Source organism: Ipomoea nil, unplaced genomic scaffold (genome assembly GCF_001879475.1).
Source record: "Ipomoea nil cultivar Tokyo-kokei standard unplaced genomic scaffold, Asagao_1.1 scaffold0302, whole genome shotgun sequence".
NCBI classification, from domain to species: domain Eukaryota; kingdom Viridiplantae; phylum Streptophyta; class Magnoliopsida; order Solanales; family Convolvulaceae; genus Ipomoea; species Ipomoea nil.
Window position 1 is genome coordinate 1,986,722 of NW_017616730.1, and position 125,779 is coordinate 2,112,500.

The window sequence follows — 125,779 nt, forward strand, 5'->3', positions numbered from 1 at the left end:
CAAATACAGAACAACGATACTGTAAATTAAACAGTGAGTAATAATTATAATATAAGATAACATAATTAAATGGAAAAGATACTAAACAAACACACCATACCCAACGTTATTAACTAGGAAACAACGTAACGTACGTAATTAACTACGTAAAACTAACTCACACTCTCTCACAAACCACGCCCACCTTGCTCCACGTACGTAGTAAAACTAAACTTGCTCAGGGAAGCGGAAGGTTACCGGCACCGCCGGCGCCGGCGCCACCTCCACCTCCACCAGCGCCGCCACCGATACCTGGCATGTTATTTCCGCCACCGAAACCCGGCATGTTATTTCCGCCACCGAAAGCCGGCAAGTTATTTCCTCCGGCGCCCATGTTACCAATCCCCATGCCGCCGCCGACACCTCCGTTGAAAGGAAGGGCGCCGATATTACCGCCGGTTCCCATACCACCCATGACTCCGCCGAAGGGGAGGCCGCCGTTGCCCATCCCACTCGTGCCGCCCAGCCCGCCGTACGAGTAGTAATTCTTCTGGTCTTTCAGCCCTTTATCGTTGCCGCCGGCGCCGGGAACTTCTCTGGCGGCCCACGTCGCCTGAACTGCAACTGCGAGAAGGAAGAAAGTGACGCATAGCTTCGCCATTTTTCTTTCTCTTTTCACTGCCGATATTCCTTTCTTTACAAGTTTGATGGCTGAAAGAGTTTTGGAGGGGTTGCATTTATAGAGGCAAAAAAAGGGTTACAGTGGATAGGTAGAAACATTGAATGGAGTTAAACAAAAAGCTTTTACTAAGAGCTTAGGTTGCTGGATGGACATCCAGCTGCCAGCTTAGCTTTGTTTGTATGTTGGGTTACATTGTGGACATCTGGCAATAGCTAGTGTGTACTGGGTAGTTTAGAATTTGTATTTCTTCTCCTAAATGGTTGAATCTTATTCCCCAATTTCAAGGGCCCACATCCCGACAAGATAAAACATTTAAATAGAAAGGCTAAATGTCAATGCGTACAAGAGATCTGTTCAATTTGAGAATAATCCCCACATTACAAGGTTCGAACTCTTGTATTTCTTCCAATTATTATCTATGAATCAATGAGCTAAACTCGTGCTAGCAGTATTTATGTTTCACAACTACTGAATCACCATAAATTATCCTTTTACGAGTCTAAATGTGAACTTTGTTTGAGGCTAACAAATGTTCAACTTTTATAATAAGCTACTATTTTTGAGAACCGCATGTAACCACCATGACAATAACACTATGATAGCATGCATATATCTAGATCACATACTCTGATCTACAAGTGTAAATAAATAACATTTTATAATTAACCATAGAGGCTAATAGTAAAATTACGAATTTCGAGGCCATAAGTGCCATGCGCAGGAATTCAAACTTAGCATTAAGGAATATTGCCTGTATCACCTAACTATGACATTGGGCATTGAATGGGGGTTGAAAGAAGAGAGATGCATGCAACTATGCAAGCTACATGTTGTGACTGGTGTATATATATGGGAAAAGTAAAACATCAAACAGTCAAACTGAGGTTGAATGTAATATATATATATATATATATATATATATATATATATATATATATATATATATATGGTTGAGTTCACATAGGACAGTGATAATATAGAGGACTGTGCGGACAAATAATGGACACACGAAAAATTAGTATCGTGCACAGATTTTAATACTGACACAGTAGCATACATGTAAACATCAGGTTTCGAACACAAACTCTATTAATTAATGAACCTATGCACACGACATACAAACTATGGCACACGACTACATTAGGCCATGCACACAACATACAGACTAATGGCACATGACTACACCTATCAACCCTATGCACACGACTACATTTGACCATGCATACAACATACAGACTAATGGCACACGACTACACCTGTCTGCATAGTCTTCTATAATATATTTGTCCTCATTTCAATACATGTATATATATTGGTGTGTGTGTATGTATGTATATATTGGTTTTGAATTTGAAGAGTGGTAGTGATTTGGACAGAACAATGCATATGTTTTTACAACATTGCATGACCTACTTCTGTGAGGGAAGTAAATGCAATGGCAGGTTGGTAGTTTTCTGATGGTAAATTCAATTCTCCTTTAAAGGGTCATCTATTACGACTGGTATACATCACTTATGACAAATTCAAACCTTAGCTTCAACCACAACCCAATTTCTTGCCCACAAATTAAAGATGATCTGAAATCCCTCGCACCAAAAGCCCCCACATACACACCGACTTGACAAGATGGTGGAGGGGTAACTTCTGCACTGCTATTATTGTGATATTTCGATAATACTTTTCTGTATACAATTTACAATCTGAGTACCAACTAAACTGTCCGTGAGAGTCACAATTCAATTTCTATATATACATGTATGTGTGTGTGCCTGTGAAATTCAAACCATCATCCACAACCCAACTATATACCATATATAACACTGCATGTGTATGGTTGTGTTGTGTATGTGTGGTATGTGTATATATTAGGGGACACTCAAGTGAGATCGTTCAGCATTCAAGAAAGAAATGAGAACAATATATATATCCATCTATTTGGGAATATCAAGGGAAGCAAGTAAAAAATGTGCAATAGTATTTTAATAATTATCTCAAACTTTAAGTGCACTCCACAACACTATCACGTGTATTGCTTGTCATTTACAAGTGCAACATCTTCAGTGCACTTTACCTATAATTTTTTGAAATACATTTTACTTGTAATTATTATTGTATAATTATACAATAATAATTAGAGTATAACTTTCATTCACACTTATTAATTTTTATATTTATATTTAGATCGGATATAAATATATTATACTCTACATAAAAATAAAATTTTGTGCAAATTAAAGCAGGTAATTGGCAAGCGCCATGGAACCACGGTCAAGAAAGGAGCTGACGTGGCGAAACAAGGCGGTGAAGCGGCCATGCCAATTGGATATCAAACATCAGGCTTCCTCCGCTACGGATGATGTACGTATAGCTAGCTAGATAGTACACTTACTAATTCTATATTCCCCGCATATATAGGTAGCATATAGTACTGCGAAAACCAGCAAAGTTGGTCATATGGTTAATTTTGGTAATGAACTGATCAATTATGAGTAAACCACTTTGCTGATTAGGGTTACAATACTAACTTCTCTCAAGTGCACTTTTGGTAGCGGTTGAGAATTACAGGCTAAACCAAAGATAGCAATGTTTAGTATAAGTCAACCTGGTTTACCTCCCATTGTATGTTATACCGTAGACAATGGTCCATCTTACATTGGGGACTTTAGTGAAAAAATTGTATACGCAGTTAAAATATTATATATTGCACTAGGACACATACTATGTTAAGTACATGCACATAATATGTAAATGACATGTACGTATAATGTGAATGTCATTTCGTTTAATGATTCATGGTATAATTTGTTGTTTACCTCATTGGTCTTTTAGAGCCACAAAAAAATGAACGACTTACCTAAAGCGTACATTCGAGTAGCGATTGCCAAACCAATCAAACAAAAAATAACATATATATTATATATATTAAAGCGGAAGAAATGATTCAATTGTGCACAGATACTACAATGTAATAGAGTCAGTAGCATTCAAAAAAAAAAAAAATCAAATCCACTAATCTAATCAACTAACAACCAAACACCCCATAAATCAATTATTCGAAATATTAAAAGCATCATTTTCTTTATTTACTTTTTGATCTTACATTAAACTGTAGTAACAATCATAATGTATGAAAGGACCATTTTTGGCAGACCAAAACATGAATTTACATTAGTCTCGTCAGGTGTCTGAATGAGATTAATTGGTGGATTTGGGCCAGGCCAATAGGCCCATTAAAAACAAACTCAATCTATTCAAGCCTACTAACTCCGACCAAGAAGCCCAAGCCCATAAGCTCTCCTAAGGATTATAGTGAAGACTTTAAAGAGTGGTCCGTAAGAGAGAAGCTCTCTGTTTTGACTATACTGTAACGTTGTCGTCACGATGAACTGTTACAGTTGCATGTCATCTTTGGCTGCATGGCTGCCGCGTGGCACGATGACAGCTGGAAAAACGGATTTAAATTTCTATCCGGGACCCCGGCATCAACCCAATGAATTTAACCCTTTATAATTATACGTTTTTTTTTTTTTTTTTTTTTTTTTTTTGGTCGTCGTCATCAACTACGCCAAATTCTAACTTCTTGAATTCAACGCCGCACGTACCGTTTCTCGTGTGTTCACACTAAGAGCAATATTGTGTAGAAAAATATAATGCGCATATAAATTTTAGAGTTAATCAAATCCCTCAATTTCTTTTAAACTGTTAATATAGTTACTAGAGTAATTTTTAATTTCAATTAATTTAATTCTCGAATTGTTTAAAATTTTATTAATTAAATTATTTTCAAAACCAAAATAAGATAATTTACTAAAGGAAAGCAAGTGCTAAATGGTAAGTGCAATCCTCAATTTTCTCCCAGGATCGTGGTGTTCCCCTTTGTATGTGCATATGTTTGGCTGCCTATGCTGACCGATTGAACTGATGTCATCACCCAGTTGGGTACATTTTTACGCCCATCAATAATATTATTGTGTCTCATATATTATTAAGAGATGATAGGTGTTGGAGTTTAATAGAGCAGAGACGAGCGAAGCAAAACTAAGTGAAAACATCTGTCGATCTTCATGTTTGAACCTGAACTGGATTCACTGAATGGGGGTGTAGGGGTAGTGCCTGATGATATAGTACTGATGTAATTTTGTAAATTATCGTAAAGTTATCTATAAATATGATGTTTGTAATTATGAATTTTTAGTATTATCATCAAAATCAATAAAAGATATTCTTCTCTCGTAAGGGACGTAAGCAATAGTCAAACTGCTAAATCTTTTTCTTATTTTTATGTATGTGTTAATGCTTTCTTGCTCTTGTTTTTATCAACAAATATTTTATGGGTGTTAAATAATATGTAGCCTCGCTCATATGATTAACAATATTATTAGCTTCTTTTTTTTTTTTTTTTGAAGTAATTACAAAATCAATAATCCTTAATCTAAAGAAGTTAAAAATACAAGGAGGTCGGGAAGATACTCACGAACCTAGAACATACGAGGAACCAGTCGATTTCAGGTGATGATATTGAAGAGGAGGAGGACTACACTTGGATCTGGCAAATTAAATCAACTTCATAGAGAAGGTCAAGATTTTCATTTAATTTGGCTTGTGATCAAGGGGAAGATTCCAAGTACATGAACGACTTGATTCGCTGGTGACTTCTTGATATGGTGAACAAAAACGTTCCTGATATCCCTAGCAACCATATAACATTGCGTATTAACAACCAAACTGATATAGGAAAGATCTAAAGAAAGTGAGTTAAAAACAATACTCAAATTTAAACAATCCGACTCTACTATATTATTAGCTTAAGTGTTAAGTAATCAAAGTACAAGAGTTTGTAGCTGAAATGACAAAGTAACATCACAATACAAACGTCTAAGCTTTATTTGTCAGAGCTTATAACTTATCAGCTACTTTTTCACCTAGGTTTGCCAAACATAGCATAAAACCGAATATGATAGCATCAATGTAAACTGTAAAGGGACTATCATTTATACTAGTGTTAAGTACAACACATAGAAAAACATTATTAAACATAATCAAAAGATCAGTGACTCTAATGTAACGCACTAACACTGTCTCATCTCATTGCTCGCATAACAACAAAATTCCCGTGTGAATGCAATAACTAATGTTCACATTCGTCAGAAGGCACACATGTACTGATTTAATTAGTTCTTGAGGGTTCGCCCATATCGTAACGCACTAATACTGTCTCATCTCATCGCTCACATAACAACAAAATAATTCCCGTGTGAATGCAATAACTAATGTTCACATTAGTTAGAAGACACACATGTACTGATTTAATTAGTTCTCGTGGATTCGTCCATATTGTTAAGTTGGAGCGGTGGACCGACTCGATTAAGCCAATTGTCAATATTCCATCATCATATACGTACCAATACTCTAAATTTCGAAGCCATCCATATGCATCCATCCACTTTTAATTTAATTATTATACTTTATGTTATTTTTGGTTTCACGTGATAATTAAATTAAATAGTATAATATAGTAGAGTACACTACATTGTAACGTTCATGATTGAGCTATAGACGGGCATAGAATTGGCTAATTGGCGTTGAGCTAGAATGAGTTCATGCATGATAGATGCAATATATACACTCCAATACGCCCAACGGAACGTAACGGCGACGACGACGCACGCACGAGCTAAAAAGGGCATAGCGGTGGAAAGGAAAGGAAACGGAGAGACGTATAAAACTCCGTTGAATAAACTTTAACTCCGTCTTGGTATCCGCCGCTTGGCGATTGAGCGCGGAGTTAATGGCGGACGTAGCCATTGGGCGAGAAAAAGCGGGCCAGACAGGCTTTGGAGCTCTCTTTGCTAAACGGGTAACGTACGTCAGAGGCGAAACGACACGTAGAGAGAGGAACCGATCCTCGCCGCTTCGCCCACGAATGGCGACAAGCCCTCTGAACTAAGCAATTCAACGCCACCCTGTTTTTACTCCATTTTACCATTTCCACATGGACTTTTTTTTTAAAAAAAATAATTCCCGTCACTATTTAAGGATATGTACTGAATAAATTCTATGTTGTGAATTGTGATCATAGTTAATAAAAAATTATAACGAAATAAACTAGTTTTTAACATTTAAGGATTATCACTATGTCAAAAATCATAAACTCACAAAATGCACATACAATTTTATTTCCTATATACTACCACATTTTAGAGATGTTGTACTTGACCCTACATCTGCCTCCGCCCAACAGTCCTCCTAGCCATTAGCCAAGCCACCAAAAATTATTGAATTTGACCATTTACCGGTCTAGAACAATTCTCCTTCACATCACATACCCGTGACCTAGTTCTAATACCACTTGTTAAAGCGTATACAATTAGGCCTATAACTATAGCCCACAGAGAATGAGCAATTTTATTTTCTTATATACCACGTTACCACATTTTCAAAATGCAAGGTACTAGACGAGGTCCTTTAATTCGTCAACTTTTGCTCAACAATCCCCTAATCACCCATTGTTAAATATATTTAACCTTTTACTTTGCCCAACATCAATTTAAGTTATTCACTGATCAACTCAAATCAAGAAAGTTAATATACAATTTTCATAAGAAATTTAACTTATGACTTTGTGTTTAGGAAGCTAACTTAGTTGCGCCATTTTCACATGGATTATTGGACAGATAATGGAGCTACCAGCTTGCAATCTGGTTTTCAAACTTTGTTGGGAATAAAAGAATTGATTAAGGTGGTGAGTTCATTGATCGCCTGCGGCACCGCTGGGATCACCAGTGGGGTGAGAACGTATGGACTGTGGCGTAGAACCCGGGAATAAGTATCCCAAACCAGCGGCACCAGCTTTTGCTCTTCCGCCTGGTTTCCCTATTTCCATATATTATCCACTTTCAATTCTTTTATTTACACTTTATAAATTATCATTTTCTATCTCCTTAGCTTGCATGTAAAACTTATTGCTTATCATGCCAGTCAATAATGTACGTAATACATTACCATATCCGTATATCCAAACCCAAATTTTCCGTATACATTATTACGCCGACAACTAATTAACAACCATCATATCAATACTTTTTTTTTTTTTAACCATATATGGTAAGAATTCAATATACTATATACATACACATTTAAGTTTTTTCTAGTACTACTAGTTCTGATACAATATAACAATTGTTTAAGTATAATTTTTTAACTTATTGAAATATAAAGAGTCAACCGCTCTAATTGAGGTTTGAACCCATGAGCTCTCATTTAAAAAAGTTACTTCAGAACACTCGACGTTAGTTTGATAATTACAAAATTACAAATTTAACCTCTGAATAATCTATTAACTTTGTTTATTTAAGTCAATTAGCTTTGAACAATTTAAGGGTGTGTTTGGTTGGTTGGTTGGTTTTGTCCATAGCAATGGATATGAAAGTGAATGTTGTTGTTTGGTTGATAGGTTTTTAATTAGAACACTACTATGAGTTTTGAATACCCCATCAATCGAAAAACACATACCCAAATAAAATAAGGGTTTCATTCCCTTATTCATTCTCAAGCACTACTATTAGTAACCATTCTCATTCCATTGTACTACCAAACATGTTAAATACTTTCACCAAAACTCATTACCGTTACCAAGTATTTGATACCCATTTCGATTCCGATTCTTATGTGCAAACCAAACACGCCCTAAGTTGATTTATGCCTGAGTTCAATTAGCAATTGATAACTAGACTAATTTATTTTTTTGTAAAAGCAAAAATTTACAATGTGTATATCTTTAAATAGTAGTTATAAATTATATAAGTACCTCGTATTTCGAGAATAAAGATATCAGTAAAAATCAAATATATAATCTTTATATAAACTAATCTTTCTAAATAAAATTGTGGATTACTATACATACCAATTTAGTTTGCTGGTTTAGTAGATAATATTTGAGGAAGAGAAAAAAAAATTGTGGATTAGTCCGTATTCATTAGTAAAGGGTATGGGGAGATGGGGTTTTCTTCCTTTTGGATTAGAGTTACCCAGATGCTTTATGTGGCAAATCCCACTAGATAGATATAGTATTATAGTGGGAATATATAGAGAGAGAAAGTCTGCCCCTTTGAAGTTAACCTGCTTCCTTAATCTCTGATCAGAACAAACCCCATCTGATCTCCTTATCCGTACGTACGCAGCTGTTTGGTATACTGTTTCCTTTTTCTCTCTCTATCTCTATCTATCTATCTATCTATCTATCTATCTATATGTGTTATTCTTTATAGAAAATAAAATTTCTTCTTCTTAGTAAACATCGAAAATTAAACCTGCGATTCTGCGAATTGAAGGGGAAATTTATGAGTTTTTTGATAGTTTAATTTTTGGTGTTGTACTTAGAATACTGTATTATTGGCTGGAAGAGTCAAGAAAATGAAGAGGGAATATGATAAGGATGGTGACATTCAAGATCTGCATGCAACGGGCGGCGGCGGCGGCGGAGAGGTGGAGGCGGTGACGACGGAGGAAATTTACGGCGGCGAAGGTGGCGATTTTGATCCCATGGAGATCTGGCTCGAGAGCGTAGATGAAGAACAGCATCTTGATGTAAATGACTTCCCTCCTCTCCCGGATTTCCCATGCATGTCGTCATCTTCCTCCACATCCTCCGTCCCCGCCGGCGTAGTAAAGCCGTCGTCTTCTTCCTCGGCGTCGTCTTCCTCCTCCTCCGCCGCCTCATGGGCAGTGATAAAATCCGACGGGGAAGAAGACCCCGCCGCCAAAAAATTCCACCTTCAAACAGGCTGTGCAGCAGCCATGACGCCGAGCGCCTCCATGGACCCCTCCGGCGGCATTCCGCCGCCGCCTGAAGACAGCTTCACCGACGACGATTGCATCAATGTCATGGAGAATTTGGGGTACATGGACTTCATAAACGGGGACGATATTTGGGACCCCATATCCATTTTTCAGACAGAGAATTTTCAAGAGGATCAGCCGCCGCCGCCGCCGCAGGCGGCGGCGGCGAGATCTCAGTTCGAAGAACTGCAACAAAACCAAGAAGACGACGATTCAAAGGCGGCGGAAACGGCGGACCTGTCTTTTCTCCAGGGGAACGGCGAGCTGGCGGCGATATTCTTCGATTGGTTGAAGCAGAATAAAGATTGCATTTCTGCGGAAGATATGAGGAACATTAAACTCAAACGTTCGACGATCGAGAGCGCTTCGAAGCGACTTGGAAGCTCAAAGGAAGGAAAGAAGCAGCTCTTGAAGCTCATACTTGAGTGGGTTCAACAATACCAGCTTCAGAAGAAGAACAGCCGAGAAGAAGCGGCGGCGGCGGCCGCCGCCGCCTCCGATCATCAATCAACCGGCGGGGGCGGTCACTTTCAAGCAGAAACATTTCTCCAACCAACAGACACTGCACCCAGTTGTTTCTTTCCGTCTCCATGGACTCCCCCGCCGCCGCCACCTTACATCCCAGACGCAAATAACGCCGCCATGATGGCGGCAGCGCAGCCGCCGTTTCCCGTTTTCCAGCCGCATGCTATTGGGTACAGTAATATCGGAGATCCTTATAACTGTGGCGGCGGTGCTTCCTTCACTCCTATGCACGTGAACAGTGGCCATTTTTCTCATCCAACAGAATACCATCAGCCCGCCGCCGTGGACACCGCTCAATCTTGGCAGTCGTCTGAATTTATGGCCGCTGCCGCCGCAGCTCCGTCGTTCAATCCGTATCCTGATAACAATAACAATAGAATAGCGGCGGAATCTGGTCATCAACCCCAGGCTTTGTACGGAAGCGAATATCCTTACCAGCTTTACGACGGGAATGGCGAGAGGTTGATGAGATTGGGGTCCTCTGCAACTAAAGAAGCAAGGAAGAAGAGGATGGCGCGGCAGAGAAGACTCTCTAGCCACCATTTCCGCCACCATAACAATAATCACCACCATCACGCCCAGAACTACGACCCTCACCATGCAATGAGAATGGGCGTAGATACAGTACTGCCCCATCAGGTTAGCAATCTAGGGAATTGGGTCTACTGGTCTCCGGCAGCTTCTGAAGCTCCGCCGCCAATGGTGGTTCTTCCACCAGCTGAGGCCGCACCTCAACCACCTCCGGCGCAACAACAGAACCATCAGAAGCAAAGTTCATCGGACCGACGACAGGTGAATACATGTTAGTTTGTCATTAAGTATAGATTGCTAGTTCAACCCTGGTGGGTAGGGGTGTCAGTGCGGGCCGGGCCGGGCCACCCATTAGGTCCGCCCCACCACGGGCTGTGTGAGCGACTTGGTTTGGTTTGAGCCCAGCCCATCAGGTATGGGCAATTTGCCTTGGTTCGAGCCTAACCCGTCAGCTCGACTAGGGTCGTAAAGGGGATTTACCCGGTTCCCAGTCCACACTCTAGTGTAGTGGCTGCCTAAGTTGGTTTATTGATCCTTTGCAGGCTAGCGTCACAATACAGGATGAGCCCTAATGTAGTGGCTAGTGTCACTAAAAAAAAAATGTATAGCTTGCTAGAATGTTTGATGTGATATCAACTGAACACTATATGTATCTTCATTAGGGTTCTAAACCAGAGAAGAATTTGAAATTTTTGTTGCAAAAAGTGTTGAAGCAGAGCGATGTTGGCAGTCTTGGAAGAATTGTGCTGCCAAAGGTATAATATGAATTTCCATCAATTGTGTTTTTTATATATGCAGTCATATTAGCATATATTAATGATGATGAAACATAATCCTATTCCAATACTATGTTTTCATTGCTTTAGAATCACTTCAATTAAATGTAACATCCAATTTATAGTTCTTTTACAATATGATGAATTTTATTTGCCCGAATGCCACCTAAGTTGCTGATTGTATTGGCTATGCAGAAAGAGGCAGAAACTCAACTTCCCGAACTTGATTCGAGAGATGGAATTTCCATTGCCATGGAAGACATTGGCACTTCTCGCGTGTGGAACATGAAGTATAGGTATAAAATTATCATCAAACACTACAAATATACTATACACATATGTTGTGCGTGCAAGCCGAGCTTAATTCAATGTCTTACAAATTGTTCGATTTCTATTTTGATTTCCCCAGGTTTTGGCCAAACAATAAAAGCAGGATGTACCTTCTCGAAAACACAGGTTAACCTTTTGTTACACAGATCAATATATCGTTAATTAATGTTTAAATACGAGCTAGCAATCAGCTTGGTCTGAAGTCTGATTTGGCTTCATCTTTACAGGTGATTTTGTGCGGGCCAATGGACTTCAGGAAGGGGATTTCATTGTGATATATGCTGACATGAAATGTGGAAAATATGTAAGAAAACTTCCATTCCATTCTTCTTTTACACTAGCTTTAGTAGTAATGTGATATAACGTCATATATATATATATATATATATATATATATATATATATATATATATATATATATATATATATATAGGGAAACATATATAGTCCATAGTCCATTCTACTTGTTTTATAAGGTCGTATTAGAAATTAAATTTCACTTTTAACCCCTGAATTATTTGATGTAGTATATTTTCGCCCTCAATTATAAGAACATCCACACATCCTAAACAGAAAATCCCAACTCTTGTAAAAAGGGCCAACCCGTTTCGGGATGAACCTGAGATGGGCCAGCCCATATGGGCCGGGCTAGCCCGTTTTGACAGTTCTACCTATGATTGACGGGGAGATAATATGGTTCAAAATGGTCATTTTCCTCTTTCATGTAAAGAGAAATATTTGAATTAAAAAATGGATAAAATTGCAGTTGATCCGGGGAGTAAAAGTGCGGCAGCATGGAGCAAGATCAGACGGCAAGAAACCGGCAAGGAAGAACCCTCGCACGTTGCCCCCATCGTCACCGGCCACCGCCACCTCTCCGGCCATCTCACTCATCAAACAAACAGTGAACTGAACGGCCGGCCTCCCGGCCACCGGAACTCGAGCGCCGCCGCCTCCTCGATCAGCTCCATGATCATATACTACAGCAAGCAATGCAAGTGGTATAAATAATTTGCTGCAACTTGTAACTTCAAGCGTGCATGCATGCATATATATGTGATCATTTTGTAAACCTACCCGGCCAGTTTTCAAGGTGCAGTATTGTTGTTGTAAGTAGTTTGAAGCTAAGCTAGGCCTGCCTGATAACTAGCATCAAATTCAGCCCCCAAATATATATAGACAATGATCCATCAATTAAGTGTTGGATATATGGGACACTCTACTTCAATTCCGGCTGTTTAATTTGCTCCGCCGCCCGCCACTCCACTCTACTTTTAACTATATATATATATATATATATATATATATATATATATATATATATATATATATATCAAGTGTTGATCTATTATGCAACGTTTACATTTTTGTGTTTTTTGGGTGCATGCTTATTTTATCAAATCATGAAGCGGCTAGCTAAGGTGTCAGCGGTTAAAGAATCTCTTTCTATTTTCCATCAAATGGCATTTTTTATAAATATGAGACATCTAAGTTATACAAGTAAAGAGATCTATTCATTGATAAGAAAAAGAAAAAACGTGAACGGGATTGGATTGATGATAAAATAGAACCTTGGTCACGAACAGTGATTCATGAGGAAGAAAGAAAATTCTTGGTTCAGCTCTCCGTCTTAAGACAGAAAAAAGAATTATGTTGAGTCTAACTCATAGTGATCATTTATCAAATAATGACTCTTGGTTATCTAATGGTTGAACAACCGGGAGCAATTTACTTACGATACTTGGTTAGAACGCGCTGTTCTTGTAGAGTTAAACGCGCTTTCACATCTGAAATGGTCGGGGAGAGGAAAGGTTCCTTTTGTGAGGATACTCACAGGAATCCAGTAGAGACGGGGACCTGTAGTTCAGGGGATTAAAGCATGTGGCTACGAACCATGGTATCGGGGGTTCAAATCCCTCTTAGCCCACAACCGGCCCAAAAGGGAAGTACCTTTCCCCTGGGTAGGAAAATCATGATCGGGATAACGAATCAAAGTATGATTATTAGGTCTAAATGTTACGAACTTGATTTTTGTTAATATCTTCTCTTTGTAAATGACGGCGAGTTTATTAATGTAAGGAGTTTTGGAACGGTAACTAATAATAGTAGCCCGAACCCTACAATAATTAATAATATTATTATGCAATAGATGTACCTAAATATGATTATTCAATCATGTGCCGAGATTGATTGACTCGTATACAATCCTATCTATTTGTTGCATTTAAATTCAAGAACCATACTCGACATTCAACCGTTGTTATACCATGATCACCTTACAAGGTGGATCCTAGTCTTAAATTGTACATTTTTAGTATTGAAATAGTGAATATCTTGAATATAAATTGTATTTCTAAGTTTTAAAATTTTGAGAATATAATACATTATAATCACAAATTGTGAATTTGTAAAAAGTAAATTGTGTATCTTTTGATACGGAATCACAAAGTGGACCTGAATTCACAGATTAATTTGCCAACATTCAAAGTTTCAAACCATAGATTTTGCTACTCACTTTGTAATTTTTGACTTTTTTTTTTTTTTTTCCTTTTTTATGTTTGTGGATAAATCTTACACCCTAAAAGGGATTTGAGTTTGCGTGTGTACGAGAAAACATACAAATACGACTAAGATAACAATGTTGACGCAAACGCCCACTTTTTGATGGAGATAAAGACTGACGATTCTTGCTACCCACCACAATGCTTGCTTTCCGTACTTCATGCTTTCTATTGTTTTTTTTATACTTTTTAAATGGAAGAATAGACGGGTTACCGTACCAATATGCATATAGACTCAGTAGTACTAGAAAAAAAAAAAAAAAAAAAAAAAAAAAAAAAAAAAAAACGTACCAATATGCATCTTTGAATAGTAGACATGAATCTTCTTCATCATTGAGTACTAGACGGGAAGTTATGCCATGGAACTGTGTTCACCATGAATGGTGAACACGGTTCCAACGGTGTTAGTACACCGTTATTTTTTTTTTCTTAATTAATTGCGTGACTTTTCTTCTTTATTTTCACATTTTGCGATTTCATTTTAATTTGAGGTGAACAAAGATTTCGGACATTCATAAATTATGAATTCATGCCTGCATATTCACTTTGGAACCATATCTACACATTCCCGTCCGAAATCACGGACATTCATAAATTATGAATCCATGCCTGCACATTCACTTTGGAACCATGCCTACACATTCACTTTGGAACCATGAGATTATGAATTTTCTGTTATAAGATTATGAATTTTCTGTTATGAGATTATGAACTTTCAGTTATGAGATTATGAATTTTCTGTTATACGATTATGAATTTTCTGTTATGAGATTATGAATTTTCATTACATTCATAATTTCGGACATTCATAAATTATGAATTCATGCCTGCACATTCACTTTGGAACCATGCCTACATATTCCCGTCCGAAATCACGGACATTCATAAATTATGAATCCATGCCTGCACATTCACTTTGGAACCATGCCTACACATTCACTTTGGAACCATGAGATTATGAATTTTCTGTTATAAGATTATGAATTTTCTGTTATGAGATTATGAATTTTCTGTTGTGAGATTATGAATTTTCTGTTATGCGATTATGAATTTTCTGTTATGCGATTATGAATTTTCTGTTATGCGATTATGAATTTTCTGTTATGCGATTATGAATTTTCTGTTATGAGATTATGAAAATTCATAATCTCATAACAGAAAATTCATAATTTGATCAAACGCGCGTCGTTAACTCCACATCCGCGATTTTTTTATTTTTTTATTTTGCCTAAAAACGACGTCGTTTTACCTTGTGTTCACCATTCTCGGTGAACACGATTCCATGGCATAATTTGCGGTACTAGACATGACCCCTTTACCGGTCATGCCTAACAATTGCTCCAATCAATTTTAATTGTTGGCCAAAAGTTATAGTTAGTAGTGAAGAAGTAAATTATTTCTTTACTTTCACCATCACATTGTTCGAGATAAATGTTAAGCCCTAAGAACTTTACCGACCTCTGTCCAATAATCCCCAGTCATCGGGTACTTAGACATGACCTGGCCCTGCCCAATACCTAGATCATCTGTATGGGCCATATAGTATACTAAATTGCTAAGTATACTTAAACTTGAAATTCACACTATGATTCATCTTCTTGAAATGAACTAAAACATTGAACAACCAAGTAATTAAAATGAACAACAACTTCAATATATTCATCTGTTTGATCAGCAATCTCTATAGTCTATTTAAACCCAAGCCTGCTGGTATTAGACGACGAAGAATGCAACAATGAGGATGCAGAAAAGCTCGTATTATTACTCTGCAAGTACAAGCTCTGCATTTTCTCCGACGGCCCTCCGCCGCCGCCGCCGCAGCTCTTATTCTGATCACCTTCCGACGACCCTTTCAGGAGGAGCATGTCCTCAACTTTCAACGCCTCCTCTCTCTCCTGCCTTATTTCTTTGAGCATCGCCGCCACATCCTTCATGGTTGGCCGGTCGTCCGGGGAAGGATTTACACACAGCACCGCCACGCCTAGGGTTTGCATCATTTCCTCAATCTCCGATTCCGGCCTGGCCCTAAGGCTGCCGTCTAGAACCTCCACGCCGCCTCTTTTCTGCCGTACCCAATCCACTATGTGAGCCCCGTCGGGGATCGTCGGATCTATGGGCTGTTTGCCGGTTAACACTTCCAGAACCACCACCCCGTAGCTATAAACGTCGCTTTTCTCTGTGATTTTCATCATGTATCCGTACTCTGCGACTCACAATTGAATTATGTAAGTACAAGCTGTCAAAATGTCTACATTTTGTGTTTAAAATTTTTCAATTAGCATATAAACTCGTTGTGATTAAGCGAGAATGTACATTAGGTAAATCACGATTTTAATTGGTAACTAATCAGAATGATGTAAACAAGCTTAAATGATTCATAGTTAATTAACTTAAACACTAATAGGTCGCTCCTACTGAAAGTCAAACTTAAAATAATTACTATACTAACAATTGCCTAACCAACTTGGCATGACAAAGAAGTAAATCAGTTTAAATTGTCCATGATTAGCTCAAGGCTACTCTTACGAGAGTTTAACTTAAAAGTTGTGATTACTGTTGAGCATATAATCATTAATGTGCAATCCAACTATTAACTTATACTTTTAGTTGAGATCGAACACATGTTTCAATTTGGTATCAGAGTCATGAGTTCCAGTCTAACTATGGTTGTAACTATGGCCCACTCGGAGTCAAACTTGAAACTTGTGGTCGCACTCGAAGTCACTGAGTCAACCACCTAACCAACTTGGTATGGCAAACTAGGTAAACCAACTTATAATGCTCATAATTGACTGATTTAAACTAAGAAGACTAACATAAAACATGTGATTATCAATCCAACCGCTTAAGCAATTTGGTTGGGGTTACCCTTTTGTGTATAAAATTTAGAATTCTAGCTAACCTGGTGCGATGTATCCATAAGATCCGGCTACGGTGCTGGAGGATCTGGCGAAGTCTCCATCACTAACAAGCTTTGCAAGCCCAAAATCCGCAATGTAGGGCTCAAAATCAAGACCAACTAGGATGTTATTGGCCTTGATGTCTCTATGAACAATGGGGGGAGTACAATCATGGTGCAAATAAGCCAGGCCCTGAGCTGAGCCAAGAACAATCTTGTACCTCAACTCCCATTCCAAGCATCCCCCACTCTTCTCATGAAGCACACTCCCCAGGCTCCCATTAGGCATATAATCATACATAAGCAACCTCGTATTCTGGTTCCTGCAGCATCCCAGGAATCTAACAATGTTCTTGTGTCGGATCGAGCCAAGAGTGTTCACCTCGGTTGAAAACGAGTCCCTGATATATGCACTGATACCAAACTGATTGGCGTAGCCACTCGCTAGAGAGCTCGGCCATAGTTTCTTGACTGCGATCACTTCGCCATTGCTGAGTTCTGCCCGGTAAACAACCCCGGAGCAGCCTTTTCCGATGACATTGGATTCAACCAGGCATTTTAGAACATCATCAACTGTGAAATGGAGTTTCTGGAATGGGATAAATTGCCAGGAGCCTGATGAACTCCCTCCTCCCCCCAGCTCAGAATCAGTCCCTTCTTTGCTCATTTTTCTCAGTTTATAAACTGCAATGATTCCAAGAATTGCCAGTGATATAGCTAAAACAGCAAGAAGTGCAATTGCCAGCTTAAGTCTCCAGGATCGAGCCACGATTCTCATTCCTTGAACTCCAGAATTGGTCAAGAAGCACGGTTCTCGTCCCCGAGAACACAGCCCTGGATTGCCAGCAAATTCCCGGGCTGATAACTGCCTAAACAGCTTGCTGTCAGGGAGGTAGCCTGTGAAGTTGTTGAAGGAGACGTTGAGGGAGACGAGGTTTTCGAGCCCGGAAAGTGGGATTAGATCTCCTCCTAGGTTGTTGTGTGATAAATCCAGGACTGAGAGTCTTTTCAGTGCAGAAATCTGGGGTGGGATTGTCCCTGCCAAGGCATTCCAGCTCAAGTTTAAGGCTATATCAAGTGCCTGAATGTCAAACAGTTCTACCGGGATGCTGCCCGAGAGTTCATTGCTGCTTAGATCAAGCAATTCCAGGGTTGAGCAATTGCCAAGCCCCGAAGGGATCGAACCCACGAAAGAATTCCCACCAAGTAACAGTCTGTTAAGGGAAGAAAGAAAGCCATAGCTAGATGGAATCTGGCCTGAAAAATTGTTCACAGAAAAGTCCAAAATCTGAAGCTTTCTTAGAGAAGATAAAGATTCTGGCAGACTGCCAGTGAGGGTATTGTTAGCAAGATTCAACAGTTGTAGTTCTCTGCAATTCCCAATTTCATCAGGAACAGATCCAGTAAGAAGGTTATCAGAGATGTCAAGAAAGCTAAGATTATCAAGAAATCCTATTTCTGCAGGAATCTCTCCACTAATCTTATTACCCACAAGTCTTAACCTTATGAGAGAGCTACAGTTCCCAATCTCAGGTGGAATAGACCCTGAAATGTAATTAGAAATCAACAGAAATTTTGTCAGATTTTTCAACTCAAAAAGGCCTGAAGGCAAGCTACCATTGAGAGAGTTGTGGGACAAGTCCAGAGCTTGAAGGCTTCTGCAACTGGCTAATTCTGGAGGGATGTTTCCTTCTAGCCTGTTTTGCCAGGCAAACAAGACTGTTAGATCTGTTAACAACCCGAGCTCGGGGGGAATCGTTCCAGATATCTGATTAGTATCCACCTGCAACTCCATCAGTTTTGTGGCATTTGAAAGAACAGGTGGGATTGAGCCTGAGAAATTGTTGTTACTGAGCATTAACTCCTGCAGATTTGTAAGGTTCCCAAAGGACCAGGGAATGCTCCCAGTGATGAAATTCAAAGAAAGATCAAGAATGATCAAGTTTTTGCAGTTCCCAATCTTTTCTGGGATACCTCCAACAAGATTGTTCTGCCATAACAGTGCCTTCTCAAGCTTCTGAAGCTTTCCCAGCTCTGCTGGGAGAGAACCTGAGAGATCATTTTCATATAAATACAAGTCTACAAGCTCTGAACAGTTCCCAATCTCTGGTGGGATTTTCCCAGAAATCATTGTTGTGTACACTGACAGAACTTTAAGGTTTGAAAGCTTCCCCAATGTTGCAGGCAGGCTGCCGGAAACTTTGGTGTCAGCTAAGCCCAGAACTGTTAAGCTCCGGCAATCCCCAATCTCATCCGGGATTTTTCCGGTGATCTCTTTGTTCCCTCCGGCTCGAATCACTTCCAATCCAGCAAGCTTCCCCAGCTCAACAGGAATGTTCCCACTAAGCTCATTGTCATATATGTAGAGATTCTGCAGATTTATGCAGTTCCCAAGCTCTGCAGGGATTTCTCCAGTAAGGTAGTTGGAATTCAAGATCAAATTCTGGAGATTTGTGAGTTTTCCAACAGTTCTGGGAATGCTACCCACAAGACTATTTGAGCTGAGATCAATGGTTTTGAGTGAAATGCAGTCCCCAATATCAAGTGGAATAGTCCCAGTCAAATTAACCCCAGAAAGAACGAGTCTTTCTAGGGATTTAAGAGAGGAGAGATTGGCAGGGAAGGGGATAGTAAGCTGAATGGAGTTAACAAAAATGGCAGTAACAAGATTATCAGAAGAACAGAATATGTAAGACCAGTGACAGGGGTTTGGGTCTTTAGGGTTCCAATCTGAGATTGCAGGAGGGGGTGAAGGGCTCTGATGAAGCCATGAAAACAGCACCAGAGCTTCATTGATATCTGCAGAAGCTGCAGAATAAGAAAAAGAAGAAGAAGCACAAGAAAGGAGAAGGGTACTAGTGAGGAAGATGAAGATGGGATTGTGGGTTGAGGGATTCAAGAATTGCCTCATTATCTGCATTGGCATCAAATCCCCAAATTCACTCTTCTTGATATTGCATTGGGGGAATCTCTCTAGTCTCTACCTCTTTGGGGTTTGTTTTTTGGAACTCACTCAATTTGGAGTAGATGAGTAGAATAGATGATACTGCTACGTGCTGTTTTAGCCATCTAGCTTTGCATGGAAGCAAGAGAAAAAGAAACAAGGGTAGTAACCCTAGGCGACTCGTTATTTACCTCGTTCTTGAACAGGATTCTGATCGCTTAGGATTAATCTGACGTAAGCTGAAAACCTAATGTATTTAAAGAGACAATGAGTGAAAATTAGGGATTAATTTGGACTCACGATTTACCTCCTCCAACGACTCTTGAACAGGGTTAATTTGGTGTAAGTTTGAAACCTAATTTATCGGACAAAGAAAAGAAGAAAGAATAGAAAAGAGGCCACAATTATAATAATAGGGTTATTCATGATATCCAAGTGTATACACCACCATCTTCTTCACCTCGGGGTTCTGTGTGTTTGCTCAACTTTCTGGTTTTTGTTTTATTTTAGGGTTTATAGTAGTACTAGTCTATTGTAGATTTGTAGCACACTATTTGATTTTGAAAGATGGTGAGCAGATGACACCATGTGTTGCTGCATTGTTTTCCTCAAAACTTCAATCACTAACATAGGTGGTCTTGTGCTGCCTTGGTACCTGAACCCAACCCCCTCCCCTTACGCTTTAAACTCGAGAGTTTCAACTTCTTGCCCGCACGAGATTAGTTTACTGGTTCAGTAGGCAGTATTTAAGAGAAGAGACCGATGTTTGAATTTTGACAGTCACAGTGAACAGATTTCTTGTGCGCACCGGCATTTAGCCATGTCTGTTGAGCCATTGAGTCACCCGAAGTGTGGGGATTATGCTCAAAATAGACAGATCCCTTGTGCGCATCGACATTTGACCCTGTCTGCTGAGCTATTAAGTCACTATAATTTACATCTTTTTAAATGCTCGGTCGAATCGAGGTGTGAGGGCCTTTGGGGTTGGTGATTCAACCTTTGGGAGAAGAAGATTATGAACCTTGTTCTTGTGAACTATATTTCATTGAAACGAAATTATGTTTTGGGGAATCATTTGTCTTTCTCTCCACTTTTTCAGTTTTTTTTTTTTTTTTTTTTTTTTTTTTTTTTTGCAATTTCCAACAAAACTTGGTTGAAAACAAGGCAACAGCCCTCTTCAGACAGCTAAAACACAGAAAACTTAGCAGTAACAGAAAAGTAGTCAAAGTATGGGGGCATACCCTTAAGTTAAACACAAGAATCATTTTACTAACACAATAATTTGGTAAATGGACTATTAACATTTACTCAGAGTTTAAACTCTTGTACAGGTATAGTTATATGCCCTATTAAAAAGTTATCTGTCAAGTCGAACATGACTCCCTCTCCCTCTGAAATATTTCAAATATTTTTGGAATTATTTAATTTTTTAAATGAGGGAATTAGTTGAGAGTAGCAAAAAAATTGCAAAAAAAAAAAAGAAAGAAAAATAAAGTTGCAGATTTTAAGGGTGAACCATGTGATGCAGGCTTGATTTTCAACCATAATTCTGACGACACCTTTATTTAGTGGGTGAAATGGGACGCATATGTAATATGGAGTAGAATAGTAAGTTGTTTGTGACCATTTCATTTTAGTTAATTAGAGAATTAATTTGATAATTATAAAGTGATTTTAATATTTTTTTTAGAATTATCTATTGATTTTTTTTTCTCTTCAGAAAAAAAAAACTAAAAAAAACTATTGACTTTTTAAATTTGAAGTGATGAGCTATGACAATATGAACGATCTAAATTAATTTATTTTTTTATGATTCTTTATTGATTATGGTCATAAGCGGACTTTCCTGTAAACCAATCAATAACAGGTTGTTAAAAGAGTTAATTTCAACGGAGGTCTCGTATTTGGTGTCAATTTAAATTTTAGTTTTGGACTATAGTATTTTGGACACGTTAGGTCCTTTCAATGACTTTTTATGTGAAACCCTATTTTAGACAATAATATTATCGTTTTTTCAATTTTTTTAATTATTTTTCTAATGAGTTAATTTCAATGGATGTCTAATGACAATTTCAAATTTAGTCCCACATAACCATTTTGCTATTTAACACCTCATACTATAATATTTTAGACACTTTTGGTTCTTCCAATGAAATCATATCTTAGAAAAATGGTATTTTCCAATGACAAAGAAAAAGCTTTTTTTTTTTTTTTTTTTTGAAATAAATGTCAAATAAGTCCATCTACTACTGCGAAATGCTCAATTCCCACCACGAACTAAATTAAGTGTCAAATAGGTCAATCTACCAGCTAAATTTGTTCAATTAGCTTTTTTTTACATGTTACCTATTTATTAATTATTAATAAATAAATAAATAAAATAATTGAAAAAATAAGATAATATCAGCCACCGGCTGCCCATCACAGACAGTCGTGGCTGTCCGGCTATCCTCGCCGGACAGCTGGTGGCTGATATTATCTTCTTTTTTTTTTTAATTATTTTATTATTATTATTATTTTAATAATTAATAAATAGGTAACATGTTGGTAACCTGTAAAAAAAATTAATTGAACAAATTTAGCTGGTAGATGGGCCTATTTGACATTTAATTTAGTTCGTGGTGGGGATTGAGCACTTCGCAGTAGTAGATGGACCTATTTGACACTTGTGCCTTTTTTTTTTTTTTTTTTTTTTTTTTTTTTTTTTTTTTTTTTTTGCTATAGCTATAGTAGCCAAAACAATACAATAGCGTTAGACTTAAGCCGACTAGGTGGCGATATCCTGAGCTCTACAATTGCATTGCAAAATGAACCCCGCACCCGGAGGTTCTCATGTACTCTGTATCGCCAATGACAAATGACGATTTGGGGTCGAGTTGAAAGAGGTGAAGAAGATGGTGCACTCTAAGGCTAAAGGGACGAAGGTCGAAAAAAAAATCAACAATAGAAAATCGAAAACTTTAAAAAAATTGAATAGATGAAAATGACATTGCCTAAAATAAAGTTTCATCGGAAAACAAATTGTTTAAAATATGATCGTATGAGTTGTTAAATGACAATTTTTTCAAAAAAAAAAAGAGTTGTTAAATGACAAAAACGATTATCTTGCACTAAATTTGAAATTGCTACAAAAAACAAGGGATTTGCACGAGAATTAATTAATTGGGAAAATAATAATAATAATAATTATTGAAGAGATAAAAATACATTTGTTTAAAATATGATTTCAAGAGAAAAGTCATCCGAAGAATCATCGAAAATATGATAGTCTAAAATTTTAAATGACAAAAAAGAATCTAGAATTAAATTTGAAATTATCACCAAAGATAAAGAAAGTTGTGTGAAAAATTAATTCGTTGTTAAAATAAATAAATAATTAGTGCATAGAGAGGCTGTAAAATAAACAATATACATATAGTAGCAATGGCAGGGAATGGGAAAGTTAAATATAGCTGTCCATGCCCATAGTTCTAAGAGCTTGCCTTGGGAACATCCATTTTTGGAATCTTTTCCTTTTGTTTTGTCAACAATAATATCACTTTGACACTTTCACCCCTCCCCACCCCCACCCCCACCCCTTCCCCGAGGGCCGAGACCCTAACCCGCCACCTTTTCAAAATGGGAATTAATAATAGCATTTACTTTGTATACTTTACTACATTATTGTACCTTTTTTTTACAAATAAAAAATGTATGAACAATATATTAGAGCAACCTCAACTATTATAAATTTTTGTCAGATTTTTTGACACATAAGAGAGGTGAAAGAGAAAAAAGAAATGAAAAAAAAAAACAAATAAACAAAAAAAAAAATTTTGTCTATTAACGCGTCCAATCTAGGGATGACAATGTGCCCCGTCTCCGTAGGGGATGAGGACGGGGACGGGGAAAAATTTTGAGGATCGGAGACGGGGATGGAAAACTTTTTAAATTCCCCGCGGGGGACGGGGATACCCCTCCCCGCCCCGCCCCGTCCCCGAAAATTAAAAAATATATATATTATATATTATATTTGGAATTAGGAATTAGATTATTAGTTATTTAGTTAATTAGCTTTATTAGATTTTAAAATTAAAATTTAAAACACACTCAATATTATTTAACTATTCAAACACTATGTATATATTTGATGAATTGAAATTTGGAATATATTCAATATTGATTACATTGCATACACTGTGAATATTGAATGTGTATATATTGGATTAATTAGATTATTAAAATATATTGACTATGGATTTCAATTTTTTTGTTTTTTATTTTAAAAAGTTGTATTACTTCCACACATTGACTTTGGGTTGATCGGGATGGGGATTCCCCGTCCTCGCCAAATTTCCCGCGGGGACGGGAGACGGGAAATTTTTTTAATTTCCCGCCGGGGACGGAGATGAGGTCAGGGTCGCAAGGACGGGGATGGGGAGTATACTCCCCGCTCCCGCCCCGCCCCGTTGCCATCCATAGTCCAATCAGCACGTACAATGCACGTGCTCATTGGGCACAATTCATGCACGCAACACACACCAACAAATCATCTTCTTCAATTTTCTCTCTCTTGCGATTTGCACAAAAAATTCATCTTTGCAAAGTCATTCTACTCTCTCTCTCTCTCTCTCTCTCTCTCTCTCTCTCTCTCTCTCTCTCTCAAGTGTGCAAACACCCCCCAACAATTGCTATTGTGGATGCTCTTAAAAAAATGTTTCATTAAGGTGACAATTGATAATGCATAAAGTGGTATATATATAATACAACCACAAGTATGTTTGATTGTCCTAAATAATGTCATCACTAGTGTTACTGTGTTAGAGGTGGCTAAACCCTAAATTGATGACCTATGTGGCCTCGGCTTCGTAAAAACGAGCTTAGGCCTTGTCTTAACAAGGTCAATCTTGATTTTCTTCAAGCTGGTTATAGCCCTCTAATGAGTCAACCCCGAGTTAGCATGAGATGAAAAAATCATATAAAATTTTCAAAATTTTGTAAAATTGAATTAAAAACGTGACCTTATTATAAGTACAATTTTCAAGCATTTTAGAGGACAATCAAGCCTTTCTAGCCCCGAGTCAATTTAGAGTTGATTTAATATTGAATTGTTTCATGGTCACTTTTACTATCAACAATACTTAGTAGTTAGTAGAATTTGACATACATGCGTAGTAGTACTAGTTACAAAAATTTTGTTTATAAAAAAATGTAAGAATATCGGTCAAATAAACTCCTAAAAATATACTCAATGGTGCAATTAGCATCTCAATCTATAAAAAAACTCAAACTGAACCCATCAATTTATCAAATTACTGCAATCCACCCTATTAATATGTATTCCCTGACACCCTGTAAACTTTCAATTAAACATGAAATATCACCACTGTTGTTGCCAATTGCCACCGCCACCGCCACCGTGGACTTCTTATGCGAAAGGTGACAGTTGTCGCCTCCTTTCCGAGTGGAAGGAGGTGGCGGCGTTTTTTCCTCCTTTCATTATGTTAGGAGGCAAGCCGGTGCCTTTTTTCATATTAGAAGGAGGCAAGATTTCACATCCTTTCAATTCAGAAGGAGACTGCATGGGGCATAATTCCGCTCCTTCCATATCGGAAGGATGCTGTGAACGTCACCAATTTTTATTTTTACTTATCATTAATCAAAGTTCAAGTGTACAATTGAACCTTTTAAAGTTAGAGGGCCTAATTATTTTTTTACAAAAATCGAAGGGTATATTTGATCATTTTCTAAACAAATTGTGGTCATATGCAAGAATTAGCCCAGTCGTTATATTATAGACCGCGGTGCATGTGCACCGCGGTAAAAACGGGACCGTTTCTTTAAGTAAAGAAACGGTCCGCCCTTAGAGTTCACGGAGTCCGCTTGTTTGGTGTATTAAACACTAACTGACACTACAGTATATCTAAACCGACACTGCAGTTATATCAAAATGATACTGTAGTTATATTGAAATGAAACTGCAGTGTATATAAATGAAACTGAATAACATTTCACATATTTGAGTGTATATTGTACAATGAAGCTGTAATTATATCAAAATGATCATGTAGTTGTGTTTTAATGAAACTATAGTGTATATAAAATAAAATTAAATAACATTTTCACATATTTGAGTCTATAAATATCGAATGAAACTATAGTTATATCGAAATGAAACTGTAGTTGTGTTGAACTGAAACTGCAGTGTATACAAAATGACACTGAATAACAGAGTTATTTTTTGCAAAAGGGTGCGAAACGGCGAAAACAAACACTGTTTATTTTCATTTAAAAAAAAAGACGCGCGATGCATAATCGATTATGCACCGCGGTGCATAATATAATTTGCCGAATTAGCCCATACCGAGCTGGGCCTCTTCATCATAGGTAAAATTCGTAAGAGTTCATGTGAGGCCCAACATGGCCCACCACTTCAAGCCTGTTAAGTCCAGTAAACAAAATCTAAACATGAAACAGTTGAAATTTTCCATTTCTCATTGCCACAAAAACAAATTCGAGCTCGAGCAATATAATAATGGCTTCCATCGCTATCTTCCATAGAATTCTTTGCAGTACATCGCCTTCATGTTTACACCCAAAAAGTCACCAGAGAAATCGAGCCTTACCATCTCAGTTTCTTTCTTCAAACTCTCTGCTCAAGCTGAAGAAGCAAACCGCCTTCTCAACTGTACGATTCAGGAAGCTTAACAGCCGTAGATTTCAGGCACAACCTTCCTTCATCTACGCTGTCCAGTCCAATTTCCTTAAAGGTATCACCGCCTGCAAACTATTTACTCCGTTTGAATCTGCTTTCGAGAGCTTTTGATTGAAAATTGAATGTCGAGGAGGTAGTTTGCGGTGTTTCTCTTCTTCTTTACTAGGTATTCTGTTCAATTCTGATGCTTAGAAATGGAATTTTCATGGCTCCTGAGAATATTGTGTTTTCCAGTTGAATATGAATACCTGAAAAGTCTGAGTTAGTATATGTGTTCATCAGTTACAGTAGAATCATAAAGAAATTTTTTGTGGTTGCATCGATTGGAAGGAAGGAATGAATGATGTTGACATGGTACTAGTAGGAAGGTAGAATTTTTAAAAATGATGATTTAAAGATTTTTCTATGGATGCTTGGAGAGAATGAAAACATGGCACTAGAAGTAGGAGAGCTAAGCTTGTATAGACATGCTAGAGTGAAGCTTTCTGAGTTGTGACTGATATTGTGTTAAAGAATGGGAAAATGAGATGTATTTCGAATATGAGTGTGTACTAAGAGAGCATTCATCATTGAGTACTACTTTGCCAGGACAATCAATTTTATCGTTTCGCAACAAATTCAGAATTCAGATCCTCGTGGTTTATTCTGGAATTCTAAATTTGCTGCTAAAATACTATTCCGTGTCTAATAGTGCTTCAAACAATGTGGAGGTCGGCAAGGATGGAGTTTAATCTTTTCATAACAAATTCAAATTGTTGCTTATTCTGGAATTCTAATTTGCTGCTAAAATACTCTTCTGTGTCAAATAGTGATTCAAACGGTGTGGAGGGTTGGCAAGGATGGAATTGATGCCGGAACTAACCTGGTGCCTGTAAGTTGGGTTTTGTTGAACCATCAATCTTGTAATTACTCAATATATGTTCCACACTAAGCTGTTTTGTTTATGCATTTATCTTTTTGGTTGCAAGGATTCTATCCCAAGACCATTGGCTAGAATATCTGTCACCGTAGTTGCTGTTACCTTTGCACTCTTTCTGCTCAAATCGTTCCTCTCTACTGCCTTCTTTGCATTGGTATGCTTTCTCCTGCCCTGGTACACTTTCATGTTCTTACTGTGCCAAAAATCCATTTGCTCAACCGTGTTGATATATTGACCTACACCCTTCGTGGATATGATATATTGTACAAGAGTAATCGCCCATTTCTTAATTTTTCAAGTGTGCATCACTTCTTCATATCTGATTGGAGCTTGCTATATTGGATAAATAATTTGTACTCAATTCATGTTGAATAGGCCACAATGGGAGTGATATATTTTGCATTCATAGCCTTAAACAAGGATGAAAGCCCAAGAGTAGATGGCAAAACAACTTCAGTGGATGAGAGTCTAGAAGAGGCAAGAAGAATCATGGATAAGTACAAATAACAAATGCAAGATGGCGGCCATGCAACAGAATCTGTGGTTCTCAGCTCAAAATGTAAAGATTTCTTCGACTCTAGATCATGAAATGATGAGTATATTTCTTTGAATATTTTGGACATGACAACAGTAGAAGTATATTTTATTGAACTTAAAATCTTGAACTTGTACACAGTAGAAATTGTTCCTCTATATACACTTCTACAGAGATTGAAAGGAGAAGTCTTTAGGTGCTGCTATATGTACACAATTCTTTCCTTCCAATCCAAAACTCAACAGAAAACTAGAACCCAGTTCCATGCCAGACATTTCTAAACAAAACCATATTGGGACAACCCCAGCTAAATTTATCAAACTTGGTAACCACAAGGTTACAAGTTCAACTATTAGCAAGAGCGGCCTATTAGCTTTCTTGGTTTTAGCTGGTTGGCTATGGACAATCTAGGCTAATTTACTTGTGGTTACAAGGCAGGCTAATTGACTATGGGCAATCTAAACTGATTTACCTCCTTGGTGGTCACAAAGCGAGGTTTAGCCGATGCCCACCCACTTGGAAGCCTGATTGCGGGTTTCCTCGTCACTAAAAACACAAGAAATGGGCAACAGTAATCAAAATCCCTAAACTCAACCCATTATTTCCCTTGATTGTGAAAATGGGTTGAGTACGATGTTGGCGTTAATTAAAGTGGAATCTTTGAGGCGTGGTGAGTACGATGTTGTCATAATTGGATTCATTGACAGAGAAGGAACACCAAACATGCATATATGCCTACTTATTCATATATAGAATCATAGGCTGGCATGCTAAATGTTGGCAAATATTTCATCATTTCAACGACGCTCCGACCCGTATAAATGCACGCTTATTTAACACTTTCCAGTTTCCTCCCCATGCATATATTAGTGACATTCATGATTCATGTATGTGTCAATGTGTTCTTTGGGTAAACGTATTTTATGATATTAGTTGATAAATAACAATAAGGACATAAATCAATACAATTAACTTACTAATAGTTCATAAGTTCAAATTAAACAACGTCAATAGACAACTCAATAGAAGAATCAAACTTGAAACTCTGTAATTGTCAAACCAGTTGTTTTATTAATTGGGCTGGAGTTGGTATCGAAATTGAATTTTCTAATTAAGAGGACAATTGATAAACTAACTCAAAGTATAAGGATTATACAACAATAAAGAAAATATTATTGGTACTAGAGAACATACACGATATTGGTACTAGAGAATATACATTATCGATCATGGGATAATATCCCAATTTGTAAGAGAAACATGAATCTAGACTAGTCTATTTTTGTCAATTATAATTTTTTTTTTTATCAATCAACTAACATAACATATTATGATTGAATTAGGTTTATCTTTAGTACAACTATGTAAATATATAATTTAGGACACAATATCACTCAAATAAGGACGACACCAATGTTCGATCGGTTTCTCCTCAATGTCTAACTTATGCGAAATAGGATTACCTTACCGCCTCCCGTACATCTTGAGCTAATCTAGATCACTCTTTAAAGACTAAAACCCAATTTCTCTCCTCTAGCTCATAGGGCCAGAAAGAACATATAAGAGCATCTCCAATAGGAGGATTTTGAATGAGTTTTGCAGGTTGAGTTGCTTATGTGAAAGAGAGGATGAGAGGAAAGATAAGATATTGGGTGCTTGCAGGAAAACTTAATTTTTGAAGAAAATGAATCCTACCCAAAAAAGCAATTCAATTCTTGTGTACGTGAAACATACCAAAAGCACCCAATTAGGCATATTTTTTGTGTACGTCAAATTTTTTTTTTTTTTGTTTTTCCTTCCTATCTCATCTTTTTTTTTTTTTTTTTAATTACACTTGTAAAAACTCCTCAAAAATTATGTCTATTGAGAATATTCTAATATTCTAATGGATAGTTATGCCATGAAACCGTGTTCACCATTCATGGTGAACACGGTCCCAACGGTAATAGTGCACCGTTACTTTTTTTTTTTTTTTTTTTTTTTTTTTTTTTTTTAACCGCGCGACTTTTCTTCTTTATTTTCACATTTTGCGGTTTCACTTCCTTTTCACGCAAGCTTCTTCAACATAATCTCATAAAAAAAAAATTCATAATTTCATAACTGCACATTCATAAATCAATGCTTGCACATTCATAATTGCATGGATTTATGAATGTGCAGTTATGAAATTATGAATTTTCTTTTATGAGATTATGAATTTTTCTATTATGAGATTATGAATTTTCTGTGATGAGATTATGAATTTTCTGTTATAAAATTATGAATTTACAGTACATTCATAATCTCATAACAGAAAATTCATAATCTGACCAAACGCGCGCCATTAACACTACATTATCGAATTTTTTTTCCGTAAAAACGACACCATTTGGATGCATAACCCCGTTCATGGTAAACACGTTTCCAAGGGCATAATTTGCCATATTCTCTAATAAGCTTGACTTAAACTCAAGAAAACCTCGCACAATCATCCGACATTCTGTGGGGCCGTTCGCGTCTTACGTTCTATTCTCTCTTTTAATCGATGATGGTAAAGGCTTTAGGTTTTCTCACCCACGACATCATGGGCCCACCTCTGATACCACGAAGCCCAAAAGGTGTGCATAAGTGGCACGTGTGGGGGCCACGTATCTTAGTCCACAGTGAGACTTTCCTTGAAGAACGTAGCGCTGTGGAGACCCAAGAAGCGGTGTCGTTTTGCAGATTAACGTCTCCTTTAATTTCTCAAACAAACCAAATCCTAGGAAAAGTAAAAACATCCTCAATTCCAACGGCGAGCATGCTGAATTATTAATACTATTCATAATCATCCCATCTTCAACGTTTTGACACGGAAATTAAAGTATAAACATATCACCCTAATTTTCTTTTAAAGCTTGAAAGATAACTGAATAGATAAATAACAATTCTCCTATTAAAATATCATAAATTTAATTCTTGTTAATATATTTTTCAAACAAATATCAATTTTGGTCTCACGAGTATTAACAAAATGACTGTTTTAGTTCACATGTTTAATTCTTATCAATTTTTATCCACGATTATTGTTTTAGTATCAATTTTCATCCATAACTATTGTTTTGTGCCAAATTCATCACGCTGACCACCCATTCGTTTAAGACATGCCAAAATATGAAATTATTAAGGGTAATTTTGTGCTTTTCAAATTAGGATCCCTATTTGAGCATGGATAAAAGAATTTAAGCCCTAAAATCTATCCTAATGCGCAGTTTTCTTCCTCAAATTAAGATAGGATAAAAATGAGAATTGTAAATTGAGATCAATCTTAGGGCTTAAATTCATTTATTTATGCTCAAATTGGCCTTAAGTTGAAATGGATGAAAATATCCTTAAAATTTTTAAATTTCAAAATGTCTTAAATAGATGGATGACCGACGTGATGAATATATAAAAATTTTGAAAACAAAATTTGCCTCTCATTTGTAATTTGTGAACTACGTAGTATTATTCAAAGTACATTCTCAAACAATGATGGTAAATTTTTTTCTTCAGCTAATATTTTAAATTAGTTAATATTTAATAGGTTTACAAAATGAAAACATTTTGTGGTATATGTTAAGTAGTTAAGTAGGTGATTTGGCGCATCAAATGTTACCCAAAAGAAAAAAGTTGAAAATAGAAATGGTTTATCGAATCCGAGTGCAGTTATAGTCAACACTCCACTGTTCTGTCAGCTTTCCCAAAAAGAAAAACCACTCAGAGTCTTCAGGGGAGGGAGAGAGAGAGAGAGAAAGAGAACTCATTTCCACTTTCTTTCCCTTTCCAGTTTTGTTTTCCCATTCTGTGATTCTGATTTGCTTCATTCATGGAGCACCCTCTGAAGCTCCTGGCCTTCTGCATTGTCTTCTTCGCGGGTTCAGCCAAAGGGACCATTTCTTTAGCTTCGGATGTGCAGATTCTTCTGCAGAAAATCAAGCCATCGCTGCAGGGGAAAGGGGAGAATTTGCTGCTATCTTCATGGAACGTTTCGGTTCCTCTCTGCCAATGGAGAGGCCTAAAATGGGTGTTCATTAATGGCACTTCTTTGCTTTGCGACGACTTGTCGTCTCCGCAGTGGACGAGTCTCTCTCTGTACAAAGACGCTTCTCTCCACCTCGCCTCTATTCAGCTCCCCTCCGCTAATCTCTCCGGAGCTCTGCCCAGGGAGATTGGAGAGCTCAATGCGCTCCAAAGCCTCTATCTTGGCGTCAACTCGCTCTCGGGAACCATCCCTTTAGAGCTCGGCTACGCTTCTTCTCTCTCGGATATTGAGCTCAGTGGAAATTCTCTCTCTGGGTCTCTCCCGCCCTCCATTTGGAACCTCTGTGAAAACCTTGTTTCTCTCCGGCTCCACGGTAACTCTCTCTCGGGTTCTCTCCCTGACCCTGCATTATTACCTAATGTTTCTTGCAAGAATCTCAAGTTTCTTGATTTGGGTCACAATATGTTGTCTGGGGATTTCCCTGAGTTTATAACTAGGTTTCATGGGCTAAAGGAGCTTGACCTAGGAAACAACAACCTTGTTGGGTCAATTCCTGGGAGTATAACTGGATTGAGCCTGGAAAAATTGAAACTTTCACACAATAATTTCAGTGGGGTTTTGCCACCAGGTTTTGGGGAATCAAAGTTTGGTGGGGAAGTCTTTGAGGGGAATAACCCTGAGCTATGTGGCCCTCCTTTGAGACCCTGTAATGGAAGCTCAGGGATGAGCCCTGGGGCCATTGCTGGCATTGTGATTGGGCTGATGACTGGGGCAGTGGTGTTGGTGTCATTGTTAATTGGGTATTTCCAAGGGAAGAAGAGGAGGAGAAGCTTGGAAGAAGAAGAAGAAGACGACGAATTTGGGGACGAGGAAGATGAGGAGAATGGAGGAGAGGGGAAGCTGATTTTGTTTCAGGGTGGGGAGCATTTGACACTGGAAGATGTTTTGAATGCAACTGGGCAGGTTATGGAGAAGACGAGTTATGGGACTGTGTATAAGGCGAAGCTGGCTGAGGGAGGAACCATTGCATTGAGGCTGTTGAGAGAAGGGAGTTGTAAGGATAGGAGCTCGTCTTTGCCCGTGATTAGGCAGTTGGGAAAAGTTCGACACGAGAATCTGATTCCATTGAGAGCTTTCTATCAGGGGAAGAGAGGGGAGAAGCTCCTCATTTATGACTTCCTTCCTAACAGAACCCTCCATGATATCTTGCACGGTAAATGCTTAATCTTTTAGCCATTTTACTCATGAATTTACATGCAAAAGGGTGGAAAACGACCCTTTAATCTGTCATTTCTATTTGTGTAGAATACTAGAATAGGCATCTGAGAACATAAACCACATTTTCTGCTAGCCAATGTGTCCTTTGGTTATTTTTGATGCAGAATCTTGGGTGGGGAAGCCAGTATTGAATTGGGCAAGGCGGCACAAAATTGCTCTGGGGATAGCGAGAGGGCTTGCACATCTTCACAGTTTGGAGACACCGATTACCCATGGGAATGTAAGGTCGAAAAATGTTCTGGTGGATGACTTTTTCGTGGCGAGGCTCACAGAGTTCGGGCTTGACAAGATAATGATCCCAGCCATAGCCGATGAGATAGTGTCACTTGCAAAAGCTGATGGTTGCAAGGCACCAGAACTTCAAAAAATGAAGAAATGCAACTCAAGAACCGACGTCTATGCTTTTGGGATCCTACTACTCGAGATTTTGTTGGGCAAGAGGCCCGGGAGAACTGGAAGAAACGGGGAGTTTGTTGATCTGCCTTCTTTAGTAAAAGTGGCGGTTTTGGAGGAAACGACAATGGAGGTGTTTGACATGGAGCTCTTGAAGGGAATAAGGAACCCGATGGAGGAGGGGTTGGTGCAGGCGTTGAAGCTCGCAATGGGTTGCTGTGCCCCGGTGGCTACGGTTAGGCCAAGTATGGAAGAAGTTGTCCGGCAATTAGAGGAGAATAGACCACGGAACAGGTCTGCTTTGTACAGCCCTGCTGAGACTAGGAGTGAAAGCGGTACCCCCTACTGACATTATTATCTTTTTCAATTACATTACGAATATCATTACATCTTAATCCCATGTGAACTTGAGCTAATAGGTTATAGTAGCTTTCTTTCGTTTTGTTTTCGTTATATATATATTTATATTTTGCCAAATTAAGTGTCATTTAGTAAATCCATAGCCTATAAGCTTTGAAATGCCTGCCAGCTTCATGATGCATTATCAATTTGCCATTGCATATTTAACATTATCGAGGTTAAAAAAAGGCATAATAGAGTAACCAAAGAGGATAGTGACAATAATGACAGAAAAGGGTAAAATGCTTTAAAAGAAGAAGTGGAGTGCTCGGTTTGTGGGCTCAAAAAGATCTTTTCTGGATTGGTTCATGGAATAACAATCATTACTGCTTTAAAGAAGCAAAGTTGATGCAACTCAACTTTAATCACCGAGGATTTTCTCTTTCGTTCTTGATTTGCAGACTTTGTGAAATTTCTTGTGTCTAAAGTTCACGTAGAGTGTTTAGAAGGATTGTATATAGGATGTGAAGGAAATGGCGATATCTTTTAGGTAAGAAACGAGGTCGAGTGTCAGCCCTTTTGGCTTCAGTTTCATTGCAATCTTAAGTTTTAAGTGTCGAACAGCTAAATTTGTGGAAACAAAAAGAAGGTATAAATTATTAGTATTCATTATATCAATAGTAATACATAATTACATTGAACTTTGACCAAAATGGGGAGAGAGATGTAGAAGATGATAGATCCTGTCCCTAGCAACCAAAAAGCAAAAGGTGAAATGTGTAATTTGTAGGCCTATTTGACACTGGGGAGGGTGAAAAATGATTTCAGCCCGAGTAGAATCATTGATGTAGGGTACAAGACGGGGTAATGAACAACAACACTTGGTACGCCTGTCTTCAAGTATGTCAAATGTTTGTAGTTGAAGCAGGCGAAGGTTGAGTAATGAGTACGTAGACTGGTTGAAAAATGGACAAGGCTACAAGGCAACGAGGGCCTAAGAATAAGGGAATAGGAGGCTAGCTTACAGACAAAGAATTCGAGGTTGGGTTAATTTTGGTCCAAGATTTGATGATGTTTTTTGTGTATTGACAATTAACATTGCCTACCCTTACGGCAGGATAGAGCACCCGCATTAGATGTAAGAATATCTACTAGGGAAGAGGACTTGGCTGCCAAGCTAGACGCCTTTGCATACTTAGCTGAGGCTCCGGCTCCAGATGGAGTAAAATAAGCTCCGTTGAGCATAAGGTCGCCTTCTGATCTCCAATTCCAGTTCTTCCATTCACCGTGAGATGTTTCCACCCTCTTAGTCACCTGCCACACCAATAGACCAAAATTTAATCCAATAATTTCGATTCATACACAAAAAGTGCAGGAATCCTCATGGAAAGAAGGAATATATATATACCTCTTTAGCAAAAGGGTTGGTAGGGGCTAGAAATCTGTTGCCTTGGCTGTTGATTGTGGGAGAAGCACTGCCTCCAATGGCATACATCTCCCAATGGGTGTAGTCATTGTTTACCACATGAAAGTATCCATACCTACACCTGCATAGCAATTAATACTTGCATCTTACTTTCATATAGTAAAACCAAGAAACTAGAGATAGTTCAGACTACAAAAATGGGACCTGTACCTTGGCATTCTCTGAACCAAACCCTCTCCAAAATGGTTGTACGCTACTGTGACCTGCATAACCTTGTCTCTTTCGTAAGCATCACTGTGCCCCAGTAGCATGACCTGCGTAGTAAATATGTTCTATTAGACTATACCTGTCAGGTTTACTATTTATTGGTATCAATACTAAACTTAACATTATGAAAAATTGAACTTCAGTCGAACATTAATCAAATGAGAGACAAAATGAGGGGATGGAGTTAGTGCAATCACCTCATTGTGGTGGGTGAAGTAATTGTTGGAGATGGTGATGGCGGTTGATCCCATGATGGCATCAATGAGGCCATCAGCACAGTTAGACAAAGAGTTGTGATCAACCCAAATATGGCTAGACCCAAAAATAGAAATCCCATCACCATCAGCCATGGTCCTCCAACCATAATGAGTAGTGGAGCTGCGAACCATGGCATTGCCGGTAGGCTTGCAGTCATGAATATGAAGGCCATGGATTATAATATTGGTGACGAACTGAACCGTAATACAAGCTCCATTAGCTATATGAACATTGACCCCGCGGGCGTCAATAGTCTTGAAGCTGTTCATGATCAGCTCCTGTTTGAGCGTGATGACCATGTCTCTTTGGAACACGACCCATAGCGGCTCTTCTTGAATCACGGCGTAACGTAATGTCCCGGGCTTAGGATTTATGACGTCGTCGTCACTGGGGTCGGTGACAACGTAGTACTTGCCGTCTCGGCCGCCAATGGCGTTCCGGCCAAAGCCAATAGCGCAGTCAGCTAGGCGCTTGCGGTTGCGTGCCCAGTTAGTGTCGCAACGCCAGCAGTCATCTATGGGGTTCCCCGTTGCACACGAGAAGTAGCCCAGTTTTCTCCTCTCCGTGGCATTACGAACGCTCCTGTATACAAAATAAATTTACTATTACTTGTGAATCATTGATTTCTTACGAAACTGAAGCATGTGCTCGTTGCTCCATCTCAACTAAAAGCCTAAACTGATAGTTGGATTGCATATGTTTATGTTATATTTATATGCTCATCAACAGAAACTAATTAAAGAAGGTAAAAATGTATGGGTATTAAAAAAGGAAAACCGTACGGTGGTACTATGAGATCATTAGACATATCTTGCTGTACTGAATAAATGCAGATCTAAGAGGTAGCCGACAGAGTGTCGGTTAGGAAGACGAATTAATAAGAGGTTCACGGCCTCGTGTTATCGTGCATATGTCAGCTGGCCAGCCGCGGACATGCCGGAATGAGCCAAAGCTCTAATCTTTTTTACCTAATGCCTCTTGCCAGCCTGGGATCAGTATTCACTACACAAAACGGCGAAATACCTCTGCGGCACTGCCGCCTCAAATTGGATGTTTATAAAAACATCATTTTCTTACAACTATATACAATACATAATTGAGGCATAGGCAGTTCAGTTGGTCACATGAGTGTAGTATTTAATCTGTGTTCAACTGAGACATGAGTGTAATATTTAGAGTGTGTTCAACTGAGACATGAGTGTAGTATTTAGTCTGTTTTCAACTGAGTTGTTATAATTTACATCCCCTATGCTCTATTGGGTGGGCCGTGATGTGGGAACTCTTGAAATTAAGGATTCAACCTTTTAAGAATTATACAATACATAATTTTTTTAATACCACATGGTCACTGTAAAATTAATATGAATTCAACTTAAGTTGCGTAAGTGTTTGACTCATCATTGAACTAATGTATTATACATATATTAAAAGTTATATATAAGCCTATTGAGATTATGAAATGAATGAGATAATAACCTGTCAACCATAGATGCAATTGCCTCTGGATCATCTACCGCATCCTCGTGCTGTGATTCATAACTATTATTCAATCTGAAAAAAAAAAAAAAAAAAAAAAGAAAGAAAGAGATAATTTATCATTTATCAAAGTACAGTATCAAGTAGAGCTGGAATATTTTTGACAAGAAAATTTCACTCGATTTTTTTTTTAAATATAAATATAAATTAATTGGACTAAAACATATTGTGGAAGGAGAAGATAAAGTATATATTTTGGGGGAAATGATATACAGCTAGAGATAAGGAGATATTTTTGGCTTGCAGTTGTAGTGAGGAAGACAATGCCGGCGCAAGACTAAAATTAACACTATCAACTTCGACTATATACCAGTGTCTCTTGCCGGATCTACTAGTATAATTTCGTAAGAAAATTGGAAATTCAAAGCTAATCAAAATGCATGCAAGTAACTAACTAACCTATCCGCCATTGATGATTTTTCCAAGCTCCAAAGCTCTGTCTCTTCAGCTCTGAAAATCTCAACAAAACAGCTATGAGCAAACCGCAAGCATATTATATTAATCAACCAAAAACAGGAACCGAATTGAAGCTCCGTGAAATTAAACGATCTGGACTCCATAAACAACTCATCAGTTTTTACGTCAAATCAAAGTCGAGAATCGAAATCGAAACCAAAATCAAATACCTCTGCTGGCTCATTGCGGAAGCATTGAGAAACAGAAAGGCCAGAGCTGCTAGCAAGGACCAATGAAAGACCAATCGCCAATAACTCGATGATGCCGCCGCCATTGGATACCGAACTCGATTAAACCTGCAGTTTCAAGCTAGGAACAATGAATTGAATTCGGTCTTCCTATATATCACAATATGATCCAATAATAATACGTTGCTGTTTCTGTTGTAGTGCGTATGAATGAATGATGAATGAGATGAAGTGATAAAGTAGAGAAGTGGTACGTACGTTTTTATAGGGCAGAGAGAGAGAGAGAGAGAGAGAGAATTAAGTACATTTCCACGAGCCATGCTTGCTTGCCTAACTTACCATCACTCTCTCATTAAACATACACTTGACACTGGTTAATTCTAACTAAACCGCCATGTGGTTAATATCATCTAATTAGGCAATTACCCTTTTATACTAATTTCACTCAATTCAAACTTTACCGCTCACTAATACCATCATTTAGCCATGGCATACCTACCTGGCAGGTAAACAGGTCATTTTAGACTTAATTGCATAAATTTGTGTAGTTCAGAGGTCTAATAGAATTTTTTTGAGTTCATGATCTAATTGTAGTTTGATGTGCACTTCAGTGACCTATTTGATCCTTATTCCTTTGTTGGTATAATGAAGGATTAAAAGTGAGATAATGAGAGTATATAGTGTTGAGGAAGTGCGGGCATGTGGGATCTGAAGTCCATTGGACATGAATTGACGCCTATACTAGAGGGTAGGCGTGTGGAAATGAGTGCCAGTCAAAGTAATTGAAGGATGGGAGACGTGCAGTGCATGCATATTTGCCGTACTCACCGCCGGTTTTACCTTAACCTCGTCAATCCGATTTCATCTCCGTACGCTAAAATTACAGTACAGTTATAATGAATGCAGCAAGTAGCCAGTGATTTTTTTTTTTTTTTTTTTTTTTTTGAGGAAAGCCAGTGATTCTTTGTAATAGGGAATATAGACATTTAATAATCTTGTATGTAAGTTAATTTTTTTATTAATTTAAAATTTAAAAATTGTAATATTAAACATTCTTTAATGCATGTTGTTTTAATTATATTATATTGTAGTACAATGAGAATGTAAACAAATTAAAGACAAACTCAAAATGTATTCAATAATGTGAACTAGCAGCTTTACTTAACCATACTGTTAGTTGTTGTTAATGCAAGTGGAATAGTTTGGCATGTTAAAGTGCAGCAGGACCAGACAATTGACCAATAATTGAGTGGGTTACGTTACATACAATGCAATGTTTTGCACCAAACTGTTAGTTTACGTACGATGAGTGGATGACTAATTAAGGAGCTGAGGATTTTGATTTGGTTTATGCCCTCGATCTTCTCGTGAAAAACCTAACACATTTTCTAAGTCTACATTCTCGTTGGACAAGTCAAAGTGCAAGTATACCAATAGGAGTCAGTCAGTCATCGAATTGAAGTTGTAGAATTGTCATGTGTTTTGCCGCTAGGTTTCCTTCCATCGAGACGGTTAGGCAATCAACACTTGGTTAAACAAATTAAAGGTGGTGGTAACGGGTAATCTAAGGCTTAATTTATTCCAACAATACTTTTTCTCTCTTTCAAAAGTGAATCTTACTTTCACATCACTGAATTTACAATTTCTTTACTATTTTCCCTACATTTCTGCAATACTCTCTTACTTTTAATAGTGGTCCCACCTTCCCAATCACCTTAAAAATTACTCCGTATTATCTTTTATCAATAAATCTTAATTTATCTTCACAATTATTGTTTTGTATCAATATATAAATTACAATAAAATATTATGTATATAATTATTTTTAATTTAAAACATTATTCGTGTTATGTTATATAATTGAATAGAAACTATATTACATAAAAAAATTGAAATAAAATAATTCGTGTTACGTGATTATTCAAACCGTAAAATTAAAACTTACATATTCAATTCGAAACAATTGAAATCATTAAAATTTAAAAAAAAGTAGAAAATCGAAGACATTAAAATTAAATAAAGTACAAATTCGAATACATTGAAATGACTAAAATTTAAGACACTACAAATTGAAGTGCATAAATATTCAAATACATTTAATCAATTATTTCGAATTAAAACATTCAAAGAATACATTGAATATATTCAAATATTCAAAGAATAAAAACTATTAAAAAAAAAAAGGTACAAAGTAAAGAAACAAAACAAATACTCCGTAAATAAAGAAACAAAACAAAATAAATTGAGAAACAAAACAAAAGAATTAATCAACATTTTGGTCTCTCTATTCTTTTTTTTAATTATCAATGTAGTCTCTAGTTTCTAATATTCACCTCTGTCAATCTGTCATGTTTTTCAAGCTTAAATCATTCGTTTAGTATTCAGTTGAAATTGACCGTCACTTACCTCACGCTTTGAGGTTGAATCCTAAAATGCAATTTTAACTATCAATAACTAACTCGCTCTATTATTCAACGCCAAATCATTTTCAATTAATGTCAGCATCCTCACACTACACTAACTGAATTTTTGTTTTTCAACTATGTATTTGTAACGCCTTCAAATTGACTTGGTTTGTTTATTCACTCAAACCAAACCAAACCAAACCAAACCCAAACACATGCTTAACCAAGTTTAAACTCAAATACTAGTTGAACTTAATTGACCACCACAACTCAAAAATGATTTCTCATTCAATAATTATCAAGAAAAAAAAAGGTCAATACAACGGTGGGGAAAGCCAAGCTATTTATAAACATAGGGAGATGATGGTCTAGAAGCTAATAATTTGGCCCCATAAGTAATTATACTAAAAAGAATTTGATACTTGTAACCAAAAGAAAAAAAAAATGATAATTAACAATAGTAACACAAATATCAACAGACAACTGGATCATAATATTCAAGATCTAGGAGCAACCAAAGCAGCTTCTTATAGAAAAGACATTTGATGGTGGAGGCACCTGGTCAGGTTCAGATTTCTTGGGTGGAAGGTGCTTCAGGAAGGCTTTCACTGCTCCCGTCACACCATCTTCATTCTCCATGGCCTTTGCAAGTTCAACTGCTCTCTCCTTCACCTGTCCATAACCTCACTAGTTTATATCCAACCAAAAATGCTATGCTTTCAATGTAGGTGTTAAACTGTAGTTTCGGGAGAATAAAGCTATTGCCCAATAGGAATGGATTTTTCTCATCTTCAGGAGATAAAATTGAGGAAAAAAGTCTAAAGATTATGCCAAGGGCGGGCAATACTGAATAAGAAAACAGAATACCTTGGGATCTAGCATGAAGTTGATTGCATCAATCAGTTTGGGTAGTGAAAATTCATCGACTGGTATTGGTGGTGGACCTACCCCTCTAGCGTGCACTCTATCCCCCCAAAATGGCTGGTCACCGAAGAAGGGGACAATAGTTGTCGGGCACTGCAGAACCACCATTAAACAAGTATTAAGAAGTACTAGATGAATATTGGAAATAGAACATGAACTCTAAAGAAAGAATACCGCAGCTTTAAGACCAGCAGCCGTTGTTCCAGCACCCCCATGATGCACCTGAAAACAAGGTGAAGCATGTGTAGTGTGTTCAAATTTCTAATTTGACAATTTTGAACCCTTCCAATTAAATACGGAGTATTCAAAAATAGGAAGTAGCCCAGACGCCCTGCACCATGCAGGGTATGTGAAAGTCTCTTCTTAACTGTGCCAGTCAGCCACCTAAGTTCTTTCTTCTGAGTATAATTTTGTCACTAGATCACTCACACAATATCTTGACCATAATATTTAATATTCTAATTTTTCATCTCCTCCACAGTGATGTCATCACTTACTGGAACTTCGTAGGTATTATGGTCTGCATGCTATCAAAGAGACAGATTTAGGACCTCACCTTCAATTTATTTCTATTTCTCGAGCTTCTATTCATCACTTAGGTAAATAAGCTTAAATAGAGAAAAAAAAAAAAAAAAAAGAGAGAGAGAAACAGAAAGGGAAAGAGAGATAGAAAAAACATGCTCTCAAGTTATACTGCAACATTGTTTTTTTTTGTTTGTTTGTTTTTTTTTTTTTTTAAAGTTCTTTTTGAGCCTTATTTCTTACTGTCTTTCCTTATGACCAGAGGGGTTGCAATCTTGAATTCATTCACATTGATATTTAAAGGAATTAAGCTTAAGAATAAAGGCTCACCACAGCAGAACATTGTAGGAAAAGCCAGTCATGAGGAATGTTATCCAGCAGATATATAAAATCCTTTGGTTCTGCCACTGCAAGAAAAACTGCATTGGTGAGAAAAATATCCTCGACCTCACAAGAGATTCATACAAAAGTGAAAAAGGAAACCTTAGAGCATACAATCTAGTAGAGCAAGTCAATCAAGGAAAAAAGAACTCACAGTTTCCAAGGCCACCCCAGCCTTTATTAATGATCCCCCTCTGACCAGTTTTTTGTAATGCATCTACAATTGTTTGAGTCATTTTCGCTGGCTCTTGAACAGGCTGAGATGGAAGAAATAAGTTTATAGAAGTATTACAGTAACATATTTAAAAAAAAAAAAAAAAAAAAAAAAAAAAAAAAGAAGTATTTCTACAATATAAAAACTAGTGAGTTCTTTTCTCAATGCTTCCAGAGAGAAGGGAGAGAGATTTGAAGTGGGATTCAGGAAACTCACAAGACTACCAAATCCAATATAGATTGGCTTTGGGCCCGCATTAAGCCAGCTCACTAGTGATTCTGGAGGTTCATAACTTGATGCAAGATCAAGGAAGCAAAACCCCACCACATCAATCTTAGGTCCCCAATCTGCAATAGTAGTTAAAACAAGATAATTTACATGCAGCTGTGATGGTCACATAATCTTAACAAAATGAGAAAGGGAAAGTGGGGGTACACCATTTCCACATAAACACACACCAAAAAAAAACAAAATGTTTCACCTTTTGGTTTAGGAACAAGGTGAGGACTCCAAATATATCCATGTGGAATATCAGATTCAGAGCCTTGTGAACCACTTAAATATGTGACTGGTCGTAGTTTCAGCTTTTTCTTCCTTAAATCATTTATCATATCCCTTATTCCTAGCCAAATCAAGGAATCAACAATCTGATATGACAGCTGCAAAATACATAAAAGATCAAAATTATATGGTAATTTGATTTGCAGATAATCCATATTTTATTCCAAGAGGAGAACAAAAGATGTTTTCAGCAAGGTTGCAATGTTAATTCATACAAACATGTCTCAAGATGCAGAAGGAAAGACATTCAACTAATCAACTCACTCGATATCCAGAAGGTTGCTTCACACGAGACAAAGGATGAGGAAATTCACTAGTTGGCCTGCCAGAGCACATAAAGATGTGATTAAATTTCTTACAAGGGAAGGAAGCAATCCAATAATCAGGATACTTAGAAAGTTGTACAAGGAAAAGTGAACAACTAAAGATCTTTCTAGGCCTCCATTACCCTAAGAAGACTTACGTCCATGGCATTGTAAAAAATATATGAATTGGAATCTTCAGAGCCTCTGCAACATGTGTATGCCCTGAAATTACCTTCCCATGTTAATAGCTGAGGTTATTGTTTAATAATGCAATATGAGAAATATGCTCATTTGACAATTGACAGACATAGTAGGGCAGGCATGACATTGGGAAACAAGTAAAACTTTTCAAGCCAATAAAGGATAACCCTTCAGATCAAATGTGCCGTATCACTCTGATTCAAAAGGCAAAACATTATATGATCCTTAAGAGCATAAATTTGGATATTCAGGATCAAGGTAAAATGATATTGACAGCAACTAGACCCACTTTTAATTAGTAATCAATGCCAAAATATTAGTGTTACAACAATGCTTTATGTAAGGAAATGTAAATGATGACATTAGTTGGTCTCTTTTTTTTTTTCTTTGGTACATCCAAGGGGGTTTCGGACTGAACCTGTGACCCCATACCTAGAGTCACATGGTAATGCTACAAGACTACAAGGTCTTTGGCACTTTAGTTAGTCTATCCAAATCAAAATATCTCTAACACAACTAGCTAACTACAGCTTATCTTTGCTACAGGATCCCAAAGAAAAATTTTAAATATTAGGATATACTATTGATGCTACTTAAGTTAAAAATTAGTTACTTTCTCAGATTGAAATTTAATGAATCCCATTCCTTTTTCAGCCATTCCAAATAAATGTCCACTGTTATACTTATAATACTTATATCATTCAATATATACTGATCATCCAAACATTCAATCAAGTGAACTATCAATACCAAGTGTCAAAGTTGATATTCTTACTTAATTGTCAAGTCACAGTCAAACACAACATTGAATTTAAAGAATGCAAGTACAAAGATGTGCAAGTTACTAGCCTTACCATACGCAGGGGGGTTAGCAATAATTGCTTCTGCATTGAAAGCGACCCCTGTATCCATATCAGGTTCTTTGCAGGCTGGAAGCAAAGAGTATATGATATCTTTCATTTGATTTCGTTGAGCAGGTATTTCTGAAGGTCCAGAAGGCAAAAATCCTTTGTTTTTAACCATGTCTATTAAAAAAAAAAAAAAAAAAAAAAAAAAAAAAGGAGTACATTACAAAAATAATGTTTGAACACCTTTATACATAATCACAAACTTTTTCCACGTTTCTTTTTTGGGGTGGGGGGTCCGTGGATTTCAATCATGCAGGAAGGTTATTCCTGAGGAAATTGGAAACTTACATCCCGCCAGGACTTTTGGATCACCCCCAAGAGGATAGAATTCCAACCCAGCAGTCAGGACAAATTCTTTGAAATTTGCATGAGTTGCAAGTCTTACACGATGACCGTAATCCTGTATTAATAATTCACTACCAATTACTGAAGTATAATATGCCAAAGAATTAGGTTCTATCACTTAGGTTTATCAGCAAAAGTACAAAACAGAAGAACACACATGCACATTAAAAAATTATACCTGCAAACGTTTGCCAATTGCAACAAAAGGTTGCACATCACCACGTGTTCCAACAATAAGCATTACAATCTGCATTGGTGGAATATACTGAAGTTCCGTTGCACCAAGAGATTCGTCCTCGACATCAGTATTTACATTTTCAGATTCATCTCCAATCACTCTAATATCTCCCGGAATTTCAAATTCTACAGTTCCATCATCTTTGACCGTAGCTATTCTGGTTAATAATTGGAGCTGCAGTGTCTCAAGACTTTAACACAATGGAAACATTTGAAACAATAGTGAACACAACTATTTGTATAGAATCTACTATACACAAAGTTTTAAAAATAATTATGACTTGAACCCAGAACTGAAAGAGTCATTGCTGAGAAGAGACTAGCAGTAAGTCATAAACACCATTGCAAGCAAACAAAAACAGTATTTATCAACTACAGTCTTGACAAATTGGAATTAAGTACAGACTACAGAGTAATATGTAAGCACATCACGGCCATTCAAAGCAACAGATTTGCATCATATAGGCATGTCATTCTCCATAAATTAATATTGAAAAAACCAGCAAAAGGAGAACAGCAGTACAATAACTTCAATAAATGCAAGCCAGACATTTCCAACAATAAATCTAAATTGAAATTCAGAATAGACCATATCCAAATTATACTTCATTGCCTCCAGCAAATTATTAGCTGAGCAATGGTGTGCGCAATTCATTGATGTGATAGTACACAAATGTCCAAATAATATTACAATAATGTTCAGATGGTGATTTGAAAATTTTGGTAATGAAATGTAACTACAAATATGATATGAACATAAAAGTATTATCACTTGAACATCATTTGTATTAAAGTTTGAACAGCATTGATATGGTGCACCATGGTCTTATAACTGTTGGATATTTCCAACAATAAAAATAAAGATAATAGGATTAAACCATTATAAAATTGTACCTTCTTCTGGACAGGAATTTTGTTGTCAAAAATTTTTGCTGCTTCTTCAGCACATATGTTATGCTTCTGCCTCTCAGTTTTTGATCTTCCCAACTTAGGATTACCAGAAGGTGGCTTGGATTTATCGGGACTTGAAATCTCAGAAGGTTTTGTATTTGCTTTTAAAATTTCCGTACCATGAGTCCCTGAGATAGTTGTAGCTATTTTCAGAGAGCACAATTCATAAGTTTCAAAATTGATTCATATTCAGTTGGAAATTGAGCACTCACACTGGAAGTGGTTTCTCTAGGTATGTACTACATTATGAATATTGCTATCTATCAATACTTATTTGATTGAAGCTCTAAAAGTAGACAAAGCCATGCATAATGCAAGTACAAAACAGAATTATCTATTTTACCTAAGTAATGCCACTGTTATTAACCATTCTCCAAAAGAAAGTAATATTAACTCATCAGGGTGCATTACTGAATATAGTGAGGTAAAGATGTTGAATATATACACCAAAACTTTGTCCTTTATGACAATTTTAGACAAACTTTGATGATTTTCTTATACTATGCTGAATAATAGGAAACCTTAGTCCTATACTCCTATTCTACTTAGTTTCCTATTCTTAGTAAAAGTGGGTTTAGCCTAATGTCCCTATAAAAATAGAATCTCTATATAGTTTAATATACATTAATATACAGAAAAACAGAGATACAATCTATTGTAATCTATCATTATTAACATAATAATATTCTCATATATTTTGCTTCTACCTAACTAGCATGTGATGGCACCTTTCAATCCCTCAATTTCAACATACTCAAAATTAATTTCTTATAGCAATATTTGAACCTGAATTTGACCAAAAACAAACATGGTGTGGCATGTCATATGGACTCTCTAGTCATCCTATATGTCACTGTTAATTTCTAAAAATCACACCAAATTAGTCTACATATGTCATTTAGCCCTTACATTTTGCCTTAAAATCAACTGAACTGATAATATTTATTCAGCATCACCAGCTTACTATGTATTAAGGGCTCAAGTAATTCGAGACAAAATGTAGGGGATAAATGAATTACTTAGCCTCTTTTTTTTTTTTTTTGGATTATGATAATTAAGAAGGCATGTAATCACGGTGGGATTCATTTTCTAAGGTTTGGCTTTTCGTCGCCAATTGGCCATATAGATACATGTAAGTGACAAGCTACCAAAGCGCAAATTAGTACCTCCTGATATCATACAAGCCAGAGCAACAGCGACAGCTAATTGTAAGTTATTTTCTTCTATTTCCAGTTCACATAAACTCCAGAAAACAGCAGAATACCGTAGAGAAACAACAAAACTAACCTGAAGAGTCAATGGCCGCACCATTGGAAGTTGCACCACCAACTGATTCTGACCTGACCACTTCTTCATCACCGCCGCCATTACTACGCCCATGTCCACCATTTTCACTGGTACTGCCCTTCTCCAAAGCCACCGAGACTTCAGAGGAACTCGAAGACGAGCTCGGCCGATCAGATTTCGGCGCCGAGTCCGCCATCGCCGGCTCTTCCACCACCTCCAGCGGACGCTGCTCCTCCTCCTCCTGCCCCTGCCTGTGATCCAGATTCGCAGAACTTCCGTCAACTCTCAATTCAGAGGCCAATACATACAAGCACCTGCGTGCTGTATATGTATATATGTAGAGAGAGAGAGAGAGAATCCAGTGAGGCAGCGAAGATCTCTGGAGTGGTGAATTGAGGAGGTTTTAGAGAGAGAGAGAAATAGCGAGAGGCCACGTTCGGAGGCGTGGGCGTCGGGTCTTTTAGCGGGTGCGTGAGGACACACACACCAAGGAACCGAGAAGATGTTCTGACAGCCGGACATTTTCGTAAATGTCCACTGCTATTCACCATGCTAATTCTCGTGTCGCGCACGCTCTCGCTTCCTGCGCGTTTGCAGAGATTGAGCATCTTAGTCCTTTCCCTTCTTTTTTTTATCCTTTTTTTTTTTTGGTTAAAAGCAATTTTTTAATGATCGTTAAGTGTAATAGTGTATACTTTCTATACACGGTAACACGGATGCCAACGAATCAAAAATTGCAACGCTATTATATTATTAATTAATTATTATTAATTAATTAATATATAAAAAGTAATAAAATCAATTACAAGTATTTGAACCTCAAACTCAAATGTTCCTTCACTACTTTGAGCTTGGTGGGTGATAAATTTTTAAATGCCTTTACGCTAGTGTCAACTATGAACCGATTGTTAACAAATTGACCAATTGAGTTGTATCTAAGTTATAAAAGTTTTCAATTTTTATAATTCATGACAGCTTTAAGCCTGCAATTCCCTAATTCACAGCCATCAATAAACAAAAACTGGTGATGTTATGTAGTTTCTATTTCACTATCACAATAGTGTATTAAATGTTTTACTTTTTTGGTAGGTTATTATTTATCTTTTATTAGACTTTGATTCAATGTAATGAATTATTAGTTTAAATGTTTATTATCAGGACAATTACATCTAAGTTTGTCAAGTGGTTAGTTTGGTGATCATAATATTTCAAATTTAATTTATAGTGAGAATAATTTATTGCCCTTTTTTTTTTGAGCCGATCAGTTAGGATGACCTAGGTTGGTTTACCTCATTGTAGTCTTTGAACCGGTTAGCTATTGACAATTTAGACTAGTTTACTTCATTGTGGTCCTTGAGCCGGTTAGCTATTGACTACTTAACCTTGTTTACTTGTGGTATTTGAAGCAGTTAACTATTGACAACATAGACTAATTTACTTCCTTGTGATTCTTTATATATCATATAGGATTGCAATGTAAAGTTTATTCGGTTTATGACCTTTAATACAAAAATCATGTTTCACTCACTTGACAACTAATTTCGGGACTACAATGATTGCTTCTTGAAACATATTACGGAACCAATTTATTCTCAAGAATATTTGTAAAGCATGGTTAAGGTTATTATATAATTAAATATAAGAATGTATATATTTAACTTGCTTTCTTTTAATTGTAAATAAGTTATCTAATTATTGGGATATTAATTTAATGGGCGGAACAGGACAATGTCTAGTTGGGACATGCGTAAAGTGTCCACCTTGTTCGCTGTGTGCGTGCATTGCCAACCATTAGCTTGATCTTCGAATTATACGAGATAATGAGATATATGCGGAGTGAGACTGCCGTCACACCGTTACGTGGCGTGCTAAGAATTATAAGTTTGAAAATTTTAAATTTACTCACAAAAAGTAAAATATCTTCCCTGAACATCTTCAATAAGTATAGTTTTTGAGAAGTTTTTATAAGTGTGACTAGAAAAGAACAAATAGGAAAACAAAAACAAAACAAAATGAAATTTGGAAGAAAAAAAATAGAAGAAGAAAATCGTCATAATTGACGCGCCCGGCTGGGCGCTAGTTTTGCTCCTCAAGTGACAAAAGCTGTGCTATGATGAATCTTGGTGGGTTCTACGCGATAGGCAAAAATCAAGTCATTAATTATGTAATGAAAAATCTCCAAAAAAAAAAAAAAAAAAAAAAAAAAAAAAAACCTCCCCTATTTGTTGAAAAACCATCTTCAAGTTTTTAGGTCAGCAAAATTCACTTAAAATTCACTATTGTTGATGCCCTAAGAGACCTATATCACTATCCAATAGGATCGTGTAATGGTATATCATTGTGAGTTACCCGTGTAAGTAAATTGAATTTCAAACTTAAGAGTCTCTTACATGCTTCTATATACTTAGAAGAGGTAAATTGTGTAAGTCCGATCCAAAAAACGTATACATTAGTGCCAACAACAAAATCAAATTCATGCCTTCATATTTTGGTTGTTGGTAGGATTTAAACGTTACAACATGCGGCTGCTAGTAAAATAAATACAATTCACGATAAAGAAAAAAATGTATAAATATTAGTTATTAAGTGAAGAATCGAACACGTGGAGGTCATGATGAACAATGAATTTGCCTTAAGTGAAAATTATCCGATCAAACGAGGTTTATGATATAGTCCGACAAAATCAGAAAACTGAACATGAATTTTTATGAAAAAATAATATCCGATCAATACAACTACTAATTTCATGAATCACGATGTGCATGCCAGCACACTTGTGAAGTATGTGGTCGTTTTTAACTAACACAATATTTATTTTATAAAATTCAATATATTATCGACTAACATTTAGTTCACACAATTATTTTTACAAAGAATACATTATTCATATGGTTACATATTGTTTTTTTTTTTCCTTTTCTTTTTCTTTTTAGATTGACATTTGACAGTTATGGCAACGGGGGATGGAGCAGATAGTGGTTTTTGCATAGCATCTTCTTGTCATTTCCCATGTTGCTTCTGCTTTATGCTGACCAGTCAATCAAAGGAAAAAGGTAAAGAAAATTAAAGGAAAGTTCAATTCAAAGGGGCACGAAAAGACGACAACGATTGTAAAGTAGCTAGAAAATGAGGTAAACGTGGTTGGTCTATACAATGTTAGTTGTTAGAATCCTTGAAGTTTGTTAATGTGAATGAGTTGGCTTCCTTTTTTTTTTTTTTTTTTTTTTTTTTTTTTTTTTTTTTTTTTTTTTTTTTTTATGGAAAATGTTATGTGTACTCTCAATTTGTACTCCCACACACAAAATCTAGACATTTGTATTGAGATCCACATGGAAAAAATAGTTTATGAGAACCCGCCACACAAGAAGTAAAATTTAGGAAGTAAGATTTGGAAGTACATGTAGTAGAACTCATTTTTTTTAGGGTGAAGTGCCAAATAGCACCCTGAACCAACAACGAAATGTCACCCCACACCCTAATCTTCTATAAGTGATTATTCGATTCACGAACCAAAAAAAATTGTCCGCTTAACCTTTTTAACAGGTAACCTTCAAGTTAAAGGTTATAAGTGGTGATGTGGCAGTGACTTGGCTGCGACGTGTCTTGTTTTGTAGATGTGACATCCACTAAGCTATTTACTGTAATAACAACTTCCAAATCAACCCCAAACGTGCGTATTTCGAATCAAAGTCTGAAGAACCCTAGTTCCCAAATCCCTATCCTATCGCGACTTGAAGAATCAAATTCCCAAATCCCTAATCACCTAGCTTAAGCCCTAAGCCCTAATATGTAATTGCAATTCAAAACCCTTTACCTACTGATTGCCGAGTAGACTGGAAAGCGAGAAGACTGGTAAAATTTCTGTTCATCTTTTCTTGTACTGTGTAGTTAGAGGTTATGAGAGGAAGAGTGTCTAAAAATATGATATCTGTGTTAGTATGCCTTTTAATATTGCACTCTTCCTGGTAAAATTTGCACCTCAATTTGTTATGATAACTGTGCTAGATTGTCTGGATGTAAGTGACACAGATTTTGTGGCTTTGGTTTGTTGCTAGATTGGAAACTAATATTGGGTCGTCGACGGAGGAAACGGAAAACTCAGGCAGGGAGAAGATGATTCGTGATTCGTGATTCGTTTGCGATAGGGAGAAGATGATTCGTGATTTGTTTATAAATAAGCCAAATTCGTAGGAAACCTGTTAATTAAGCCAAATCCTTTCCACGTCAAATTTTAACTTGAGCCATGTCATCTAGGCAACAGGCAAATCGGTTAAAAAGGCTAGGCGTACAATTTTTTTTGGTTCGTGAATCGAATAATCACTTATAGAAGATTAGGGTGCGAGGTGACATTTCGTTGTTGGTTCAGGGTGCTATTTGGCACTTCACCCTTTTTTTTTATTATTGGGTGATGAGGAAAATATTTTTTGTTCCCAAAAGGTTAAATTTCCAATCTCAATGGTCCCTACGCCTCGGTCCGATAGAGCGTTGAGCTGTCCATGCGGACAGTGATGAAGAAACTATAGTCACTATTTGAAGGTGTCACTTAGTAAATTCTACTCATGTGTAATAGTTCATTTATCACACATGAAAAGTAAAATATTAGAAAGACCATGTGTGATGTGCTTGACAGAAATGGTAGGTGTTGAATAATGATCGATCTTGTGACCTTCAGATCTATGGCATACTAGAGTAATAGTATTAGTTTTAATGGTTAATTATCAATTTAACTATATTTTGACAATATTTATGATAATAGTTTTAAATTCAATCATTCGTTATAAAATTTATCTATTTTCTTAAAGTTTTTGAGTTTAAAGACAAATTACTACTGTATATTTCATTAGATTTTATTGTTTATCAATTCCTTATTTGACATTTTGACTTATAAAAAAACACTTTTTTTACACACACTTTAGACAATTCAACGAGAATTTGATTATTGAGTGTATTACATTCAGTTGTCAAAACAAAACTAGTGATGGGAGATAGGAATATGTTAAATTTAATATCAATCCACTATTAATGATATAATTATTTGTCTTTTAGTTGTGATATTTTACAACAACAACAACAAAAAGTGTGAGATAATGGATAATGGATAATGAATGATTAAATTCAAAATTCTTATCAAGTCAATTACAAATAATGACTACATTATTAATTAATATCTAAACTTTTAAATATATATATATATATATATATATATATATATATATATATATATATATATATATATATATGGTCAAGATTTAAATTTATAATTAAATCTTATATAAAATTTTTGAGTAAAATTTGGATTAACCTTACATCAATAAGAATATAAATTTGAGTAAAATTTGAATTAACCTTATAATGAAGATTATAAGAATATCATATGTTGTATTAAAAGAAATAATAATAAAATAAAAGAATTAAGATTAAAATCTTTGTGGGAAAGATAATTTTGCTTCAAAAATAAAAACACGCAATATATATTACATGCATGCATCATGGCGCACTCCACAAGTATACAAGCACTTTAACGCATTTTAATTGGAGCTGGGAAATTGGATGGAATATTCCTAGAAAGTATGCATGATGGGGATATGGGTAGGAATGGCAATGGGACGGGTGGGTGCGGGGATATACCCCCGCCCCTACACCCGCATTTTCAACTCATTCTCCGCACTCGCATCTGCATCTACACCCGCGCGGGTAATGAAATTCCTATTTCATACTCGTCCTCGCGGAGATTTTGCGGGTGTCCTTAATCATTAATATTAGACTTAAATTTAATAAAAAAAATTAGACTACAATTCTAATTATCACATAGATTTTTTTTATAAGTTTGAACAAAACTCTAAAATTTAATAAGTGTCAATGAAGTTAGTCCTTAATTGGAACTAAAATTATGTTGGTAGTATAAATTGTATTAAGTGTTTACTCATTTTGTTATTTGTGTTGTTCCTATTCAAATTTGATAAACAAAAAAGGGTGAAGTGCCAAATAACACCATGAACCAATAGCGAAATGTCATGCCGCATCCTAATCTTACATAAGTGATTATTGGATTCACAAACCAAAAAAATTTGTTCGCATAGCATTTTTTACAGGCAGCCTTCAAGTTAAAGGTAATAACTTGATGATGTGGAGGTGATTTGGCAGAGACTTGTTTTGTTTTGTAGATGTGGCAGCCATTTCAGCAGTTTAATTGACTTTCCAGCCAATAGTCATTCATTCGACGACAGAAGATGAAGGCCGGAAGAGAGGTCCAGCCGCGCCACTGTCCAGTTCCCCTACCGCCGACGCTGGTCAGCCGCCACTACCGGAAGTTGCCAGCTTGCTCTGCTTCAGCTGCTGTCGTCGACGAGGAGAGGAACCATGGAGTCGAGCACCCCGCCACCGCCTCCGATCTCAATCGCAAATAAACAGATAGGGCTCGACCCCATTCCGATTCACATTCCCATGTTTCAACCAAACACCCCCCTAAGTAATCGTTGCAAGAAAGCAGTAGAATTTGGGGGAAGAAAATAGTATAATTTTCCAGTAATCATAGAAATATTAAAGCATAATATCCAAGAAAAATATATGTTTTCGTAGGATAGGGCGAATATGATCGAAGATCAAAGGGTTCTTGGCTGAATTGGCAAAGGAAGGAGATATTGTTGGGAGCTAACCAGTATAAAGAGATGTACAATCGAGAATGAAAGAATGAACTCACCCCGGAGCAATTCCAGAGGCGGTGGCCGGAACTCACCCCCATACCCGCGCGGGTATAGAAATTTCCTGTAGGGGCGGGAATGCGGGGAACACATTAAGTGCGGATAGAATTGACATCCCTAGATATGGGGATGGACTAGGTTTAGTGGGCATGCTATTGGGCTGGATTTAGGCCAAACCAAAGGAGATGGTGCCGAATGGAGAGTTGGTCCAAGCACGGGTGGTGGGGGGTACCGTCCACGGCTGGTGGTCGATCGGAGGGGGCAGCAGGACGAAGTGCGTCTAGCGCCCCCGGGCGCCCCGAGTTTTTGGGTGACGGGGTGGCAACGGCGATATGGCCATGTGGTATCAAGAAGGGGGTTCGTTCCGGTGGTGGCGTGTCCGACGCCTTCGTCGCGTGCCTCGGGGCACCCAGCGTCGTGGCGTTGTCTATGCGCCCCCTCCACTAGCTACCTTCATGGAGGTGGTGTGACATGTTAATGTCGTGCGCGTGGGGTACGCAAGTGGTGGTAGAGAAAGAGTGTCGAGGGCTGTACATGTGGACGGAGCAACTATGGGGTGGTTTGCAATAAATAGGGGTGTCTCGCCTCTCCTTGGACAACACAGTATGAGCACTACGAGCATCTTGGTTTAGTGGTCCCTTGTTTGCATTATCCATCCATTCACCTAGGTTCGACTCCTACTATCTACTATATTATTCCTAATTATTCTTTGGGCTATTGTCTTTGTTATTTGGGCTGCCATTTTAGGCCGGTACCTTGGGTTTTGTACATAAATAGGGTCCCGTGCCCAACCAATAATGGTACTATTTTTTTTTTTAATTTCTGTTCTATATTTTCATACCCGATTTATGATGGACCCGGTCTCAACAAAACCATCTATGCACAAACATTCTATTAATTTTTTAAAGAAAATAAATTTCAGTCACTAATACTTGAAAGTATACATTAACAAAATTATACTTTTTTATGTAGGAAAGATAATCACACTAAAAAGAATATGTACTAAGAACTCAACTAAGAATTTGTTGAGAGGAATTGAATTAATGACATTTTAGAACGTGAATTGTGCTCCATCAACAATTAAGTTATTTGAAGTCATATCTCATGACTTCTTGAGTCTAACTCATTTTGTTAGCCAAAAGATAAAAGTAATCATAGAAATACTTCAATAGCTTATTAACCAACCAAAAATTTGAAGCCCACAAGTAAAACTTTAAACGCAAAGAATGGAGAACGAAGAACTACAAAAATAACTTTGGTTGAGTGAAGAGGACTCATCCATCATTAACCAAAGGTCAAGGGTCGAATCCTTAACTTTGAGTATGGAGCAACTTTAAATTTCCAAGTCAACTGTCCCACCTAAAAAAGATGTCTACAATTCAACGAAGGAGATAATTACTCATTATGTCCGACGGTAAAAATCATGGGTACACAAAAAAAAAAAAAAAAAAAAAAAAACTACAAAAATGAAAAATTAGAGAAATAGTAGTAAAATGTAGTCTTGAAGTTTATCCTCAAGTTTTTGAACATTTTATAATTTTCTAAAATAGTGAGGAGTAAAGTGTCAGTGCAAAAACATAGAGGGGTCGTAGTGAGATTATATGAAGAGTTCTTGTTAAGTGGCTCTTTGACAAAATGACTTCTTTGGTCGTCTCTGGTTCATTCACATTCTAACAAACACTGGCGGAGCCCATTTATAAGGCCATCAGCTTTCGGTAACCATAAAGAAACCACTCAAACCAGAGTGACAAAGAGAGAGAAAGAGAGAGAGAGAGCAATGGAGAAGGCAATTTTTAGACAGAGGATTCTGCTCGAACACCTTCAGCCGACTGATTCCTCTTCTCATGGATCTTCTCTTTCTGTAAGTATGCGTTTCCTATAGATTTGCTAATCATCGGCGTTTTGAGTAGATTTTAGAATTATCGTCGTTTTCTGAATTTGCTAATCCCTGAGAAATGATCCAGTTTAGCTTAGGTTAGGGTTATTGACTTGATTTTGATGATCATTTATTGATTCATAGCTCTGTTTTTTGTGTAGTCTTCGATTTGTATAGCTGGAGATAGTGCTGCTTACCACAGGACGGCTGCTTTTGGAGATGATGTTGTCATTGTGGCGTAAGTTTCTTCGTTATGATTGAGCTTTTGCCAATTTTCTTCCTGAATTCAAACCTAAATGGTTAGCTGTTGTGTATTTCAGTGCGTATCGTACTGCCATATGCAAATCCAAACGTGGCGGCTTCAAGGACACTCTTCCTGATGATTTACTTGCTTCTGTTCTTAAGGTTAGTTGTGTAGCATAGCTACTTCATTTTCGAAAAAAACTAGTCTCGCAGTAGGGGGTTTGAGGCATGAGAGTAGTAGCTGAAGTGAGATTTCTTCCTCTGTGTTCGAATTCAATTTGACTATTGAAGGTTTTGCTGGAGTTGTGATATATGATAATTGATAACTGTCTAATGCAGGCAGTGATTGAAAAAACGAACCTCAACCCGGCTGAAGTGGGGGATATAGTTGTTGGTACCGTCTTGGCCCCGGGCTCTGAAAGAGCAACTGAATGCAGAATGGCTGCATTTTATGCTGGTTTTCCTGGTAATATGATCTCTCCCTTTCTTCATTTGATCTCTTGTAAGCTACATTTTTGTGGCTTTGGTATTGAATGGTTTACGGGTTTGCTTGTCTTGAGCATTTAGGCCAGATTTAAGATAAATGGCTTATTAAATTGAAGTTGTTTGTGTTCTTATGTACCTACAGTTCACTTGTCCAGATTATGTCTTTACAATTAAAATATTATGTACATACGAAACTAGGGGTGTAAATGAGTCGAGCAGCTTGCGAGCCGTTCGGTCAAAGCTCAGCTCGAGCTCGGTCAACTTCAAACTCGAGCCGGCTCATTTCGTAATCAAGCTAAGCTCGAGCTCAAATGTTTTAGGCTCGTGATTTGTCGAGCCGCTTGGTCAACTTTGAGCTCGAGTCGAACTCAAGCCAGCTCGGTTATGAACCGAGCCGAGCTTGAGCCTACCTATCGTTTATCAAGCTGGAGCTCGAGCTCGGCTCGTTTACACCCCTATACGAAACACAGACTAGTATTTTGATATCCAGTATATTACTTGTATATTATAACATTCTTGTCCTCCACCTCTTATGTTAAGTGTTACTTGTTGTACGTTTCAAAGTATCTAAATAAGTGGCCTTTTACCAGAAACTGTTCCAGTAAGAACTGTCAACAGGCAGTGTTCATCTGGTCTTCAAGCTGTTGCTGATGTAGCTGCCTCCATAAAAGCTGGGTTTTATGACATAGGTAGATCTTCTAAAACATACTTTAGGTGTACACGCATTTTCTATATCTGTCTGTAACCGACATTCTCTTCATACAGGCATTGGGGCAGGATTAGAGTGCATGACACTTGACAATATAAGTAGAGTAAAGAATACTAATCCGAGGGTATGCCCAAGATCTTTTATTTGATCTGTCTTGCTTTCTCTCTTCTAAACTTTTGCAGCTAAGAGTATTATTTTGTTACGGATGTATGCTTTCATAGGTACAAAGTTTTGCACAAGCCCGTGATTGTCTTGTCCCAATGGGTATTACTTCCGAAAACGTTGCAGAACGTTATGGAGTGACTAGGCAAGAACAAGACCTTGCTGCTGTAAGTGTTGGCTGTTCTATGTATTTTGCTGTGGAAATGTAAATAACACAATACAAATGAGCTAGCACTGAAGATTGCTTGTCACAGGTTGTATCTCATCAGCGAGCTGCTGCTGCTACTGCAACTGGAAAGTTCAAAGATGAAATTATCCCTGTTTCCACAAAGGTCTGTTATATACTCTAGAAATTGACTTAAGTTAGTTTCTGTGGTTTTCTAATGACGGTTTTATGAATAAAAAAGATTGTAGACCCTAAAACTGGAATCGAGAAGCCTGTAGTCATATCTGTTGACGATGGAATTCGCCCAAATACAAATATAGGGGACCTGGCTAAGCTAAAGCCTGCTTTCAGGAAGGATGGATCCACAACTGCAGGTATTGGCATGTTAACATTTGAGGACATGCAGAACGATTCCACCAATTCATGTTCTTCGTTATATTTGGACTGACCTCGGATATGAATTTTAGGAAACGCTAGCCAGATTAGTGATGGAGCAGGAGCAGTTCTTCTCATGAAGAGAAGCGTTGCTGTTCAGAAGGGATTTCCGATCCTTGGTGTATTCAGGTTCCCCAGTTGTCTTCTGAACTCGACTCACAGTATGTCAAGCTTGCAAAGTTGTCTCTTAATGTTCTATTGTTGTTCATTATCAGGAGTTTTGCTGCTGTCGGGGTGGATCCTGCTGTCATGGGAATTGGCCCGGCGGTTGCAATTCCGGCTGCTGTGAAATCTGCTGGTCTGGATCTTGATGATGTTGATTTGTTTGAGATAAATGAGGTACTGTTTTTGGCAAATCAAAACATTTCATTGTTCAACACTCTATGAATTACATTTTATCGAGCTACTACTTTCATCTATTTGCAGGCATTTGCATCCCAATTTGTATACTGCAGAAAGAAGCTCAATCTTGACCCTGAGAAAGTAAATGTCAATGGAGGAGCAATTGGTCTTGGTCACCCATTGGGTGCAACAGGTAGTCTTATAAACATCGTGTACACAACCAACCTTAAGGTAGATTAGATATAAGATGAAATAATTACAAAAAATAATCATTGTTTACCTCTCAGGTGCACGCTGTGTTGGTACACTACTGCACGAGATGAAGCGCAGGGGTAAAGATTGCCGGTTTGGTGTTGTATCAATGTGCATAGGTACTTGTACACTTTGTGCATACATTTTACCCAACTAAACTAGTAGGCCTTTTGTTGAGCTGTCTTATCATCATTTTGAGTGCAGGTTCAGGAATGGGTGCTGCGGCTGTTTTTGAAAGAGGGGATTGTGTTGATGATCTGTGCAATGCTAGGGCTGTGACCATCACCAACTTTTTGTCCAAGGATGCTATATAATGCTATGAATTTATGTACAATATTTTTGTAATACACTACCCGCTTGAGTATTGTGTCTGAATATTGAAACAAAGGAAAATAAATTTGAATCATGATCAAGAAGAATGCCTCTTGTACTCTTGTTTGAAAGATTTCTAGTATTTGATGTTTCATAATTATGTCATTATATTTCTTATATGGCACTGCCACATAAGAATGAAATGCACATCCATTTCATGGATTCAAACACCCTAACCTACCATCAGATGAATAAGATCCCAACACTGGGCAAAATCATAGATTTACCTTCTACACGTCTTTGTACAACAATTGAAACCTCGGTATTTGCTCTGGAGGAAGAGGACACGTAACAATCAGCTTGCCTTTCATTGCCCCTCTATATATTGCCTACACAGAATATATGTTACTCCATACGACTCAAGACGAGAATAAGCAGGACCTCACAGAGATATCTATAGCAGATTCGCCTACCCCTAGCTAGCAAAACTACACCTACTTTAAAAAGATACGAATAAGTTAAATCTTTGTTTTTCTTAGATGAACACTTTAGGTATGAACAATAAATGAATCTCTAAACTTTTATGGACAATATAAATAGGCCGTGCAAACATATTAAACAAAAACAAAAACTATTATGCTTTGCAACCAAGAACGCACTAAATCTCTACCCTTCTATAATCCTATCAAAAGTAGATAGATCAAACAAGCATTTACTTCTTAGTTCTTAAAGCACGGGAAGTCAATATAAACCAACACAGTTGCATTAAATAATACATAGTATCTTGTAGCCTCCTATCTAAAAGTTTCTTTCGTTGAAAACGATTTTATAGAAATTATTATTTCAGCAGGTGGTGTTTCATTGAGTTCAAAGAAGGGAATTGAAAAAAATTAGTTAGTCCCTAATACAGGGCAATCAAGCAATTGAGAAGTTTTCAAAAAAAAAAAAAAAAAAAGCAATTGAGAAATTATCTTACCTCCACGACATCAATGAAGTCCTGTTTTGTCTGAAATGCTCCAATCCACTTGGTATGATCTGCACTCCTGCATAACGTACACAGTGAATCGTTAGATTCTCAATAGTTTAGATCACAGACATACTTTAAGAGCAAACAGCCAAGATGAAGTGATCTTCCCATACACCTTAGATCACTCAAACTGACAGATTATATCTAGAAGACGAATAATTTTATCATCTTATCAGCTAATCGCAATCATACAAGGATTTCTAGAAGAGCATATCCAAATATAGATTCATCAACATAAGTCATTCAGTAGGCAGTTGCTACCTATCACACATACGAAGTAACAAATTGATTTTCGTTAAATGAGAGTGAATAAAGCTAAAAAGGTTACAATGAAATGAAAAGACGGGAGGCGTACCCAGAATCCATCTTCATATGATGAGCATTGAAGAAGAACACCGTAGAAGGGATCAAAGTAATATCAAAATACTTCACGTAAACTTGTACTTCCTCGGAATCGACGTCGGCTAAAGCCACCGTCGCGAACTTGGCAACCTCCGCCGCGGATTTATAAAGCTGCACTCGAGAATTCATCAATCAGCTATATAACCAACAACCTGGGGAGTTAAATTCTTCGATACAAATTGCTGAATTCGCAATCGGTCTATATTACATTGAATCATCTTAATTCGAAACAACGAAACGCGTAAAAATCGATTATGAAATGGCTCCAAAAAGGGGAAAAGGGCTAGGTTGGAGAGCATACGACGTCGTCGAGCTGGAGACAAACGGCATCTGATGCACGGCCAAAACGGAGGACGAGGACTTTATCAATGGTGTCTCTTATTATGGAGTCTATTTCCTGCTTCGTTCTCAACGTCTTCAGTATGTAATCCATCTTCTCAGCAACTATTTCTCTAAAGAGTGTGCGAGGTAGGGAATTTATAGTGGCCTCTTGTCCTTATAATGGGAAATTCTTATAGACTACATAAATGTCCGACTCCAATGATAAAATCGAACTCAAATACTCAATCGCAAATTATCGTGTGAATCATGGTCCACATATCTGTGTGACGGTTCAAAGGTAAAAAAAAAAAAAAATTTGTGTGCACGTTAGAATAATGAACATTATATAATAAAGATAATGTATTTTATAAGTTAGAATAATGTACTTTAAATGTGTTAGAATACTGAAATTTTAAGATAAAATAATGTATTTTATGAGTTAAAATAATATACTTTATATGCTTTTAGACCGTAATCCACACAACTGTGTAGACCGCAGCCTATGCAATAATGATTAGAACATGTTTTTGGATATTTGATTTATATTTACATCTCCGATTTGATGATTAGAACTCAATGCATTAGGTCGATCAAGGATATAGAGCCAGGGGGCAGGGCCACGGTTCTTTTGCTTCACATGTTAGTTGAGAGATTGATTAAAATTTAAAACCACGAAATTTCTGTATATGTTTTAGGCGTATGCCAAGACAAATGTAAGTAAGAACACTAGCAGAACGAAGACCAGACATAAGGGTGATGGGTAAAATATGAGATCAACAATTAAGCATCCTTAACAACAGCAACAGAAAATAGGTGGCACAACAAACAAAAGAGATTAACATTCAAAATCAACAATGACTGGAGGTAATCAAATCCATGGTCAATGAGAATATATGTACAAATCTTGAAGCTTAGGATGCAACAAGACTGGAGAACATGAAGCATGAGCATCCCAGGCTCTGAAAATGCAAGTCAACAACCTCGATTATTTTGTCTGAATCAAGGCACAACCTCGCCTGTATGAAGACAAGGATATAGAAATGGATCTCCCCTCGCTTAGGCTAGCAGATTTCTGGGAACTTGGGGAAGTGAGTTGCGAGAAGATCTTGGTTAGGATGCTTTCTGCACAGTAGTGGAACAGGGTAAGATTATGAACATTTGGCCAATGGTAACTGAAAGAAGTATCTCATAGGAGATATTAAATCAAGATTCTGGGAGCACTACCAGGGTGACAGGCTAATTTTGATCTACATCTGGCCTGGATCACATCAACCGACGACGCCTCCTTGGATTAGAAGGAACCTCATCGCTAATTATATCCAAGTCTTCATCTTCTTCCTCATCTTCATTGTCATCGTCGTCATCATCATCATCATCATCTTGAAGACCCAAGAGATTCTCACCCCAAAGAAAGCGGCGCCTAGGTAAAGATCCATTTGAGCGTCGGTGCCTGGATAAAGTTCTTGATCTGTCACTTCTTAGCTCAGATATTGTGTCCATAGAACCAATCATCTGAAACAGGAAGAGAGTACTCATCAATCTGCCACTTTCACCTGTGCCCGTGCCCCTTTCACTCGATAGCCTATCTCCATTCTCAATTACATAATCCCCAAATACCATAGCACCTGGCATAGCAGTTCGAATAGCACTGATTATGTCATCATATTCTCTCTGTTCTTCAAGGGATCTCCAAGCCCGCTGCCTCAATGGGTCAACATCAGTAGGGCGAGCTGTGGGGTGAACTCTCCTTGCATGATGGCGCAGCTCCCTATAATTACCTACGAATGAGCATGATTCACGGGAACAATTTCTAGGCTTCGAATTCAGGTACTTCCTAGCTTCTCCAACAACCTTCCATCCCGTTATGTCTCCACGACACATAGGGCATTTCAGGTTCAATTTTGGTTCTGATGGGCAAACCACATCTGTTGCTTCAGGACCCCTTGTCCATACTGGGCTGGCATCCCTAGCTTCTAAAGTTCCTTCACGTCTCTCCATGTAATTATCTGTAAGATTAATTCTATTTGCTTCTGATCCTCCAGCAACTCCACCAGTTACCAAAGCATTACTGACTGATGTATTCACTTCTTCATGAGATTCCGATGAATTACTTAATGTTCTTGAGCCTGAGTTTCTATCAGAAGTACGAAAAGTAAAATTCGGGCTACTAGAAAGCCTGGGTGGAGAGGTAATCCTAGCCGTTGATGTGGGTGGAGAGGGCAAGTACAATTTTTCATCAGTGACTTTCTTGAAACGATCTAGGCAGTTTGAGTGCCTATAGCTTGTGTCGCAAATGTAAGATCTGCATCCTTTATCATGAGAAGTACAAAGTAGAAGAACAGCATTGTGTGGGTGATCCATGCATATAGGGCATGAAGCTTCATCCCATTCCTTATGGAGAGAATGCTTATCTGCCTCATCTGGCATGCTTTGTTTCCTAGTGGCCATCTATGTGCACCGTAATGTGTTTAACTGTTACTAACACTAAAACCATTAATATTACATTATTCTACAATTTGGATAAATTATCAAAATTTAGATGATATATAGAGAAAAAGGACAACAAACTCACGCCTCCCTCATGAACACAAAAAACAGAGGGAAATTCTAGGACATCTATGATGCACACCTCTATCATACAGATGGAAAAGTATAAAAGCTAACAAGAGGAAAAATAGCGTATCACTTAATAACAGATTGAGAAATAGTGCTTCAAACCATGGCCATCAAGTGTGAATTGACAAAAGCTATATAACAACCCAGCAAAGCAAGAGGTAGGCACATATGGTGGTCAACTGGTCATGCATGATGTATGGGCAGGTGACGTAAGTAAGAAAATGTGCCACCCCAAAAAATATATCTCTAAACTGAAACTTCAGGAATAGAAGCCAAAATAAACTATGCAAGAAAAATGTGTCACATAGAAAAGAAAATAATCTCAAGCATATATAAATATAACACTCATTGTAAAATGCTCGCCAAGAAAAGGGACCATATGGTGGTCATGCATGATGTATGGGCAGGTGACATAAGTAAGTAATTGTGCCACCCCAAAAAATATATCTCTAAACTGAAACTTCAGGAATAGAAGCCAAAATAAACTATGCAAGAAAAATGTGTCACATAGAAAAGAAAATAATCTCAAGCATATAAAGATAACACTCATTGTAAAATGCTCACCAAGAAAAGGGACCAAATCTCTTGTCTGCTGGTATCTTCTGTATCTTATACACTGGTAAGAGTTGGCAAATGAAATACTATGGGATCCTTATTCCACTTTACAGCACATTGAATTTCACCCTTCAAGCAATAAATTAGTATGTTCAAAACAATTGTGTTGTACAATAACTAGTTTATATCTTGAGTGACAGTCATGAGTCTTACAACCTAAAGTTGTAATTTGAAAAAAAAAAAAAAACAATAGTAATGCCCATAATTCCTAGTTGTATGATTAATCACAAACAAAGAAAATATCACAGAACTTGCATAACAGAAAGGAAATTTGACTCTTTGAATCCATTTGGTCAACTTATGATCAAATCAAGCAGTGTACAAGAATGATACAGATCATACTTATATGAGGAGAAAAACCATCTAAACAAAAATGATGAAAGCAGTACAATTTGCAGTAATGGCAGGTTAATATTCCTTATTTCAAAGTGAACCTGGAGATTTTTTAGGTCATTCCATATTATTGGTACAACCATTGAAGTTCAACATGACCCAACCTTACCCTCCAACAATACCTGGATAGCTAATTGCTAAAAAAGTTCATAAACCCATTATATAAACCCCTAGAACACCATAACAGTTACAAATTCCAAAACAAGCTTTTCTAAAAATTATAATTTGTTAACTGGGGAGTGCCAGGCTGGGGAAGAAAGAGAATGAGAATTTGTTGCATTTAATAAACATTAATATTAATAATCCAATAAAACATCATTAAAAAATAAATAAAGTCAATGATTGAAAAAGCTTAAAAATTTCAGCAAACAAATTCCAGATGTTTCATTCCAAATCAATAACCAGATATCCAAACACAATCTAAAAACCCCAATTCCAATTTCAAACCCTAATCAACCATACAGATCAATTCGTACCATTATTACATATATACGCAGATCTGCATATATATCCATAAACGTCAATTGCAGTTAAACAACAGAGATGAAAAATTAGGGCACAGTAAATTAAAATAAAAATAAAATAAAATAAAAAAGGGGAAAATCAGGGGTGAATGAAATTACGATTCAGCTAGAAATTGAGTTGGTTCCGGGAATGTGATTCATTGTCCTTTTGGCTTCAATTGTTGAATTGGATATAAAGCATAAATACAGATTAAGAAACGAACTTTGCGTGAGAATTACAAGGACCGTTCTGTGAACTAGGGTTGAAGAAAAGGGGGAAAAAGTTAGGAAGAAAATCGCTGATTTATACAGTCGGTGATACGACAAATAAATTACATTAAATTAAATGATAAAATGGAGATGAAAATGGTGGTACTTTTCAATGGTTGGAGGAGTTTATGATTGCAGAGTTAGCCAGAGAGAGAGAGAGAGAGAGAGAGAGAGAGAGAGAGAGAGAGTACAACCGGGTTAAGCACGGTCCGGTTCGGACGAATCTAATCTACTTATCTACCATTCTACCGTGCGTGTACGCTCTATGCATGCAGCCAACGTAACCACTATCCATAAGACAGGCATTCTTCTTGAAATGGATATATCTCTGGAAATAGTCAATTTTTGTTTGTCATGTTAAAATGAAAGGAGTAGAATTTGAAAATACATGTAAGAGAATTCTTGTGTAATTTGGACCCACTCAATTAGTCAGTTAGTTAATTTAGTAATAACAAAGTTTTTTATTGATTAAATTCATAAGGTGAATTTCGTTCAAAATGTATTTTTAAATAATGATTACGAATTTTTTTATAAATTAAAAATATTGTGTAATTTGATTGAGCTTTTTCAAAATTTGTCAAAGTATAATTTTATTTTATTTTTTTTTGTGGCGACAGATGAAACTCATAACCACTGCTCTAATGATGTGAATTATATATAATACCTGCAAGAATTGAACTCAAGAATTTTTTAATACGAGAAGTCGAAAATCATACTTTATTATTTTTTGAGCAATTTTAATATTTGTTGTTCTTAATTATGAGAAACAAAAAATTTATTTGTACCCAATAATTTGTGTCACTAACAATTATTTGTACCCAATGATGATTACAAAAGTTAAACTCTATATATATATATATATATATATATATATATATATATATATAACTATCAAGCTTGCCAATAAACAATGTCTAAATTTAAATAGAGGTTTAAAGTTAAACATTTATGAAGAAGGCAACCATGAACTATTACGTACTATTGAAAATTATTTCAATAATACGTAATACAATATATTATTGTACGAAGTACAATTAGTATCATAACATTTTTTTACCAAATAAAAAAAAAAAAATAGCAAAGTGTCTCAGTTTTGAATTAGTACAAATATAATAAACATTAATAGAGTTATTATTATTGATATTACAATTATTGCAAGTCATCATTTTATGGATACAACTCAACTAGTTAATAATTCATCTTTATTGACTTAAAAATATTTCAGATAATTGAATCATATTTCGACATTTCAATAATAAGTGAAGATTCTCAATATTAAAATATAAAATAAAATCAAATCTATAGTCTAGGATCTAGAGTCTAGACCCAACCAGGCAACCACCCACCGCTCAATTTATAGTCCTTCGCATAAAGCCATCAACTCCATCACGTAACTCCAAACATCTCCTCAAAGCCATCTGTTCTTCCTGGCCTTAACTATCCTCATGATCAACGTGGGTGGTGTACAAAATCTCGTACGCCACGCCCGTCCACTCATGCACGCACAAATGGCACAATATGTACGTGTAACGTAATTTTTTCCAAAGTCTAATGTAGTGACACATATGTCACGCGCTAAAGTCTGGTGAAGTCCCATGCGACATCACAGAGTCTCTCATACTTTACAAATCAACTTTATTCTCATACGTGTCAAATTGGTTTCGCCTACCATAATCACTCATCAAGAAATCGACCGATAATAATTCCCAATCAGTTGTGCTCTTCAAACCGTCTCAATCTCTTTCATAGTCAAGTACAAGACTAGCGACAAGCTCCCCAAATTTAACCATGCATGTCAGCATGCTTGACTCAATTATACCTTTGTCTCTAAGCCAAAACAATCCTTGACACTATTATCGTCCATGTCTATTTTTTTGCAAGCTAGCTAGTTGACCCGTTTATTCATTGGGTCAATGTAACACCGTCATGCAAACAATGAGTGACACATAGGTTAAATAAAACACATTGAGGGTAAATAAATTACCGGAGAATAGCCAAGCCAAATGGTACCTTTAATTTGTGGCTCTCCTTGAGGGAATTGATTGTTTGGCTATAATAGAAGAAGAAAAAAAAAAAAAGTTACTGGAAAATATAATTGACAAGTAGCAAGTTGTAAGTGTATTGTTCTCTAAGTAGTATTTTTGAAAGTCTAATTTGGTGCATGGTAGGTGCAGTTGGCCGGGTCTTCTGTCCCATAAATTCCACAATATATATTTGTGCACTTGTCAAGTGATTAATTAATGTGTACAGTGTAATGGGAGTGGCATGGCGCCATACATCCTAAATCCTCGGCCCATTGAAACATTCCTTTTGTCCCCAATATTATACATTATATTGTCTAAAATATTCATCATCGACATTAATTAGTTTCATTTTCCCTCATTGCAAAGTATTCCAATATCATTTTTGAAGTGAAAAGAAAATCAGCCACCATTATTTGAGGGTGTACAATAGATAAATATTTTTCTTATATAATAAACTGTAAATTACACATAAAAGGTAAACGGTACTAAGAAAACTTATGCGAAGAGCTCAACTAGGGGTGTAAACGAGTCGAGCCGAGCTCGAGTTTGGGTTGGCTTGAGCTTGAGCTCGTTAAGGAAGGCTCAGCTCTTGCTCGAGCTCGAGCTCGGTCGAGCTCAACAACTGATGCTCGAGTTCGAGCTCGGCAATTTTCGAGCAGTTCGAGCTCGATCTTGAGCTCGAGTTCTAGCTCGATTTTGGGTTCGAGTTCGGACTTGATTTTGACATCAAATTTGACCCGTTTGATTTTAAATTCATGCTCCAATTAGAAATAAACTACTTTGTTTTATCCATACATAATTGATAGTTGTCGGCTAAGTAAATTGACAGAGACCGGAGACTACTCGACTGTCTTCGAGTCTTGTCTTCTGTCGGCTGAGTGCCTGAGCTAGGGCGTGAGGAATGGGGAGTTGGGGAAGCGTTAGAAGATTAGAAGTAGGGGTGTAAATGAGCCGAGCTACTCGTGAGCCGCTCGCGAGCGACTCGGTCAAAGCTCGGTCAAAATCGAGCTCGAGCCGAACTCGTTTAATAATCGAGCTCGAGCCGAGCCTAATTATTCTAGGCTCGTGGCTCATCGAGCCGCTCGCGAGCCTTATATATAATTATATATAATAATAATAATAATAATAATAATAATAATAATAATAATAATAATAATAATAATAATAATTAAATTTCTACCCTTCTAATCTTCTAACGCTTCCCCAACTCCCCATTCCTCACGCCCTAGCTCAGGCACTCAGCCGACAGAAGACAAGACTCGAAGACATTCGAGTAGTCTCCGGTCTCTGTCAATTTACTTAGCCGACAACTATCAATTATGTATGGATAAAACAAAATAGTTTATTTCTAATTGGAGCATGAATTTAAAATCAAACAAGTCAAATTTGATGTTAAAATCAAGTCCGAACTCGAACCCAAAATCGAGCTCAAGATCGAGCTCGAACTCGAGCTTGAGCTGCTCGAAAATTGCCGAGCTCGAACTCGAGCATCAGTTGTTGAGCTCGACCGAGCTCGAGCTCGAGCAAGAGCTGAGCCTTCCTTAACGAGCTCAAGCTCAAGCCAACCCAAACTCGAGCTCGGCTCGACTCGTTTACACCCCTAATTAGAAGGGTAGAAATTTAATTATTATTATTATTATTATTATTATTATTATTATTATTATTATTATTATTATTATTATTATTATTATTATTATTATTATTATTATTATTATTATTATTATTATTATTATTATATATAAGGCTCGACGAGCCACGAGCCTAGAATAATTAGGCTCAGCTCGAGCTCGATTATTAAACGAGCCGCTCGAGTTCGGCTCGAGCTCGAGCTGAGCTTTGACCGAGTCGCTCGCGAGCGGCTCACGAGTAGCTCGGCTCATTTACACCCCTAAGCTCAACTAAGAGGATATATTATTTTGTTTTAATGTAATACAAAGGAGGAATGACAAACAAACAAATTAGACGTCAAACATGCAATAGTGACTATATACGCAAACAATAATAGCTTTGATCCTTTCGAGAGAATTCTCAAAAATTTAGAGAGTAGTTTGAGTATGGAACATTTATAAAAGTTCGTCGATCAGTCAGCATATGAATTAGCTTCATATATAATAAATAAATATGCTTAATTAAACCGTGTGAATTCCATTTTTAAGTATGACTTTATAAGTGATGGTGCATTATATTATATAATGTGTTGTATGTTATTTACTATATGATTCGAATATTAATTTAAATATTTATATATTCCTTACCACATTGTAAGTAAAATTAATAATATATTTCAAAATAAAAATTAATAATATATTTACAATTTTATTTAAGTTTTATAAGTGATTAATTCGATATCACTTTCTATTTTTTAACACGATATTTTTAGCTAAAGGATTGTACAATTTTCTCTTGAATTTCGTAATAAATGCTCATGGACATTAATAACTCTCATGCAGTCAGTGTCACTCTATAAGCTTCCAGAATCATCTACATGATTTATGAATAATGCAAATTTTGTTTTTTATTTTGTACTTTTAATTAAGGTTTTAGGCATAAGGTTTAATTATGAGAGTTGCTCATTAACTTTTTAATTTTACTTTATGATAATTATTTGTTGATTAAGATTCCAAAGCCAACATCACAATATATATATATATATATATATATATATATATATATATAGAATACCGATTGTGATCTTTTTCATAAATCAATAGTTTTAAGCATAAGGCAATAGATGGAGAGGAGTAATACATTATTGTTGCACTAATTGGTTCAAACACAAATGTATTAAATATCTTAGCTCATTGAGCCCACCATGTTATATAAGTCCGTGTGAACAGATTTGAGTCATTGAATACGTGAGATCAATAGTTTAGATTTGACAAATTGTGCAACTTTGCAATTGTGCACTTTATTTGCACAGTTGGCAAAATCTAAGTCATTGATCTCAATATTCAATGATCCAGATTTATCTACACGGATGCATATAACAGGATGAACTCATTTGATCACTAGTATATATATATATATATATATATATATATATATATATATATAGAGAGAGAGAGAGAGAGAGAGAGAGAGTGTGTGTGTGTGTCAGATTTCCGAGTGGATAGTGCTTCCCGTGTAGTCATACCCATCCATTAGTTATGGTGTATTTGTACATTCATTTTGGTGTATTTTCGAACATTATGGCCCTGTTTGGTAAAAAATTGGTTTATAGGCAATTTTGACTTATTTGACCATTATTAATTGTTTGATTTAGTTAAAATATCAATATAAATGTTTGGTTAATTAGCTTTTTGCAACTCCAAAAGGCTAAAATTCAAAAAAGCTACTCCAAACAACTTTTTCAATTAGCTTTTTGAGAAAATAAATTATACCAATAAGCTATCAGCTAACAGTTAATTTACCAAATATTTTTTTACAATCAGCTAATGTTATCAACTATTTATACCCTCTAATTAACACAATCAGCTATCAGCTAACAGCCATTTTACCAAACAGGGCCTATGTAATACATTTATGTATATCTAATGGTGCAATGTATCCCGATTGTACGGAAAATTTTGTCTTTATTTGAACCAGTATCTACATCTATATAGTGTCTGTGAATGATGATGGTATTGTAAATTTTTTACTTAAACTGTAATTTTTCTTTTCTGGGAGAGAACCATGTGCACTATGAAAGACGGAGGATGATGCGGAGTAACATATTATTAAAGTTTGAGGATGTCTGATAGCCACCATGCTCCATGTGTGACCTAAAATGTGTCCTTATTCTAGGCGCCACATTGCAGGGTGACAAGTCCTCCTGTCCGATAAAATCATATAATATATCCTCTCCCACGTGCTTAGCGGCCTTGCATAGTTGCATCCCCATGTGAGTTAAAAGGATGTTAACAAAGTCTCATATCAAAAAAATTAAAGAAAAAAATGAGTTTTATACGTTTATAATGACTTAGTTAAATTAACAAAAATCTTTTAATAATGATTCGATTCGAGTGCATTATGACTCAATTTTATTCTTAGACTTCAATTTATTTTGGCATGATTTTAATTAAATCTTAATTTTTAACAATTGCTTTAAATTGCATCCCCTGTGGTGTTTAGTTTGATTAATCGAAATAATTTCAGTTAATCATTAATTGAATTAACTCTGTTAATTACCGAATTACGTCGATTCAGTTAACTATCATTTGCTTTTTAAAATTTCAGTTATGAGTTAAATTGATTTTTTTAAATCAAAATTCACCAAAATTAACTGAATTATTAATAAATAAATAGAAAATTTGTATTTTAAGTCCTTTAATATAAGGAATAAGGGTCAAATAGGCCATCGAACTGCACAAAATAAAACAATTAGGCCACTGAACTTAAAAAACCAACAATTGGGTCCCTAAACTAATCAATTCCAAACAATTCTTCCAATTTGAAGGTTTCCAACAGGTCAACAGGTCATCCTTCCAAATTAATTATTTTTTAAAATTTAAATTTTAAAAACTAATTATTTAAATTATTAAAAAAAAAAAAAAAAAAAAAAACTGGTTCAACCGTCTCCGGTTGGATTCCAGTTTTTTTTTTTTTTTTTTTTTTTTTTTTTTTTAATTTATAAATAATTAATTTTTAAAATTTATATTTTTTTTAAAATAATTAATTTGGGAGATGACCTGTTGACCTGTTGGAAACCTTCAATTTGGAAGAATTGTTTGAAATTGATTAGTTTAGGGACCTAATTGTTGGTTTTTTAAGTTCAATGGCCTAATTGTTTTATTGTGTGCAGTTCGATGGCCTATTTGACCCTTATTCCTTAATATAATTACTATCAATTTATCGATTTAGTCCTTTATTATTTATATTTATTTGAAGTGTAGATTTAATCCAGCAATTATTGTCAAAGTGACAAATTTGATCTCTCGAGATCATTTCTGTTATCAATATGATAGTAAAGTGGATGATTTGATCCATTGATGACTAAATATGCCACTTTGATAATAAGTAAATGACTAAACTTGCATCACAAATAATTGAAGGGCTAAATCTATCTTTGCTCATGATTGGGGACTTAAAATGTCATTTCTCCTAAATAAATATATAAACTACATTAAATATATTATATATTATATAAAATAAAAGCCCAGTTTATTCCATAAATTGTATTTCAATTCGGTGAACAGTTAACTAACATGAAAATTCAATTAATCCAGGCCAAAATTGAATGAAAACCCTAGCATCTCCCATGTGAGTTTAAAGCCTTTATTGAGTGAACCAGAGTACATCTAAAAATGGACAATGACATTATGGTCTAGTAGCACGAAGTGATCGTTTCAAATAGGAGGTTAGAGGTTCAATCCTCAGTAAGGAACAAGGTCAATAGTACTAAAAAAAAAAATGGAACAACTCCACCAAAGTTAGTCGGACAATTGATTAGTAATGACAAGTTCCAAAGTTTGATAATTGTGAGAGCTGTCTATTGGTCTTCTTAGTCCTTTGCTACATAGGGTCATATGAGTTTCACCTATAGTACATCCTGTGAGAGCTGTCTATTGGTCTTCTTAGTCCTTTGCTACCTAGGGTCATAAGGGCTTCACCTATAGTACATCCTGTGAGAGCTGTCTATTGGTCTTCTTAGTCCTTTGCTACCTAAGGTCATAAGACGGGTTTCACCCATAGTACATCTTCAGCTAGTGATTGCGGATTTTCCTGTAAATCAAATCCCAAGCTGAGAAGATGAGTGATGAAATCAATCTTCTACCAACTGAATCAAATCTTGGAACATGTAAATGGCTCCAGGAAGGTAGGGGATGAGGAATACACTGGGGACCAGTTTGATCACCACAATTAAGTATAATTACAGCCCTACATTTGTATGGCAGAGGGAGATGCCAACAGGGGCATCACTGCATTTACTCTCATTCATCTTGGTTTTGCATAATGCCCAATTAGAGCCAAGATCTTTTGCTTAGTACCCACCACATGATTTAGCATATATAATACTCCCCCTTCATTGCCTGGTTGTCTCACCATCTTTCCCACATTGCCTTCTTCATCTTCCCACAAGCCTTAAGAATTTACAGACAGCAGACAGCACAGACAGAGTTCTTCTGGGCTGTCCTTTTGACCATTTTGTCTCATCTGTCTCTCAACACTCCCCAGTCAAAGTTCCATCTTAGAATATTCATCATAACATGCAGGTTTGTTAACATTTTCCTTTATTATATGTTGTGACCAATTTAGGCGACGGGGAAACCCACTGGGTAAATCTCGCCTTGTGATTTTTGTCAGTAAAGGGTCACAAGGAGGTAAACCAGTCTAGATTGTCTATAGTTGACCGGCTCAAAGGCCGACCAACTTGGGTTGTGACCAATTTAGGTGACGAGGAAACCCACTGGGTAAATCTCGCCTTGTGATTTTTGTCCGTAAAGGGTCACAAGGAAGTAAACCAGTCTAAATTGTCTATAGTTGACCGGCTCAGAAGCCGACCAACTTGGGTTGTGACCAATTTAAAATTGCATTACACATTGCTGATCTGTTGTGCATATAAACCAGATTCTTCAGTGGCTGTCCAAGCTTGCACATGAGCATCAGACTGGCAAGAAGCAAGGTAAGGTCAAGGGAGAAACATTGATCATAAAGGATTTGGCAAAACCATATTTTCTAGGATACTAAGTTTGGCCTTTTTTTATGGTTCTGTTTCAGATAAAGAAGTGAATGCAAATGGCATACTTTTTCTGAATAACAACAGAGCTGAACAAACCTGGCTGAAATGCAAGAGTTCTAGTTTGGTCAAGTTCCTTTGCCGAAAGGACATTGCCAAGGCTTATTTCTACAACACCCTGCATCTGAAGAGGCTGGGGAGTCGTCAAAGAAGGCAGCATTTTGTCAGGTCCATGAACATGAAAAGAGAGAACCTTTCGCGGGGGTTAAGCCCAAGCCACAGATCAGATTCAGGTGCACATTTAGGGTCTACTAAGGTTCTGCCTATCAGCAGTGACCATACAGCCCAATCCTCTTCAGAAAATGGCAACCGGCAATGCCCTAAACCCGAAAAGAAAGACAAGACGAAAACCATTTCCAAGATGAAAGAGCTGCTCAGATGGGCTGCTGCAACCAAGTCAGAAAAGGGTGAAAAATTCCTAGCCAGAAAGGTCAGTCATTCATCCATTCTGTTCTTTAACCAAGAACTGTGTCAGAATTAAACGCTTATCACTACGCCAAAAGCTATAACTAGTACCAAATGCATAACTTTTTTTTCCTTATACTGTCACATTTTCTAGAGACAGGGTGCTGGACTTGGCCCTTCACCTGCACACGCATTCCTAAAACCTTAAACTGATCACTGTATGTGCAGGTGTTTCGCTTTCGCGACAAGACAACCTTAAAATCAGTACCAGATGATGATCAGCTCAGCAATGACTCTCCCAAGATCAGCTTCAGATGGGATGTGGAGAGCTGCTCCACCATCTCCTCCACTTATTCCGAGATTTCATCGATCGCTTCCTCAACGAGAAACGATCAATCAGGCAAAAGGAACGTGCTTTCTTTAAGCTCAACTCCAGCCAGTAGGGAGCAGCAAGGCTGCAGAGCAGGAAACTGGATCACCACAGATTCTGAGTGTAAGTATCTCCATCACCATCAGTCTCTCTTTCAAGAATTTATGAGTGAAAAGTATGGGTTTTTCTTCATAATCTCACCAGTAAATTCTCTGCCTGTGCTAAACAGTCGTGGTGCTAGAACTCTGAAGACAAAGCAGGACCATTGGAGTGGAGACAGTGACCATTGGACTAATAAGGAGTCCTGATTTTTATTCAGAAATATAGAGTGTGATGTAAAAATGGATGGATTCAATGGTGTGAAATGTTAAGTGCCTGCGTTGTAATCAAAGATGTAAGCATTTATTGCACATTTTACATTCTCATAAGTCATAATGCCTAATTCCTTCAATGAAGGTCGAAGCAGAGCAGGAGTTGGAGACCAAAAAATCGAATAAAATGATTGAATGGACAATTTCAGCTCCTGAGGTCCATCCAAACCATTTGGATAACTCATTTTAATTTAGAGGTTAGGAATCATCTGCATTTATGTTGTGATTAGTGACTGGTCGTACGATGCTAATACTCTGCCAAAAATGGTCACTCTCATTGTTATTTTTGAAAAGAAAAATGGATTATGATAGGCTGGATCAAATTTAATGTCAAATAATTTCGAGTAAGAAATTTAATATTGTTGGGATTATAATATTTAGGTAGATCCAATGACCCAATATTATCGACTCTTGTTTTGTTTTAGCAAATGCCCAAAGCCTTTATAGTCTGGCTCACGAAGAGTGTTAAGCACCAATGGTCTTGGATGTGTCACCGAGAGATAAATCAGAGATCAGCATCAAACCACCTCCTTACCTCCCATTGATTGGCAAATTATGCCACCGTGTGCACCATGCAAAACGCGCGTCCTACTTTTAAAAAAAAATCAGTTTCAATTCCCAGCAACAACATTATGTAATTCATTTTTTAGTTCACTCATTCTGGATTTTTAGTTATGAAATTCTGGATGTATAATTATGCAATTCTGGATGTGTAGTTATGAAGTTATGGATGTGTAGTTATGCAATTCTGAATTTATACTTATGAAGTTATGGATGTGTAGTTATGCAATTCTGGATGTATAGTTATGAAGTTATGGATGTGTAGTTATGCAATTCTGGATTTGAAGTTATGAAATTATGGATGTGTAGTTATGCAATTCTAGATTTATAGCTATGAAATTATGGATGTATAGTTATGAAATTCTAATTTTTTTTTTTGAAGTTAGACGTCAAAACGACGTTGTTTTTGCATCCGGATGCACCATGCATGGTGCATACGGATGCACAGCATAACGCTCCCCATTGATTGAAGTTTGAGTACAAATTGACCTCCATATATAAATAGTTGTATTTTAACATTTTCAATGCATAATCTTTCCAGATAATAGTTGATAGTGTAAATCAAACTCGGGATTTGAGATTTGGTATAGTGTTGTTAGTGAAGGTGATGTTTGGCAAACCTAGTTGACAAAGTAGTTGAAAGTTTAAAAGAAGTTGAAAGCTGAAAAATTATAAGTTAGGAGCTGAAAATTGAGGAGCTGTTAAGCTAGAAGTTATGCTTGAAAGTGTTTGATAAAATTAGCTTTCTGATAAGCTAATAAAGGTAAAAAAACCAAAAAAAAAAAAAGACATCTTCATAAAATTTAAATTAGTTTGTTTACATATTAAACTTTAACATTTTGTCTTCAAAAAATAATTAACATTTTGAAATAAAATTATTAGCATAATGCCATAATCATGATCTAGAATCACATAATGAAATAGCAATATTGTTGCGAATCTCCTTCATCTAATAATAATAATAATAATAATAATAATAATAATAATAATAATAATAATAATAATAAGGGTGAAGTGCCAAATAGCACCATGAACCAACAACGAAATGTCATCCCGCACCCTAATCTTACATAAGTGATTATTCGATTCACAAACTAAAAAAATTTGTTCACCTAGCCTTTTTTACAGGTTTCCTGTTGCCTTGGTGACATGGCTCCGGTAAAAATATGACGTGGAAGCTGATTGTGTTTATTTATAACGGAGTCTTCTTCTTCTATCACAAAGCTATTGTATACGGGAGTCTTCTTCTTCCTATCGAAAAGCTACAGAGTCGTCTTCTTCTTCTTCCTATTGCAAAGCTCCAGTTTCTCCTTCGAACCCACAGCTCTACAAGATGTCTTCTTCCTCAACTTCATCACGTGTTAGAGTAAATATGGAGTACGAGCCTAGTGTTTATTGTAAATATACAGATTAGGACCACACTATAGGAGATTGTCGTCGCCTTTAGGGATTTAGGGTTTCGAATTATGAATACAGATTAGGGCTTAAGCGATGCGATTAGGGATTTGTGTTTGAGATTATGGCTTTCTCTTCGCGATTAGGGATTTGTGAATTAGAAATGGGTAGGGTTTCTTCAGACGTCGATATGAAGGATTGAAATTGCTAACATCTTCTGAACGCAAGCCTCTTCTAGCTGAAAAATTCTTCTGAGCGTGAGTTTCTTTTGATTAACACTATTGCTTTGACTTTTCTACCAAGTCTTCTGTATGGTTTAAATATGTTTAATTTGCCTTTCAATTTTGCCTAATAATTAAACTCCTAAATGGATGCCACATCTAAAAAACAATACACGTATCTGTCAAATCACCTCCACATCACCAACTTATTACCTTTAACTTGAAGGCTACCTGTAAAAAAGGTTAGGTGAACAAATTTTTTTAGTTTGTGAATCGAATAATCACTTATGTAAGATTAGGGTGCGGGATGACATTTCGTTGTTGGTTCATGGTGCTATTTGACACTTCACCCTAATAATAATAATAATAATAATTATTATTATTATTATTATTATTATTATTGCGGTGAAAGTTGCGGATAAAGGAGAAGATAAAAAGATTTTAATTGAGAAGATGTTATTTATTTAAAATAATAAGGACAAAGATGAAAAAAAAAAAGTTAGAAAGCTACGAGCTTATTTTAGGACTTAAAATAAGCTATAAGCTCTGTCAAACAGACTCGAAGTAGAGTGAATGTATATAGATAGAGTGATAATTAGTCGGTCAAGAGATTTTAGTTGCTTGGATAGAATGATTGAGTGTGATCTATGTAGTAAAGTGAGTACAATATACGAATATACCTATTGAGTTGAGTGATCCGATATATTTATATTATACACAAGATTGATACATGCTAAAGCAATTTACAATCATGCTTCCACACATCTCCCCCCGACTAATTCGTCATGTCAATTAGCCAAGTTGCACTTGACCTCAAGCCATGCTCTTTCCTCCTATCACACTCGATCGCCTGTCTTCCATCGCCTAAGCCTACCTAGAGGTATAAGTTGGGTTGGCGATAACACAAACTAAATTCTCTACTCGTTATAGATATGTGAACATTCTCATACCTTTGCACCATTACAAAATATCACCGTTATTGTTTTATTACTCGTCGATCTTATTAGGTTATTGATTTAACAACTAGTGGCCAATCTTAACACCCTTGAAGTTTTGAGTAAACAAATTTGCTAAGTATTCAGACGAGACTAATTTATTTAAACGGAATACTGAACATATTATGTATTTAAGTGACTTATCAAACTCTATTCACTTGAGTCAACGTCTTTTGATTATAGTGATATATAAAAAAAGTTAGATACATATCAAATTTGTTTTTAAAAACAACAGTTTTAAATTATTTTATGTAATTAATTTTAATGAAATTGAAAAATTATGAAAGGCAAAAAAAAAAAAAAAAAAAAAAAAAAAAAAAACTAAAAAATCATGAGAAATTAAAATTTAAAAGGCGACCCCTGTGGCGGTTATTTTGGTAACGTACTCTGCTTAACTGTTTTTTAATTGCCCTTCCCCAATCCTCTCAAATTCTTACGAATCGGGGTTTAAGGCGCCATGGGTAGATACCAAAAGGTCGAAAACCCCAAACCCTAATCCGCCATTAACGAGAATGAGATCTGCATCACTTCCCACGGCTTGCTCCGGAACTTCATCAGCTATGCCGCCAATCTTCTTAAAGTATCCTCTCTGCTTTCTTATTCCGTCATGCATCTACTTTTGAATTTTTCGCGCCTTACTTCAACTGTTATCGTTGTTATATTTGAACGCTTTAAGCATACTGCCAAAAATGTGGTTTGAATACGCTTAGGATTTACGTTTAAGGGAATTGTGTGATTCTGTTTTAGTTTTTTGTTGATTATTCCTAGTCTAGTGTTCTGAGGTGTTGCACGTTGGTGGAAAATTTCAGTCGCGGCTATTGTTTGGAGTTTTAGGATGCTTTAAGTACTTTTTATGCTTCGATGCTGCTGTAGTTTCCGATTCTCATTATTTGTTTCAAATAAATGGTTTACTGTCGTATAGATAATCATTACTCAGTATCTGTTAACGGAAGACTGCTGAAGTTGTGGCTGCGAGAAGAAAATATAGATCTATACTCTTTCTAGTAGTAATTACCATATAACATATGACTAAATTTGATTGGATTAATTTAAGCTCAGGGCTATTGATTGCTTGATGTTTATCTGAATTGTGTCTGAGAATACTGTGTGTGCTTGGGTTGCTGATGTTCTCTAGCTGTATTAATTTCTGTGGTGCTTTGAGGTTCAATTTTGTTGTTGTCATCATCTTGTAATAACATTGTAATGTTGAGAGCGGTCTATTGGTATTCTTGGTTTGAGCCGTTCAACTATGAGCAACCTCTGGTTTACCTTATTGTGATCCTTTGTTGGCTGGGTAATGCTAAGGTTTATTTGTTTCGTTGCATAGGAGAGACCTGGGCCAGGCTATCAGCAAAGTAGTAGCTATTGTAGAGATCTATCAGCTTGTCTGAATGTCTGATACTTTGGTAACTTTTTCTGATGCTTAATACAAATTGGAACAGACAAGCGAGTTGCCTTGTTTCCATGGTATCAATCGCCTTGTCTACAGAGGCGCTGAACGAGAACTCTCCTGGGTAAATTTCTTCCGAAAGGGGGATGGAGTGATAGGGATTGAGAGGAACTAGAGATTTGATTTTCTTAGTAACCAAGATAGAGCAAGAGCAGACCTAAGCTAAAAATTCCCATTGGGTTGTTCTGGTTTTGAACTTGCTGCCTGAAACAAACAACCTGAACTATTGTTTCAAATTATCCATTTCCTGTGACTGCAAGCTCATTTAGTTCCCTTTTTGTTGAGACTGTTTTTGATATCCAACACTCATTTGCTGTACTTCTTCCTTTATGTATTGACTACATACACTTCTATTCTTTGGCTGACTAAAATCTATCTGCATAGGTATCAAGCTCCATCTTATGTGGAACAAGGAAAACAATATTACTACCAATCACAACCGCAACCTCCTAGACAATCTGGTAATGAAGGTGAAGACCGCAACCCACCCACTACACATAGAAAGGAGTTTATTGTGAACATATCAAAATATATCGATAAGCTTTTTAACTCCAATTGAATTTCGTTTATAGATTCTTATGGTCAAGGAAGAGGTTGTAGTAGAGGGAGGGGAAGGGGTTGGGGCAGTTGTGGATATGGGAATCATCAGGGAGAGTACCAAAGGAATTTCCAGGGAGACTATGAGGGGAACTATCAACGAAAGTATCAAGGTAATTTGATTTAGGGGGTGTTTGGTAATAGCTGTGATACTCCATTTGTTTCATTTTATATGTCCTACTTACTATTCGTTGGTCAAATCAACCATTTCTTCTTTATTTATTTTCTTTATTATTTTTTACTTATTTTTAAATTTGACTTTTTGTGTTTAATAGTACTTTTAGTGTAATTTCTAAATATATAAATTTTGCATATTAATATTAAACTTAATATTATGAAAATTTTAATTAAAAATAACTTCAATCAAGCCTCGTTAACCGAACCAGACACATAAATGGGACGGAGGGAGTAGTTGTTAGCTGATTGGGTTAATGGGTTTGACTAGTTGATTGTAGAAAGATGTTTGGTAAATTAGATGTTAGCTGATAGCTGATTACATATAAAATGACTTTTTCAAAAAGCTGATAAAAAAACTTTTTTGTACAGCTTTTTAAATTTTAGTATTTCAGAACAATAAGTTGTTACAAAAAGCTAATTAATCAAACACATTATTCAACTACGTCAAACAATTAATAGTGGTCAAACAAGCCAAAATTCACTGGTAGGCTAACTATTTTACCAAGAGTTTAGTCTATTTAATTATAGTGTGTTTGCTGTGCTACTGTCTGCATATGTCTAATATATTTAGCACCTTGTTCTTGCAGCAAATAGTGGGTACACAAACTGGGGACGAGGTGGTTTACTTTTGAATTAATTGACAGATATTCTTCAATACCTCATGTCCTCATTATATTCATTTGTGTTTTTAGAACTCATATCACTATACAGAATTACAGATAACAGTTCAACTTAAGTAATTGTACTATTGTGCTTTCCTATAGGTTCAGGATATGGAAGAAGCAGAAATTTGGGGTGTTTTGATTTACGATAAAAGTCCACAATCACTATCCGAATTCAGGTGATAGAGGCTATGGCCGAGGGCATGATAGGATGGTGGCAATCAAGCATAGCCTTCGTTGGATCTGAAGCTTGCCTTGCTTTTTGTCAGGAGTCTGTTCTAAAATGCACTGTTATCACAGGCAAAACTGTGTGTATATTCCAAGGTAAAGTAGATATCATTGATATCTTTCATGTTTTTGGATAGAATTTACTATTTGAAATTATATTATTTTATTCTTTGACGTGACGATCAATCATTAATTATTTCATACTTTAAAATTCTTTATCTGTTTTGAACCTTCCAAGGCCTCATAAATGAAATTTTCTTTTATTGATATTACAATATGACAATAGTTATCTATATATTATAATATAATTGGGTATTCTTTCAAAACAAATTAAAATTAAAAAAAAAAAAATTGGGTAGTTATCTGATGATATTTCACTAATACATATAATGAGGACATATTGGGCAGAACTTGGACGGGGAATATGTCCAGATTCACCAATGCACTTAGGCGAATGAGTACTATATATTATATAACACTGAGAGAGACAGCGACGCCTCACAGTTTCTATCTTCTTCATTTCATCATTACCTCTGTAGGTACTCCATCTTCAACACTCTACCTAGCTAGCTCATCCATCCATCAGATACAAATAAAAAAGGTACCAAAAAGAGTAAGCACCAAGGCACGGGGAACTCAGATCGAGAAATATACTGGAGATGGAAGCTTCAGCTGTAAATCATCCTCTGCTAACGCTTCATGCCATTCCTAAAGTCCCTTCCGGCGATGGTCCCTATGTTCGAGCCAAGTATGCTCAGGTAATTAAACTCGTTTTTTTAAGATACAATCAATAATATGTATGTATGTATGTATATATGTATGCATGTACTTTAGGTGAGGATGTGAACACAATCTATTACAAGAATGCACACGAAATTACTACAGGGTCTCTATCGTTGTCTAGACATGTTTGGTAGTAGATTGTGTGAATTCATGTAGTAAATTGTGTGCACTCATACAGTAGTTTGCAGGTTTTCACCTAAGATATGGTTCTCATATGAATGCAAACCTATATATATATCCACTAATGTAAGCTTAATATGAATTTGCTTGCATGTTGCATTCGTACCAGATTAAGCCTTCAATTTTACAATTGTATTAGTACTTTGTTTACCAATTGTTTTAATAGGTTGTGTTATTAGAAATTTGTTTACAATTTTGTGTAACCATTTTTTTTTTTTTGGTATGTGTATATATAGTTGGTTGAGAAGGATCTGGAAACAGCAGTAATATGGTTCTGGAAGGCCATAAACGCAGGAGATAGAGTAGGGAGTGCCCTAAAAGACATGGCAGTAGTGATGAAACAGCTGGATCGCTGTGAAGAAGCCATTGAAGCTGTCAAATCATTTCGAGGTCTCTGCTCATTCCAGTCCCAAGATTCCTTCGATAATGTCCTTCTCGATCTGTACAAGGTAGTTAATTAATCCTCCTAATTAACTACCAACGATATAAGCAAATTAAAGTGATTTGTTAATTACAGTAACATATGTTTATTATATGCAGAAATGTGGGAAGGTGGATGAACAAATAGTGTTGTTAAAGCAGAAGCTGAGAAAGATATACCAAGGGAAGGTCTTCAATGGCAGACCAACCAAGACAGCTCGCTCCCATGGCAAAAAGTTTCAGGTTTCCGTCCAGCAAGAGACAGCCAGAATACTGGTGCGTTAGGTTATTAATTGTTTCCTTAACTCAATAACCAACCACCCTAGCTCTTCCCTTGCTCTAAAAAAGAAAATCATTAAATAATATATTTTTCATTTTCATAATTTGTTAAATTAGAAAATACTTTATCTTAAGTGAAAACTTTTGTTTTTATAAATTCATCGAAAAAGACAAAGAACAAGGAACGAAAAACAAATTACATATAATGTGAGATCGTCGATATTTTCAAAAAGACATAAGCTGGAACACACTAAAAAAGAGTTCTGAAATTTCGAGTGTTGAATTAATCAATTTGTAAAATAATGATTGCAGGCTCTAAAGGATAAACTAATTAATTTTATATTATGCATGATTGGTTATTGATTTGCTACTAATTCATTTTGATTAACATTAACTAAGTACGGAGTATTTATTACACGATGCAGGGTAGTTTGGGGTGGGCCTATATGATGAAGTCCAACTTCATAACGGCAGAAGTGATATACCGCAAGGCCCAAATGATCGACGCCGACGGCAACAAAGCGTGCAACCTGGCCTACTGCCTGATCAAACAATCCCGGCACGACGAGGCCCGATTCTTTGTGGAACAAGTATCGAGCGGCAGATACCCGGGGTCGGACGAACCCAAAACGAGAGCCCGGCTCGAGGAATTGGTTTCGGAGTTGGACTCGGTACAGCCCCCATGCTTCATGCAAAACCTTCCCGGTCCCGGGCTCGGGCTGGAGCTGGACGACGACTTTCTCGGTGAGCTCGATGGGGTGATGAGCGAGTGGGGTCCACCCAGATCAAGAAGGTTGCCGGTCTTTGAAGCGATCACTCCAATCAGAGATCAGCTGGCTTGTTAATTTTTAGTATAAGAACAAAAACTGTGAATATTAGTTTGGAAAGTAGTGGAAAGCATGAAGCATTGATTAATATATATATCATAATAACATCAAGATATTTGGGCTCCAAGTGCTGTTGTATGTAGACCTATTGTATGTCCAGGTTCATCTGTTTGAATAATAATAATTACTCCAAGGAAGACGATGACCCAAAAAATAAGGGATAAAAAGGTGAAAGAATTAGTTTGATTATATCACATCATAAAATAAACATCAAATAATTTTGGAATAAGGGTCAAATAAGCCATCTAACTGCACACAATAATGCAATTAAGCCACTGAACCTAAAAAAATAACAATTAGATCCCTAAACTAACAATTTTCTTGCAATTAATCTAATTTATAAATTTTTTAGGTTGCTAGCAGGTCACCTTTTAATTTAAAATATTTTTTTTAAATTTAAAGTATTTTTTAAAATTTTATTATTTAAAATAATTATTTAATTTTTTTAAAAAAAAAAAAAGAAAAAAAAAAAAGAAAATCGTCTCCGGCCATGGATTCGTCTCCATGGCCGGAGACCTCTTCGTCTCTGGCCATGGATTCGTCTCCATGGCCGGAGACGAAGAAGTTATCTTCGTCTCCATGGCCGGAGACGAAGAGACTCTTCGTCTCCGGCCATGGAGACGTAGATAACTTCATGGTCTCCGGCCATGGAGACGAAGAGTCTCCTCGTCTCCACTTCGTCTCTGGCCGACCGGAGACCTCTTCGTCTCTGGCCGGCCGGAGACGAAGAGACTCTTCGTCTCCGGCCATGGAGACGAAGATAACTTCATCGTCTCCGGCCATGGAGACGAAGAGTCTCTTCGTCTCCGGCAGTGGAGACAAAGAGACTCTTCGTCTCCATGGCCGGAGACGATCTGTTTCCTTTTTTTTTTTTTTTAAGTTTTAAATAATTATTTTAAATAATAAATATTTTAAATTAAAAAAATATTTTAAATCTAAAGTGACCTGCTAACAATCTAGAAAACTTACAAATTAAACTAATTGTAAAAAAATGATTAGTTTAGGGATTTAATTGTTGCTTTTTTTTTAAGTTTAGTGGCCTAATTGAATTATTGTGTGCAGTTGGAGGGCCTATTTGACCCTTATTCCAATAATTTTTACACTTGGTGATTTTATCTTTTTCTTTAAAAAATGTGAATATAGAAAGATACGAACTTAATAATTAATGTGATTTATAAATGCAATTGTCAAAATAAGGTGGGTTTGACTTAGTTGACCTATCTCGTCATTTAGTAAGTGAAAGATGGCAAATTAAATCATGTGATAGAGTAAATTATTTTGAGTTGGGTAAATGGGATCACGAATTCAATTAGATGTGAAATAATATGATTGGAAAGTTAAATAAAGGTCCGACCACATAAGGTATGGAAAATAGATGAAGGTGATTGATGCAGTCGAGAAGTTAATGAGCGGTACGACTATGTGAGGTCGGGAGGCACCGAGATGAGTGGTGTATTGGGGGGCTAAAAGTCTCCCCAAATGTGCAATAAATGTCCTTTATATAGGAATGGGAGATGGGACACATGTCGGGTGCTCAACATGTCCTAAGGAGATCATGCAGTGTAGCTAGGCTTGCCACGTGTCCTTAGGGGTTTTACTACGTGATGGGATGCTTGGTGGTCATTGTTTAGTTATGGACGACGTCGGTTGTGCTCGGATTTGGTTGACTTTGTTTTGATGTTCATATCTCGATTGGCGTCCCGATCGGACAAGGTCGAGAAGTCTACACAAAGAGGCCGATAAGTTTATTTGATAATGAGAACGGGGTCGGGAGGTTTACTACTAATGAGATCGAGAGGTCTATTTCTAATATAACGAGATCGGGAAGTAGATATGTCCCTTAAGCTCGGGAAGTACACTAATGAGATTGAAAAATACATTAGTGAACTGTGTAGGCAAGTGGGTTGCCCACTAGTGTTTAACCCCTATCCCTACATTATAGTTTTCACTCCCTAATAACTACTTCATAATACAATACGGAGTATTAAACAAGGGAGATAGTGGGAAAGTGGAGAGGACATAGGATAATGACAATAACTAAATATTTATAACAATAAAAAATTAAGAATTATAGTAAAGATTCTAAAACAATTATTAATTTTTACTTTTTTGAATTGGATTGAGATGAAATTTTATGAGCATGTTATCACGGATTGGTTTTGAGTTTTGACAGCTCTAGCCTCGATCAATCTACCGCATCCGCAGCAAAAGAATGTAGACGGGAAAGCAGACCATGTTCATTATAAAGCTTGGTCAATGCCGTCAATAATTTAAAAACATATCAAAAGGGCGAGTAGCCCTTGCGTGGGTCCTCTGTACGAAGGAGACAACAGCTGCAGTCTGTTTATACCTCTCCGATCCATATACATTGCTCTTCTGATATTCTTTCTAGATTTTTACACTAAATATCTGGTTCATCCACCTCCGGCACCGGCACCGGCACCGGCAGCTCACTACTGCTCGATCAGTGAAGCTCAAGGAAGCCGCCAATCTAACCAACTGTAATATATATAAATGGAGATGGAAGGCGCATCTGGAAGCCATAACAGAAGTTACAGACCTGCAGAAGGAGAAGGAGAAGAAGGTGAGAATACTAAGGAGCATATGTATCACGCGATTCACAAGGTTCCTTGCGGCGATGGTCCTTATGTCCGAGCCAAGCATGCTCAGGTTATATAATCAATCACCATCATCATCAATTTCAATTCATTGATTATGTTAGGTTTTACTTTAGTATTGATTTGATTCGGTTATAAGTTAGCTGGATATGCATATATGAGGTGTAGTTAGTCGAGAAGGATCCAGAAGCGGCAATAGTGTGGTTTTGGAAAGCCATAAATGGCGGCGATAGAGTCGAGAGTGCTCTAAAAGACATGGCGGTAGTGATGAAGCAGGTCGATCGTAGCGAAGAAGCCATTGAAGCCATCAAATCCTTCCGAAATCGCTGCCCCTCACAGGCTCAGGACTCTATCGATAATGTCCTTCTCGATCTATACAAGGTACGCATAAATTAAACAAGCCGATCGATCGAGATCAAAACTCAACTTAATTAGTTTGTTTATGATTCAAAATTTGAACATCATATCGCGTTCAAGTTTGATCTACAGTAAATGAGTAAAGTAGTATTCATGAATTCGTATTAAACACGGTGCAGAAATGCGGGAAAATGGAAGAACAGATAGCGTTGCTGAAGCAGAAGCTGCGACAGATATACGAAGGGAAGATGTTCAACGGCAGGCCAACCAAAACCGCCCGCTCCCATGGCAAGAAGTTTCAGGTTTCCGTTAAGCAAGAGACCGCCAGAATACTGGTATGTATAGTATATCGTTATATAATTAATACGGAGTATATAACTGCTTTTACTTCCGTCATCATTCTTGTCCACTGTCTAGATAGTCATGTCATTGTCGGCGAAAATTGAACAAAAGTGATTCAATCTAAACCGACTCCGAAATATTTGTTTGATTTTACTTTCTAATTTTTGTTAAATTAGATCCAATAAGAAACTATGTCTTAAATCTATTTGATTAGCCGTTCATATATCATACTTAAAATTTTCATTTTACTCACGGACTACAAAATATTTGATAAATATTTTATAAACTATATAATAAGTTTGGTGTAAGACCATCTCATGTTTTTAAGTAAAATATAATTTCTTATGGATCTATAAAAGTATTACACGTCTCAGATCACATAAAACAATCTTACACAAGATCATCTTATATTAAATCATTACTGGTGATTTTGTTGGGATCGGGTATGAAAGTACAGAACAGGGTAGGAAAATAGTAGTATTGTTGCTAAGGGAGTTATGCCCAAAAGAATACGTAGGCCCGAGATAATGGCCGAGAATTGAATCATAGTATATGAGCTAAAAGTTAGGACCTTGAGCTACTAGACCAGGGATTGAATGAACCAATGGATGATCTTTAAAGGAAAGGCAAGGGTGCCTTATATATTGTTGAAGACCTTCCGGATGATTGAAAAATGTACAACATCGATTTGCCTTTAATATTGGCAATATACGTGTTTCCCCGCTACTTGGATGTCAACAATCTCCACACGGATAAATAATGCATCTTACCTTTTTGTATGTGATATCTTGAGTGACTTGGGTACGTGGTTGGTATTGGTATCTAGATTATTATACTAGAGGTCGCCCCCTTGCAATAAAAATGATCCCCACTTGGACTAAAACTTTTCCAATAAAATAAACTCTCTATCCTCATTAATTATATATATGAACTATATCAAATCATTATATTAATGAAGGGTGTGCTTGTTTGGAATATCGAAATCATGATTGGAATCGGATCACACATTGAGCAATTGGAATGAATTTTAACAAAATTGTTGAAAAATAAGAGCAATTTGTTTGTTTGTTTTTTTTTTTTTTTTTTTTTTTTTTTTTTTTTTTTTTTTTTTCATTCTTCATATTGAGTCATTTCATCCTGATTTAAATTTGAACCCAACATAGTAAACTAAACAAGGTAATTGGATTTAAATATATCCAAAAGTAGAGTTCAAAACCGTACCGCAGAACCAAATACATAAATATTTCATTACAATAGGTTAGCAAGTGAGAATACACAAGAAAAAGTGCATTATCACACAAACTACTACAATGAATTGTACTATATATATATATATATATATATATATATATATATATATATATATATTGGTTCGTGAGAACAGGTCTTCCCGTGCGGTCAGTGCGGCATGCACCATTAGGTATGTATAAATGTACCATACAGGGTGCATTTATGCATACCTAACGGTGTATGTCGCACTGACCGCACGGGAAGACCTGTTCTCACAGGAACCTGACCCTATATATATATATATATATATATATATATATATATATATATATATTAAATGCACTTTTACATATCACTTATTTTTTGGAAACTTTTACTATACATATCACATTTGTGCATGAGCTTTCATACCTGAATGCTAGCTGTGCATGCACGTTCATACCTGAGAATATGTATTTTACAAAACGTGAAACAAGAGCTTTGGTACAGGGTAGTTTGAGCTGGGCGTACATGCAGATGTCGAATTTCATGGCAGCGGAAGTGATATACCGCAAGGCTCAAATGATCGACGCTGATAGCAACAAAGCCTGTAATCTGGCCTACTGTTTAATTAAACAATCCCGGTATGATGAGGCCCGCTCACTGCTTGAACAGGTTTCCTCCGGTGGCTACCCGGGTTGGGAAGATCCAAAGATTAAAATCCGGGCCGAGAGTTTGATGACCGAATTGGATGCCGTACAGCCTCCATGCTTCTTGCAGGATCTCCCAGGCATGGACTTAGAAGATGATTTCGTTAATGGGCTCGATCGCCTCATCGCTGAGTGGGGTCCACCGAGATCCAAAAGGCTGCCCATATTTGAACAGCTCACTCCATTTAGAGATGATGATGAGGTGAGGTGAGGTATGGCTTAGCTTCTTAAACTTTAATAAATCTCGATCATAATGTAGGTGTTGGAATTTATTGGGTTCATCTTATCTTATTGATATATATTGTGAATAATATTACTTTGCAGGGAGAGAGTCCCGATGTTGATAAATCATAATAGTCTATAATTTGTGGTGACTATGGAAGCTATTTAAACTTGATTATACCTAAACAGATCTGAGGTTGATTTTTATCGAGTTGGTTGTGATCCTATCGGAGTCCTGAATCTGTGTTAAGTACTTAAGTTGGAGGTGAAATGAAATTTAATAGGCACACAATCGTTATGCGTTGGACCCGTGTCCAGCATGCTTGCTGGACACGAGTAACAGTGCCGTTAGGCACTGTTATCTTTTTTTTTTTTTTTTTTTTAAATTTCAGACTACTTTGTTATAGGAGTATATGTTCATAATTTTATTACTATATGTTAATAATTGTACATTCATAACTCCATAACTGTACATTCATAACTCTATAACTGTACATTCATAACTCCATAACTGTACATTCATAACTCCATAATTGTACATTCATAATTTTCGAAGTTTTATGTTCAAAATTTTAGAGCTCTATGTTCATAATTTTATCACTATATGTTCATAATTGTAAGTTCATAATGTTAGAATTCTTTGTTCATAATTCGATCAATAACTGTACATTCATAATTCCATACTGTAGATTCATAATCTCATAACTGTAGATTCATAACTCCATAACTGTAGATTCATAACTCTATAACTGTACATTCATAACTCCATAATTGTACATTCATAATCTTCGAAGCTCTATATTCACAATTTTAAAGCTCCGTGATCATAATTTTATCACTATATATGTTCATAATTGTAAGTTCATAATGTTAGAGCTCTGTGTTCATAATTTCATAATTGCATAACTGTACATTCATAATGGCATAATTGTACATTCATAACGGCATAACTGTACATTCATAATCCAAAAAAAAATAACGCCGTTAACGGCGTTAACGGCAAAACGCGCGCGAATATTTTTTTTTAACTAAATGACGCGTTTTTTTTGAAAAACGACGTCGTTTTGGGCCCGTGTCCACAATTCATTGTGGACACGGGTCCAGGGCATAATTTGCCATAGGCACACTGGTGGGTGAACTAGTTTTGGGCTTGTGCTAGTCTCAGTGGGTTTATAATAGGTGGGCCTAAAGCAAATGAGTTAATGGGCAATCGTTATACCCTACACCACGGCGCACATAGCACTATGCGCCGCGCGCCTCCCAAAACGATGTCGTTTTGGGGTCGTTTTGGGAGGCGCGGTAGGAAGTTGGTGGGATTATGTGTATTTGTTCACACAGTTATGTGTATTGGTTCATACAGTTATGTACATTTTTTTATACAATTATGTACATTCTTTTTATACAATTACTAGTATTTGCGCCCGTGCGTTGCACGGAATGAATTTGTTATAAAATTTTTAAAATATTTATATCGATATACAATTGTATAAATTATAAAATCGAATATTATATAATATAATTGAAGAATTGAGTTGCACCGATTATGTTTTTTGATGTTATCAATGCTTGAATTCGAATAAATAATTGCCCAATTAATAGCTAACGTGTAGATATACGCATTCGGTGTTGCAATTTTAGAGATTTTATATATCAGTGTTTATAATTTGTATTAATTGGGTTAATTAGCTCGTTGTCTAGCAACTCAGTTATATAAATTATTTATACGGAAGATATATTTTCTATGTAGATAAGCTATATAGCAATTTTGTCATTTTTGTATGTAAAAAAAACATAATATCAATGGCTTAAATTATACATTATTGAAAATCTCTTTATAGCTAGACGACATTGGTAGTAGTAACGGAATTTTATCCATCATCGTCTAAAGTTAAAACTATCAGATTATCAGAATGAGTGATTCGGAAAAAAGTAACATACAATTAACCGTGATTAAAGACTGATTTTTTCCAGTAATAACTCAAATATTATATAGTGCAATTAAAGATATGGTTTCGCCCGTAAATTTGTTGTAATATATTATGAATATCTGGATTGATATATAATTATTTAAATTAGAACATTAAATATTATATAGTGCAATTGAAGATATAGTTTGGATCGTTTATATGTTTTGATGTTATCGTTGCTTGAATTTAAACAAATAATTGCTCAAATTAATAGCTAATGTGTAGATATACGTATGCAGTGTTGTAACTTTGAAGCTTTTATTTATCATTGTTTAGTATTTTTATAAATTAGGCAAACGTGCTCATTCTTTAGCAACTCAGTTATATGAATGAATTGCTATCCTAATTCATTTGTTCACACAGTTATGTGTATTGGTTCATACAGTTATGTACATTTTTTTATACAATTATGTACATTCTTTTTATACAATTATGTACATCCGAATCAGAAAATTTGTGTGTATTATGTTAATAGTTGATGTGTATTATGTTAAAAGTTTATGTTTATTATGTATTATGTTAGATTATGTGTATTATCTTTTAAAAAGAGTATGTATATTTTGTTATATAATTATGTACATTCATGTATACAATTATGTGTATTCTAGTATAACATTATGTACATTCTTGAACAGCGGGTTTTTATTTAAAGAAAAAACTACTGCCATTAACTGGGGCGGGAAATTTCAAAAAAAATAAAAAATAAAACGACGTCGTTTTGCATCTGGGCGCATAGTGCAACGCGCGCCGTGGTGTAGGATATAAATTGCCGTTAATGGGAGAATTGATCAGATAGGGTGGGCAAATTATGTTGTGCATCCGTATGCACCATGCATGGTGCATACGGATGCAAAAACGACATCGTTTTATTAAAAACGCGCGTCTCCCCTTAAAAAAAAAATTCAGGTTTGATTCCCAGCAACAACATATGAACTAAAATTCCAGAATCGATGAACTATAATTCCATAATCGATGAACTATAATTCCATAATCTATGAACTAAAATTCCCGAATCTAATCTATGAACTAAAAATTCCAGAATGAATGAACTAAAATTCCAGAATCTATGAACTAAAATTTCAGAATCGATGAACTACAATTCCAGAATCGATGAACTATAATTCCAGAATCAATGAACTAAAATTCCATAATCTATGAACTAAACTTCCAAAATGAATGAACAACATAATGTTGTTGTTGGAAATCGAACTTCATTTTTTTTTTAAGGGGAGAAGCGCGTTTTTAATAAAACGACGTCGTTTTTGCATCTGTATGCACCATGCATGGTGCATACGGATGCACAGCATAACTATCCAATGGGGTGTTAGATGTCAATCATTATGGTCCACACAAGTTATGTTGACCATATTTTGTATACTATAAAATAATGTATATTCAATACAAAAATAATGTACATTCAGTACAAAAATAATGTACATTGTATTCAGGGGATGTACATTATTTCTATACTGAGTGTACATTATATTATATAGTGTACATTCAGAACAAAAATAATGTACATTTATTATATTAAAAATGTATTTTTTGTTATGGTCCACACAATAATTTGCCGTTAGAGGTGGCCAAATTCTGAGTCTGAATTTTAATTAGTACTGATCAGGACTGGCCAAGGATCGCAAATTATGCTGTGGACTCGTGTCCACAATACATTGTGGATACGAGTCCAAAAAGACGTCGTTTTCAGGGAAAACGACGACATTCCAGTTAAAAAAATTTGATTTTGTCTCGCCGTTAACGGCGTTATTCGTTTGTGGAATTATGAATGTACAGTTATGGAATTATGAACACAGAACTCTGACATTATGAACTTACAATTATGAACATATAGTGATAAAACTATGAACATAAAGCTTTAAAATTGTGAACATAGAGCTTCGAAAATTATGAATTTACAGTTATTGAATTATGAATGTATAGTTACAGAATTATGAATGTACAGTTATGGAATTATGAACACAGAGCTCTGACATTATGAACTTACAATTACGAACATATAGTGATAAAATTATGAACATATGCTCCTATAACGAAGCGGTCTGAAATTTTTTAAAAAATGGTGGAAGATAACAATGCCACTAACGACATCGTTACCGTGTCCACAATGTATGCTGGACACGGATCCATAGCATAACGATTGGCCAAAGATAACTTGGGCCGGTCTCATGTCGGGTCTACTCCAAATTGGTTTTGGGATTGGGTTTGGCCTCTTGTGGGCCAGTCTCATGTCGGGCTATTCCAAATTGGTTTTGGGTTTGGGTTTGGCCTCTTGTGGGCCGGTCTCATACTAGACTCAGAATTTTTAAGTAGTCCGTCTTGTGGGTCGGTCTCGAACTAGATCCAAAATTTTTAAATTTATTTTTATATGAAGTTAATTATAAATGATTTTTTTTTTTGTTTGAAATGAAATTTAAACCATTGACCTCATCATTAACCACGAAAGGTCTAGCTTACTACTTAAACTAATTTAACCTTTTGATATAATACTGCTAATATATATATATATATATATATATATATATATATAGAGAGAGAGAGAGAGAGAGAGAGTTAGGATCATATGAGAACACCTCTTCAAGTGAGAACGTGAGAACAAATCTTAGCCATCCAAGGTTTGATTTTAACGGTTTTGATGATTAATTGATTGCCGCGTTTGTGGTATGAGTTTAGGGGTGTTTGTGTAATTTGAATTGAGTATGTCTATTTTTATTAATGGTAAGCCGTGATTTAATCATCCTTTAATATTTCTTTCTCTTCACGGTTTGTATATTTGTCTTCCCAAGACACGCTTATTCTTCTGTATTCCCTATTTGATTTGATTAGGTGTTTGCAATTAGCTTGGTTCCGGTGAAGTCTCCCTATACTACCTCCTATTTCGTCTGTTACTTCTAGGGTTTTTGGGCTTCTGGTTGCGTAAACGCTGGTAGCACGTCTCCGGGGGTTGTCTGCTTGCACAGTGTCGTCGGCGACGGCTTGCACAGGGTGGCACTCTCGCTTCGGCCGGTGGTCTTGCACACGTCTGGAGTCTCGTTTTCGGCCGATCGTTTCTCTCACTTGTTTTTAGTCACTCGACGGAGGGTTCCGGTATCAGACGATCTAAGCGCAAGTCTGCGTGTGCATCTAAAGGAGGTATTTATTCTCTTTATGTTTTTCTTCTATGGTTTGGCACTAAGCGCCACACCTATTTTGTTGGGGGTTAGGGTTCGGAAAGGTTGGGGGCGGAGGGCGGCTATGGATTTTGTGGTGGTGCTGGTTGTTTTTGACATGCATGGGCTGATGGCCGGTGGGTGTGGCAATGGGGTGTGTATTGGTGAGGAGGGGTTGCGGCGGTGGTTGGTTTTTTTGAGGTTTTATTTATTTATTTTTTTTAAATAATTTCAGGGTTTTTTTTTTTTTTTTTGGGAACTAGAACAGTAGTTTGTCATGAACTGTGTTAGACTAGTTTTAGTTATTCACTGTTAATTTTTTGAAAGAGTGTGTGTGTTTTTTTTTTTTTTTGGAATATTGGCTGTGGTTTTGTTTGGTGAATCTGCAATTTCAATATATACGTTGTTTTTTCGGTTGTCTGTGCTTTTTTTTTAGCTGGGGTTTTTTGTTCGGTTTAGTAACTCTAACATTGAGTGTCTTAGATTAGGGGTGTTTGGGGGGGGGGGGGGGAGAGAGAGAGAGAGGGGGGGATCGATTATGGATTTTGTGGTGGTGCTGGTTGTTTTTGTCATGCATGGGCCGGTGGGTGTGGGTGGTGGGTGGTGGGTGTGGCGGTGGGGTATGTATTGGAGAGGAGGGGTTGCGGCGGTGGTTGGTTTATCCGGGTTTTTTGTTTTGTTTTGTTTTTTTTTTTTTTTTTTTTTTTTTTAAATTTCGGGTTTTTTTTTTTTTTTTTTTGAACTAGGACAGTAGTTTGACATGAACTGTGTTAGACTAGTTTTAGTTATACATTGTTAATTTTTTGAAAGATTGTGTTGTTATTTTTTTGTAGTGTGATATTGGCTGTGCTTTTGTTTGGCGAATCTGCAATTTCAGTATATAGGTTGTTTGTCAGTTGACTGTGCTTTTTTTTTTTTAGCTGGGTTTTTTTTTGTTGGGTTTAGTAATGTAGTGTGTGCAATCATACTAATAGTCTAAAATTCAGTGGCTTAGATTAGGGATGTGTTGAAGTGTGCCAGTTTTAAGAATTGTATGTGACCGTGGTTTTTTTTTTTTTTTTTTTCCTTTGCTATCCATTGCATTTTTACTAGACTAATGTATTATTTACTCTAGCTAATTGTGTTTTTTTTTTTGGTTTGTTGTGATTCGTTTCAACATATGCATTCTTTGTTAATTTTGAGTTTTTTTTTTTTTTTTAACTTTTCTTTTTTCCAGTTTTTTTTTTTTCTTTTTTTGCTTTAAGTATTAACCTCTTAGTGATACTATTTAATCTTACCATCATAGCTGTGCAATTTAATTATGTTCAGTATATGCATACTACATTTACGGTGTGTGCAATCTTTTTAACATGTCTCTATGTCTGTGCGTGTAGGTTCCAAATGAAGGAATGCTGTCCGTATCGAAACCCAAGGAATTCACTCTTCGAATGATAATGACTTTGTTTCTGCACCTCCGGCGGGACGTGTGCATTCTGCTACACCGTTGCAAGGCCGGAGGCAAGACGATGCTGGTAACGAAGTTCGCATCTTTCCTCATATTAGCACCCGTGCATCAGCGTTTAAGTTAGTGGCTCCGATGAAGAAGTTTAATGTCCGTCAAAGAAGGGCCGTGGGGGAGTTGGGCTTACACGAACTCTTTCATTTGAAGATTCATGATATTCCTAAGCCGTCATCAAGTGAAAGTCTATGCCATCATCAAGACTCTTAAACTGTTGCCCAACAGTTGGTTTCATTTTCGGATCACATTTTGTTATCCAATAACTTGTGTTTCCCGGGGAGATTTCCATGTCACATGTTTCGGTGCCATTATTAGATTCGATGTCACCTGCTATATATCGCAACCAATTCTTTTCGTTACTTTACACTTCAAATAAAATCCAAACACAAATAAAAACCAATACTTATTAAATAAAAACCAATCACAAATCATCATATTACGAATATATTGTTTATACCATAACCGTAGTTATTTTTTTTCCAACTTCTATACCATTACACATTACTAAGTAGGTGCACGGTACAAATGACCTCGTACCATCGACTAACTGATTGCACACACCGTAAGCTCACGTTGCACACGCCATACCCACTAATAATACGACAACACTGCTCGTTCCCTCTTCTGCTTTTTAACTCCTCTGTCACGTAGCACACACCAATAACACTACTTAACCCATGACACTTCTCATTCGTTTTTTTATGTTTATACCGTGTACCGTAAACCCAACGATTGCACACGCAATATCCTAATCTTGCATACACCATTCGACATTAATACTACATGAAGACTGCTCGGTCCATCTGTTTTTTTTTTTTTTTAATACCATTCACTCATTACTAACAGGTTGCACACGCCCCTCATTAGGTAGCACACACCAATATTACTGTTTAAACTCGACCACTCATCATTTGTTTTTTTGGGTTATACCGTGTACCATCAACCCCTAGTTGCACCCACCATTACGTCTCGTTTCACACACCAGCCCCATTACTACCACGTCTATAATCCTCGTTCCCTCTTCTCTTCTTTTTTTTTTTTTTTCATCTTCTACCCCAACTCATTACGAACTGCTTGCACACGTCCGACTGTCACATAGTACACACTATAATCAATGAACTATAATTCCATAATCTATGAACTAAAATTCCAGAATGAATGAACAATATAATGTTGTTGCTGGGAATCGAATCTGAATTTTTTTTAAAGGGGAGACGCGCGTTTTTTAATAAAACGACGTCGTTTTGGCATCCGTATGCACCATGCATGGTGCATACGGATGCACAACATAACTATCCCTTGAACTGGCCCTCTATAAGCCAGTTTAAGTTTGGGCTATGCCCAGCCCAAGCCCACTTTTTTCCGGGCTAATTCATGGCTGGTTCGACATTGAAACCGGCCCACCTCTATGTCAATCATTATTGTGTGGACCATGGTCCACACAAGTTGTGTGAACCATATTTTGTATATTATAAAATAATGTACATTCAATACAAAAATAATGTACAATGTATTCAGAGAATGTACATTTTTTGTGTACTGAGTGTACATTATATTATATAATGTACATTTAGTATAAAAATAATATACATTTAATATATTAAAAATGTACATTTTGTTATGGTCAATACAACATTGTATGAACCATAGTCTACACAATAATTTGCCCCTCTATGGGATGTGCCTAAAATGTCAAATTTTTCTTTGAACCATCGTTCACAGTTTCACACAGTTGTGTGAACTATGAATACAAAATATATTTTTAGTATACTAAAAGTATATTAATTATGTACGTAGTGTACATTATTTAATAATATGTAAAATAGAATACTTTTAATTTTTAAATAATGTACTTTACATACATAAATAATATATTTTTAATATATAAAAATAAATTTTTATTTATGACCCGCACAACTACGTAACATGAAATAATGATTGGCCTAAAATTGATCAATTGAAAAAAATGAAAAATGGAGAATGCAATTTATATCATGCACCGGGGTGCGCATTGCATTGTGCGCCCTGGTGCAAAACGACGTCGTTTTGAAATTATTATTATTTTGAGAATTTTGCTTTCCTGTGTCGACGGTTAATTTTCTTTTTAAAAAATCTCATGTTTCAAAATTATACATAATTGTATACTAGAATGTACATAATTGTATAACAAAATACACATACTCTTTTTTGAAAAGATAATACACATAATCTAACATAATACATAATACATAATACACATAAACTTTTAACATAATACACATAGACTCTTAACATAATAAACGTAAATTCACTGTTTCGCATTTACATAATTGTATAAAAAATGTACATAATTGTATACCATAACGTACATAATCGCCTCAACTTCCTACACAACTTAACAAAACGACGTCATTTTGGGAGGCGCGGGGGCGCACAATGCTGTGTGCACCGTGGTGCAGGGTATAATGATTATATCGTGCACCAGGGCGCACAATGCATTGTGCACCCTGGTGCAAAACGACGTCGTTTTGCACTCTTTTTTTTTTTTTTTGAAAATTCCGCTTTTCCGTGTTTGTTGTTAACTTGTGAAAAGAAATAAATTTCATGTTTTGAAAATGTACATAATTGTATACTAAAATGTAAATAATTGTATATGATAATGTACATAATTGTATAACAGAATACACATAAACTTTGAACTGTTAAAAAAAATCGCGTGTTCGAATGTACATAATTGTATAAAAAAATATACATAATTGTATAAAATAATGTACACAATTGTATCCGAATGTACATAATTGTATAACATAATGTACATAATTATATAACATAATACACATACACTGTGTCGCGTCGACTCCCCACACAACTTAACAAAACAACATTGTTTTGGGAGGCACGGGGCGTGCTATGCCTATGTGGACATATGAGTAGGCTTGTTAACGAACCGAACATAAACGAACTGAGGTTGTTCGTGTTCGTTTGTTAAGGTTTTTGGAGTGTTCGTGTTTGTTAAGGTTTTTTAAAATTCCGTTCGTGTTCGTTTGTTGTGTTCATTAGTGTTTGTTAACGTTCGCGAACATGTTCGTTAACATTAACGAATACATTCACAAACATGTTTGTTAACAAGCACGTTCACGAACATGTTCATTAATAGGTGTGAACATGTTCAATAAACACATTCGTGAATGCTTAATAACTAAACATATAAACATGTTCATTAATGATCACAATTTGTTCGTGAACAAGAAATAATCTATGTTCACGAAAAATAACCAAACAAGTAACACAACTACAAAGAGAATACAAACAAATATTAAACGAACACAAACAAGCTTGTTCACGAACATTATTAAACGAACACTAAACGAGCTTGTTCGTGAACATTATTAAACGAATACAAACGAGCTTGTTCTCTATCGCTTAGCAAACGAGTTTACAACTGTTTAGACTCCATTCGTTTATTAATCGAGCTCTAAATTTTGTTTGTTAATATTCGTTTACCTTAATAAACAAACATAAACAAACGTTTACCAAACACAAATACGAGTAGTTTACCGAAAGCTCTATTCGCTAACACTCCTACATATGAGGGCATGCAGTGGCCCTACTGGATTTTTTATACTAATATTTCGAAATTTTCTTTACTAGTACTGTAAAATCTTCTTTAATATTTTATTATAAATTATAAATTTATAATAATTAATTAATGCTAAAACTAGTACTCCAAAAAAAAAAAAAAAAATTAATGCTAAAACTTGTTAACATAAAACTGTAATATTTATAATATATTTTGTTTTCCAATTTTTTTTACGGTGTTTATAATGAATTGTTTTAACTTTGTGTCTTCACCTCATTGAACTTTAACAATACGCTTATTTTACGGAATGAGTTTTGAGGGAATAAGAATGATATTCTATAAAAACTGAAATAGGTAAGGAGTTGAACATGAATTGTATTCTATTTTTTGGTTCACTGAAAGAATAGACTTTAGTAATGTTACTCCGGTGGTTGGTTTAGAAATCAAATATATGTTTAAAAGACATAAATACCCCTATACAATAATAATAATAATAATTTATTATTATTATTACATAAGATTTTTAAATAATATTATTTTATAGCAATTACAATATTTAATTAATTACAGTTTTAATATATAAATAAATAAATATTATATATATAAATGTTATAATGCAAAGAGGTATTTTTGGTATTATGGTACAAAAGATATTCGCAAATACTTGGGAATAGCTAATACCAGGGGGGTTCCCCAGGAATGGCTATTCCCCCTACAAAGGGAATAGCTCATTCCCGGGAATGCTATTCCCATGAATGAAAAGACAAACAAACAATGGAATATGTCTATTATATTTTAGGAAATATTATTATATTCTCGACCTATTCCATGAACCAAACACGCAGTTAGTCTTTAACCCTTGAGACAGAAACATCCGCAAATTAGCTTTCTTTTCGAATTCTGTTGCCACATTTTCCACTTCGTCTTACCCAGTGCCTTGAACTCCTGTGCCTACAACAATATCAACTTTGGTTCACAGAATGAATTTGGAAGGAAATTGAATGCTATTCCACAGAGAATGGAATATATAAGAAATAGAATATGAATTGTATTATATTGTTTAGTTCGTTGAAAGAATAGATTTTAGTAATTGTATTCCGGTGTTTGGTTAGTTAAAGGAATATGTTTTAAAGGCATAAATACCTCTATACATAATAATAATAATAATAATAATAATAATAATAATAATAATAATAATAATAATGATGATGATGATGATGATGATGATCGATATACTGAATGTTATATATATATATATATATATATATATATATATATATATATATATATATATATATATATATTTATTTATTTATTTATTTATTTATTTATTTATTAAATAATGTGTAAAGGGTATTTTTGGTATTTGTGATATAAAAATTATTTCTAAGAGCATGTGAATAGCTAATACTCATGTCCCAAGGAATGACTATATATTTTCCTTGCAAATGTAATAACTTATTTGTAGAAATGTTATTACTGTAACAAAATGATCAAATCAAACAATGAAATAGGCCTATGACAGGAGAAGTAAAATTAGAAGAGGCTTAAAACGATTTTATACGATTTTGTTTGCACAGAAACGGAAAACAAGAAAAAAAAAATACATGGTACGAAATGGGTCGAAAAAAATAAAAATATATAAAATATGATCTTATATTCATAAATAAATTTCTTTAAATATTTATATAAACATTATTTGTTGACTTTGAACTATTTAATAATTTTTTCCGTAAATTTGAAGGGAAAAAAACTCTTGGAATTTTCACACTGTGTATAACTTAGTGCATTCATAGACATGCATGTGATTAAGGTTGTTAACGAACTGAACATACATGAACAAATGAGGTTATTCGTGTTCATTTATTAAGATTGTTACGGTGTTCGTATTTGTTAGTTAATGTTTTTAAAAACCATGTTCGTGTTCTTTTGTTAAGTGTTCATTAGTGTTCGTTAACGTTTGCAAACACGTTCATAAATGTGTTCGTTAACCTTAACAAACACGTTCACGAACATGTTTATTAATGTTTGTGAACATGTTCATGAACATTTAATAACCAAACACAGGCTCATGTTTATGATCACACTTCATTCGTGAACAAGAAATTATCTATGTTCACAAACAATAACCAATTCAAACAAATAACACAACAACTATTACCAAACATGAACATAAGTAGTTTATCTAAAGTTTTGTTAGCTAATCCTTACCTCTAATCGAAGGTTCTCTGTTTTTTCCAACAAAATTTCGAGCTTCTCTCCACGGTCAAGAACCTAAAAAGACCAAATTAAACAACACAGATTTCTCAATATAATTCCTATAAATTTTCACTACACAAGCATTTTAACTTTTAAGAGGCATGCATGCACATAGACCAAGTTTACCTCAAGTACTTTTTCCTTTATCACCCCTTCGAGCTCTGAAACCTGAGCCGTCACCTTTGCAAGCATTGTGATATCTTCTGGATGATCCACACAATACTGCATTTGTTTCTTGAGCTTGGGCCTACTCAAAAATAAAAGGCAAAAACTGTGTAAAAATATCTTACGGATTCTTGTCATTGAGACGGGTCTAGATAACTAGGGGAACGCTATGATGTGGAATCGTGCCCACCTTGCAAGGTGGGTACGGTTCCATATCCATAATTTTTATACTGTAAATTTATACTGTAAATTTATAATTTCTGTATTGTAGATTCATAATTTTTATACTGTAGATTCATAAAATATATACTTTAGATTCATAATTTTTAAACCGTAGATTCCTATTTTAAATATAGTAGATTCATAATTTCTATACAATAGATTCATAATTTCTATACTATAGATTCATAATTTCTAAACTGTATAGTTATCAAATTATGAACATATAGTTCTGTGATTTGTATAAACAGAGTTCAACAATTGGGAATATGAACATATAGCTCTATAATTATTAACATATATTTATAAAATTATGAACATATAGCTCTATAATTATGAATCTACATTATAGAAATTATGAATCTACAATATAGAAATTATGGATATGAAACCGTGCCCACCTTGCAAGGTGGGCACGTTTCCATAGCATAATTTGCCAGAACTAGGTGTAAGTATTATAATTTCAGTTATAAGTATTACAATATTGATAATTAGTAACAATCAATTTTAGGACTAAATAGTATCACAATTTCACATATAAGTATTACAATATCTATCATGAGTAACGATTTATTTTTAATTCAAATTGATATTAAAATTTCTACAGTAAGCATTACAATTTATTTCATAAATAACATTTCATATATAAGTATTACAATATTTACATTAAAAACTACACTTTGTAAGTATCACAATTTTAATTATAAGTATTATAATATTTATCATCAATAACAATCGTTTTATCCTAAATAGTATCATAATTTCACATATAAATATTACAATATTTATTATAAGTAACAGACTAACAATTTATTTATTTAAAATTAGTATTAAACTTTCTATAATACATTACAATTTTCTATTATAAGTAACAAACAACTAAGATAGATTCTACATTTCTCACGAATCTTTCACACAAGTGTAACTCAGAATAAAAACACCCATGTAACAAAATAGATTTATGATATATGTCTAGTTTTTTTTTTTTGTATATTGTAAATTTATCTTTACTATAATACAAGTTTATTTTGATTTGTAATAGGATACTAAAAATCAATTTGTATTTGGGTCCATCTTATAATCCAATCTATATAGGGATGTTAACGAACCGAGCTTTCAGTAAATTACTCGTGTTTGTGTTCAGTAAGCGTTCGTTTATTAAGGTAAACGAACATTAACAAACAAAATTTAGAGCTCGATTTATAAATGAACAGAGTCTGAGCAGTTGTAAGTTCGTTTGCTAAGAGATCGTGAACAAGTTTGTTTGTGTTCACTTAATAATGTTCGCGAACAAGCTCGTTTAGTGTTCGTTTAATAATGTTCGTGGACAAGCTCGTTTGTGTTTGCTTAATATTTGTTTGTATTCTCTTTGTAGTTGTGTTACTTGTTTGGTTATTTTTCGTGAACATATATTATTTATTGTTCACGAACGAATTATGATCATGAACATGTTCATATGTTTGGTTATTAAGCACTCACGAACGTGAACGAACATGTTTAATTTGTTAATGTTAACGAACATGTTCGTGAACGTGTTCGTTAATGTTAACGAACAAGTTCGTGAACATGTTCGCGAACGTTAACAACCACTAACGAACGCTTAACAAACGAACACAAATATGATTTTTGAAAATCTTAACAAACGAACAAGAACAACGTTCGTTCGTTTATGTTCGATTCGTTAAAAGCTCTAACTATCTGTATAAGGTGGACCCTAAGGGGCATAATATAATATGCCGAAAAAAATATAATAATGTATTAATGTACGGATAAAGGAAGAATTAATTGGGTGCAGTGTTTAATTAGTGAGAGCCTAAAAGATCGAATTAATTTGGGATGTGTGAGTGTGATTAGTGTAGAAATAATTTTGAATGAGTAGGAGACTAGGAAATGTTATATTTGGTAGGTTTTTTTAAGTTATATATTAGCTCTTATTATTGTACTAGTTGTTTTATGCGCTTTGCGCGAATATAAGTATTTCAAAGTGATGGAGAAAATTGATCCAAGGTATGACCTAGGGTATGTGTTTATACGGATCAATAACCTCCCTAGAAAAATATATGAGTAACGTAAAGTAATGATTGCAGAGAATCAATAAATGAACACAGAAATTTATTGTGGAAACCAAAACGGTGAAAACCACGGGCCTTTTTGGGCTAAGCCAAGTCGAAATTCCTTTATTATATTCGAAGGTGTAGTACATGTACACAGGTAGGCCATGGCCATAGAACGAAAAGAGAGAGTAGAACGTGTAGAAGAGAGGTAGAAGAGGTTATTTAAGAGAGAGGTTCTTATTTGAGACTGACGTCCCCCTCCTCTCTCTTCCTGAGCCTTTATATAAAGTAACTTCTTGACAGTTATAACTTCCCGTAGTCTTTCATATTTGCTTGCCATGATGACCTCTTCTCTTTGACTAATATATTATTATTATTATTATAAAATAATAATAATAATAATAATAATAATAATAATAATAATAATAATATGGCTGCATATTATATTATTCCATCACAAAGTATATCAATGCAATATTATATCGGAGATGTTAATGTATAAGTAAATAAATATTAAATTTGTTTATTTAAATCGGTAATTTAAAGTATATAAATGCAAGATAATATATGAGAAAGATTGATTATATTGTCACTAAAATAAACGTTTGTAACTTTGTAATAACGTTAGTCTAAATACTTAATCTAAAAACGATAGTCTAAACAAATACGTACTACTTTTGGTTTAAATTTCTCTAATTCTTCTTAATTCTCTTTTGGGTAGCATTGTCATTGTCTTCATCTTCAGTACATGTTTTTTTTTTTTATTGTTAGTTTGTCACGTGCAATTGGGGTACTGGTGGTACCATAGATGGATTCATCATGCAATGAGATTATAGTGTAGGAAGCTTTAGATTTGCCTTGTTGTGTATATGATGAGATCTTAGTTTACTATTAATTCTTTATCTTACAAGCACCTATTGATATTTGGTAGTGATAGTTTTTCTCATACATGTTTCATGCGTTTTGAGATGTGTGTCATAAGTTATCATGTGAAAGTATTAAACAAAATATTAATATTTATTATATTTATATAAAATACTTGGTATATATATATATATATATATATATATATATATATATATATATATATATATATATATATATATATATATATATAACATATTTTGTATTATAACTTTAATATTTAATTACATGATAATGTAAAAAGATCGAAGACACTATGTAGTGAATATAATAAATTAATCAATTTGAAGGTAATGAATCTTTGAATTGTAGAAAATAAAGATAATATAACTAATGAAATTATATCTCTTTTAAATTTTTTTATAATGAATAAATTTTTTAAATAAAGGCATTATAGACATCTAATTCTAAATTAATTAAATGCATATGTATTATTTTTTGTTGTAGCTACTAATTTATTTAATTTAATAATAGTAATAAAGTGACGTGCATACTTTTCATAACAATAATGAAATCATTGATTTTTTTTTAATATACATTCGTTGTTGAGACAAATTATTTTAAGAGTTTGTCAATGACAATTGTTACAATTTCTGTCAAGAGGATGATAATAAATAATTTAAAATATATAGTTACTACAATAGATATTGTTATAATGATGTAGTAAAAAAATTTTAGAAGTTGTCATGCATTGATAAAATTCTGATGTGTAAACTTGTTCAATTAGAGCCAGTGGGATGTCAACATTGTCAATTATTTGGAAAATGGTCCTACCGTTTTAGAGTCCATGTGTAATTGTATTTATGACCAACAACTTTGTAGTTAGGTCGCTTAGGTCTGATAATGATGTACGAACAATTTTGTCCGACAAAAAAAATAATAGTATAATATTTATAAAGTAATGTACAATTGTACCATTATAAAAATACATACAAAAAATATTGATACCATAAACAATCTAAATCATACCAATAAATTAATAATACAAAAGTATAATTGAAATATTAAGTTTTGTTCTCATCTAAATAATCAAAAGAAGATTAATTAAATGAAAAAAAAAATTAACATAATTTTTTATTTTTATTTTTTTGGTTTTTTAAGGCTGTGTTTGGAAACCCGGAAAATAATTTATGAAAATCATTTTCCGAATTTTTGGTGTTTGGCTACACCTGGAATCCGAATTTCCGAATTCCGTTGACTGGGGAAAATGAGCTCAATTTGGCGGAAAATGACTTCCGCCAAATTTGGGCAGAAGTCATTTTCCGCCACTTCTATTTCAATTTTTTTTTTTTTTATAACTTCTGGCGGAAAGTTCCGCCAGAAACCATAGCTATGGTTTCTGACGGAACCCAGTTCCGCCGGAAGCCATAAATGTTTTTTTTTTTTAAGTTTTAAAATGTATTTTTTATTTAGAATAAAATAATTAAAATATTTAATTATACCATTCCACTCATTTTCCAGAAAATGAACCAAACACACCAAAACAGTTTTCCAAATGCAACCAAACACTGAAAAAGAAAATTATTTTCCGAAAAAATGACTCACTTTCCAGAAACCATTTTCCAGAAGTTATTTTCCTGCTTTCCAAACGGACCCTAAATGTATAAAAATCAAATGATTTTTAAAGTTCTTGATTTATAATATTTGATGCTTGACTTTGAATGTTATGTATTTAGTCGGACTAATTATTTGACCAAAGTTTATGTTAAATTTTATATTATATATATTTTTAATACATTTTAACATATTCGTAGTATATGTTTAAAAATTATGTCAACTCTAATTGGGATGTGGTTCGGACCTAATACCGAAATTAATGAGTAAGTTAAAAATAATAAATAGTTAATGGAATATTCCGTTACTAAAGTTTATACTAACGGAGTTTATGTTATTTAATGGAAGAAAATAATATAATAGAGAATAAATAAGAAAAATCATTAAAAAATTACAAAAATCAAAATAATATGAACCATTCATTTTAAGAAACAATACTACCGACATTTTTTTTGTTATAATTAAAAGCCTTACATTATTGGCTCTTATTAGAATTGTAGATGTAGATTGTAGATAAATAAAAAATATCCAATTCTTCTGTTCTATATTCTTTCTCATTCTCTTTTTATTTTTAATTTTTTTTAAAATTTTTAGTACTACTGACTCTATTACAATGTGATATTTATTCTTACATACTTTCTCAACCTATTAAATTAAAAAAGTCAATGACCCCACTGGAATCCGAGCGTGACCTTCCATTTAGGAGAATCACAGAAATGTCAATGGGCTACTTGACTTCTCATTCTCTTTAGTCCTTTTATTATTAGCTCCCTAATCTCTCATATCTCATTTATCTTTTTAATTTGTCTTCGAGCAAATACCAATTTTAGTCCCACGAGTATTAGTTAAATGACAATTTTAGTCAACATGTTTAATTCCTACTAATTTTCATCCACAACTATTGTTTTATTACCAATTTTCATACATGACTATTATTTTAGTACAAAAATTATCACACCGGTCACCCCTCCATTTAAGACATGTTGAAATCTAAATATTGTAAGAGCATTTTTGTCTTTTTCAACATAAGATTCTAATTTGAGCAAGAATAATGAGATTTAAGCCCTAAAATCAATCTCAATTCACAGTTCTCCTCATCATCCTACCTTGATTTGTGTAGGAGAACTACGAATTGGATAGATCTTATGGCTTAAATCCCTTTTATTCATGCTTAAATTGAGATCTTAATTTGAAAAGGACGAAAATACCCTTAATAATTTGATTTTTCGGCATGCCTTAAATGAAGTGGTGACCAACGTGATGAATTTTGACACTAAAATAATAGTCGTGGATGAAAATTAGTAGGAATATAATATAATTAAACATATGAACTAAAACTGTCATTTTATTAATATTCGTGGGACTAAAACTGGTATGTGCTCTTTGTCTTCTTTCCTTTGCATTCTTGACACTCACTCAAAATAGTGCTATCTTGATACAAGGTCGTATCGTCCCCTTCAATTCCCAAATCAAAATTATGTGAAAAATAGATAATGAGTTACCCGAATCCTTTGTTTAAGCTGTGAGCAACAGCAGTAGTAGCTTTTCCGCCACCGTATTTCTTGGTAAACTCTTCCTTAATGCGCTCAAGAAAACCACGTGGAATTTGATTGCCAATAGATTCTACAGCAACAACACAATATACTGTGCCAAGAAAATAAAAGTTAGCCGAACTGACAAAATACAGAAAATGATTAGATTTATGAGATATGGGAAATTAATTAATTTTCATCATAATATATTTTAGTTATATGAATTATAATAGAGCGTTCAGATTTCATTAAAACTATCACATTGTTCTATTTACCATTTTAGATAGGGTAAATCCAATCGTTATATCGTGCACCAGGACACACACTGCATTGTGCGTCCCACCCTGTCCAAAACGACATCGTTTTGTTAAGTTATGTGGGAGTTTGATGCGACAGAATGTATGTGTATTCTGTTATACAATTATGTACATTATGTTATACAATTATGTACATTTTATTATATAATTATGTACATTCGAAACATGATTTTTTTTTATAAAGAAATTGACAACAGACACGAAAAACGAAAATTCCAAAAAGAAAAGTACAAAACGACGTCGTTTTGCACTAGGGCGCACATGCATTGTGCGCCCTGGTGCACGATATAAATTGCTGGGTAAATCTTATGCCATATCATATGCAATGCAAAAAACAAACATGTGACTATGTGAGTACTTGTTATTAGAACAAACTCAATGAATTGGACTAACGAATAACGAATCTCATAGAGATTAACTTCAAGTCATCAATTTGTTGTTAATTACAATTATGCAACTGATTCTTTGACTTGGGAGGACATGGTTGTCTTGTACTTTACTTCTCCTTCCTATCAATAATGTTAGTTAAGTTTACTCCATACCTTTAATATGATTTGTAATGAGACATGTGCATGTGCATTCAATAAAAATCCACCACCTTGCGGTAACAAGAGTGTTATGAGTTATATATTCAATAGTCTAATAATAAGAGTATTTGGTCAACGAATAATGCACTTAGATTTTATACTATAACTGTCTATAAGAGCTTAGCTCAATGGTTTAGCAGACATTTCATGACTTCTGAATTATGTGTGGTAAACGATTATATATGTAGCTTTTTATTTTTTATTTTCTTTTACTTGTAAAATACTAAAATTCATAGAAAATAGGAAAAACTGTCAAATAGACCCTTGAACTTTTTTCAAAAGTGCAACTAGGCTTTTGAACTTTAAAAAGGTGCAATTACACACTTGAACTTGTGAAAATGAGTCAAATAAGTCTAATTTACCGGATACTCAAATAAAAAAAAAATCTAATTTACCGGTAAAATCTAATTAGGCCCTCGAACTTTTAAAACAATCAAATGTACAATTACGCACTCGAACTTTAAAAACGTTGACCGTCGCTAATTACTGTGGATTTTTGGACAGTCAGCCTTATACTTGACAAAAATATGACGCTGACTAATTTTTGACGGTCAAGAGAAAACCGAGTTTAGAAAATGCGATTGGACTGAAAAATGCATTTCCCAAATTCGGTCAAAGTAAATGCTATTCTCTCCCCGTCAACATTAGACGCATTTCTCAAATGTGTCCGATGTATAAAATACTACAACCTGCAAATCCGCTCATGTGGGAAATGCGTTTCCCACGAGAAATGCGGTTATGCTTGCTGGCTGTAGATCTGAGACCAACCTGAAAGTGGTCTAAAACAGCATTAAATGCTTGCAAATGTATCCAATAGAAGTTTGACAAAGTGCCCAACCTGAAACAATGTCCAGTACATAACAGGAGCATTAAATGGTAAGCACAGAAGACAAAAAGTTTAAGGCTTTTGAAGAAGAGAGTATGGGAAATTTTATTCACACCACCTATTTTGCTATTTGCACCACCTATATAATAGGTCAAATAATTTTATAGATGGTGCAAATATTAAAGTGTTATTTGACCACCATTAATAAATATGATCAAAAAATAATATTTATTATTCTTTTTTTTAATCAACATATTAAAAAAAAAAAGAAAAAAAAAAAAGAAAGTGATCTGTCAGCTTCTCTGGCGAGAAGGCAACCCACTGTGGCAACCTTCTCGCCGGAGAAGGCAACCCAGGTAGAAGCCTACCTGGGTCGCCTTCTCCGGTGAGAAGGCAGTCCGTCTTCTCACCGGAGAAAGCGATGTTTCATTTTTTAATTTTTTTTTTTTATTTTAATGAATTAAATTTTGAATTAATTAATTATTACTTAAATTTAATAAATGCAGTTTTATTAAGGTGGTGCAAATAGCATTTTGACCACCCATTAGATATTTGCACCATCTATGTATTTATTATAACTTACCACCTTTTTATATTTTTAATGTATTTTATACCTCATTTTAGTCAAAGGGTGGTGCAAATAGAACACCCTAGTATAAATGATAAGAGAGACCACTCAGGACTGGACTATATCTAAGTGGGTAAAACAGAGTAGCAGTGTGTGGTGCAATGTGCATAATGCAGTGGAGTCAAGTATATATGGTTTTTGAATTGAGATTGTGGGTATTGTTGCCCAGTCACTCATCTTTAGAAAGCAAATCCTACCTTTTTTGTAGCTTTTCTCCATTGGGCATACTGGTGCTTTTCCTTTGCATTAAAAGAAGTACTTTAGTTGGACCCTTTTTTTTTTGGAAGAAAGCCTTACAGTAAGCTAAGCTAGTCAATGATGGCGATCATCAGCAAGGTGATCGCCAGACATCAGCAAGGTGACGGGCTGAAAAAAAATAAAAATTAAATATGACTGACGTCTTATTTTTGTCCAACTCATAGCTGATTGTCCTATAACAGTCAATTTCCCAATAACTATTCACCGCCTTTTAAAATAAACAAAAAAATTCCGCGACTATTTCTACAGGAGAAGACAACCTCCAGTGGCCTTGTCCTGGAGAAGGCAACCAGTCAGGCCAGAAAAAGACCTCAATCCTCCTCTCTAATGGAGAAGGCGACCAGATCTAGTCGCCTTATCCATTAGAGAGGACGACTTGCTGGTCGCCTTCTCCACCGAAGAAGACGACAGGAGACTATCTGAATTTTTTAAAAAGAATTTGTACTTGTGAAAATTTTCGCTAGAATTTTGAATGACTGGTTATTCCAGGTGAATAATAGGGTAATGGTGTTATATGCCTCAAATGACAAGTACCAACGTATAATTACACTCTTTTAGAGAGAGTTTATTTGACCATTTTCCATATAAAATATACAGCGATGAGTTTTGAGTAGATTCTAACAGATACGAAAGCAGATATACGAAGACGTACAACCGGATCCGAGACGGTATAGCAATTAGCAGATCATCGATCGACCTAGCTAGCTACAAAGAGATGAAGTATGACTTACTGAAAGCATCTTCTACGAGGTAGTTGAAGGTGTGGCCGTCGCAGTTGTAAACGTAGTACGGCTTGTTATTGCTCACCGGAAGTTTCTGCAGGCATTGATAAGCTATGCTCGCGAAGTTGCCGGAGAAATCAGTGTAGTCGGCGAGGATCACCGTGCCTCTCGATCTCGCCACGAAGCTGTAGATCAACGACTGCTGCCCCATCTTTCGGCTTGCGGCCTTTCTCTCTCAACTCAATTCCTAGCTTCTCGAGTTCTAGAGAGTGAAGGTGTGAATAGCAAAACGTAGAAATGTCTCGCTCCGTTGAGTATATATTATATAGGTGCGTGGGTGGGAAATAACGACCCAGATCAACAATGGTTATATCGTTCGCCTTCAAATTACAAGGTGAACCATTATCTTTTTATTTTTAAAAGGAAAAAAATGTCAAATAGACTACTGAATTTTTACCTATAGTGCAATTAAACCACCAAACAAATAAAGTGAATAATTAAATCATTAAAATTTTAAAAATTGTGCAAATAGTATTTTTTACATGTTACTGATTCCCTTAAATATAATGTTAAATTATATATAAAAAATTAATTTAATTATTATTTAAAAAAAATGGGGGGGGGGGGGGGGGGGGGGGTGTTTACAATTTTTCACAGCCACTCCAAACAGGCAAACAGCTGCGTTGAATGATCGAGAAGCGCCATTGACTTGTATAGGTACTATTAACTTTCTATGTATAACGTAAGTTTGGTTTTTAATCTCGCGGAATTTGAGAATATTATATGCTCAACACGGCTCCTTATATGTGCAGGTCGATTACTTTTGAGTGGAGGTTCAAATCATGTGCTACATCTTAATTAAAAGTCTAAGTTGATAGTTGAATTGCACATCATTTATGTTTAGAGTTAATATCCAAAATCGTCCTCGATTATAGTCGTTTTTCTCAATTTCGTCCTAAACGACTTTGGTGACCTAATATCGTCCCAGACTTTTGTGTTTCGCTCAATTTAGTCCTCCATTTGTTATTCAGTCAAATTGGTGTTAAATAAATGGACAATTCAGTAATGTCAATATTGATATCTCTTTACTTTCAACTTGTGAAGTGCAAAATTCCTCTTTCTTGTACGAATTACACCCAGAATTACTCCCGGACCTGCAAATTAAATTTTATATTCGCAGTTTTAGGAGTAATTTTGGAAGTAATTCGTAAAAAAAAAAAAAATTCGCAGTTCACATGTCTATGAGTAAAGAGATGCCAATATTAAAATTACTGAATTGTCTATTTATTTAACACCAAATGGACAGAATAACAAATGAGGGACTAAATTGAGCAAAAACACAAAAGTCTGGGACTAAATTGAGCGAAACACAAAAGTCTGAGACGATATTAGGTCACCAAAGTCGTTTAGGACGAAATTGAGAAAAACCACTATAGTCAAGGACCATTTTGGGTATTAACTCTTTATGTTTAATATTATATATGCTCAACAAATGGGTTTGGTCAATAGTTATAGTACAGGTCTTGAGTCCAAAATTGTACGTGTGGTGGACATGGAAGGGTGGGGTTGGCTTTTTAAGGGTGAGATTCTGCTATATGAGTACTCTAGCTTGAAAGATTTATTTATTTATTTATTTATTTTGAATGTTACTGGCCCTTATTACATTGTAGTATCTGTTCATATACTTTCTCAACCTACTGAAACACAAAGAACCAATAACGCCTCCACTGAGACTTGAACTCACAACCTTCCAAATGGACTATAGTCCTGGTATAAAGATTTATTTATTTAGTTATGAAACACAAAGAACCAATAACGCCTCCACTGAGACTTGAACTCACAACCTTCCAAATGGAAGTCCAACCCGGATACCATTAGACCACATAGTCCTGGTATAAAGATTTATTTATTTAGTTATTTATTTGAATCCAAAGCGAAAATCATTCATTAAGATTATAACCAATAGCATTACAAATGAAGTAGAGGATCATGGAACCGTTCCATACGATCAGCCTTAGAGATGAAGTACCTAACTAATAAGTGATCAACTCCATTCGCGGACGTTCAATATTTGCAATTTTTGTATACTCATGTGAATATATATTGACGGAGTTTAATTATGTTATGTGAACATTGTACTAAACCTTGTAAATGCCATAAAGCAGCTTTAGATTTATTTATTTATTTTTATTTTAGATAATAAGGAAAAATGTTTTTTTTTTAATTTTTAAAAATACTAATTAAAATAACTTTTTATATATAATTTGACATTATGACATCATATTTAAGGGAATCTTGAAAATAACTTGTAAAAAAAAATTATTTGCACAATTTTTGTATTTTTAATGTCTAGTTATACACTTTTTTGTTTGACGGTTCAATTGCACGATATGTAGAAATTCAGTGGCCTATTTGACACTTTTTCCTTTTTAAAATACTAAAAATTTAATTTTGTGTATTAAATATTTATTTTTTAAAAAAAATTATCTTAAATATATTACATGGTCATTTTTAATATATTATCTAAATATAAATTATAATATATTAATAAATAAATATTTATTAGTTTTTTTTTTGAAACCATAAATATTTATTAGTTCATCACCTTAGGCCATCCCCAACCCATTACACCAAATTTTACACCAAAAGGAATATTCTCAGAATATTTTTACACCAAATTTTATTCATCTCCAACCCATTACACCAAATTTATTTCTACACAAAAATAATTTGTTTTCTCATAAATTATAACTTTTATTTTTTACTTCAATTTTTTAATATGAAATTTAATTGTAATGTAAATAATATTTTTATTCCACAATAATATAACATATAACAACTATTACATTTAATTTTCAGAATTACCATATAGTTGCCACAAATGCTCAATCAATGCATTACGAAGTGCATAATGCCCTTCTCTATCTTTTATTTGTCTATCTTTTATGTACTTTAGTTTTTAATTAATCTATATATAATATTAGGCTTGTTTTAATCGTCTTGATGCGATATTTCAAATGATATAATTTATTTTTAATTATTCAAATTTCATGTTTATATATTTAACAAAATATGTAAATCTATAAAAACCAAATAGGGATACAAAAGGAATTAATAAAAAAGACAGGGAAAAAATTGGAATACAATACTTTACACCATTTTGGCGTAAATGCTACAGTGCAGCGCCCAATTTGGCGCTACATTGGAGGAGGTTCAGCGCCAAATTGGGCGCTAAAATAGCGTTTGGTGGAGATATACCGTCTCCTTGGAGACGGCCTTACAGTGTATGGAGGTCCACGGTATAATTTGTAAAAGATCCATCTGTCGGGCTGTCGCCTGTCGGCCACCACTTATAATAATTAACTAAGCAGCTTATTGGCTATTTGGTTCACGGAATAGACTTGGAATGACATAACATTTCCAGTAATATGTCTATTCCTCTGTTTGGTAACCACGTGTATTCTTTTACCCAACCAAACACTGGAATAACATTCCTAAAGTCTATTCATTTACCGAAGCAAACAATAGAATACAATTTCTATTCTATTCCTTACATATTTCATTCCCGGCCTACGAAATAGTATTTCTATTCCTTCAAAATTCACTCCGCCAACCAAACGTGCTGTTATTGTTTTATTATTTTTTAAAAAATTAATAAATAAATTTGGAGGTATGCTGGTATAGCATGATTTTTTGGGCATTTCTGATTTTGGCAACGTTGTTCCTATCAAAATTTTATACCAAATAATATAAACGTGTTTGTGGCAGCCTGTAGTGCTAAACTAGATTGTGGGCGCCACCCATACTTGGTGGAAACTATTGCAGTCAAGGAGGCGTTGTCATGGATGAAGCTTTATCATTTCAATAATATTATTCTTGAATTTGATTGTCTTAATTTTTGTACTTCTTTTAATTCGTGTAATTTGAACCTCTCTTATGCTGAACTGGTTATTAAGCAATGTCGAATCATTAAACGTGTCTGTTTGCCATATCAATAGGTCAACATATCATGTTGCTCATATGTTATATTAGCACGAGTGTCTGATTCTTTGTCTGTCCTGAGCTCGTGGTTCACTTTGTCACCGGACTGTATCTCGTTATTGGTTGCTTATTAATGCAATTCCTTTGTTCCTTTCACAAATATAATTTGAAGAGCTCGCCCGCTCCATTTAGAGATGTACTGTGGCTTGTTAAACTTTAATTTTCATAATGTATTCGATTAGTTTATATATTCATCTCATAAATACTGTGAGTAATATTACTTTGCCGGGGAGAGTCAAAATTGATAAATCAAAATAATCAATTATTCTTTCCACCTAAATAGATTCGAAACTAATCGTTACGATGTTAGTTGTAATCGATGCTCTCTCAATCCTAGATCAAGCAATTGTTATATTATTATGGATTATGGTTCATTTTATATTGTGGATCTTGGTTTAAAAGTTATGTGTATTTAGCTGATATATTTTATATATGTAAATCGTTTGTGTATGTAAATAAATTGAAGTTAAGACATATAATGTGTTAAATACTAACACATAAAATGGTAACTACAAACACATAAAATAGGAAATGCAAGGTAGATTCTGATCCATGATTTAATTTGACTTCATCCATGTGCTCCGTGTAAAGTTGGAGGTGTAAATCTTAATTATAATAAAGTCAAATGGTTTGATGAGCAATTATTGTTACAATTATTATCTTTATCCTTATTATTATAAAAATAGCCACAACATATAAAAAAAAAAAAAAAAAGAAGTCACAACATTTGAAAAATAAATAGCTATTTTTTCCCGCCCATAAGAAAGGATTACATTTATTGAATTAATGGAATTATTAAATGTTATGATGTTATGACTTAAACGATGCAATATTAATTAAATCTCTGACTTTACAATGAAAGTCTATTCGATATGCTTTTGTTATTTATGGTGCCTCTTGCGATTACAATATTAATTAAATTTCCAATGAAAGCCTATTTGATATTCGAAAAATTAATGCAACCCTCTACATATAGTTTTTCTCCTATAAAACACCCCATATCAAATCCATGTGAGCGTAAACTGCAGCAATTTGCCCTACCATTCGTGTATTTTCATGGTCATGGCAGCAGAGGAAACAAAAGATGTATAATGTAGAGGAGGCTCAAACAATCACGCCTGTAAAAATTAAAAAAATAAAAAATAAATAAAAAAAAAACAAACAAACAAACAAAACAAAAAAAAAAAAAAAAAAAGAATAAACAAAAGAGAAGAATCATGAAAAGTGACAGACAAAATAGTGCCGGACATTAAGGAACCACCTTCTACAGGTAGAGATTGTGGAGTGTGCTTCTATCTTCTCATATGCTTCAAAAATTATGGCGTGCCTTTCTCTTCCAATTCCTTTGTAGACCAAGGTATTTATGGAAACTGATATGTATTGATTCTTTATTCATTTTTTCTTAATTATTTTGTGATTGCGAAGAAATTCACATTTCAAATGTCAAAATGGAGTTTAGAAATCACATTTCAAATTTACAAGTTATATTTGATATTCATAGTGATGAAGTTAAAAGTAACCACCGTAAGGGGAGGCAAGAATATGGCAAGATCATATATATCAGGTATTGATTTTAGTTTCCTATGAAACTCTATTGCATAATTTAACCAGATACAACAAAAATTATATATATATATATATATATATAATAGCTTTCTTGTGCCAATTCTCTATATTCAAGTTGTCAGACAATTAAGATATATAAATATATACTATACAACACATTAGAAACAGACACTGGAAATGGATTCATAATTCCAATGTATATAACTCAATAATAATGAACTAAATAATTTAAATCAACTAATAATTTTATTTTACTCAATTATTAATGTACTATTTTGTGTTCTTGAAAAAAAAAAGAATAATTGGTTTGTTGGATTAAAATATTTGGTTGTTGCATGTGGACAAAACCTGATTATAAACAACAACACAAACATGAACAGGAAATACTTTATCTGAAGGTTCAATCCAAATCTAGCGTTGATAGTTTCACTGTAAAATCGAGGTTTAAGCCGATCACCTATGGCTACCCATAAGAGAAGCCATAAAAGATGCCGAGAAGATTTTTGACAAGGTGCGTAGACCCAGTTGGAAGTGTGGCATTCTTCTTTCTTTTTCCAGATCGGTGTTATAAATTTATCCACCACTTTTGTTATTGACTGCCATGTGAGATCAATATGTTCGACTAACATGGATTTAGGATTTTCTTTCATCCAACCGGTCACGAGGTGTGAACCGTCTAGATCGAAGATCGGAAGTATGCAACGAATTGTGAAATGAACAATTGAAATGGCAGAAGCGAGAAGGGAGGAAGAAAGCAAATGTTATCTGAATCTAGGTTTTTAGGTTTTATATGCTGGTCGTGGGTCAATTATTGGACTTAGAGTGTTTTTATAATTAAAAAAAAAAATCATTTGAGCCATAAATGAAAATTTAGATATATAAATGTATATATCTTATGGGCCTTTGAATGTTTGGTCTAGATTTCTAAACTTTGGACTTTTAAAAGAAAAAAAAATCATTTGAATTATCTCCATAAAAGTGATATTGGGCTAATAGAATGACATTTGGGCTTATGGAATGACATGTGCATAAAGAATATATTTATATAATCATATAAAAATGTGTTCAATTAGAGTTTAAATTTACTCATACAAAATTTGAAATTTGCTTTCTAAATATAATTATCTTGGCTATTATTTATACTGTGGAAATTATAATATAGATGAAATACAATATAATTATGTAAATTCTCTCTATAAGTTTATTTGAATATGTACATAATTAGAGATTATGTTAATTATACAAAATTTTATTTTTAATTTTGTATTCTTTGAAATAATAAATACTTGACCAAATATTTGGAAGCCTAAAAATATTATTATATTAAACAATTTGAAATCTTTTTATTTTTTCTATTTTTTATTTATATTTATAATAACACAATTTTTTTTTTCGTGTATCGCGCGGGTGAATTACTAGTGAAATCTAATGAGGCTATGAGTTGGTTTTGAGCCTATGAGGAAATTGACATGTGCTAGCTTTGATTGGTTGATAGTTAATATTGGGACAAGAAAATGATTGGATGGGGGCTCGCCAATCATCCACATGAGTATAAGGGCATTCTCAATAGTATTGGAGTTTTTGTGGTTTTTGAGGTACCAACTAGGAGAGAGAAGATGAAGAGATAAAAGGGAAGAAAAAGAAAAAAAAATATCTGTCAAAATTTTCCAAAATCTGCCAGGAGAGAAAAGAGCATCTGCGTTTTCCTTCTTCTCACCCATTGAGGGGCCCACAAAAACTATAAAATAGCATAAGAAAAAACAAGCTAAAATCCACCAACACATTTGTTAAAAATTTCAAGATTTAGTTTTTACTATCCCAAAATCTAAGTAAAAGTCCTTGTTGAGAATGCCCTAGACAAATTGTTCAAATAATCTGACACTCCGTTAAAGCACGAGTACTTGTGGGTGGTAGAACACGATATTTAACCGTGTCAAAGTTTAACATTAGAGTTAAGTATTACCATTGAGAATAAAGACATGTACGCCACATCATAGTAATTGCGTAACGTGGGTCAAGTCCTAACTATACAAAATTACAAATTACAAGAACATTTATAAAAAAAAAAATTAAAAAAAAAAAAACAGTAGCAACTTTTTCAACTCTAAACTGTAAAAGTTTAGGGGTCGTTTACTTCATTTCTCTGTTTTTCCATTTCTATTTTTCCATTTCTCCATTTTTTCAGTTTTCTATCTCCATTTCTCCAATTTTCCATTTCTCCAATTTTCTAATTTTCATTCCCTATTTCCAATTTTTCATTTCTATAATAATAATAATAATAATAATAATAAATGAAATGGAAAAAAGAGGAAGATGTGGGGGTGGGGGGGGGGGATAATAATAATAATAATAATAATAATAATAATAATAATAATAATAATAATAATAATAATAATAATAATAATAATAATAATAATAAGAAAGAAAGAAGGACGAAATGGAAAAAAAAAAAAAAAAAGAGAAATAAATGAAATGGAAAAAAGAGGAAGACGTGGGGGGTGGGGGTGGGGGGAAATAATAATAATAATAATAATAATAATAATAATAATAATAATAATAATAATAATAATAATAATAAGAAAGAAAGAAGGACGAAATGAAAAAAAAAAAAAAAAAAAGAGGAAGACGTAGCCACGTAGGGGAAAAGAAAGGGAAGAACAAAACACAGACAAAGCGCCACACGCAGGATTCGATCCCAGGACCTCGTGCACTGTTCACGCGATTTACTGTTCACCCGTGTCCACTCCTCCATTTGGAGAAAGCTTTTTATCTATTCTCCAAATTTGTATTAAAAGAGGAAGAATGGAGATAGAGATTGAATTTGGAAGAAGAAATTTAGTAAACAACTTCTCCAATTTTCCATTTCTCCATTTCTCAATTTCTCCATTTTTTGAAAAATCCTCCATTTTTCCAAGTTAGTAAACGACCCCTTATTTTTTTGCGTTAAAAAGAACTTTTAGAAGTTTTTTTTTCTTCTCTTAGAAAAGCCATGTACTTTTTTGACACATTACTCATTAACACAATTATGGTGTCCATTTTGTGTGGGCTTGGACAAAAACCCATCAAAATTAATCAATCATGAGATCTTCAGTGAATATGTTCCAAAATAGTTGGTGCACAGTACTGCACACGACGCAATCATCATCACAACGAAAGACGGCAATTCATAGTAGAGAATCATAATCAAAGCTCTGCCTTACAACTGGCAACTGCAATAAAACCTTCCACTACTCGAACATATATTCAAAGAATTCGGTAGAACAAGCTATACAGGCACTGCTAAGCAATGCACACTAAATACTACTAAGAACACAAACATGCGCAAAAATGGAGAGGGGATTATAGGTAAAACAAACATGACACTATAATAGAGATGATATGATGCATCCAAACTTCAGTTGATGACCAACCTAATGACATTTGGAACTGCCACAAATTGACAAAACAATGATGAGAATCAAGGCAATGATAATTGCCAGGACAATGAGCTTTACTTTCATATTCTGCAGCCACATCTTCCTCCTCATCTTGGTTCCCTGCGTCCTAAAATCCTGTGCCTACGACAACATGTGTATTTGCTAGAGTGAAATTTAGAGATCACAAGTTTATATTGACAAAATCTAAAGAGGAATAAAACGGTTTTATGTATATAAGAAGAGTTGTCTTTTGAGATAAAATGATAAATTAGAGCAAAATTTCCATATATAAATCTGCACAAGGATGAATTCAAGTGAAATGCAACCATGTCTCAAACGAGTCAAAAAAGTAATAATAAAAAAATAAATTCATAACTTATTGCATTCACATACCTGTGAACGAAGGTTCTCGGTTTTATCCACCAGAAGCTCAATCTTCTCTCCACGGTCAAGAACCTACAAAGACCAGCACAGATTTCTCAATATAGTTCCTATGACATTGCAGAAGAATATTAAGGGGCATGCTAACTAGAGTAGCACATAGACTAAGTTTACCTTCTCAATGTTTTCCATCATCACCCCTTTGACTTCAGAGACTTGAGCCTTCACCTTTGCAAGCTTACTGACCTCTTCTGGATGATCCACACAATATTGCATTTGTTCCTTCAGCTTGGGCCTATGCAGAAAATATGTATTGACTTGAGGATCATCCTTGCAAATCAAAATTATGTGGAAAATAGATAACCAGGAGCACAAGAGTTACCCAAATTCTTTGTTTAAGCTGTTAGCAACAGCTGTAGCAGCTTTCCCTCCACCATATTTATTGGTAAAATCGTCCTTAATGCGCTCAAGAAATGCAATTGGAATTTGTCTGCCAACAGTTTCAACAGCAACAACACAGTATGCTGTGGCAAGAAAATAAAAGTTAGCTTACTAACAAAATGCAGAAAAGTGTTAGTTCATTTCAATCAACTATTTTATTACAAGCTGATTACTTATATTCTGCATTACATTAGGCTACTAGTTTAATTTGGTTTTAGTAATTATATTAGTATCTCTCTCTATGACCAGTAGTTCCATCATTAGGCATGGCATATCACAAGGAAGATGCAGGAAACCTGGCATAGGGGTTAACACCATGCTTGGCAATCAATCAAGGCAGATCAAAAGTTCTTTCTCACCTACTAAATGTTCCAAACACTATGAAAGGAACACGGTAAACATAAATTATATATTGTAAATAACACAGTACAGTTATAGACCAACAACAATTCATAATTGAGTTGCAATAGATATTCATTTCAAACAATACTTAAAAAAACTACAGAGTATAGACTAGTTGGACACAAGAGAGAAGTGCTGAATGAAAAGAGTACCCAAATTTTCAAACAACTTGCTGCCATGAAAGATGCTTGAGGGATTGAATGGAATGTAGAGAGACATTATAAGATCCACTTTTGAACTTATCAAAGGAAAGAATCTCTTTCATTAAGGAATGAAAGATCTTAAGATACATATTGCATTAAGGCCTGTTTCCACGGAATTGGCACAAATAACCAAGTCAAAACTGGAAGAGAATAACCTGAATCTAAACGGAATCAGGGAACAACCATGATCTGAATCCTATATCTGCGATGAATTAATTTCCTAATACCAAACTAGATTATTTTTCACTAAATCAAACATGAACAAACTCTTCAGTTGAATTTCCACATTCAAACCGAGATCTGAACACAATATTCCTGAAATGTAAACAAATTTTTACAACAAACCAATTGCAAACACATAGAAATGACTTAAAAAAATAATAATAATAATTGGTTCACCGACGAAAACCATGGCTAAAGAATAAATAACCGTCACAGGATCTCAGTTATCAAACTTTCAGTAACTGATCATAAACTTACAAACTACAAAGTATATATACGAAAACAACCGGATCCGAATTATTCCGAAAAACAGACAGTATATCAGATCATCAACCTGCAAAGAGATGAAGTATAACTTACTGAAGCCATCCTCAACGAGGTAGTTGAATGTGTGGCCGTCGCAGTTGTAGGTGAACTTGTTATTGCTAGCCGGAAGTTTCTGCAGGCATTGCGAAGCTATGGTCGTGAAGTTGCCGGTGAAACCAGTGTACTCGGCGAGGACCACCGTGCCTCTCGCCACGAAGCTGTAGATCAACGACTGCTGCCCCATCGTCCGGCTCGCTTTCTCTCTCAATTCAGTTCCTAGCTGCCGGAGTTCTAGAGAGAGAAAGTGTGAATAGCAAGAGGTAGAAGAAGCGTTTGCGCTCTGTTGAGTATATATATAGGAGGTGTGTGCGTGTCGCTTTAACTGTTATTGCCAGGCAGAGATTCAAAAAATAAAAACAAAAGAGACGGAGGAAGCGTGACGATGAATTTGATTTTGGAGACAACGAGCGAGTTGGAGGGTAAGGTGGGAATTTCACTTAATTTTTTTAAAAATATGTTCTTCCTTAAATGGTAAGTAGCAGCTTTGAATGAGTTGTTAAACCACCCTTGTATGCCATGGGAAATAACGACGATGCCACAGCCTAGATCCACCCACCGATCTAATTAGTAGTAATTAAGGTATTAAGTAAACTATTAAAATTATCTTAAATTAAATATTCCTTCCTTTCTTTCCTGCCTCACGCCCCGGCCCGACGGAACATTTGTCGCAGTATGCAGGGCCAGTCAAATACCGACGCGCACAAGGGCTCCGACTAATCCTCGTTTACTTTGAGAGGCACCGGAGTTGGGCCAAGGGGAATTGAACCTGTGTTATCCCAAAATTCTCACCCACAAAGAGAACTCATTTGTCACTTGAGTTACCTGTTGGGTTCAAGTTAATTAACCTATGAATAATTCGTGAAAAAAAAAAAATCAATGTCATATCAAATAGTGAATATTATGTAGTGATTTTTGTAAAGGAGATAGTATTTTTTTTTTTTTAATTTCACTTTCTTAGTTTCACCGAACTCTATTATAGATCTCGTGAATTTGTTCCCAAATTATATAGCATTTTATGTAATGAAAAATGTCATTGTTGTATTCTAATTTTATCTCAAAATTTACCTTTTAACATTGTATTATTATTATTATTATTATTATTATTATTATTATTATTATTATTATTATTATTATTATTATTATTATTATTATTTTACTAGAAAAGAAGCAAGCCACCAACTACATAGTATGCGTAAACGTAACACCAACACAATCTGTCATTTAAAAAAAAAAAAAAGGAGGTTAAACACTTTTTAGGAATTTTACGGGACAAGAAAAGCAATAGGGCGGTTATCCAAGTACATGACCAACTAATTTGCGTAGTAATTAGCTTATTTATGAAATATTTACCTTTATTAATTATTATATGTAAATTGCTCGACCTTAATGAGTTAATCAAAATAAAATTGTTGACGTGATATTTATTCTTATGTAATGATATAATGAAGGATTGTTTATTGTTAGGGTTAGAATATTGCTTTTTAATGAAGGAATATCTTCATCTTCAATTGCTTTTTTTTTTCCCCTTGTTGTTGATGTTTGACAAATTTGGAAGTACCATTACTTTGTGCCGTTGTGGCATTTGTGATTTGGACAACGTTGTTGCTATTAAAATTTTATACCAAATAATATAATTTTATAATAAAATACTACTATTTGAAAAGTTGAGCTGCATTAACATTTAATAGGTGGAATTAAAATATGATGAGTCCTAAAATGAGTAGAGTATGAATTTCGTATCAAAAGGTCATACGTTCAATTATATAATCATTGTTTATTAGTAATTTTTTTTTAATATAAAAACTACATTACTAATTGCACCAAGTATAACTCAACAAGTTTTGGAACTATACTATATACCATGGGGGCAAACGGGCAAAAGCATGGTATTTCGTTATAACATTTAATTAAATTAATTGAATTATTGAAAACAAAACTAAAATAAATTAATAATAAAGAAAGTAAAAACAAATAAAGAATACAGTCACAATTTTGTTTTCAAGTGTGGTTACCAATCCTATCTGTTTAGAAGTGCTATTGATTGAATGATAGCAATGGCGGAACTAATTGGGTCACGCAATCACGCTAAATACCTATAGAGAGAAGGACGCAAATCCCTTTTTGGGGTGCACCAACCAAAGTACCAAACTCAAAGGCCTTCATAAAAAATAAATAAAATAAAATAAAAAATAAAAACTCATAATTCCCTTGTCCGATACATGTATTATATCGACGTTTTCTCAAAGGAATTTTTTTAACGTATAAATATATGGTAATTGGTCACAAAACATCATATATAAAATCTCACATTTTTATTATTGAATCGAGAAAATTTCAATTTTGGTCCTATGATTATAGAGGTCTTGTTAATTTCAGTCCTCAACTTTTAAAAGTGTCAATTTAGTACCTTGACTATGCAATTTTTGTCACTCCGGTCAAATTGCCGGCCAAATTTCACCGAAAAATTTTAATAGTTGAAATAATGAGGGTATTTTAGTCATTTTACATCTCTTTTCTTCTTCTCATGCGAGTCTACCATGTTTTAGTTGTTTCCGGCGAGTTCTCCAGGCTTCGAAAGTACCGGTGAAGCGGCTCAAGGCCTCTTTTAAAACCAAAGTGGCCTTGAAGAAAGGAAAACCGAGAAAGTACGAGGTCGCTGGCAGGTCAGAGAAGAAAGAAAAAGGGTAAAATGATTAAAATACCCTCATTATTTTATCTATTAAAATTTTCCGACGAAATTTGACCGACAATTTGGCTGGAGTGACCGAAATTGACAAAAATTGCATAGTCAAAGTACTAAATTGACACTTTTGAAAGTCGAAGACTGAAATTAACAAGACTCCTATAGTCATAGGACCAAAATTGAAATTTCCTCTTATTGAATCATACGATATTGAGTTTTACTACATCTAGTCTCAAATT

At 35.2% G+C, this 125,779-nt stretch overlaps 15 protein-coding genes and 1 long non-coding RNA gene across 27 annotated transcripts; 8 read left to right on the forward strand and 8 right to left on the reverse strand.

The window, feature by feature from the left end:
- Positions 1–217: 217 nt before the first annotated feature.
- Positions 218–640, reverse strand: LOC109158831 (glycine-rich protein 23-like). The gene has a single exon (XM_019306729.1). It carries the CDS (start codon positions 638–640, stop codon positions 218–220), a length of 423 nt encoding a protein of 140 aa, XP_019162274.1.
- Positions 641–8,752: 8,112 nt separating this feature from the next.
- Positions 8,753–12,876, forward strand: LOC109161839 (B3 domain-containing transcription factor ABI3). Of its 3 annotated transcripts, none has more exons than XM_019310391.1 (7): positions 8,753–8,829; positions 9,041–10,816; positions 11,218–11,310; positions 11,527–11,627; positions 11,741–11,787; positions 11,889–11,965; positions 12,428–12,876. In XM_019310391.1, exons 2-7 carry the CDS (start codon positions 9,074–9,076, stop codon positions 12,572–12,574), a joined length of 2,208 nt encoding a protein of 735 aa, XP_019165936.1. In that variant the 5' UTR covers positions 8,753–8,829; positions 9,041–9,073; the 3' UTR covers positions 12,575–12,876. The 3 variants fall into 3 exon arrangements, with proteins under 3 accessions (XP_019165936.1, XP_019165922.1, XP_019165928.1); XM_019310377.1 differs by having other exon boundaries at positions 8,768–8,848; XM_019310383.1 differs by lacking the exon at positions 8,753–8,829 and having other exon boundaries at positions 8,928–10,816.
- A 2,886-nt stretch (positions 12,877–15,762) lies between these two features.
- LOC109161831 (LRR receptor-like serine/threonine-protein kinase RCH1) lies at positions 15,763–20,242 on the reverse strand. The gene is made up of 2 exons (XM_019310366.1): positions 17,125–20,242; positions 15,763–16,425 (listed from the first exon to the last, which is right to left on the reverse strand). Exons 1-2 carry the CDS (start codon positions 20,045–20,047, stop codon positions 15,911–15,913), a joined length of 3,438 nt encoding a protein of 1,145 aa, XP_019165911.1. The 5' UTR covers positions 20,048–20,242; the 3' UTR covers positions 15,763–15,910.
- A 6,195-nt stretch (positions 20,243–26,437) lies between these two features.
- LOC109161893 lies at positions 26,438–28,396 on the forward strand. Its single transcript, XM_019310462.1, has 4 exons — positions 26,438–26,814; positions 27,569–27,630; positions 27,728–27,832; positions 28,054–28,396. Exons 1-4 carry the CDS (start codon positions 26,580–26,582, stop codon positions 28,183–28,185), a joined length of 534 nt encoding a protein of 177 aa, XP_019166007.1. The 5' UTR covers positions 26,438–26,579; the 3' UTR covers positions 28,186–28,396.
- A 3,490-nt stretch (positions 28,397–31,886) lies between these two features.
- Positions 31,887–34,385, forward strand: LOC109161859 (putative kinase-like protein TMKL1). The gene is made up of 2 exons (XM_019310403.1): positions 31,887–33,408; positions 33,578–34,385. Exons 1-2 carry the CDS (start codon positions 32,040–32,042, stop codon positions 34,213–34,215), a joined length of 2,007 nt encoding a protein of 668 aa, XP_019165948.1. The 5' UTR covers positions 31,887–32,039; the 3' UTR covers positions 34,216–34,385.
- A 465-nt stretch (positions 34,386–34,850) lies between these two features.
- LOC109161885 (probable pectate lyase 8) lies at positions 34,851–38,600 on the reverse strand. The gene is made up of 7 exons (XM_019310451.1): positions 38,319–38,600; positions 38,092–38,142; positions 37,633–37,707; positions 36,096–36,738; positions 35,842–35,945; positions 35,614–35,752; positions 34,851–35,519 (listed from the first exon to the last, which is right to left on the reverse strand). The coding sequence occupies exons 1-7, from the start codon at positions 38,420–38,422 to the stop codon at positions 35,298–35,300; spliced, it is 1,338 nt and encodes a 445-aa protein (XP_019165996.1). The 5' UTR covers positions 38,423–38,600; the 3' UTR covers positions 34,851–35,297.
- Positions 38,601–38,612: 12 nt separating this feature from the next.
- Positions 38,613–59,355, forward strand: LOC109161877 (3-ketoacyl-CoA thiolase 2, peroxisomal-like). Its single transcript, XM_019310438.1, has 15 exons — positions 38,613–38,627; positions 56,040–56,139; positions 56,316–56,392; positions 56,475–56,559; positions 56,737–56,863; positions 57,474–57,572; positions 57,649–57,716; positions 57,814–57,921; positions 58,009–58,086; positions 58,162–58,294; positions 58,388–58,484; positions 58,571–58,694; positions 58,782–58,890; positions 58,985–59,068; positions 59,154–59,355. Exons 2-15 carry the CDS (start codon positions 56,056–56,058, stop codon positions 59,261–59,263), a joined length of 1,383 nt encoding a protein of 460 aa, XP_019165983.1. The 5' UTR covers positions 38,613–38,627; positions 56,040–56,055; the 3' UTR covers positions 59,264–59,355.
- Positions 40,998–48,057, reverse strand: LOC109161865 (sterol 3-beta-glucosyltransferase UGT80A2). 2 transcript variants are annotated; one of them, XM_019310417.1, is made up of 14 exons: positions 47,578–48,057; positions 46,234–46,433; positions 45,281–45,514; positions 45,046–45,157; positions 44,704–44,874; positions 43,807–43,870; positions 43,608–43,665; positions 43,264–43,441; positions 42,999–43,129; positions 42,723–42,825; positions 42,518–42,594; positions 41,840–41,887; positions 41,609–41,758; positions 40,998–41,413 (listed from the first exon to the last, which is right to left on the reverse strand). In XM_019310417.1, exons 1-14 carry the CDS (start codon positions 47,771–47,773, stop codon positions 41,246–41,248), a joined length of 1,890 nt encoding a protein of 629 aa, XP_019165962.1. In that variant the 5' UTR covers positions 47,774–48,057; the 3' UTR covers positions 40,998–41,245. The 2 variants fall into 2 exon arrangements, with proteins under 2 accessions (XP_019165962.1, XP_019165972.1); XM_019310427.1 differs by having other exon boundaries at positions 46,234–46,418; positions 47,578–48,055.
- LOC109161913 lies at positions 45,521–60,211 on the forward strand. Its single transcript, XR_002050974.1, has 3 exons — positions 45,521–45,737; positions 51,482–51,488; positions 60,190–60,211. It is a non-coding gene; the product is annotated as an uncharacterized LOC109161913 (long non-coding RNA).
- Positions 59,383–61,176, reverse strand: LOC109161903 (thioredoxin-like protein 4B). Its single transcript, XM_019310472.1, has 4 exons — positions 60,992–61,176; positions 60,644–60,801; positions 60,238–60,304; positions 59,383–59,650 (listed from the first exon to the last, which is right to left on the reverse strand). The coding sequence occupies exons 1-4, from the start codon at positions 61,121–61,123 to the stop codon at positions 59,552–59,554; spliced, it is 456 nt and encodes a 151-aa protein (XP_019166017.1). The 5' UTR covers positions 61,124–61,176; the 3' UTR covers positions 59,383–59,551.
- A 589-nt stretch (positions 61,177–61,765) lies between these two features.
- Positions 61,766–65,631, reverse strand: LOC109161918. 5 transcript variants are annotated; one of them, XM_019310505.1, is made up of 4 exons: positions 65,259–65,631; positions 64,192–64,311; positions 62,236–63,483; positions 61,766–62,133 (listed from the first exon to the last, which is right to left on the reverse strand). In XM_019310505.1, exon 3 carries the CDS (start codon positions 63,457–63,459, stop codon positions 62,275–62,277), a length of 1,185 nt encoding a protein of 394 aa, XP_019166050.1. In that variant the 5' UTR covers positions 63,460–63,483; positions 64,192–64,311; positions 65,259–65,631; the 3' UTR covers positions 61,766–62,133; positions 62,236–62,274. The 5 variants fall into 5 exon arrangements, with proteins under 5 accessions (XP_019166050.1, XP_019166043.1, XP_019166056.1 ...); XM_019310498.1 differs by having other exon boundaries at positions 62,236–63,805; positions 64,017–64,311; XM_019310511.1 differs by having other exon boundaries at positions 62,236–63,489; positions 64,192–65,593.
- A 7,724-nt stretch (positions 65,632–73,355) lies between these two features.
- Positions 73,356–75,345, forward strand: LOC109158333. The gene is made up of 5 exons (XM_019306278.1): positions 73,356–73,623; positions 73,979–74,033; positions 74,129–74,577; positions 74,781–75,045; positions 75,152–75,345. Exons 1-5 carry the CDS (start codon positions 73,618–73,620, stop codon positions 75,169–75,171), a joined length of 795 nt encoding a protein of 264 aa, XP_019161823.1. The 5' UTR covers positions 73,356–73,617; the 3' UTR covers positions 75,172–75,345.
- A 6,243-nt stretch (positions 75,346–81,588) lies between these two features.
- On the forward strand, positions 81,589–84,265 carry LOC109158319 (protein SULFUR DEFICIENCY-INDUCED 1-like). Of its 3 annotated transcripts, none has more exons than XM_019306255.1 (5): positions 81,589–81,675; positions 82,119–82,337; positions 82,779–82,991; positions 83,083–83,238; positions 83,667–84,265. In XM_019306255.1, exons 2-5 carry the CDS (start codon positions 82,239–82,241, stop codon positions 84,084–84,086), a joined length of 888 nt encoding a protein of 295 aa, XP_019161800.1. In that variant the 5' UTR covers positions 81,589–81,675; positions 82,119–82,238; the 3' UTR covers positions 84,087–84,265. The 3 variants fall into 3 exon arrangements, with proteins under 3 accessions (XP_019161800.1, XP_019161791.1, XP_019161810.1); XM_019306246.1 differs by lacking the exon at positions 81,589–81,675 and adding an exon at positions 81,983–82,118 and having other exon boundaries at positions 82,204–82,337; XM_019306265.1 differs by lacking the exon at positions 81,589–81,675 and adding an exon at positions 82,042–82,118 and having other exon boundaries at positions 82,164–82,337.
- A 2,175-nt stretch (positions 84,266–86,440) lies between these two features.
- LOC109158471 (protein SULFUR DEFICIENCY-INDUCED 1-like) lies at positions 86,441–89,797 on the forward strand. 3 transcript variants are annotated; one of them, XM_019306398.1, is made up of 5 exons: positions 86,441–86,798; positions 86,915–87,127; positions 87,283–87,438; positions 89,192–89,566; positions 89,689–89,797. In XM_019306398.1, exons 1-5 carry the CDS (start codon positions 86,643–86,645, stop codon positions 89,716–89,718), a joined length of 930 nt encoding a protein of 309 aa, XP_019161943.1. In that variant the 5' UTR covers positions 86,441–86,642; the 3' UTR covers positions 89,719–89,797. The 3 variants fall into 3 exon arrangements, with proteins under 3 accessions (XP_019161943.1, XP_019161924.1, XP_019161934.1); XM_019306379.1 differs by having other exon boundaries at positions 86,444–86,798; positions 89,165–89,566; XM_019306389.1 differs by having other exon boundaries at positions 86,446–86,798; positions 89,165–89,576.
- Positions 89,798–100,397: 10,600 nt separating this feature from the next.
- Positions 100,398–112,095, reverse strand: LOC109159374 (vesicle-associated membrane protein 721-like). The gene is made up of 5 exons (XM_019307491.1): positions 111,829–112,095; positions 108,452–108,593; positions 102,160–102,280; positions 101,986–102,048; positions 100,398–100,725 (listed from the first exon to the last, which is right to left on the reverse strand). Exons 1-5 carry the CDS (start codon positions 112,028–112,030, stop codon positions 100,627–100,629), a joined length of 627 nt encoding a protein of 208 aa, XP_019163036.1. The 5' UTR covers positions 112,031–112,095; the 3' UTR covers positions 100,398–100,626.
- An 8,475-nt stretch (positions 112,096–120,570) lies between these two features.
- Positions 120,571–123,231, reverse strand: LOC109158041 (vesicle-associated membrane protein 722). The gene is made up of 5 exons (XM_019305861.1): positions 122,852–123,231; positions 121,606–121,747; positions 121,398–121,518; positions 121,236–121,298; positions 120,571–120,983 (listed from the first exon to the last, which is right to left on the reverse strand). The coding sequence occupies exons 1-5, from the start codon at positions 123,039–123,041 to the stop codon at positions 120,837–120,839; spliced, it is 663 nt and encodes a 220-aa protein (XP_019161406.1). The 5' UTR covers positions 123,042–123,231; the 3' UTR covers positions 120,571–120,836.
- Between the last annotated feature and the right edge of the window lie 2,548 nt (positions 123,232–125,779).

Coding starts and splice junctions, on each gene's coding strand:
- LOC109158831 (XM_019306729.1), bottom strand. CDS start 640: ATGGCGAAGCTATGCGTCACTTTCTTCCTTCTCGCAGTTGCAGTTCAG.
- LOC109161839 (XM_019310391.1), top strand. CDS start 9,074: ATGAAGAGGGAATATGATAAGGATGGTGACATTCAAGATCTGCATGCA. Junction 10,817..11,217: donor GTTCATCGGACCGACGACAG/GTGAATACATGT, acceptor TATCTTCATTAG/GGTTCTAAACCAGAGAAGAA. Junction 11,311..11,526: donor GAAGAATTGTGCTGCCAAAG/GTATAATATGAA, acceptor TTGGCTATGCAG/AAAGAGGCAGAAACTCAACT.
- LOC109161831 (XM_019310366.1), bottom strand. CDS start 20,047: ATGCCAATGCAGATAATGAGGCAATTCTTGAATCCCTCAACCCACAAT. Junction 16,426..17,124: donor TTATGGATACATCGCACCAG/GTTAGCTAGAAT, acceptor TGTGAGTCGCAG/AGTACGGATACATGATGAAA.
- LOC109161893 (XM_019310462.1), top strand. CDS start 26,580: ATGGCTTCCATCGCTATCTTCCATAGAATTCTTTGCAGTACATCGCCT. Junction 26,815..27,568: donor CCAGTCCAATTTCCTTAAAG/GTATCACCGCCT, acceptor TGTGTCAAATAG/TGATTCAAACGGTGTGGAGG. Junction 27,631..27,727: donor CCGGAACTAACCTGGTGCCT/GTAAGTTGGGTT, acceptor TTTGGTTGCAAG/GATTCTATCCCAAGACCATT.
- LOC109161859 (XM_019310403.1), top strand. CDS start 32,040: ATGGAGCACCCTCTGAAGCTCCTGGCCTTCTGCATTGTCTTCTTCGCG. Junction 33,409..33,577: donor CCTCCATGATATCTTGCACG/GTAAATGCTTAA, acceptor TTTTTGATGCAG/AATCTTGGGTGGGGAAGCCA.
- LOC109161885 (XM_019310451.1), bottom strand. CDS start 38,422: ATGGCGGCGGCATCATCGAGTTATTGGCGATTGGTCTTTCATTGGTCC. Junction 38,143..38,318: donor TCCGCAATGAGCCAGCAGAG/GTATTTGATTTT, acceptor TGAGATTTTCAG/AGCTGAAGAGACAGAGCTTT. Junction 35,520..35,613: donor CCAACCCTTTTGCTAAAGAG/GTATATATATAT, acceptor TTGGTGTGGCAG/GTGACTAAGAGGGTGGAAAC.
- LOC109161865 (XM_019310417.1), bottom strand. CDS start 47,773: ATGGCGGACTCGGCGCCGAAATCTGATCGGCCGAGCTCGTCTTCGAGT. Junction 45,515..46,233: donor AAATTCCTGTCCAGAAGAAG/GTACAATTTTAT, acceptor GAGACACTGCAG/CTCCAATTATTAACCAGAAT. Junction 43,871..44,703: donor TGCTAACCCCCCTGCGTATG/GTAAGGCTAGTA, acceptor AGGTAATTTCAG/GGCATACACATGTTGCAGAG.
- LOC109161877 (XM_019310438.1), top strand. CDS start 56,056: ATGGAGAAGGCAATTTTTAGACAGAGGATTCTGCTCGAACACCTTCAG. Junction 56,140..56,315: donor CTCATGGATCTTCTCTTTCT/GTAAGTATGCGT, acceptor TTTTTTGTGTAG/TCTTCGATTTGTATAGCTGG. Junction 56,560..56,736: donor TACTTGCTTCTGTTCTTAAG/GTTAGTTGTGTA, acceptor TGTCTAATGCAG/GCAGTGATTGAAAAAACGAA.
- LOC109161903 (XM_019310472.1), bottom strand. CDS start 61,123: ATGGATTACATACTGAAGACGTTGAGAACGAAGCAGGAAATAGACTCC. Junction 60,305..60,643: donor CATATGAAGATGGATTCTGG/GTACGCCTCCCG, acceptor TACGTTATGCAG/GAGTGCAGATCATACCAAGT. Junction 59,651..60,237: donor ACTTCATTGATGTCGTGGAG/GTAAGATAATTT, acceptor TATTCTGTGTAG/GCAATATATAGAGGGGCAAT.
- LOC109161918 (XM_019310505.1), bottom strand. CDS start 63,459: ATGGCCACTAGGAAACAAAGCATGCCAGATGAGGCAGATAAGCATTCT.
- LOC109158333 (XM_019306278.1), top strand. Junction 74,578..74,780: donor AAAAATTCCTAGCCAGAAAG/GTCAGTCATTCA, acceptor CTGTATGTGCAG/GTGTTTCGCTTTCGCGACAA. Junction 75,046..75,151: donor GATCACCACAGATTCTGAGT/GTAAGTATCTCC, acceptor TGTGCTAAACAG/TCGTGGTGCTAGAACTCTGA.
- LOC109158319 (XM_019306246.1), top strand. CDS start 82,004: ATGTCCAGATTCACCAATGCACTTAGGCGAATGAGTACTATATATTAT. Junction 82,119..82,203: donor TTTCATCATTACCTCTGTAG/GTACTCCATCTT, acceptor AGTAAGCACCAA/GGCACGGGGAACTCAGATCG. Junction 82,992..83,082: donor TCCTTCTCGATCTGTACAAG/GTAGTTAATTAA, acceptor TATTATATGCAG/AAATGTGGGAAGGTGGATGA.
- LOC109158471 (XM_019306379.1), top strand. CDS start 86,643: ATGGAGATGGAAGGCGCATCTGGAAGCCATAACAGAAGTTACAGACCT. Junction 86,799..86,914: donor TCCGAGCCAAGCATGCTCAG/GTTATATAATCA, acceptor TATGAGGTGTAG/TTAGTCGAGAAGGATCCAGA. Junction 89,567..89,688: donor CATTTAGAGATGATGATGAG/GTGAGGTGAGGT, acceptor ATTACTTTGCAG/GGAGAGAGTCCCGATGTTGA.
- LOC109159374 (XM_019307491.1), bottom strand. CDS start 112,030: ATGGGGCAGCAGTCGTTGATCTACAGCTTCGTGGCGAGATCGAGAGGC. Junction 108,594..111,828: donor CCTCGTAGAAGATGCTTTCA/GTAAGTCATACT, acceptor TTCTTGGCACAG/TATATTGTGTTGTTGCTGTA. Junction 100,726..101,985: donor CAGAGAACCTTCGATTAGAG/GTAAGGATTAGC, acceptor ATATTGTTGTAG/GCACAGGAGTTCAAGGCACT.
- LOC109158041 (XM_019305861.1), bottom strand. CDS start 123,041: ATGGGGCAGCAGTCGTTGATCTACAGCTTCGTGGCGAGAGGCACGGTG. Junction 121,299..121,397: donor TGATGGAAAACATTGAGAAG/GTAAACTTAGTC, acceptor TGGTCTTTGTAG/GTTCTTGACCGTGGAGAGAA. Junction 120,984..121,235: donor CCGAGAACCTTCGTTCACAG/GTATGTGAATGC, acceptor ATGTTGTCGTAG/GCACAGGATTTTAGGACGCA.